The sequence below is a fragment of the Triplophysa dalaica genome, chromosome 17 (assembly GCF_015846415.1).
Source record: "Triplophysa dalaica isolate WHDGS20190420 chromosome 17, ASM1584641v1, whole genome shotgun sequence".
NCBI lineage: Eukaryota > Metazoa > Chordata > Actinopteri > Cypriniformes > Nemacheilidae > Triplophysa > Triplophysa dalaica.
In genome coordinates this window covers 7,640,222-7,784,400 of record NC_079558.1, presented here as the reverse complement: position 1 = coordinate 7,784,400, position 144,179 = coordinate 7,640,222, and the positions used below count along the sequence as shown (strand labels likewise).

The 144,179-nt window shown below is 38.4% G+C and overlaps 5 protein-coding genes across 23 annotated transcripts; 4 read left to right on the top strand and 1 right to left on the bottom strand.

Moving 5' to 3' along the window:
* The first annotated feature begins 19,164 nt into the window (after positions 1–19,164).
* jcada (junctional cadherin 5 associated a) lies at positions 19,165–39,249 on the top strand. The gene is given in 5 exon segments (XM_056771860.1): positions 19,165–19,302; positions 29,480–29,949; positions 31,810–33,095; positions 33,098–35,854; positions 37,141–39,249. Coding segments are annotated over 4 exon segments (4,431 nt in total). The 5' UTR covers positions 19,165–19,302; positions 29,480–29,596; the 3' UTR covers positions 37,176–39,249.
* Positions 39,250–45,344: 6,095 nt separating this feature from the next.
* On the top strand, positions 45,345–107,252 carry svila (supervillin a). 17 transcript variants are annotated; one of them, XR_008909366.1, is made up of 43 exons: positions 57,607–57,778; positions 68,834–68,894; positions 69,584–69,675; positions 72,433–72,493; positions 72,618–72,766; positions 72,854–73,538; positions 74,342–74,425; positions 78,746–79,621; positions 80,061–80,228; positions 80,709–80,743; positions 82,233–82,297; positions 82,985–83,121; positions 83,441–83,536; positions 84,222–84,507; positions 87,813–88,221; positions 89,069–89,303; positions 90,493–90,625; positions 91,533–91,580; positions 92,283–92,351; positions 93,621–93,671; positions 94,201–94,369; positions 94,603–94,698; positions 94,935–95,021; positions 96,472–96,649; positions 96,792–96,964; positions 97,089–97,244; positions 98,225–98,361; positions 98,888–99,035; positions 99,171–99,316; positions 100,713–100,888; positions 101,194–101,341; positions 101,433–101,626; positions 101,765–101,847; positions 101,963–102,111; positions 102,859–102,964; positions 103,095–103,302; positions 103,484–103,617; positions 103,701–103,856; positions 104,084–104,227; positions 104,587–104,708; positions 104,815–104,970; positions 105,944–106,006; positions 106,441–107,252. XR_008909366.1 is itself a non-coding variant. In XM_056770823.1 (42 exons), exons 4-42 carry the CDS (start codon positions 72,486–72,488, stop codon positions 106,525–106,527), a joined length of 6,687 nt encoding a protein of 2,228 aa, XP_056626801.1. In that variant the 5' UTR covers positions 45,345–45,467; positions 68,834–68,894; positions 69,584–69,675; positions 72,433–72,485; the 3' UTR covers positions 106,528–107,252. The 17 variants fall into 17 exon arrangements, 16 of the variants coding, with proteins under 16 accessions (XP_056626801.1, XP_056626790.1, XP_056626794.1 ...); XM_056770823.1 differs by lacking the exons at positions 57,607–57,778; positions 105,944–106,006 and adding an exon at positions 45,345–45,467; XM_056770812.1 differs by lacking the exon at positions 105,944–106,006 and having other exon boundaries at positions 57,608–57,778.
* A 2,695-nt stretch (positions 107,253–109,947) lies between these two features.
* On the top strand, positions 109,948–132,486 carry psme4b (proteasome activator subunit 4b). Of its 2 annotated transcripts, XM_056770563.1 has the most exons (47): positions 109,948–110,455; positions 112,019–112,159; positions 112,255–112,371; positions 113,591–113,644; positions 114,894–114,938; positions 115,260–115,409; positions 115,491–115,554; positions 116,048–116,122; positions 116,206–116,328; positions 116,421–116,513; positions 116,641–116,906; positions 117,872–118,058; positions 118,140–118,229; positions 118,315–118,379; positions 118,457–118,607; positions 120,657–120,755; positions 120,852–120,921; positions 121,008–121,075; positions 121,282–121,497; positions 121,579–121,736; positions 122,888–122,983; positions 123,081–123,136; positions 123,406–123,462; positions 123,564–123,619; positions 123,722–123,820; positions 123,898–123,960; positions 124,043–124,138; positions 124,227–124,358; positions 124,444–124,653; positions 124,814–124,950; positions 125,339–125,392; positions 125,495–125,624; positions 125,864–125,945; positions 126,059–126,212; positions 126,343–126,409; positions 126,521–126,646; positions 127,615–127,767; positions 127,855–127,959; positions 128,129–128,220; positions 128,595–128,726; positions 128,812–129,106; positions 129,214–129,342; positions 129,528–129,683; positions 129,757–129,919; positions 130,115–130,248; positions 130,335–130,473; positions 130,717–132,486. In XM_056770563.1, the coding sequence occupies exons 1-46, from the start codon at positions 110,259–110,261 to the stop codon at positions 130,467–130,469; spliced, it is 5,538 nt and encodes a 1,845-aa protein (XP_056626541.1). In that variant the 5' UTR covers positions 109,948–110,258; the 3' UTR covers positions 130,470–130,473; positions 130,717–132,486. The 2 variants fall into 2 exon arrangements, with proteins under 2 accessions (XP_056626541.1, XP_056626542.1); XM_056770564.1 differs by lacking the exon at positions 113,591–113,644.
* On the bottom strand, positions 132,238–134,486 carry chac2 (ChaC, cation transport regulator homolog 2 (E. coli)). The gene is made up of 3 exons (XM_056770567.1): positions 134,039–134,486; positions 133,881–133,916; positions 132,238–133,699 (listed from the first exon to the last, which is right to left on the bottom strand). The coding sequence occupies exons 1-3, from the start codon at positions 134,171–134,173 to the stop codon at positions 133,328–133,330; spliced, it is 543 nt and encodes a 180-aa protein (XP_056626545.1). The 5' UTR covers positions 134,174–134,486; the 3' UTR covers positions 132,238–133,327.
* A 152-nt stretch (positions 134,487–134,638) lies between these two features.
* On the top strand, positions 134,639–143,129 carry asb3 (ankyrin repeat and SOCS box containing 3). 2 transcript variants are annotated; one of them, XM_056770565.1, is made up of 9 exons: positions 134,639–135,534; positions 135,810–136,020; positions 137,715–137,873; positions 138,126–138,238; positions 138,558–138,690; positions 138,891–139,068; positions 140,777–141,244; positions 141,397–141,530; positions 142,372–143,129. In XM_056770565.1, the coding sequence occupies exons 2-9, from the start codon at positions 135,822–135,824 to the stop codon at positions 142,521–142,523; spliced, it is 1,536 nt and encodes a 511-aa protein (XP_056626543.1). In that variant the 5' UTR covers positions 134,639–135,534; positions 135,810–135,821; the 3' UTR covers positions 142,524–143,129. The 2 variants fall into 2 exon arrangements, with proteins under 2 accessions (XP_056626543.1, XP_056626544.1); XM_056770566.1 differs by lacking the exon at positions 134,639–135,534 and adding an exon at positions 135,591–135,685.
* Positions 143,130–144,179: the final 1,050 nt, after the last annotated feature.

Genomic DNA, 144,179 nt, shown 5'->3' with positions numbered 1-144,179 from the left:
TTAAATCAGCATTAAAAACGTTTTCTTTATTTTCGGCTTGTTAAATTGTGACAAAAGATACTGTTTCCTTGTCCAAGCCTTTTAAAATTATAACTACATAAACCGCTGTTTCAAATTCATAAAAAAGTCTGTCCATCCTAGGAAGGTAAAGGTAAGAATCGTGCTTTTGAGTATATAGTTTAACAGCACACCACGAGTGTTTGCTGTTTGTCATAAGCATCTGAATAGACACATTTGGGCTTCGGATTCACAACAATAAACAGTAAATAATCATAATTTGAGCTGTCTGGTCCAATTTCGCAAGAAATATCAGTTTGAGGTCATTTGACTTAAAACCACATGAAGTAACCAGCCATTTTGATTCAAAGATAGATGCTGAATTACAGGCAAACGTTACGAATTGCAGCTTTAAAGGGATAGAAAAGTAGGCTTTGTGATAGCAGGTTTGTACAGGATTGTAATAAGGGTGGATTAAAATGGCAGGGATAAATAACAAAAGGTCAACTGCATGTGCTGAACAGTGGTGTTTTTCGATGGCCAGTTCCATTATTTCTGCTGAGTTCATTTGGAGTGGATGTATTTGTGGGCTGCCACAGACAATGCTCGCTCTGTCAAAATAGCCTTTGTTAGGGATCCACAGCATTATCCCATCGCCCCCGTGTAAGGACCCAGCATTCTCTCTGTGCTCTGGAACTTGTTTGTGTTTGTGGTTGTTTGTGCTTCACATTTCTATCTGAGACAAAATGACTGTCTAGCTAGGTATATTATATACTTAATATATCACATGTATTATATATTGCAGTTACAATATTTTGTGCATCAACTGAACTCTTGGATGACCATCAGAATGTGCTTGTGTTTTTATACACAGGTCAGTTCTTTCTATAATAAACTGTTAATGTTAAGGCATGTCTGCTGGAGTGTTTTATATGCAGTAATGGAAAACCTTGTCTGCTTGATATCGTACAGACAGCAATGTCTTTGATACTGTCAGCGATGAACTAAAATAGAAAGACCAACATAAGGAAGCACTAAGTGAAAACATTCCCGTTCAGTTTTGAAAAAATGAGATTCCCCTTTGAGAGATCCTAACAACTACAAGAATGTCAACTGACCTGATTAGGTAAACAAACACCTTAATGTCAAATCTTTATGTTTTTAAAGGGCAAAGATCACCTCTTAAAGCCATGCTGCTGACCTCTGCGAGGTCACATGACACATGTTCCGCACGTGCATCCTGAGGCCTGGCACTAGTTGAGCTGTTATTCTGTGGCGATGAGCTGGTCTCTGCATCCTTTCCCTCCAGCCGTTTTGAGTTCACCTCTAACAGAGGTCACCTGTCCAAGGAAATGCCTTTTGTGGTAAAGCAGTAATGTGTCCTTAATTCATCTTCTGTCATTCTCTGGAGCAAAAATAACAGGATTATTAACAGTTCCTTGGAAATAAGTTCACTGGACCAAAATGTGCTATATTTATAGTTAGACAACATCAGTGATTGCATAAATAAGTAGCCATGGGGAAAGGGGCCAGAACTGTGGAGTCGAGATGATGTCATTGATGTTTAAAGGTTATGAATTACTTCAGGCTCTCATAATTGTCATCTTGTTTGTAAACCTGCAGCTAAACCCATTATTAACTGAACTCTTCCAGCGCTTTGTGCAAATCATGTAAATATTACATTTTACAAATGACGTCAAATAAATAAGAGCCCCAATATTCTTGATCCAAGTGTTGCAACAAATACAGAGTATCAAGAATGCAGCTCATTTCATCTCTGGTTCTGATTCTTGTGCAGAAATTATCAATAATCGTTTGCATAATTTTCCCTCTCACGGGCCAAGCAGAACTGTGGTTCTATAGACGGTTTCAGAGGACAAGAACATTAACAAACAATATGTGGCCCAAACTTTACTTCTGGTAGACTCCCGCAAAGAATCTAAAACTGTTGTGTAGTTTTAATTTAATGTACATTTACATTTATGCATTTGGCAGACGCTTTTATCCAATGCAACTTACATTGCCTTATCCTATACATTTATACATAGGTATGTGTGAACCCCTGGGATCGAGCCCACAACCTTGCGTTTTTAATGCAATGCTCTTACCACTGAGCTACAGGAAAGCTTTATTGTAATTTAATGTAAACAATTGATACACAATATATTTTAAATTCTATGAATTAAATCAATTACCAGCCTCAAGCCAGGCCAATAACCAAAAACAGACTGGAAGTTAACTTAGGCCAGGCAAGTTGTCCTATAAAACCGTCTATAGTCTTAAGAATTCATAAAGAAACTATAAAAGAAGAATGCAGATTATGCAGTGTGTGTGTGTGTGTGTGTGTGCATGCGTGCGTGCGCGTGTGTGTGGTTAAGAAATTTGTGGTGCAACATACAAAAGTTATATAACAAAAGTGCCTAGAAAGTTTCAAAAATCAGATTTTTTTATTTCATTTTTTTATTTTATTATTTCATGATCTAAAAAATCTAAGATCTGCTCAAAAATGTATATTAATGAAAACTTGGAAATAAACAAGGCACTTGAATAAAAAAACAGAAAAGTCTAAATTTACCTATAAAACCATATTTTGTTGGAATAACCTGCTTTTAAATAGATAAGGGGTTTAATTAATGGACATTTATAAAAACATTCCTGGTAAGATCTTGGATTTAAAAAAAGAAATAACTTTTGTTAAATATATTGTACTGTTATTTTATTTTTTACATTGTTATGAGCATTATTGTGTGAAATGATCTTTGTTTGTGAAGTTTTTGTTGGGATTATGGTGTTAAATTGTGAAGCCATGACTGAGTTTGTCATTAATAACCTTTAGTGCTGATATGGTGGTAAACATAAATAAATAAGAATGTAAATACATAAAATAAAGTCTCCAATATTGAGGATTTTGCTATTTGTTTTGCTCACAAATTGTTAATTAAAGTTCATTAAACTATTTTTAAGTATTTCTTAATTATTTATTGATGATTTCCCTGATGCTCTTTGAAATCCCATCAAGTTTTGCCAAAATCCCATCAAGTTTTTTTAAAAAGTTGTATTACGGTAGAAAGGAATGGTCTTAAATATTTGGACCCCACTAAACATGACTTGTTGATATATATCTATATAATGTATATATAAAATTTTTTTTTTCTTTTCTGTATTCAGGGTATTGAGAAGAGAGATGCACTAGTTTGGAACAATCCAAATTTCTATGTGAACCCCCTTCCAGGGTTTTGATTCCTCCACTGGTGTGTTAGGTTAAGCTGAACCAGTTTGTTTTCCTTTTATTAAACTGGCATTTGGGCGATTTAGAGCCCTCTCTCTTTATCACACCCCATGTGCTCAAACGCAGAGAGATGGAGGCTTACAAATGAGCATAGAAGAAATACACATGGATCTGCTGGATAGGAAGCATATGTGCTCCTCTATCCCCAGGGAGCAGCTCCACCCTTCACTCTCCTCGTTCTTCAGACCTTCGCTCTCAATCTCTTTCATCCTCTAAACTTCCTTTCCTCAGAGAACATCGCTCTCTGATTCTCATCTGCTTTTAACTGCTGTTTTATTCATCCCTCTTTCTCTGGTCGTCCACGCTTTTGTGCATCATCTTGTTCCATTCTGCCTTTCCTCGTCTCCATCTTTCCTTACCGTCAGGCTAGAGATTCCACACATGCCTTTAATTTGGGAGGGAGGGAGCCCAGGAGTGCAACTAGCTTACAGCTTTGGAATTTTCCACCCTCCCTCCGATCTCCGCAAACGTCGGGAGGGAGGCAGAGGTGTGGGGCCACCAGCAGCCCAGACGGACCCCCCACCCCACTTCTCCAACAACAGTGTCTGTTCAGAGAATGGCCATCAAATGAAGGTGGTGGAGAGGTCACCAAAGCAATAAGGAAAAGGAAGATAGAGATTGAGATGTGAGGATTGGAGTGAGACGTGATGTGGGGAAGTGATGCCGTGTTGAAAGTCCATATATGCGAGCAATGAGATTCCACAGAATTTACAGTAGATGCATTAAGGCGTTTATTTGCAGACAACAATCCATTTATAAAGGTCCCTTCGGAGTCAGTGAGAGGTCTCAAAGTCTACTCAGACAGCGCTAATATTATCACATCTGCAGTCGTGTCAGAATTTCCTATAGGAGAAAAGGTCAGTAAGATCAGTGTAGACTCAACTGACACCTTGGCTGTCAAACGTATTATCTCTGGATGTTTTCAGAGTCAGTATCATGTGTCTCATTGTCTCTCTTTGAGTACTTTTTTATTCATCTCTGGCTCTTCGACGTTTAAAAAAAAGAGCCTGAATTTATGTGACAGAGATACGCAGTCTTAGGTCAGATTTTAAACTTGAGAGAAATGTTTCAATGGATACTGAGAAGAGGAAAATCCCTTAGTTAAAATAATTAAGGCAGACGTAACTGGGTCTCCCTTATTGTTTCAACCCCATTGAAATGCAGAGAAAACACACAATCTCTCGGGTAATGACTTCTGCTATCTTTGGAAAGGCTTTTATGTCGAAAGAAAAAGTTGGAGAGCCTCCCTATTGATGGATGTACTTGAGACATTTTCATCATTATTAAGCATTAATGTAAATCTAAGTAAATTGGGAAAATAAATGTGTCTGTATTTGTGGGGGTATTTTATATACTGTATTTTATTCATAACTTTATTAAATTAATTGCAGATTTAGAGGCCTGTGCATATTTTGTTGTTTAATTATCTGTAGAATATTCTCACACTTTTCTTATGATATCTCAGGTTTGTTTTGAATTATGATCTATAAGCATCACAAAGATGTATCTATAACATGTTAAGCTGACGTTCTGCTCTGTTGGCAGCGATGTATTTGAATTATATCTGAGTTATAAAGTTTGAATTAACATGTATTATAGAAACAAGAATCTCAAAAATGCCCCACTTCTAAAATGAGCTGTCTCCGGGGCGGCTTTCTCTCACTGGTGACCAAGGAATCAAAACATAGGCGTGTGCCATGGAAATAAGGAAGTATGGAAGTGTTTTTTTTCTTTTTCTTGTTTGGCTGGTGAAGCTATTCAGTGCAGCCAGAACCACATGGCTCTGATTAATGTCACGTCCAGTGCGGTGAACGGCTCTCTGGAGCTTCTAATGACCTCCCAGAAAGCATTTGTACTTATAACCATCAATTGTGCTATTTTTATGAGTTATTCTTGGTTGTAGTCGTATTGAGAATGATTTTTGCCTTATACTGCTTTAGAAATTTAGATTCAAGTTAAATATCTCCCATTGGTTTTTCATGTTCAGTCAATGTTCAAAATGTAACAAATTTGCATTCTAATATTTGCTTACTAAATTTCTTATGTTCATTTGAATATTGAATTAACTTTGTTTATTTCCTTGTATTTATGTAGGCCTATGTAACATATCAGAAATGTCAAATTGACAGTATCGACTAACCGTAATATAAAAAACCATGACTATTAAACTTGTTTTAATACGACACATATGATAATATCATAAAAAAAACGCACCTGTTTAAAATTTTTGCTTTAAGGGGTTACTCTTTCAACGAGGATAGTTTTTGTGCGCAAACAATTAAAGATAACCACTATATTCAACGATTTTTCTGACTTCTGTGTTAATTTCCAACGTGCGTTCTTGAGAATAACCATTATGCATCTGACCCCGGATGGTCTTGTGAATGTGCATTGGTAACTAACACGGAAGTCAGGAAATTGTTGAATATAGTCGTTATTTTTGTTTGTTTGTGCACAAAAACTATCCTCGTTGAAAGAGTAACCCCTTAAAGCAAAAATTTTAAACAGGTATCCTCATCACTTTATATAATAAAAGGCTTCTTAATTATATAATCTTATTTTATGTTCTGAAAATAAACGGAGGTCCTAGGGTTGTCGAACGACGTGTGGTTGAGTAATTTAGGACAAAATTTTCATTTTTCAGGATACCCCTTTAAGAGCCACAATGGTTTTAACTTTCTCTACTCTACAATTGTATTTTGATTGTGATTCACTGGCCGAAAAAAGAGAAAACAAAATAATATGAAATAATAAATAATGAATCACACGTATTGTGTGAAAATAGTGAAATTATGATATCATCACAGCCCTTTAACAAAAACTGTTTGTCTTCTAAAACCTGAATCTATTTAAAATTTAACACTATTCTTCATATTATCTTTTGGAAAAACAAATCTAGTTTGCTTTGTGCGTTATATTGTATTGTGTTGAAAAGTTTGATTTTGTACATATTTTATGTCACACATCATCCAAGCAAGCCATTTTTCTCCCCAATGCTATTATACCCACGGCCTTTATATTTTCTGGTTTCCGGAATGGAAATTTGCAGCTGCGGTCTATGATTTGGAACATCTGCAAAAATCCTATAAAATCAGATCTGGATGTTGTATGTGTGTGTACATTATAAATTGTATTTGTTGGCATTCCCTGTTTTCTCATATCTGTGTATTTATACAAACAAATATAATAATGTTTCAATAACTGAGGGGTTCAGTTACAGGCATTGCTTCATTCCAGTGGAAAATACCTGGGTCAGTCTGTTTGTCTCCATTACACAGACAGCCCTGTGTGTTGTCTCCAGACAACTTTTAACCTCTTTATCATGCGTAACTCCAATGCTTACCTTGACCCTAGCAGTGAGGTTAGAGATGAATGCTGCAATGGTTCATAGGTTAACGCAGAGATCACAGGGTCATGTGACCTCTTCTGTGGGGCTTGTGAAGAGTCCAGCTTGATTAAGGGCAGTAGGTTGCATGCTTTAGTAATGACATATATTTCACACTGATCCACGACTTGGCCAAAACCAACATTTTAGGAGCAACCATCTTTTCAAGTCTGCCTGGACAGGGAGATAAACGACACAATCCATGCAAAAGGACGTGATTTCAAAAGATAGTGGTGGAGATAAGAATGGGTGGGGAGGAATGATAAATCCCAACATCTGTGATGTTATCTCTGTTTTGATCGAATGCAGAATTTTTTTTACTACCAAACTTACAAAAAAGGCGTAATTACTCCCTTTCTGTGTTCTAATGTAGTGATGGGTGGAACTGATGGTTCAGTCCAAATAAGCAATACAAATTAGCCACAATCAAATTTAGATTTTGTTGGAACCACTGAGGGTAAATGGGTGTTCCTCGGGGACACACATTTTACAAGTGCTCCGAATCGGGGTTGGGACATGTATAGTTCCTTTATGAATTATTAGAGTGGTTTTGGACTTAAACTAACAAATGTACAATTTGCACATCCAATCGGATCACATATACAGTGAGCCCAAAAAAATATTTTTTATATTTTTTGATTTTTAATATCATTTTTTTTAATACCTTTACTCTATAAAGACATTTATTGATGTTTATTTAAATGAAAAATACAAGCATAATGTTAGAAGTTGTGAAAGTCAATGAGAAGTTAAAGCATCTGTCTGATCTTAAGACATATACTCATAGGAAAGGGCTGTCAAATCAATTTATCGCTGATGTCAACATTCCTTTGCCCTATACGCAGAGAAGGTATTTATTGAAATTTATTTTCGTCTTGTAGTGCCATCCCAAATAGGTAAAAAATCACACTCACATACCTTCTCTGGATAGGTTCCACATTTGTGGAATGATCTGCCGGGTACATGATCAGCAGATTCTGTAGCAATCTTTAAGAATTGGCTGTAAACACGTCTCTTCTGTCAACACCTGACTGATCAGTTCTGACTTCTATCTCTTTTCTACTCTTTCTATAAAAAAAAGCTTTGTGTGCTTTGGTCAGCTTCATATTATATTTACAGTATGAAATCGATTAATCCATTAAGGCAAAAATAATAATTTATATTAAGTTTATGTAAATCTTTGTATACATATACATGTTTTTTGTGCATTTATATATCAATATACACAGCACACACACATAATAAACACAACATTTATTTTTGGAATCAATTAATCGTGATTAATCGATTTGACAGTCCTAAAAGAGTGACTAAAATATCTAAAAGTGCCAAAATACTTTTTGGCCATTTTTTTATTCTCCTGTATTAAAATGAATGCTTGCTTGGTGCCACTGTCTTCTGATTGGCTCTATTTATAGACTTCTGCTTTCTTGGTTGGAATCTGTGTTGATGATAAGGATTCTGATATCTCACTTTCCTGCTTGTTATCTGTTGGAATGCAAACAAGCTATCTAATGCTGCAACATTTGAACACGGCGGCTTGGAGGCAAACTGGGAATTCTATGTGTAGTAGAGTAGGCGGGGCGAGACCGTGGTTCGAGTCCGGTGAGTAATTGTGAATTAGCGCCAGCTGTGCGCACACCGGCCTCGAATCACGTAGGAGATGGGAGCATAAAAGGAACGAGCGACCGGACCGTCGAAGAGAGAGGACCGGGCCCGAACTTATGTTATGTTTGTATTTATATTATGTTTTGTTCGCCGGCGGTCGTCCGTGAGGGGCCGCCGGCTGTTATATTACTTTATTAAATGTTTTAATGTCTGCCGGTTCCCGCCTCCTTCCTTCCCTTTTATTGAGATTTGTTACATTGGTGCCGAAACCCGGGAGGAAGGAGAGACATGCTGTCGGAGAGTCCTCGCCGCCGAGTGGCCTCGCGGTGCCGGAGAGTTCGGGCAGCGCGGACGAAGGGCGTCCGCCAGTGGCTGCCCGAAGCGGTGGCTCTGGGGAAACGGAAGTGCAGAGTGCGGCCACCGTCAAAACTTCGGTGGAACGGCGACCTTTGCTGCCGCGCCCCTGGGTCGAGGTGGGGTGGCTTTCGTCCAAGTGGGAGCGGGGGGGTTGCCGCCGTCCGCCAGAGGCCGGAGCCTGTGTCCGTCCCCCGAGGGGGAGGAGCAGGGGGCGGAAGTGCCGGGTGAGCCACCGCCTGCCAGAGGCCGGAGCCTGCGTCCGTCCGCCCAAGGGGGAGGAACAGGGGACGGGGAACCCGCCCCGACTCCCGGATAAAGGAGGAGCCACCGCCGGCCGCCAGGGGGCGGACGGTCGAGCCGTCCACCGAAGCCCCAGGGCCACCGCAAGGCACCGCGAAGGAGAGTACTCCGGCTGGTTGAGGAACGAGCGGCAGCATGTCGGGGAACCGGATTTTTTTTTTTTCCTCTCTCCCCTCTCTCTTTCCGGTCGCTCCGAGGGCTCCCGTCTCCGTTGTCTCGTCTCGTCGCTGCATACGACGGAGGGGGAGGGAGCTTGCACAGTCGCGGGGGTATCCCCGGCCTGTGAGGGGTGATGGGGGTATGTAGTAGAGTAGGCGGGGCGAGACCGTGGTTCGAGTCCGGTGAGTAATTGTGAATTAGCGCCAGCTGTGCGCACACCGGGCTCGAATCACGTAGGAGATGGGAGCATAAAAGGAACGAGCGACCGGACCGTCGAAGAGAGAGGACCGGGCCCGAACTTATGTTATGTTTGTATTTATATTATGTTTTGTTCGCCGGCGGTCGTCCGTGAGGGGCCGCCGGCTGTTATATTACTTTATTAAATGTTTAAATGTTTGCCGGTTCCCGCCTCCTTCCTTCCCTTTTATTGAGATTTGTTACACTATGGAAGTCTTTTGCGGGATGCGATTAGCTGACGGTTATGTAAAGGTCACACTTTGACAAAGAGGAATTCCCAGACATAGGTCATTACCGGCTGGTATTCCCACAGCGAGTATGTTGGGATGGGAGTAAGAATGGGAGGGAGAGTGTTACTGTGAGGTCATTTCACGAAGTGGAAAGATGGGTTGGGCTGAGAAGAAACACTTAAACATGCGAATACTGTAGATAATGGAAAACTTCTGTAGCTGTTAATGTAGAGAATTATACTTTTTGACATATTTTGACCATAAGTGGTCCCTCACTAATGTTCTTTTCTCTTCTCTTTTAATCTGTCTCTCTTTGTCCCTCATCTCCTTTCACACGCACGTGCACACACAGTCACACACACACATATTGATGTCTCTGTAAATTGTTTAATCCAAAGCTGTATTGTATCCATTCTAAATGCTCATCTCATTGTAGTATTCTCATTCTGATCCAGCCTCAGACAACACGCCTCCCAGACACACATTGAATACAAACATTGCAATGATCGTTCGAATTTCGCAGTCCAATGAGATTTTTATAAATCAGTTCTGGGTGTAATATTTGAAGTATCAGGTTGAAACAGTCAATGCTTGATGCTTGTGATGAACAACCAATAACTGCAATTCCCAGATTTTGCAGATTTAATGGTGTTAAATCTTAGAAAGATACTCAAGGTTTTAAGGCACTTTTTAGCAAGATATCATTGATCAGAATGGTATATTTTCAACTGAGATTTACGAAAGCATAATATAAAGTGCTTTTGTCATTTAAATATTTATTTTAAATATTTATTATGTTACTACATAAATAAAAAAATATTCTAATTTATGTTCAATTTGTAATTTTAGTGCCTCGTCTTAAACATATTTCATTTTTTTATTGCCAAGGCAACGATTTTAATCAATATTTAATTTACATTTCTTTGGACAATATTAAACAATATTTAGGCCCAAAATTTGCTTGATTGTAATTGACAGAATTGTTCTGATACTTTTAGTTAACTGTAATAAATTAGCATTTGTTTTCTCGCAGACCTGTTATTGTGAAATAATCTATTTAAGGTGTACCTGCCCCTAAACAACATTGGCAAAAGATGACAGATTTTATGGCCATCATAAAGTCCGATGTGGACCCGACAAAAGTCTGGCTTTTCGAGACTTACAGCTTTGCAAATGATGCAAATAATTCTCTGAAAGAGCTTTGAGAGACAAAAAAGAAAAAAGCTTTAAACAGGAGTGGTGCTTGACTGTGTGTTGGTGGTCTGGCTGCAGTTTGGCAGGACCTCATCGTGGTGTAGTCTGGGCAACCCAGCAGGTGGGTCTGAAGGAGTAGAGAGTCATAAGCTATAATATAAGCTTGGCATCCAACCTACTCACTCGTGGGATCCAACGTATTAAACACCAACCTTCTAACATAAATATTACAAAACTAAAATATTCTTACATTGCAGATTTTAAAGTAAATCTCAGTCGATGTGCTTTTGATCACTGATGAGACTTGGGTAATGACTGTATAAATAGATGTTTGGTGTATGATAAGGCATACAGTAGTAAACCACAGAACAGTGCCTACCGCCTTTTAGCTGCTGCTCAGCAGTCTGGAAGCTGAGCTTTGATGCTTCTGTGAATCCACGTGGCTTTAGATAGCGTGTCAGTGCCATGTGAAAGCCGCATTAAGTTGGGTTTAAACTGAGAGAGATAGCACCACTCGTGCTGTTATCTGTGCGTGTGAGATCAGATTTTACAAGGTTTCCCCAAATCCCACTGGTTTTAACAGCCACATTCCCTCAACGCGACCTGTGGATGTGTGCCTGCGTGTGCTTATTGGGTGCTTCGAGGTTTTTTATCCTCAATATTGTGTAGAAAAAAAGTGATATTGTGACAGTCCTAATACTACAGAATATACAGTGTTCAGCATTAAGATTGGGACACTTTATGGTTGAGGGTAACTGACTTGAGACATTAGGAAAAGACACCTAGAGAACAGTTGCTTAGAAAAGGATGTAAGCAAGAGTGAAGCAGATTTTTTTATAAAAGCTCTAGTTTCATTGGTTTGCAGTTGACACTTGGTTTGGATTCCCATGTCTAATGTAATGAAATTCATATATGTCTGACTTAAACTGGAGCAGCTATATATGGATGTTTGTAGGTCATAGTTTTCTTCCTCCAGACCAGACATTGCTCTAAAAGCCAATAAACAAATATAAGGTTCCACAACTTTTTTTAAACAAAAATTGCCCTTTTTATATCTTTGCCGAAGGGGTAATGTGTCAGGATGGAGTCTTTGTCATTTTTCTTCGCTCTTCGTCTTTCCTCATTGTTTACACTGTCTTGCTTAGCTGGAGGAGGTTTCAGACCGCAGACCAGTGTGTTGCACTTGGACTTAAAGCAGAGCAGCAACATATTCTCCCTCTCAGTCATATTCAAAACAATCCACAGATCGCTCCACCAGTGCTGATTATATTGGCTATATTCTTACAGCTCAGATCCACTATCTACTTTACTGGCGTGAAGTGTGGTCAAGAGCGTTATTGGAAAAATGAATAAAGGAATGATTTGAAAACAATGACGATTGATAGCAATTATATTATTGTAGATTAAAATCACACTGAGGAGGTTGAATTCCCCTGCATCTCCCTCTCTCGCTCACACACCCTTTTCTAAATATCTCACAGCTGTTCTTTACACTGTAGTTGAGAAATGAATGTCTGACATGGTCTTCTAAGAAGGGCTATGAGTTATGACAGTCCTTGAGACGGCAAATGTCCCCCCACCACACACACATACACTTTCTCTAACTCATCATATTTCAGTCAGCAGTACATCTCTACAAAAAGCCTCTCTGGATGAGAGCTGTCGGGGGCTGTTTACCATACGGCCTATTTTTATTCCATTATGAACTTGCTTCTGTGTGATGCATACCAATAATGAAGGCCTGAATGAAGTGGCTTTTTGAATGAAGAAGGGAATTTTTGTTTTGAAAGGTGTTTGATGGTATACTGTAAAAAATGCGGCATCTGGGGACACAGAAAGCACCCTAAAATCAAAACAATTGTAAAGTAAAACTTCATGTTTTTCCATGATATTTTACACATGACTTGTGAATTAGCAGTTTATTTCTGTAATTTGACATCTTTTTTTTAGCGTATTTCAAAAATCTGTGAAAAATCTGTAAAATAAAAATAAATTAATGTATTTATTGAAATTTTCATTTTCGATACATTTACTACAATTATTGTAATTACATTAATTACATTAATGATACTTGAATTAAATAGAAAATAAATTGTTATATTAAAACCAAACACAGAACAAAAGTTAACTTTTTTCTTTTCTCTGAATCACAATTTAAGGGAATTTTAAAATTAAGTTTTGTTTTATTTTTTTTGTATGCGCCCCTTACATGTTAGCCATTTCATAAATGTTTGAATGAATAACTTTCCATATCCATATTTAACCAGATGTGGTTTTATACTTTAGTATCCCACTGCATATGGAGGCACACACAGACACTACAGATACATCACACATGTGGGGGTGTGATGCAGGGGATCGTTGGGTGTGTCTTCAGTGAGCATTACAGTAAAATGTTCTTATTTTAACACCCTTTTCTCTGAAAGTGATGGAAAATTTTATGCTTCTTCTACACATAAATATATAAAGCAACAAGGTTTTTAGAGGGACCGACCAGAACTCTCCTTATGTTGTACAATGGTATCTATTACTCAAAACACAAAAATGTAATCTAACCTTTTTTTTAACATTTTAAAGGTTCATTCTTCAATATGGAATGCTGTTGTTTTGTTTTGTTTGATAAAAAAGACTGCTATGCTCCAGATGGTGGCTATCTCCTGGCTTGCAAGTCCTTCACAATACACTCCCTTCTTTACCCTATCTAGTAAACTTCTCCTTTCCCCTATACTCCCTTTTTCTATTCTATTCGTTTCTGTTTTCTTTTATGTTAAATGTTGGAAGAGAGTGAGACAGAACTGACATCACTCAAATCCCAAATAGCCTTGGTCAGTTTTACAGTACAGTAAACATTTACAGCATTACATTTATATTAATGTTCATAACAGATACTGTCGCACCAAATAAGAAAGACATAAGGCAGTGTACATGTTGGATAAATGATGAATAGCATTACAGTTCCCCACACACGCCAGTCCAGCACACACAGACGGATCGAGTCTCAGGGCTTAATGTTTGTATTTCACAGTCTACTAAAAGTGGATGAGGGTAGGGAGAGGGGGAGAATCTAACGGTCCCCATGATGAAAACAGCTTGATATAAATACCAAAAATGTCTCTGTGTATATCTACATCGCAAGAGTTTTAGGGGTATGCGGATAGATAGATGAGTAAATTAATTATCTATAACAAACGGTAATTTCTGGAAAGTCCCTACTCTGTAAATGCATCTATATGTTTTGTTAATAATCTGTTGAGAGGCTGTGAGTGTTTTTACAGTTTAGTGGTGTTGGGGCTCAGACTGCATAGTAAACAAGATGGTGTTCCACACCCACACATCAGAGTACACACACACAAGCAGCACAAGCCTTTTTAAAATCTCATAAAAGAGATGCGGATTGCATGCAGAGTAAAATTAAGCTATGAAACATGCTCATTGTTCCATGAGAAAATATTTAGTGTTTGTTGGTCTTAAAGGGTAAAATAGTTCCCCAAACATGAAGATTCTTTGATCATTTATTCACCTTTCTGTCATTTCAAAATAACTTTCAATTTCTGAAGAACACAAAAGAAGATATTTGGAAGAATCCCATAAGACCATATTGATTTCCATTGTATGGATACATTTTTTTTAAATCTTCCTTCGTGTTCCACATGAAAGAATCATAAACAGGTTTTGAACATCATAAGTGTGAATAAACAACACAATCTCACTGCTAATCATTTTATAATGTGGCTAATTTTATCTAATTCCTATGATCTTTTAGTACAATTTGCTTTTGTGCCAGTGATGTTAGGTTTAGGGGGATATATGTGGGGTTTCAGTACTGCTTTTTTCTAGTAATCGTATGTTTTTGTACTAATCACACTGTACAAATTCATACGAATAAGCCACCTCGTAATATAGTTACGAACTCACGTGAAATCAGGTCCGAATTTTTTTTTTTTTAAATGAGACAATGTTAATTTCTACACCACCAGTAGCATAGTGACATTTTAAACTGTTGTTTAATCTAAAGCCCTATTCGCACGGGATATCTGGTGACCTTGTGTGATTTTACTCAAATTTACGGATTTATTTCCCGGGTTGTGATGGCAAGACTTTGCGTATAGTTTTTATATATAGGTAATATGCAGGTAATACTTATCCCGAATAGGGCATAAGTGACCGAGCTGGACTGAAGCTTTAGGCCGGGACTGCCTGTTTGTCCAGTGAATTGTAATCGGGAAAAAATATAATGTACCTAGGCCTACTTATTTTGTTGTCTTTGGTTGTGCTTTTGCCGCAGACATAACAAACCCAACTTTAAAAGAATGGGTCTTGATATGATGCTGAGTTTAAGGTTCTCTTTATCTTTCGAAGTCTGCAAACCTTTTAAAAAAGTTTACAAATGCATCGGATTGAGAGGCACGAAAGCTCCACTTATTTTGTGGATGAGGGAATTTCCCATTTATGGCTCTTACTATAATGCTATTATGAACAATGTGCAGGACATATTAGATGAGCTGTGTTGTCTGGCCAGACTGGAGGTCTGATAACCATCTATGCTTACATCAGGCCAAAAAACTGATGTCAGATGCTCAGCATTACGAAGCCTAAAAATACAGGAAGTATATTGTAATCTGCCACTGGCACGTGGCTGTTGGTCCAATTCCAGATTCCTTTCGCCACTATGATGATTGCTTTTTCTGTCGACTCTAGAGAATTGGACTTTTTAAAGTTTTTGTGACATAGATTGAAGTATGTGGGAAAATGTTTGTTCCTGAATTCCTGAATACATAGATGATGTCTAAAATTGGGAAGTTTATTGTTTGGTTTCCAGAAGTACATAACATTTTTCCATTCATGTCCTCAATGTTCAGTCAAGGGCAGCAGTTGAGAATTTCAGATTGCACGGTAGAATGGCAGTTACGTAATAACGTGCGCTGGCACTGAATTTCACGCTGGCAGATGACGGGTCCCTGAGGACTTCGATCAGTCTCTCAGCTCTCAGTTGAATGTGTCTGAACATTTAACAAGACATGACAAAGTGTGCTGAGGATCTAGGTCAGCTTTATACTTTTCTCCTATTTGTCACACTAAAACACACATATCACCCTAAAACAAAAAATCCAGTCGGTAATAAGACTTTATCTTCATATATTCTTCATATCATGTCAAACTTTATGGCATCTCGGCACCTGATGTGTTTCATTATGGAGTTCTCTTGAACAGAAGTTCTCAGTATGAGGTTGTGGACTTGTCCTACATCAAAGTAGATCAGCAGGAGCACTAACATCAACAGCTGGCAGCTGCTCGCAGAGACAGTTCAGAGGTGAGTATAGGTCCTACATGGTTCTTGTGTGTTTAATACAACCCTTCTGCCACACCAGTGGTCTGTCCTACCTCATGATATCCAGATACCCCAGCTGAGGTGGAAATTTAAACTAAGCCCCACCTTTAGTCTATGATCTGATGCCGATGTCCACCTCCAGCCCCTTGATAACAAATACATCCACAACTTTGTGGCTTAACCAATACGGTTTTACCTTTCTACCTATTGCTCTTTGTCAGCGCAGGTGGGAGCCAAAGCAGCCTTATTGACTTCATAGATTTGTTCTGTTGAGAGGTATTTTGGGTAAAAGAAGGATTGGTTATGGTGTCAAAATGACACGTCTGTAGCTTACATACTGTTTACCTTAACGGGACAGTTCAGTCAAAAATGAAAATTCTGTCATCATTTACTTACCCTCAAGTTTTCCCAAACCTGTATTAGTTTCTTTGTTCGAACACAAAAGAAGATATTTTGAAGAATGTGGGAAACAAAACAGTTCTGGGGCACCATTGACTACCATAGTGGATTAGTAGTAGTTTTTCTACTATGGTAGTCAATAGTGCCCCAGAACTGTTGGGTTATAAACATTTCTTTCTTTGTGTTCAGCAGATTGACTACATTTTCTGTTCCTCATAACTTGTAAATAACAAAAGAATTAAGTAATTAGGAATAAGAAAAACTGAAATATAATATGGCAAAGGATCTCTAAAACACAAAGACTAGATTAGATATTCTGAAGTTTATTGTGACAGTTCACACAAAAACGAACATTCTGTCATCATTTAGCCTCAGTTTTGTTTGTGTGGAGAAAACAATGAGCACATCAAAGAGAATTGATATCTGAAATAAATCAAATTAACATTTCCGATGATAACAAGCATTTTCACATGTTCTTTTCTATCAGTTTGATCGACAAAATATTATACTCGGTCATTGCTCAAAATGACACTACACCAAAATATGCCAAAAATGTTCTCTCTGGTTTCTCTATTTCCTATTCAACAGACTTACGTGTCAGCTGCAATCAACATGGAGACCGTTAAACCGTTTCGGTTAAACAAGTCTGAGGAATGGATAACTCCACAGCATTTGGCTCAGAGATGGTGCAGATCCAGTGACCACAAGCCCAAAATAGCCGCTTTAAATTGCAGGTTCACTTTAGCCCCAAGCCTGATTTTAGTCAATGTTAAGAATACGTCTACGAATACTGGTGGTTATTCCTTCAGCTCCATGTTTGGAAACTTCATTTTATGCAAGCTAAGAACTAGCAAACCCCTGCAATGTTTTCCAACTCGAATAGTTTTTCCTCTTAAAACCACAAGTCTGTATTTCGGTGTGTTGTTCTGTCTCGCCGAATAATGAGATGTTTATGAAAGAGCCACAATACTGCAAAGTATGTCATCCCACAAACACTCAGCGCTGTAGATGCGAGTCTGTTTGCTTTTGTTTCGAGTTTAAGGTTAATTGTGCTTTGTATGAAGGAGCCTCTTGATCTATTTACAGATTAACTGGAAGCCAATTAAAAAATCTAGCTGACAGTTTCTCGTTGACAGGCTGTAAGTGCCAAATGAACCAGATCAGAGCTGAGCAGACAGTCCAAGGTGAAGTACACTGGCCGAGAGGCATTGAAACCTTGAGTGAGAGGCAATCTCTCTGTTTTCCACGCCAAGTTGTGTTCTGTATGTGTATGATTGAACTGAAGCGGCTGGAGCTATGCTAGCTATCACAGCTGATTGATTGTCCTCCAAAGCCCATTACCTTGTGTTCTGTTTCAGGCTGCCAAGCATCTTTCTTCTGCTCTCATACACACATATGCTTTTAAACACTTATCTTAGTCATTGCCCCGTCAACATCAATTAGTTATCAGTTATGTGTCATATATTCAGTACATTTATGAAAACCCCCTGGTCTATATTTCATCGCATTTATTTATTGCATGATGATTGAATGTCCTTGATATGTCATTGGAGGTGATAGCTGATTTCAGGCTTTCATTATGTTCAGTGAGCGACCGATTCACATTAGATGTTAAAAATTCATATTATACTGCAAATCTTGAGGGATTGTTTTCATTGGACGTAATAATGATATATCTCATTGCCTTATTATAAGTCTCCATGACTATAATGGTTTCCAGGTGCACAAAAATTCATTTTTGTGAGGTCACATGAATTGCAAAGACTATGCACAGCTTGACGTGCCCAATCAGATTAAGGATTTGGGAACACCCCACACAAACCTAAAGGAAAATAGGCTTGTGTGTAGTTTTTACCTTTGCATTGTCAATTTTCTGTTTAGAAATATGGACACCGCTAGACTGGGCGCTGCAAGCTTTGCTTTTACTTAATAATGCTTATCTGTTTTATTTGAAGGGAGACCTAAACAAAGGATAGATTTACAGGAAATAGATATGCAGCAACTAAGCCATTTACAGTCGGCTGGAATTATCACAAACATTAAGCGGCATGAGGTCCGTGACCTTCAGAGTTACTTCAACAGATGTTTTAGTGTAGTCTTTAAAAATGGAAACACAAGTAAACCAAAGGACAGATCGACTCCAGTGATTTCTGTTCGAGAAGTGTAGCGGGTGCGTACCCACTCCCAGTCCAAAAACTCTGTGTGGATTCGGTTATGTCTAACATCTGTGTCAATATTATGAGATCCGTCAGCCTTTTTGCGCTTTCGAATTGCTCAAATGGAACAGCCTTCCATCTGTGAATGGTCAGCCAAGAAAACACGCAGGTACGAGGGAGTTTGCGTGTGTGTAAGTGTGCATAAGTGTGCGCTACTGAAGTATGCAAAGCTTCCAAGGAAATATCCGAGCCCACTATTTTCCAGGAACTTTTCCTGCATCATTCAGTTGTGAAAAAAACACCATATTAAAAATACACCACGGTTTTCAAGAATGACCAAATGATTAGTAAACAAACGAAATGTCATTAGTGCAAAAAAAGTATTTCAAAAGGGCGTATCTCTTATAGGAATTAATAAACGATTGCAAATTCTATGAGCATGAATAACACCATGAGAGCGGGATGGGGTGGGGTGTATTTCAGTTTCGTCAGTAAAAGTTTACCCACACGTTGGGAGGAACCATTCCCCTCTTCACCCGACCCACGCAAGACGCATCTGAGCTCTCCCTCTCCTCTGCACAACCCTAGACATGCTCAGCACAGACACAACATCAGGAACTTAACACAGGCTACCCTGGGACCCCAGAAAGAGCACATCTCAGGTACGTGGCAAAATACGTAACATTTTACCTCAACATATCAAACGGGCTTATTCGCGAGGCGTCAATGTGAACGCGCTTTCATCTGCTGACGCTGGTAACACTGACCCGTTCAATAACGCCGGGAATGACGCGTAAACTTCCGAGATAACGGAATCGTATCTCTATGGCAACATTTCGTTCCGTTATGTGTCTGTCACAGGATGCATGGCCACTGCCGTTGATGCGATATTTTGGACCGGGACGAATTGCGCTCCGCTCTCGGATAATTATGAGTCTCTTTCTAGCATTTCCCCCAGAAACCAAAATCTCGTGGAAGGCGGACAGCTCGATGCTTCGCTGTAAATTGTGTTTAGAGGTCGGGCGCAGTGCGCAAGATGTGTGTGTGCTACATTAGCGAGGTAAAGGGTGAACCGAGCGGATTTTATAGTATAGGGGAGGGATGGGCTTTATCCTTGACATAACGTGACATTATAACTTTGATGTCAAGTTTTGTAGACTTAGCTTTTCTGGATATATTATATCAAAAGTTTTAGGTATCACACATCATTGCTTTCAACAACATTCCTGTGGAGCTTCGTCGTTAAAATGTGTCTCTCGCATTCACGCATGCTCGTGCATGTTACTGTCACCCGCGCAACAATGTAACAATCTTTTTTGTAACATCCTTTATGAATGGTGATCAGACAGCTTTGCTTGGCGTGTCAGCAGTTGTTGTCCGGAAAAACAACCTCCTGTTGTGTTGACACCGACTGGTTAGTAAAAAACTTCAAAGGGCAAGTGTATCACGTGCAGAGGAAGCGACCTGTGTCAAGCTCGCGGGAGGTGCGAGGTCAACAACTCTGCGCCGGATGGCCGCTTAACTCTATAGCGAAGCTACTGGTTAAAGGCTTTGTTTGTTGGTCCGTTTACAGCGTTTGACTTTGACAGAGGAGTCTGGTTTATTAGGAGCACTTCTCTATGTGTAGTAGGCCTAATGTTTGCTGATGAGAGCGGAATTTGGGGATATCTTTTCTTTAAAACTGCCAAGGTCCAGCTTGGAGGCTGTTGGAAATGATCTTATAAACAAACCCATCTGCATGTCTGTCCTTGCAGATGTTGAATACACATTTTGTGACCAGAGAAATCGTGTGCAAAGGCCCAAAGCAAGAACTCAAGTGGTTTTATGAAGCTATTAACTCGGGGGCTGTTCTTGAAAGGTGACGAGACAAATGGTCTCGTGAAAGAAAATGAGAACAGGTCAAGTTGAGGTCAAAAAGCAGATCATGACAGAATGCAGTGATGTGTTGAGAGTGAAAGTTTCTCAAGATTATAATGAAGTGATATATTGTTAAAATTGGATTATATTATAAATCAGCATTGTGATATTATTGGCATAATTTCTACATATGCTTAGTTGTTGTAATTATATATATATATACTAGCATTTATCAAAGTAAAACCTTTATACGGTATATAATTATAGCTTTTTACTTTATTATATCCCTATATATAGGAACTAGGAACACATACATCCTAATAGTCTACGTCCTGTAAGTATTCTTTAAATCTGAAGAAATGGGAGGGCAAGGGAAGGACAAAAGCGGAAGAGCTGAATCACACAGCTTCACTTATCTAATGACACATGGAGAAAGGGCTGAAGTCTGTTTCCTGGAAATGTGCTGATACCACTGCTATACACATGCAGTTATTCACATAAAGTGAGTTTTTTATGAATGAAGTGGTGAAGGTTTGTTACCTAAACAGATTGAGGACACGATCAGTTATAATGTAATATTTCCAGATTTAAACTGCTCAGTAAATGCTTCAGTTTTAGTAGATACAGCTTGGGATTTCATTGGAGTTTTGGGCCCTTTAACAGTATCGTCTTTAAATGTGTTTTTAGTATAGTTTCAGTTGTAAACATGCACAGGGAACACAAACGCTCCGCCGTAATAGAGATTAATGAACATCGTTGCCTCCTTCAGACAACATTTTGCTTACAGAATGTTGTCTCAGAATGAATTTTGTTTGTTTTGCGGGACAAAATCATTAGACGGGTCCCCATGCGAGTCGTGATGAATTCAAAATCTCATTCATTTCAATATTATTCTTCCACGGCTCATTCAAATTATGGAGAACATATTAATAAGCATGTAGAGAAGTGACCAAATAATCAACACGAAACGTTGAGTTAAAGCAACCTTTTAAGATAAATACTGCATACAAATGTATTTATGATAAACGTTTGACTTTGTGTTTGTGGATTAATATTGAAAAGCAAACTGTGAGACGTGCTTTCATCCACAAATGCTTATACATTGCATAGTAATAAAGTAAGAGGGCTGGCCGACCAATCAAATGCTTTAAGATCAGAAGGTTTTTGGTAGTGATAAACATTTAACAAGCAAAGTGCAACCATGTGCAGATGAAAGGGTATAGTGAAATAATGACCTAATAGTAATTAAAAGAGATGCAGGGCAAAGGAATGGTATATAGCCCTTGTGTATGATGAAGTCACATTAAACTCATATGGAGAACAGATGGACCCCTCTTATATGCTCCTGTATGGATTCCTCTCTGCAAATGAATTAGCCAAGCGATTAATCTCAGGGGAGGAATACAAACTGATAAGGATCACCGGTCAGCTTTTTTCCTCTGATAAAAAGAGCAACCTGCTCCAATGTCCTGATGAGGTTTGAAGGTTATAAGCTGTTGGTAGTCTATTCAGCTTTAGTTGTGAGAGGTATTGCACGTTTTCAATGATAGCGTGAAAGCTAACCAAGTTCTATCTCTGCTCTTTAACACAAAAGTTGTGTTTTTTCAAATCTCTAAACTTTTTCCCCTTGGTTTGAGATTATATTGCTTGGCAGGATAGGAGAGTAATAAGCAGAACACTTATGTGTTCTGGTCCTTTGATCAGGGTGTTTTTAACTGATAAGTTAAAATAATAACTCATGCTGGTTACTTAGAAAGAGTTTCAAAAAGGGAGATTTTCTTACTTGTTGTATGTGGCCATACAAATAATAGAAATATTGAAATAATACTAGAGATGAAAATGATGTTTAAAACGAGTGCAATATTGATGATGGGTGGTGATTTGACACAAACTACAGAGCACTGAGCACCTTTATTTTACATTTCACCCAGGATGCACTCTTTACTATTAGACATTACATTAAAAACCGTGTTGAAAATAAATCATATACATTGTTGTTAAAGGAGCAGCTCACCCAAAAATGAAAATTCTGTCTTAATTTACTCACTCTCCATTTGTTCCAAATCTGTATAAATGTATTTGTTCTGATTACCATAAATCTTTTTATAAATGTCAATATCACAAATATTCAAAATTACACATGCCAATGAAATTCATATGCCATTAGTATATGGGCCAAAGACAAAAAAGGAAAGCATAAAACAAAAAGTGTAATATTGCTTTAAATTGTTGTTGTTAAAAACATGTAAAGGTTTTCTGTTTAATTAAATTGCATTTTTGTTTAAGTTTTTCTGAGCAAAAAAATAAATATCATACATTTTCCCCTGATTTAGGCATATTTACAACAAAATTTATCACATATTAAAAGACTAATTACTTTAACCCAAAATGCCAGTTAGTTGTAATTTAAAAATATTAAAATGCAAATTTGCCTATTTTGCCCAATTGTCAATAAGAATTTTTTACTAATTTAAATCACAATAAAATGTAATATGTTCCCTTATTCTTTCATATATTTTAATATGTAAAAGCGGGATTAAGCATGTTGTTTGAATTTGTACATAAATATTGTGTTACACTGAATGACAATGTAACATTATGTCAACCAAATTTTTACATTTTATTCTCCAAAAACCATAAAGTAGACATTTTACTTCCATTTAATGTGCTTTCTATGGACATAAAATCACTTTTGTAAATGTCTTTTGATGGGGACATCTTAACGTCTTTGACCCATATACATACAATATTTCAGCCCTGATTTATCCAGTTTGGTTTACATTTATACCTGTCTTGGAGAAAACCTAGCATAGCAGTTGACCTTAAAAGTATTCGGAAACTGATTTTAGAAATCATATTTTTAAGGCAAGACATTTCAATTATGAGAGTAAAAATGATTCATGAAGGCTGAATAAACCGTCCAAGCCATAACTTTACTTTTTTAAATTTGATAAAAATGTGACAGATATAGCATATTTTGATCCTTCCACACAGCAATGAAGTGCATTAATGTATTTCAGGTCACACTATATTACAATGTTGCATTGCATTAAAGCAGCTTTGACTAAAGTAAATAAGATCAGTAGTCCTATTGATATCAATGAGGAATGTGTTGAATGAAAACTAATTTATATTAATGTTGTAGAACACATGAAGAACAGTGGATTATTGGTTTGGCACTGTGGTTATAGTTCCAGTCTGCTAAAGCATTGCTTTCTGCTTTGATGACTCTTTGGTTCTCCTGCCAATTGAATTACCAGACCTTGAAAACATTTCTCTAGTGGAATCGGTGGCACCATTCTTATAGTCTTTTCTTAGAAAAAATGCTTTCAAAGGAGGCACATTGGTCGTTTTCATGGCCACAGCTCAAACAAAACAAGGGTGTTTAAGTAGCTGGTTTAAGAAGTAGTTTTCATCATGCAGATAAGACATATTTCTTGAAAGGCATTGGTTGTAATTGCAGAAAGTGCAACCTGCATCTTTTCTCTGGACTTGATCCAAAAGTATAAATATATGATAAAGGCACTTTCTATTCACTTCCTATTTAAAAAATCATTTTTTTCTAGAATCTGCTCTAGCTTTTGTACACTGTATAAGACTCCTCTGTTCAATTATTAAATGTAAATTTATTCTGTGAGGCCCAAAGGAACAGCACATTTTCCGTATATGGATCATCTTTATTGAACCCTGTTTTAACTTTACAGTTGAGCAAAACTTGATTACTTGACCAGTTAATTTAAACTTGAAATATCTAAAAACTCCAATCTTTTTACGGAAATCTAAACAATCATTGCAATTCATTGACTTAAGTCATGACAAAATGTGTTTTAAAGCGGGCGTACCACTTCACGAACGTATGCTCTCTTTCTCCTGCCTACAAGGGAAAGTGACGTCTGCGCATGCTCCTTCCCCTGCTCTCCTGTGGCCATGCCCCATGCTTTTCCGTGAGAATTGTCCAATAAGGGACTAAGAAAAGTTGTTGCGAAACAGTTTTATATGTTTGAAAAAACTACGTAACAGACCTTAAGTTGACCATTTTAAGCATGAGAAGAAAGCATGTTTAACATTGTAAAGAAGTCAGAATGCATGACACAACATTGCAGGGTAAATATGTATGAACAGTGTCACCTTACATCTTTCTGGTTTGGAACTCAAAGAAGAAAACCTAAAAGAACTAACATGCCAAAGTCTGCATAAAACCATAATACAGATAAATGAACACAACAGGGATAGGGAAAATTGTGTTGCCAGTTCATTATACTTGTTTAGAACCAAACTGGAGTAAAAATCTGTTGAAGGTCTGTGATGCTGCCAAGATTTAGAGTTATGAGTGACATAATGGAGATCCTCAAGTCAGCCCGAAATACAGCTTGGTTAAGCATTTTCCTTCTGTTTTGGCTCCATCTTTTTCCTCGCAGTATCCGTGTTTGGCTGTCAAGTTTATTCAGCCCCTCCGCCGCATAGACACTCGCTTTTCCTCGAAAACTTGCGTGCACATCCTCAGGAAGCAAAGGGTCAACTGAGATGATGTCAAAGTGTTTACGATGTAGAGAAGTGTGAACACGTGGCTCTTAAGGGACAGCGTAGGAGTTGTGTGCGGGCGGATGGAACAATGACGGGTGTGGATTAGGAAAACTTTTTATGGAACAGGGCAGACATTGTATTGTTTGTTATCAAACTTGTTGTTTTTGTGTGACCCATAAATGCTCAATTTTCAGTCTTGCATTGAACTAGAAATGAACAAGACGTATTGTCAGAGCAGTGGCTGTTGTTCAGGCTTTTTCTGTGCAGGCCGTTACTTGCATATTTATGTCAGGGTTATTAGACAATTTGTGAGGAGACATTAGTCTGATGAGGTAATTTATCATGAGTCTCAACACAGTTGTTCTGTTACTCCAGATATTGAGAGAAGTTAAAAACAACATGTAATCAAAATTTGACCCTATGCAAGCTCCTCCCCTTACTGTGCACATTATTCTTAATAAACATAATGTTAAAACAAGCTTTTGCTGGCATACGAGTGAATCTGCAATCAATTGTTCGGTTTGTATAGCAATTCTTGACATTTCATCCAATTCCCCTATTAGTTAAACAGCTAAGATTTAACTATTAGATTAAATGTCACAAATCCTCTATGTTTTCCACCCCTACTCGCAAGTCATCACCCTCCATTCTGGTTAAAAACAGTCACTTTTCACAATCCAATACATTCCTGATGGGTAAAATCATGTCTCGGGCTCGGCCTTCATTTTGTCTCATCGAGTATCATGTTTTATTTGGAAATGTCAAATTATATCAAATTGGTTGCAGAACGATGGTGTCTGAGTGCAATCCTAACATTTGCTGGTAAACATTGAAACAATTGTTTACATTGAGAGAAAATGTGCTTTTTTTTCTTCATTAGATCTTTCTTTTAAAGTTTTTCTCAAACACACACCAAAAATCTCACTAAGTCTAAGAATAAAGAGTTGACACCAAACTGTCATGGGGGAAGGCTCTGGGCTCCACGGGTGTGTTGGTGAGGCTGGTGTGAGTGGGGCCAGATCTAAAAATGTGTGATCGGTTATGAGGAAGGCATTTCTGGCTCCACAGGAACACCTTGAAGTCTAAAGAGATAAAGTCTAGGCTTCTCATCTGAGGGATGAGGGCTTTATGGGTTTTACATCTTACGATTTAGCTGCATATCAAACAACTGTAGGTGATCCTGCATGTTTATTGTTGGAAAGAAGAAAATCAAAGATGCTAAATTTCTCCGAATCTGAGAGAATCAAATGATTCAATGTTATTGTGGTCTTTTGGCTCAAAGCATCCCGATGACATCACTGGTCTGCTCGTGCTTTTGTTCATTTTTAGCTGGCGACATGTGTTAGCCATAAAGGAAGGCCATTAATAAGAAAAGTTTGCAATCTCACAGATCTGCAATTTTATGAATTTACTCAAGACTCCCAGCAGCAGTTTGTCATCGGTGAAACTTCAGCTGTGTTCTAACCCATGCAGGCAAACATTTCTTTGCTATTAAACGTCTCCATGGACCGTGCCTAGAATTGTCTTCTTGCCAGCGTCTGGCTTTGGATGTTGTTTTGTTTTTCTGTCGGATTAAGATGTACATTTACGTCTACAGGCATGTGGGGTCTGTTTTGCTTACATATTGGATTTCTAACATTGTAAAATGGCTTAAAAACAATATTTATGGAAATAATAAATCGTAAAAATATATAATACGGTTTGTGTGAGGGTCAGGTGTAGCAAATCATAAGAATGTTCTTCCACCATGGCAGAAAGACAAATGTTTCTGAAAGATATGGCCGGTGGTACTGGTAAGTGATGACTTTGATAAAACTCATATGTAGAGTTTTTCCCCCTTGGCTAAAGAAAAGAGCAATGCAACTCTTCTATTTTGGGCTAGGTGAATTACTCTGTGTCTGCATGAATAGACACAAAGAGGTAGAAACCAAAAAAGGTTATATTGTTTTTAGAGCCTCTTTTGAGACAGAAATACGGCCCTTTAATGATGAAAGTAAATCAGTCTGCTGTGAAAGTCATGCATCTACAAACCACACCTCTTCTTTAGACATCATTAAGATAAAAAATATGATTATTTTGAATGGTAACATGTTTATTTTAATTGACTGAATGTTAAGTGTCTTTAGGAAGAAAATTTTAATAATTTCCTGTTTTACTTTCAATCTACACTGTAAAAATGCCACAGATATTTACTTAAAACAATTATGGCAACAATGTTTTAAAGATATTTTTAAGTATTTAAATCATAAATTTAATGCAACATTCCACAAATAAATCAAGTAAAATTACCGTCACATGATAAACTTAAATAAATCAAGAAGAAATACTCATTTGTGCATTGGAGTTACCTTCTTGATCTTTTTAACTTCAGTTTAACATTCATTATTGTTTACAACACAGATCATGAGCTCTCCTCATGATCTAAGCAAGCTTCACTCTTCTGAACCATGGTAACCACGAAACTCAAACATACAAACGGAATCTTTTCTAAATCTTAAAGATTAAAAAACAATAACGAACAATAATAAACAATAAAGAACAATAAACACTATCAAGACTTTTATTTTATTGTAAAGCACGTAGAATAGCACCTTTCCACAAAAATGACTCTCCCAATGCTGCCACATGCAAAGCATTCTGGGAAGTCTTAATTCACTGCTCAGTTAGTGAAATTAACTGAAATAATTCATGCAGTCCCACCACAAAATAATTAAGTAAAGATTCTTTTTACAAATTTAAATTAGGTTGAATTCCCTCAATAATTTGTGCATTTAGAATTCCGAGATTTTTTCTATAATTTTGTACACAATTGTATTAAGAAAGTTTACTTAATGAATTTCATGAAATCTTCTACAACACAGAATCATTTTTTGTAGGTTTTAAAGTGATACTCCACACAAAATTAAAATTCTGACATGAATTTATTCCACCCACCCAAAGTTGTTCTAAACTGTTTGGTTGAACACAAATAAAGATATTTGAAAAAATGTTAGCAACTGAGATTTCTGGGACATCGTTGACTACCATAGTAGGAAAAAAATAAATGTTAGTCAAAGGTGCCCAGGAACTGTTTGCTTTCATAAATTCTGCAAAATATCAAATTTTGTGTAAAACAGAACAAAAAATGTTTACAATATTTCTTCCTACTATGGTAGTCAATGGTGCCCACGAAATGTCAGTTAATCAACTTGAGGGTAACTAAATGATGACAGAATTTTCATTTTGTGGGTTATCCCTTTAAGGTGGTGGCCGTGCATGTATAAGACAAGTAAAATTGCTAAAGTTAAAGTGTCGGCACAAAAGATGCATTCTATTTTAAAAGTGAATGCTCACAAATACCTGTCTGAAATGCCTCGTGTAACCACATCCCAACAAATGTTTCGTCATTTTGTGCTAAGACGACCCAAATGTATGCGTATGTAAGGTGGGTGTACCTGTCAGTACAATTACTTTGGAACCTGATTAGCCGTGTCATATGACCCCTTTAAACAATTATTTAATAATACGATTTTGCTTGGGCTTGTTTTAGAAAGATTATAGAACAAGCAGCATGCTGAACTCAGAAGATTTAGATATAACTGAAATCTAAGCTTCAATATGGACTTCACACTTTGCAGATCAAGAAACCAACAATAATCTTTGTAATGAGGGGGATTGTAGGCAATGTAGGCATCTCTCTCTCTCTCTCTCTCTCTCTCTCTCTTTCTCTCTTTTTCAAGTGTTTGTTTGTGTGTGTGTGTGCAAGGCAAGTTAGGTAACCTCTTTTCTTCCAGACTTGCTCACATGTACAGACTCAAAACAGACATGTAAACATACAAAGACATACTTTTGATCCTATATACTGTACATAAAAGGTCACCCCTGACTATCTAAAAATGATGCGATGCAAAATAGACTACATATTTACTAATGTACACTCTACTCTTAAACCTAACCGTTAACATTATTAAATTGAATGCACAAAATTGTTTGTGTAAACTTTCCTAATGGTGAGAATTCTTTTATATTTGTATTTACTTTAGAATTTAAAAATGTGTCCTTCACAAGTATAGCCAAACCTGTACTCGCACGTGTGAAATTTTGATCACAAATGGTCTAAATTATGTACAACTACTAATGCACTTCAGTCACATCACATTTGGAGCTCAGGATTTTTTGCACTTGCAGAGTTTTTGCAAGTGAGATATTCTGGGTAGATTTTTTTGTTCTGGATAGAGAACAGAGGAAAGCAGGGATGGTTGGGTGTGTGTGGGGAGGGAGGGGGGTGATTGATGGACCAGTTCAGTGGATAGACAAACAGACAGCATGTGAATCGTGTGCATGTGAGACAGAACCTTTTTTGCCTGTGCCTCTGATTGAGAGTCATCAACAAAAATCATCATTTTAACTTCACCTTTATCTCTCTCTCTCTCTCTCTCTCTCTTCCTACTGTCCTGCTTTCTATCATTTCTTCCATAGTGATGGCCTCTCCCGTGCAGCTGTTCATGAGCTCGTCTCATCTGGTATAGAAGCGGAATTCATCTGACACTCACTCTCACACACACACCACCAAAAGCAACAACACACCGCTTAGCCATGTACAGCGTGGAAGACCTTCTCATCTCTCATGGATACAAAGTCCCACAAAGGAACAGCAACAATGTCCCCGTTTCACACTCGTCTTCCCCCCACCCCGCAACCTATGAGAAATGTCTGCCAACACGAAGCGACAGCCGGTGTGAAATCGGTGAGAAGCGGAAAGGACACAGCGCAGTAAATGGCTATGAGGGGGACCATGTTTACAGCGGTGGAGGATTCAGACAGACTCCTGGCAGGGGATTCCCCGGTGACACCGAAAACAGGGTCAGAAAGCAGAAAACGCAAGACGTGGACAACGGTAATCTCAGAGATGGACGTCTGCCAGAAGACAGTATGACCACGGACAGCGGGTGAGTTGGGTGCTTGTATTTTGACCTCTTTTTCTGTGCATCACCTTCAACTCCCTTCCACTTTTGTGCTTTTTTCCCATCGCTTTGATATGGTATGAGTCGTCTTGTTTGATGAGTATTATGTAAAGGTTGAACCTGTCAAGGACTTCCCTTTCCTTCTCTTTTCTGTTTTACATTTTTTATGCATCCCCCTCGCCTATTATTCTCTCCTTAATATTGTTTGGTGTTTCATCTTGATGTCATCCTCTCAAATTTTTGTACTTTCTACATTTCTTGCTCGGTTTCCTACACTCACTTGCTTGTCTGCACCGTTTCCTACCTCAGTCCTTCTTGCCCTGAAGCCGATGAATTCATTAACTATGTTTCGTACATTTTTGCAGTGCGGGTTTCATATCCTCACATGTCATACGGGACCGTAACGGGGTAAACACCTCCGTTGTCGGAAATCCCGCAGCACCCCCTACTGAGCATGCTCAGTTCTGCAGGCAGAGGCGGCAATAAACTACATGTCCCACGAGTCCTTTGTCAGATCAATATTCAGTTCCTTGGAACAATCTCTTATATAACACCTTTATCAATAAAACATGATGAATATAAATGTGAATATCTGCATCCCGCCAGCCTTCTTGTCGCAAAACAGTTTAAGAGATTAATTTGTTGTAAGTAAGATTTATTCATATTTTAGAGGTCACATTGGTATTTAAAATGAACTTCTGTCTTTTTGTAAGTCCATGTTTATTCATTAATTGATTAAATAATTATTCATATAATGTGCTTATAAATGTCTTTAGATAGATAGATATCTAATGACTGTTACTAAGCTAGATAATCCTGCAGGACAGGATTGTTTAACATGCAGATCATACTTTATGCTCCCTGCTCCCAAGATATTGATGAGAAAATAGACCTTCAGTGCTGACTCAACTGTTTGAACTAGATTACAGTTTGTCAGGTTAGTTCCCTGCTTAAGAAAAAAGCCCAATTTATCCTAGTTTGCTTGCACCATAATTGCCTCACAGTCTATGGTGCCTCTGGAGATCTCCTGCTTTGCTGACCACATTGTCAGCATCAGCAAACTGAAATGTCTTTTTGAGATTGGGATGTTACTGTAGTGTGCTTGCGAAGTAATTGCTGTCTGTATTACCGAATTAACAATCATTTACTCAGATATTATTATTAATGTCTACTACAGCCGCAGAAAAAATAAAAAAACATTTCAAAGACTGTTTTTCTATTTTTGAAATGTACTATTTATAGCTATGTGTTCAGGTTAATTTATAATTGTTGTTTAATTCTGTGACCTACTACTATTACTCTACAAAATTTCAAATAAAAATAAAGAAAATGAAAACTGGAGAAACAGAAAAGAAAAGATGCTCTGTATTTTTCAGACCTCAAATACTGCAAAGAAAACAAGTTCATATTCACTTTTAAGAAACACAACAGTAATATTTCTTAATTTATTTAGAAAAAGTAATAAAATGTTTTTTTTCACAGTTTTCATGTTTCTTGTCATGCTGTCAGTCTTTCACATTGCTGTTGGATGACTTAATGTCACTCCTGAGGTTTGATTTTGTTGTAATTCAACAGACACTGGTCTGGAATGGCCACAATAAATTGAAAATTTGAAATGGTCTCTTTATTTTTTCTGCGGCTTTATACAATATAAGTGGTCCATAATTTACTGTACTGTGGTCAACACAGTCAACTTTTTACTGTCTGCAAAAAGTTTTTAATGTAATAATAGGGTCATAATTTCTTCATATCAAGCCCTATGTTCTTACTGGCCGCTACTGTATTATGCTCTTTTTCATATAAATCCTAAATTTCATCTTATTTTAACTTTTATTTTTAATGCAGGTTTTATGACAGCCACCGAGGAATACATACCCAGCCTAGATCTGAGCAGGATGTGTCCTACTGGCGAAGAAGAGGTCAGGACTTCAGTGTGCTTCTAGATTATGCCGACTTCAAAGACCCACGTGGTAGTGCTGGAGGGGTTCCCAACAAGCCAGAGGGCATGCAACGGAGGCCAGAATCCGCCTTAAGCACTGAGGAGCATAACCGTGCCAGACAGCGCCGGGCAGAGAGCACACGTGCGAGGGAGAGAGAGATGGCCCTGCACCAGTGGAGAATTGCAGCTGAAAGGAAGTACCAGAGTTTGGGAACGGAAGAGTGGCGTCCAATGACCAGCATGAGTCGTCAGCCGTCCGAAAATGAGGTTGCACAGGAGCAACGCAGGCCACGAACTGCAGAAGGAGCTGTTCCACCCAGAACCAAAAGCAAATCTCAGTCACTGCCCAGAATGGCACTTCAATCAGAAAGTCTTCAGTACTTCAACATACCGACCACTGGGCAGGACTCATATGGAAGCTTTAGGGTGAATGGACACCACACACGAGACCTTCATGGAAGACAACTTAGTGATGCAGAGAGAAGGGAGAGGTGGACTGACCGATCAGGCGCTCAGTCAGCGCCACCGTTGAAACCCAGATTCAGTCGACCTCTCAGGCCTCCATCTTATGAGGTGCACCAGCAGATGCGTGGAAGCACAGAGATACTCACGGGGGAGCTCGCCCCTCGGGCCAGAGACAGGACTCCGCTGCCCTTCTCAAGGCAAGAATACTTTGTACAAGAACTTGGAGGTTCTGGTGCAGAGCCACCCGGTTACATCCCTCCCCCATCCTACAGGAGGCAACCTGTGGTTAGCGGCGGGCACAGAACTTATCCCATCTCAATGGGCAACCACCAGTACAGAAGTGACCCATATATGCAGGGCTCTGCCATGACAGAAGTGCAGGAATGGTTTATTAGGCAGACCGGGATGGCATGGCCAGATCATTACAGAGATGGAAGGAGAAGTGTGCCATGCAGGAGACAAGCATATCCAGGTTACGCTGAAGAAAGAATGGCTAATGTTCAATACATCCCCTTTGATGACCCCCGCGTCAGGCACATTTCAGGATCGGGAATAGATGGCAATTCTCTTACAGATGCAGACAAAATCAGAAACATCAGAAACGAGATTCCGGTTAACCACATAACTGAGAAGAATAATGACAGTGCCTTTCTACTAAAGAGAAACCATGTGATCGCACTGAACCATGTAAAAGCAATATGTGTGACTCTATTAATGAAAACAGTATGCACAAGGAGGTCTTAAAAGAGACAGAAAGCTCAAAAACAGCAGCCGACCAAAACTGCAACAGGGACCCAGCTGACCACAACAATGCTCTTCCGACAACACAACAGAGCTTCAACTCAAACCACGGTTTTATTGAGACGGTAACACAGGTAAAGAAATTTGAGGCAAAAACTTTAGCTGAAAATAAGAAGAACTCCAAAAAAAGGCTTAAGGAGACTATGTTTTGCCTGGTTTCTGTCCCTATTAATATGCAGGCAAACAAAGCCGTCTCTGACCCAAATAACAATGAAAAAGTGGCTGGCTCAATTGAGAACACAGCAATACAACCTGACAACCAAAACTCTTCTGTAACTCCAGCAAGCGAAGACATACAAATGCAGTCTAGCAGCTCTGTATTCATGAGAAGCTCTAAAAACTCTCCTTTGAGGAAAGAGGTTGTGGACGTTAGGACGTTTAATGCAAGCCAAGACAATGAAATGTTCTACGCAGGATCCTGGCCTGGAGATCATTACAGGAACCAGGAAACTCAGACAGGCTCTCCAGAAATTTCAAGAAATGCCCACTCCCAAAGAGAAGCCCAGACATCGAATGACTATTCCTCCCCTCACATAACCACAAATAATGAGGATGAAGCTCACTGTAGTGCCAACTACGGATATCCCATGATGGGTCAAAAAGACCTCAACCCTTCCAGCAACAGTGCATTCTCCAGAACTCGGACTGAAAGCAGTTCGAGTATAAAGAGTCCCACTTCACCCCAATCGTCACCCACAACACAATCTCCAGACTGTCATCCTTTGCTGAGAAAGACTGCAACCCAGCAGCAAACTGCAGAAAGCCAAGAAGTTTTTGGCCAGTTCCTGTTGAAGCCAGTGAATAGAAGAAAATGGGATGCCATAGGGGAGCTTGAGTCTTTCAATAAGGAGATACAAGATCAGACAGGCAAGTGTCCAAATGTTAAGCAGAATATAAAAGAGCTGGACGACCCGCTAAACAGCATCCTAGATCTAAGCAACGCTAGCATAGAGGTCAACAATAGAAGACAGGACCCACTTAATATAACTGAGGAAACTGACCTTGAGTCACATGTGGTGCAGGTCACAGAGATGCATTTGAAAAGAAAGAACTTAAATGTAAAGCCTGATTCGGGGAGTAGGAGCAGAATAGAAGGACATCCGGAATACTTTTCCAGGGCAGAGGTAAACTTTGACGGCCAAACCCAAGAAATACCCGATGCCAAAGGCAATAATTATGTAAACTTTGATGATATGAGAAAGGGGAACGCCGATCCAGGGATGCATAGGCAGGATATACCCGTGCCAAAAGAGTGCTTGTTTAAAGATGTTGGGTTAACAGTGTACACTGCCATTCCAGACACCGTGACCTCTGGCTCACCTACAAACTTGAGTCCGGAGTCGCCGATGTTAACCAGCCCTTCAGATAATTCAGAGATGTGTGACACCTTACACATTACATCATCCGACAGCAGCGGAGATATGAGCAGACACAGCCCTGAGATAGCTGAAGGTACTCAACGCTTGAACGATAATAACATCTTTAATTCCAAAGCACTCAATGAGAAGGAAGCTGGTAGAAGAAGATCAGGGGGGTCATCACGTGTCCGTGCGATAAAGAGTCTCCATTGTAGGTTTAAAGCCAATTTTGAAGATGACGATGAACATTTTTATTCCGATTATCTCAGCTGGAGTAATGAAAAGACGCTGGCTGATGAACACCTTGAGACTCTTCTGAGTCAAGAGAAGGCCAGCAATATGCAGGCGGAAGACATTAGTAACTTATACCAAGTGCAGTGTGCGAAGGGCATTCCTGAAAACGAGTCCATTGAGGTACGTGCTGCTCGGATACTTGGCATCACAGTACCGGTTGAATCTTTGGTTGTTGATCAGGGTGATGGCCAACAGGCAGGAACAACTTCAGACGTCACTGATGGTTTAGTCTGTGAAACACAAACCAAAGAGATGAGCTCAAATGAGGAGATACAGAATGTGAGTAGAGAGTCTGAGGATGTGCCAGATGGGTCTATGGAACTTCATGGAGTTGTGATAGAACAGACAGAGGGACAACCTGGAGAAGATCCAGAATCTGGAGATGATTTATTTAATGCAGAAAAACATGGGCGTAGAGCTCCTTCTATGTTGGAGCTGCCAGAGTTTCCTCCGAGTAACTTATGTTTGTCTCTTCCACTGTCAGAAGATGAGGAGTTGACTCTTAGTGTGAGTGGAGGAGACAAGAAGATTGATGAGGTAACAGAAGCACCCTGGGACCATTTGCAAACCTGTTCCCCTTTGTCCACAAATGATCATGCATCCCTGGGGTACAGCATCTATGCAAAAGAAGAAAGCACTCAGTCATTAGTGAGGACTATCAACAGGATCACCCTGGCAAACGAGACAGAAGAACAACAAAGTTTAGAAGATGAAGCGGGAGAACTTTCAGAATCAGTTAAAGAGGAACAAGGGCTGAAGGAGGGGGACCAATGTGTTGAGTGTGCATCAGGAGAAGTCGAGGACTTATTAAGATTTATGCAAGAGGGGGATGAGGCTCAAAAGGAAGTGAAAGTGACAGCAGATGAGCTGATACAAGAGAGATCAAGTCAGCCACCATCAAGGTCAAAGGCACGTCCAATCCCACAGCCTCGTAGTGGCATGGTAGCTAAAAGAGAGATTACGCTGCAACAAGTGCTCATTGCGGATGATGCAGTGTTGGCAATAGAGGAAGATGAGAAATTATGCATTTCAGGTTAGTAATATTATTAGTTTACTTCTATCATGTTTGTGAGGCTGCAAGTAGAAGTGAAAAAAGTAGAATTATCTATTCACTGATACTGGCATTTAAGTGTTGATAAAAAGATTTCAAATGCCTTTTTCATACCAACTTAACATTTTCTGGTGATTTTTAGCACCTACATTTTTTTATTTGCTCATTTAAAGTTCTGTAAATGTAGGAACAGACTGTTGCCAGAAGTGATACCTGAAAATTGTGTAAATTGAAAAAAAAATGATAGAACAAGTCAACAGAATTTTTTTTTTATATGTATATATATATATATATATATATATATATATATACACATTTTTTTAATGTCTTAAGAGTATTTTTTACAGTGTATTGTATAAAATTACAGATTAATACTGTTTGAATAGCATTTCATTGGAAATTCATATTATATTATTATATTAGGCTATATAATAAAGGTATAAGTGAAGGTTTTAAGGCATAAAATATAATCTGTATTTTATGCCTTAAAATATACTGCCACGGCAAAAATCAAGAGACTCTATTCATATTTCATATTTATACATGTAATTAATACATTTACATTTAGCAGACGCTTTTATAAAAAATGACTTACAGAGAATATAGAGGAACAACAAAGCGATTTTTCAAAAGTAGGAAATAATACAATAAGTGCTTAAAAGATATTAGTTTTTACAAAGCCACAACAACCCTGTTGAGACGGAGAGAGAGTTTTTTCATTTTTTATTGTGACCATTCCAATCCAGTGTCTGTTTAGAGATAAAAAAATGAAGTTGTCTCCATTTTAAGTATAACATTTTAAGGTTCAAATTCAATAAAAGATAATTCTAGATTATACTATTCTATTAAAATATAAAATTATATAAAATCATTATATTAGTAAACTTCCAATATTATTGTTTTTTTATGCACGCTATGTTGCTACTTACATTGTGTGAAGTGCCCTATATAGGAATAGGCACTCTCAGAAAAGTGTTATACCTTTTTTAACTACATAAGCTTCATGAATACATGTATATTGTATGAATACAAATGTAGCTGCCAGTCACCAATAACTTGTCAAAATCTTGGGGGCAAGTCAGTAATGCGGTTTCTTCACCACAAGAGGGAAGTGTGGACTGATGTATCATTCTTAATGCCATCAAAATTAGATATAATGTTCTCTTGTTAGTTAGGTATATATTACACTATACCAAATCCACAGTGTGAGTTTACCTCTTCAGAGTCTTTGTCAAAATAGTTAATATATTTTATGTGTTTATCCTCAGATGCATATGACCCTAGTCGTGTGGAGAGAGTTTAAACTTGGACACTGTCAGAGCAATTCTGTGACCTTACTGGAATACCGCTGTCATCAAAAACTCATCTGAAACAGAGCTGGAAACCTCCAGGCCTCTTACTTGATACAATAGTCAAAGAAATTCATAAGCAGGCAGATGAACTTCGAGACACATATTCAAAATAATTTTCAGAACTTCTACGGCCTGTTGATGACTAGCAAATTATCATAGAAAGTCTATCAATGAGGTTTGAATGTATAATGTATATCAAGCAAAGCTCAGACGTTGCAAGCCACAATTCATTCTGTGTATCTAATCATTTTCTCAAGAAAACGTAGGTTTCTCTGCACCAGCAAATGCTGGAGTTCTGTTGGACTGTCACAGAACACAGTGTCATTCATGTGCCATTAAGCAACATCAAGAAGAAAGACACAACTGCTTGCACTTCTGCAGTATTACCAATGAGAGAAAGATGGGAGGCCTTGATGTATCAAAGCAATGTATCGGACCGGCGAGGTAGCAGCTGAATCAGTTACATTACACTGTGCTTTAAATCACAAAGTATTTTTGTAAGAAATGTTAAAAGAAAGCGTAAAATGTGTTTTATAGGTGGGAGAAACTGTGTATGTTACTGTGGTAAAGCTGCAATATTAAATATATTTCTTTTTTTCTCGAATTACGCCACAGACTAAGAAAACAGCTGAACATAGTCCAAGATTTAAGAATTTATTTTATATGAAATCTTGGTCTCTAGCTTAAATCTTAACGGCAAGAGACAGTATTCATAGTTATTGCTTTAAATCGAGTCTGTGCACTCATGAAGTTTTCATATCCCATATTCACTTTGTGCTATCCGAAGTAGCAATCTGATGATGTGTAATCTCACCAAAAAATGCAATAAAAAAAGAAAATGTATTTATTTTTATCAAACTATCAATAACCTGTACAGATGAAAATATATCCGAAAAAGTATTTCATATTTCACTTTGTGAATTTGTTTGCTTGCTTACAATCATGGATATATATCTGAATATGTTTCTAATGCATATTATACTCTTGCAATGAAGGTTTATTTTTTGTGCCGTGTGCCGTGCCTTTTGTTAAACAAATGTCAGAACGTATTATGTTATGTTTTGTGTTTTAATGCATTTTGTTACACATACTGTATGAAGTAATCCACATCCTCCCTGAAAAGTCCATCTCACTTCTCAAAGTTACTAAGATACCGGAGGTAGTGGGTTTTAATCTATTTTTCCCTGTTATTGCATAAGTTCCAATTTTTATAACTTTATAAGACTGAAGTGAAAAGTATTTCCGTGACGTTGTTTATACTATAACTGCAGCCAACATCAGGTGAAAAATAAAGTAAAAATTGAGTATTGAGCACATCCAAAGACAAACAATAATGATCTCAGCCAACTCCAAAAACTCATTGCTTCCATTATCATGGGCAACCAGTACAAATATTGTAATGTTACGGTAGGCACTACTGTTAAGTAGCTATTTTGTAATAATAAGAAATAAGCTGCAAATACATGTCGATACATTCAACAAGGTGTTTAGAAGCAAAACATAATAAACAGAACATTGCATTCATTCATTGCATTTGTAGTACTGTTGTATGTAGTCTTGATTGTTTCTACCATTTTGTACCATTTTCTTTTCAAAACGAATGATTATATTGTTGCATATGACATTTAATATCTTTTCTATTTTCTTAAAGAAACTGTACATGATTATTTTGTATGGGTTGGATTGATTTGCCGTCTCTGCATGGGTAGATGAAACTGGGGTCAGGAAAATGTTTTTGGTACGACATTAAAACTATATTCATTATATTACATAGTGCACATTTCTAACCTCCTATAAAGCTTTCAAAGTATTTAAATTCAAAACAAGCTATTTTTAGAGTATTTTACAGAAAAGGATGCTACTTAGTACTGGTGTCTTTGAAGTATTGAATGTGAATGAAATGTTTGAGAGGAAATTCCTTTGTATAATACAGCAGGTTGCTCAATAATAAACTCCTTGCATGGACTTGTTTTTTTTTTTCATATTGTTTAATATGTGTAACATAGAAGAGAGGATGCAGAACATTTGAAAGCTCATTAAACGAATGCAATATAATAGAATTGTGATGAAATGAGAGCAATAACAGTGTTCCTTTCTTCTGAAATCTTCTGACTGATCATACTTTACACACTCATGTTTTCCCGCACACATGGAATTCAGTTTAAGTATTTACTTAAAAAAATCATATTGTTCAAAAATCCCCTTTTTTTTATTTACTCAGAAATATGAACTTTTTGCTGTACTGTCATGGAGTCATTACGAAAGAAGGACAAATTGAGATTTCACAATAATCTCTGATTTGTTTTTTAGAGTATCTTTAATCAAATTTACCAACATATCTATATCTTCCAGATGACAAGAATTTGTCTTGATACACAAGTTAATGATTTTTAAAGAAACAAAACTTTCAATCCAGTTTGTTTAAGGGATGGTTCACCCAAAAGATTCTTCTGCTGAAAACAAATGAAGACACTTTGAAGAAAATCGGTAAAAGAACCGTGCCGTCACCCATTCACTTCTGTAATTTCCGGAGCTCCGGTTAATAACATTCTTCAAAATATATTCATTTGTGTTCAGCAGAAGAAAGAAAGTCATACAGGATTGAAATGACAAAAGGGCGAGTAAATGATGATAGCATTTCAATTTTTTGGTGAACTATCACTTCAAGATGAGTTACCTTACAGATCTGATGGCTGAAGGGGATATTACATCATAATATTAGGAAATGTTAAAAGACATAATGTGAAAGATATGTTTTCATTCTGACTATATGCACTGAATACAACATATCTAGATGCCTTTCTCTGTTCTTGAGAACTCATGGTTCGTTGTAAATTTGTAATTTCCTCTCTGCCAGTCCGTCTTCCCCCATCACATGCATCTCTTTGTTATTTCAAAGGTCAGGAACATAAATTGCCGGCCAAGTTTAATTACAGCAACTTCGAAATTGTCAGTCGATGAGTGTTTGTGGGCCTGTTTGTGTCTACAGTTACGGAAAGAGAAGGTTACTCTAAAGAATTACCCCTCCGCCGACTGAACCAGAGCCAGTGGCCTTTTCCACAGCTGACCCTCAGCTTAGAAACCAGGCAGCGGTGAATGGCCATGCTCTCATTCCAATTAAACTGACAGCGAATGAGTCATCTCATTGTCCGTGCTCTCTCAGGCCGTGTCTGACTCATGCTTTCGATCTAACCACCTAACCGAAATCTCAAAGCACTCTCTCAGCACTGCCAATTGAGAAAGCACCGTATGTGTTTTAGTCCAGATCTAGATAGTGGTGCAACTGAATCTTTGTTTTCCTGCTTTGTACCGTGTCCAGTGTGATTCAATAATATTCGCTTGCAAAATGTATTTTATGTTGTATCTGATTTGATTAAAACTGCACTCAAAAACCCTGATGAGGAGTAAGTTTTACTTGCCAGTTCTGGATGAAGTTTGTACTTGTGGCGTGGGTAGAAGGTTCACCCCTGCAAGACGTTCAACTGCTTGCCATTGCAAAGTATTATGTTTTGTGTATTGTTCATGGAGTGTACCGTTGACTCAAGTCCTCTTTTTATCAAAACCATATTCTGAATCAAGGCCAGAATTCTGGGCCCCCTTACATCAATTATTCTTGAATTGTTTGGGGCCTCATGCACATCATTCCTAACCTTTAATACTTCAGCTACAACTTGGTTTGGAATATACAGCCACAATAGAAACATATTTCATTCTCTTTTTATCGTCTTAACCCCCTGCTGACTTTTTAATCCCACAAACACAGGGTGTCAATCCCCACGATCTTCACCTAGATACAGTAAACACAAGGATCGTTCAGCTTTCACCAAACAGCCTACAGATGCTTGTCTGTCCCTAGGGGTCTTTGGATATGTGCTTTCATGAGCCAAATTTCGGGTTATGAACCTCCTTGTTGGACGAACCTTTCAAAATAAATCCATGCACACAGAGACATCACAATATACTTTATTACAACTCTATTTGATAACACACTTTTATGATGTCAAGTAAACACAAACCGTGCATTTGAACCAAACAATCTGCTGAAACGTGAAATGTTGAACCACATTATAGGGATAATTCACATAAAAATCTATTCACTATCATGTCATTCCAAACTTGTATGACTTATCTTCTTCTGCAGAACACAAAAGATTTTTTGAAGAATGTTGGTGACCAAACATTTGGCCCCATCGACTTCCATTGTATGGACACAAAACTGAGACATTTCTCCAAATATCTTCTTTTCTGATGCACAGAAAAGAGCCATATACAGGTTTACATCCATTAGAATTTTTATTTTAAGCTGAATTCCCTTACGTATGATTCTTTTTAATTATGGTTAGCCATTTTTCCAACAGATAACTAATATTTTAACTCCTCTCTCTGTCCCAATCATCAATCATATCTCGGTTTGTTTTGGAAATGTATATTTGTTAGTTTCTTTAAACTATAATATTTGAATGTTCACATGTGAGTGGGTGGATGTCTTTTAATTATTTAGTGAATGTAACAGGAGACCACATACAGAATGAGGTCTTTTTGTATGCAGTCCATCAATGAGCTGGACTAAATAATGCATATTTGAGAGTCAAGGTAGAATCTGGATGAAACAGTTTGACATAAACACAATGACGCCACAGGGGTGTAATAGTTGAGCAATAATGTTGTTATGATGTCTGGTTCAATAGCTGGGTAGGGGGGTGTTTTCGAGGCCTTTATATAATTTTTCTTGTCTTTTTGTTAGGTTGTGTAAGCTTTGTCTCAGCAGGGCCAGGTGATATTTGACTCTGCTCAGCATAAACATGAAACATTAATAAAATGATAAAATGTTTCTCCATTTGTATTATTATAAAGACCACATGACGTATGGCTCCATTACAGATTGAATCATTTTGGTTATTTGAGGCTTGGAATGAATCCTGTGCGGAATATATTTTTTGGTTGTTCAGGTAATATGTATTACATAGTGTCCGTTTAAAGGGAGGTTTGGTGGTTGCTAGGGTGTAGCTATGTGGCTATAGTTAGTTGGCAGGGTAATTTGTATAAATGTTAAAGTGTGTCTGCATATTAAACTGGGAGTAAGCTTTTATTTTACATCATGCACATCTTTATTTTAACCTTTGGACTACAGCACTATATGTGAACCATATAAAATTATAATGTAATTTCTTAAACTACAGCCTTTTTTGGCATGTGAGATTAATGCATTGTAAAGTTAGTTATCAAAAACTGTGCAAGCAAATCGCCAAGGACACACGGTCAACAAGAAATAGTCTATTAAGTTTTGTATATCTCCGGTCAACTAGAACACATGATTCATGGATTTTGCTCTCAAAATGTATTCTTCCATTATCTCAGGATATTGTAATATAGTTTAACCCGCATCCGTTGGGGTTTTTTATTAGGTTTTTAATCTTCTCGTGTCAAGGTTATACCTGATCTAATAGCATGTAACTCCCATACATCCACACTGCATATAGATTCATTGTTATTTACTGTAGGTGAAATTGAACTCCTCTTATTCATGAAGTGCAAGATATGCCCCTCCCTCTCTCCTCTAACCCAAAGACTCATCAACACAAACCCATGTAATAGATTCTGTTGTCACTGTGTATTTGTGCTTCCCCATTCCTTTCTTAATCTCTTACTCTCCCCGGTGCACCATTCATCCACTGCATTCTTAACAGCATCATTAAAACCTCCTTAGAGTTTGGGTTGAACAGTGTATTGCATTCAAAGGCCTGTCACTATTGAAAATATCATTCTTACTTATGTTTTGAATTAAGAGTTGACTTTTTTAGCTCGCAATGAACTTGCTTGATGCTAGTTTGTTGGTTCATTTTAGTGTTGGCTACATAGGCTTCATGGTAGGAGAATAACAATAATATGTTTATGGACTGAAGATGAAAACTGATTATTACTGTGCTAGAAGTTTTTATTTCAGTTTGAATTAATCTGCATATGCTTTTCGCAACACATATTGTTTCGATGCAACTTTCCATTGAATTCCTCACAATCCGTGAGTGTGTTAGAAGGAAAGCCTCTGCATAAGAAACTGCCTTATTAATTATTTAGAGTAATTATATGGGGTGCATATCCATACAGTTCACTATTCTGTTTTAAACCTACACAATGAACGTCTATCCGACCATCACCAAATAAAAAATTAAATAACAGAAAAATAGTTTCAATTTATATAGAATATAGGACTTCCAGGAAGTAGAGATATTGAATCTCAACAAGACCTTCCTGGATAAACAATCAAAGTAATAAATACAAATGAAAATGGAATTAACATGGAATTGTATATTTATCAATTCACAGTTTCTTATACAACCTTTACTGATAAAGTCCCAATAAATCCCAGAAGATTACTTTCTGTAAATTCTGTATGTTTTTAAGATGCACTGAATAATTCTGAGTGAATTTTCTACCGTATTTTTTCTGTTCAAGACTGTGTATTTTAATGTGTATTTTCAAATTAAAGTCAAATAGTACGTTTCATCTATAGCAAGAACTCAAGAATGCTATAAAAGTTTAAGCTCATGTTTTTTTTATGTTATTGATCTAAATATATGTGAGAACTGACAAATGTAAAATATGTATTGCATAAAAGTAAGATAATACTTTATGTAAAAGTAAAAACTGCATATAAAAGCAATGCAAATAAATAATAAATTAGTTTTTCTCTGTGTATAAAGGGATGTCGAAATACAACTTTGTTATGTGTTTATTCTCAGATTCTTGCAAATAGTTGCACTCATACTAGTTTTCAGTGGGTGGTCTTTAAAAATGACAGGCTGTGCTTGTGCCAGTGTGTGCATGTAGGGTGTAGTTACCAGTAAATCTATTTAATGCAGATTCTCAGCGTGTGTCTGGACGGCATTGTCTCTGTCCGCCCATTTATTTCCTTCATATGTCACTTTCTCAGCCTCGAGGGAATGGGATGCTGCCATGATGTAAGTAATGAACAGAACCTCTTCACCACAGTACACTGGTGATATTGCAACAGTCTAAGTCAAAAGGACATTGTTGATTATGTAAGGAATGGTTTTCGGATTTCAGTGTGTTTTGTCATTCACTTTCTCGCTTCACCTCGTTTTGTTTTATTCTCAGAAAATATGCACAGAATGCACCAAATGTCAAAAGAACGCTACAGTGATAGGCTAAATGATTTGTTTAGATAGCGTATGTATGTTTCTGTGTGCTTTATAGAGACGTCATCCGGCAAGACAAGACCAAAATGTGACCCAGGTCACATCTGTTTCCTATATACAACAAAATTCGGGATGGATTTGCAATCAAAATTCCTCTCTGCATTATATGTGCACGTGACATTTTACAGAACAACTTTATTTACAGCGTTCAACAGCTGAATTTAGTTTCTCTACTTAAACAAAGTGCTGATAGTATAATATTTAAGGAACTTGGACGGTGTAGGATAAGTTTGATCCCCAAAATTAGGACAGATTGCCTAACATTATTTTACTCATAACCAGGCACTGTACACCCACCTCAGAATAAATGAACAGATCCATGACTTGTGAATGAAAACCACTCTTTGAAAGTCTCCTTTATCATTCTTCTCAGCCCTAACTGTGTCTCAGCTCTTGTGGGGTGTCATTTGAGATCAAACAGGTCTCTCTTGTCTCAAATTTGGTGTCATGCTGTTTCAATTCACTTTATCTCCCAACCAACAATTACTGTCTTTTTAAACGTCATCTCTCTGAATACAAAGATGTCTTTATCTCTCTAAATTTGCATTGTAAGGAACTGAAAACCACAATAATTTGTCTGACAGACAGTTTATTCATTCAACATAATGAATAATGGAGATGCTACTTATTATAAGGGGGCAATTGTTATGTCAATGAGAATTGTGAAAACAAATTTCAATGGTACAATCTATCTCTATAGATAATTGAGTCATACATATCTAACAGTTTATATTACATCACGATTTGGTAGAAATGTTTAGACATATTAGAAAGTCAGGGTAGATGTGGTTCGTGGTTTGGCCCTTTAAGAGTAGACTCACGTCGCCCGGAAGCCGCTGCTCAGGACAAAATGTAAAAGCTAGTCAGAGGCGCGAGCGAGCGAGCGTCAATGACAGGCGGACGCGCGCTTGGACTGCACGCACTCATTCCCATTCGTTTGTCAAAGCTGTGTTACTTGAAAAACTCTTTGATGGCACTTGTTGATTCACATCGTTTGGAATAAACTCCTTGAAAAGTACACTTCGGGTAAGTTGTTCAATTAAATATGCTGTTTGTTGTTGGGTGTTCGCTTTTTAAAACTTTATTTATCTCCTGCGTATTTCCCAAGCGGCTTTTTTCTTGTTTTTAGCAATTAGCAGAAATTTAAAGCAAACCGTCATCTGGTCTGAGGTGAAAAGCTGTTGTGTAATTAATGGGCTGATAATGAGCCAAGGCTTCTTCACAAACCTGTTAGGGGTTTGTTTGTTGTGTGAAGTGTTCCGTTGTTGGTTTCACAGTGTTGTGTTTCACTTCGTTTAACGACATGCTCTGCTGCTGAACAATAGGACCATCATTTTTTGGGAATGTTACTGGAGTTCACGTCAAAGTTTAAGTTACTAAATGGGTGCGCGCTTCATTGGAACAATAATTGAAATTGGAAAGCGCACAAAAATACGCGGTTTGTGTTTGTTGTTTATCTTTGTCGACGTTTAATTTGACAAGTACAGAGAGTGTCTACGGCTGTCTTTGATGTGACTAAAGTAACGGTCACTAGTGTTACTTGATATACTTTCATCTTTCACAGCGGGGCGCGCATGTGTGTGTGGCGCGCTCCTCAAGAGGTGCACCTCAGCAGGTAAGAAACGTCTGAGAGGGTCATTGATCGTATGATGACTCGAGTCGCTTGTGTACTTTTCTTTTGATATCGTGTTCAAGGAAAGGTTACTTCACGCACAGATCCACGTGAAAGTTCATTTACAAGCCCGTTTATGTGGAAAAAAAGCGTTTGTAATGAAGGTTTTTAGATGCGCAAGCATGCACTGCAAGTAGGCAAGTCTTCAGCCAGCATGATATGTGAAACAAAATCTCACTTCAGCTTTAAATTGAATTGTTCTGTTTGTTTTGTGCACGCTGAGCACATTGAAGACGACTCTTTCCTATGCTTCACTGGATCAAATTACTTTATGATTGAATCATATTTGTATAGATCAGATACAGTTTAATACCAACCCAGTGAAGACAAACTTTTAGTTTAACTGTTCGTTTCTTGGTTTCAGAAATGAGTTTACATGGCACAGTGCAATTTTGGGGAAGATTTTTTTCCATGGCACACCTGTTTGTTAGACCTGAATACAAATTGCATGTGTGATACTGTAGTTATCTGCCCTGCAAACATGTTCTGCTGTTAGACAGCAATACATGAATGTGTTTGATCTTTTACCCTCACGTTTGAATTATAAAAACAAACCTATATTTGCATGTGTGCAGATATGAATAAGAAACAAATTGATTACAAAGATAAACTTTAATCTAGCTTCAACTTCGCCAATGTTTGTGGATTATTCAGTACATATAATGCCCAAAAGTGCAGGTTAAATGCACTTTAAATTATGGCATCATCCCATCCTTTTCCCAACATGTGTCAAGGGCGTGCCTGTGTTAGCATTTGGAAGCCCTCCTGAGTTTTAATGATTTCCTTCTTGGCCTTTAAAAGCTGTGTGTGTTCACAGTTTCGTAATGCTGCACGCTTTTTTAATGCGGTACTGTAAGATGATAGAGAAAGTAAGAAAATGAAAAACTGAGATATTGATATAGATGGAGATGAAGATTGTTAGATTATTAATGAAGTTCCTTTTCAAAATCTTAAGAGAAAAATGCTACGGTAATGGTAATCGACCTATCTTCAATATATTTATGTACATGTGTCCTGGTGCTTTCATTTATAATGTGTAGTTTGTTAAATCAAGTGCTGACTCCAGAAAAGGGCAGATCCTCCTCTCTATTTTCACTCTTATAACCGGAGTCAGAAGAGACATGCTGTCCACCCATGTCTTTTTTGATCACTGTGATCTTGTAGAGCTTTGCCTCGTGGCTGATCATGGCTCTTATGTTCCATAACAAAGCTGTCTTTCCATAAGGTCTTCAATATTTCTGCAACACCAAGCTGTGGAAGGAGCATGCTTTGAATTAGTGAGCAGGATGTCTTGTAGGTTTACGGTTAACCTCACTTTCTGTTGGCCCCAATTAAAGTGTGTGGTCCACATAGTCGGATGGCTGATGTAATGCTATATGTTCTGCATCACACTAGGGCTGTATATTGGCAAGGGCCTCACGATATACGCTATATCACAATTAATGTTCACATTGCGGTATTTTGTGAACTAATAAATGTTACGGTATATCGATATATGTTTTTTTTAAACAAAATTGTTTAAATTGTTTTATGGAGCAGACAGTACACCCACACGTTGGCTTTGCAAGCTGGAGGCAGGGGCGTAGCAAGCTTTTCAAAAGTGTGGGGGATGGATGTGGTTTGTTTGTTAACAATGAGAACGATGAATGTAATGACATGAACGGTACAATAGGTATAACATACAAGATAAGCTATGAGTGATACTAGAAAAGTATAAAAACACATTCGGAACACATAAGATAAGTCAAAACTTTGTTGTTAAAATACATCACAGTAGACTTGCTAATGAATCAGAAATACTTTAATAATACCAGGGGGGAAAGACAGTGGAAAGCTTGATAGTGAAATAGGTCTGACAGGACTGTGACTGCTAAAGTTTGCTTACTTGCACCTTGAAAAGGGGAGATATAAAAAAACACACACACAAAGCTTTTTCTCTGATGGTATAAATAAATCTGTTTTTAAACATTAAAATAATATTAACTTTTCTTTCATAGTTGTTCAACAGGTACAGTCAAACATAATAGGTAAGTATCCACATAAGTATTCAGCTAAACAAAAAAACAATGCTCAAAATATCAAAATCAATTAACCCATAAATACACTGCTTAACAAGGACAATTTGTCCCTCCTCCTCGTCAATTCCCTGCCTTCTTCATCACAGTTACTTTATACATTACATGCCACATAAATAACCGAATTTATCTTTGAACAATATCCCAATTGGCAATTAGCATTTGTCTAAAAACAAAATATAATTCAGAAAATACTCGACATATCAACAAAACATAAACAGAACATCTCCCAAAACACATATCAAGGTTATTTAAAAACCTCAAAAGCATAAACACTCATTCAAAGTAACTGGAATAGGGAGGCGTTAATAACCATAACCGTTCCCGCCTCCTCAGCACGAGCTGACCGAACAATCTCTAAAACATCAAGAGAGGCGGGACTTGAGGCAGAACAGCCAATCACCATCCGGTCACGCTCAAAGCCGGTGTCCTGTTTGAGAGGGAGGAGAGAGGAAGCAGCCGCAATGCCGCATCGAGCGCAGACACAGAGCGGCCAGAGAAACGGAGGAGCGTCTGCCGTATGGCGTTTGTACAAAACTGCGGAAAACTGCAGAAAAACTGCGGGTGTTTAAACCTCTCACCGGGAAAAGTGTGGGTGTTTTAACACCCACATCCCCCACGGTTGCGACGCCCCTGGCTGGAGGCCATGAATGATCCTGCTTTTATGGCCGCATAAACATTGTTAAAAACACTTAGGCCTTTCGATAAAAGATGTTAAAATATCGATACACGTTTATTGTATCGATCTTTTTGCACAGCCCTACATTACACAACACTAATTTGTAGGGTGCTTAAAATATGATCGGTATAATTTTTTTTCCCTTCCTTCTGGTCTATGAAGTGGGGACCCTGTTGACCAGACAGTTCCGTCCTAGGGCTCATTTTTTCAGCCGAATTATTATCCAGTTAGAAATCCTCAATTGTATGGAATCTTTAGAAACCATGTAATGTGAAAGACAAACCTGAATGGTGCTTCTCTTATCATTTGTGTGAGATTGTCTACATTTGCTGGTCTTTTGTATGAACACTTAGTTCAATTGTTCACAATCATGAGTTACTTTTGTTCTGTAAACCGTGGGATTGTGTCTTAAAAATGTTTTGTTTAGTTTTTGTAAAAGTTCATCAGCTATTAAAACGTTAATGTGTATTGTACAGTTCCTTTTTGTTTGCAAACACACACACATACACACTCACTGTGTGTAGATCTGCTTAATGGGGTATTAAGCGTGTGCTGAGGTTGGCACGGTAACACCCGTACCCATCATTCAGCAGACATAACCCCTGGAGCCATCTAAAGCAAGTGCTCATTAATCAGAGCAAAGATCAGCTCTCCGAACAAGCCTTGATAATAGCAACTGTTGTCCTGCTCCGGCCTGCACAGGGAGAGGCTACAGTAACCTGCCTGTGGGACCCTATTGTTGTAATTTTGCCAACAGTGCGTCTTGTGTTACCCTTGATTAATATTTGGATTTCTTTCACAAAGGCTAACGTTGTGCTAATCGTATGACTGGAAGACAGCACACATGAGTTTCTAACATTTCTTCCATCTATGTTATTAAACAAACCCTTCAACTAGTTTCTGAGGAGCTGTTCCTCACCGATGTGGGATAAAGTTATTATCGGCCTATTTTCCTTACAGGGTCACAGAATATTAACATTTACAAATATAGTAAGATAAACTTGTAAATGTTCGATAGTCTTCTATAGAGAAAAAGGTTATATGTTCCCTTTTTAGTGCCCCTAACACTGTTATCCCGCAGCGGAACATCTCTGCAGACCCTCCTGTTTTCACTCTGAGTCACAGCTGAGCTTGTTGAGTAAGCTCAGGGATGACATCATTGTTAAAGATCCTGCACTGGGGTTGCAGAAGGCGGTAAAAACCGGTGTGGGGCCTCAATCTACCCCATGCCCTGGGTTGAGAAGCAGCGGGTGCTCCTGAGACATGGCTCTCACTGTTGAGAAAATACATGGCAAAAAACAGCCACTCTGTGTGTACTGTAGCACACGCACCTGGCATGTATGTTATGCTGGTAGACCATGCAAGCCATAGCTTTAGGCTACCTGGGCCTGTGTGTGTGTGTGGCTGTCCTTGATGCTTCCATTGGTTGTCTTTAGTTGGACAATAGCCTTGTTCATCAAGTTTGTAGAGAACAATAAAATTTGACTAGAGATAGTTTAAAATACAAGCATGTGCTCGACTTACTGCATGTACTCCACTTGTAAACATAACAGCATTAATGCTTTTATTTTTAAACTTTGTCTGTCTTATGTAGTACCTTTCCGTATTAAATAACCTATATGGTATTGGCTATAATTAAATATTGATGGTCATGTACATCTGTTGAAACCTGTTCTATACATGACTGCTGTTCAGTGAATGGGTGTTAACGGAGAGTAAGTTGTATACACAAACACACATCTGTACATGACTTTTTGAGGTCTGACCTCTCAAAGTCAAGGAGAGACTTAACACCATATTTACACAGTGACGTAACTTCTGCTTGCACATAATGAAAAACGTATACGGCATACTCGCATGAGGATCGCAGCTGTGTTGATTTCGAGGAATGTTTCTGGCTGTGAGCCATAGAACCATGGAGTACGTTGGAAAACGCACAGCCTGTTTCTGAGCCAGATAAAGACATCATGAGGTCACAGCTGTTATTGTTGTGCTGTTTCATTGTGTATGTGTATAGTATGTCATTGAGACATGAGGGAATCACGTCACAATAGCACGGCCTGTATCTCATAGATGGTTTTGGTTTTTACCCAGGTAAGTTTGAGTTTTCGGGCTCAGGAAAGTGGATTGGTTTTGAGCGGGTTTCGTCGCCATGGTAACTAAGGCTACACGGCTAAACTGCTCCGGAGCAGGTTTTATTCTGGGTAAGAGATCACAAACCAAAACTTGACCAAGCAGCTGTGAGAAAGTGACGTATATCTGACGCAGTGAACCCACTCCCCATATATCTCTCGCTCCATATTATGTCTATGTGTAAATATGTAAATGTCTTAATGTAAATATTAAAAAAATCTTTAAAGTGAAAAGATGTTTGAGAAAATCGTTTGCTTCGACGTGTTTATTTGTATTGTATATTTACATTTATTGATTATAATTCAAAACGCATTCATAGAAATATTATAAGAATTGATAATTAATATTTATGAATTAATCTTAAACATAGCATTTAAATTAATATAACTATATTCGTATAAAAACAAACTTTAATATATAAAGCATTTTGTAGTTATGAAGTATACATTTTATCTTTTGATCTTCTTGTAAACCTATATAAATCATTTAAATTCAGTTGATTCTGTATTGATATAGTCCGTATATGCCTTCTCAAACTTTCACTGCAGCAGTGTTTATTCCTGCCTTGTAAATGTGTTTACAATGAACTCAATGTTTATAATGAACTCTTCTTTAACAGAAAAGTGGATTGTAATGATACTCCCGAGAAGTCAATCAAACCGATGACTCTTTCCATATTCCGTGTGATTGGCTGTTTGCCATACGTGTTAGACTTTCAGGTGCACGCGCCTCACAAACTCTGGATCAAACCAGAGTTGACAGAAAGTGTATACCAAGCGTTGTGATACAGCTGAAACTGATCTAAACCAGATTGAGATTGTCTGGTTTTGTCAACTCAAAATTTTCTCTGCAACTCTGTGTTTGTTGTTCAACTTGCTTTGTGATACAGGCCACATATCTCATTCTTTTTCTGTTGTTCTGACTGATTTATTCAGGGTTCTTTCACACGGGGAATGTGTTCTGTAGTCTGATTCAGCGTGTAATTGTTCACAATGCCCTCTGCAGGAGCAGTCTGTTATCACACTCAGTTGACTATCCAACCCTGGTGCATTTGCGTTCATTTTATATCATCACTAATGTGCATGTAGTAGAACACATGGAGAATTCCATGCAGTTCACCTTTTTGTGTTGTTATTGCACACTAAGAGCTTTTGACAACTGTGTATGTGTGTGTGTGTCCCGTGCCCCATTTGAACCTAAACTGCCAATCTGAAAGCCCCGAGACAGCAGTGCTTTAGGGTTGATTTATTTTAAGTGCAGCATCAGCTGTTTGGTTGGTTGCTTATCAGTTCTAGAGATGCCTTAAAGAGGTCTCAATGTGTGTAGCGCTCAGTGCATTTGTATAAATCATTGGTGCCCACTTAAGGAAAGTTACAAACTCCAGACAGCTGTTAAACTGTGTGTGGCTCGCAACTTGCAATTGGTCAGTTTTTTTAATGTGGAATTTACACTGTGGCTACTGGCTGACATATCTTTAATCTTTTAATATAAATATATTTGTCCTCACTATCCTTGTAGCAAGATCATTTAAGATTGACTGCATTTCAGGAAGACATCCTCCAAAAAACATGCACTTTGTGAAACACAACTTTCTCATGTTTTGTCAAATGCATGGTTCTGTGCTTTCCAGAGTAAAAATCTTTTTTTCCTCCATTTCAGTCTGTCAGATGGATCATTAGTTGATGTGATTGATACTACCTCATCAACAGCAAACTATTGCCTGGGTACAAGCACTTAACTTATCCAAGCACCCTTGTAACTGGGATGTCACAGAGGAAAAGGGCAGGACAGTTGTTTTTGCAGAGCTGATGGATTCAGCCTGTGCGAGAGAGAAAGAGAAAAGCGAGAGAACATGATTTTTCAATTAGGCCTTCCCTCAAAACTCTTGTTGTAAGAGTGCAAAAAGCCAGATCTGGAGGGAGATCAAACCTCCACCCAAGTTAGTTCCCACTAAATCACATGTGCACACAAATACCCACACACATATACAAAGTGATATCTTTGAAATCTTGATTCTCACCATTTATTTTTGTTATGTAGGATGTAGTGCCAATAGCGATAGAGTTACAGACTATGATCTGGTTGAGCTCTGTCTATCCAGTGCTGTTACAGTGTTGTAAAAGCTTATATTCTACCCAGTAATCCACAGAAGTTTGGATCATGTGATGCTGACGAGTGATTGTTTTGTAATGAACTGTAAGACTAAGACCGAAACTGACTAGTGCTTTGTTCCCATTTGTCGCTGTGTGCTGGTAAAGTGTATTTTCCATAAATATCAAACTATACTAATGCATGTTGATCTCATTCACTCTTTAAATTTTGTTGTGTGGCAAATTATTAATTAATCTTTGTTATTTAATTAGGGTGTAAATTAGATATTTATTTCCTTGATCAGACAACCTGCTTCATGAGGAAACTCTTGCTGATTTATCCTTTATCTAGAAAAGCCTGTTTCCTGGGCGTTAAGCGTATATTTCCATATTAATGTTAGAAAGATTATTGCACACTACCCTTTTGCTTTGAATAGTTTAATCCTTAGAATACACTGTGATGGCACAAAAAGAATGTTCAAGATTAAAGAACATTTCATTTATTGCAGTTCTACCAAACCAATACAATGCCACAAATGTTTGTGTAGCTTTAGTTTTGCTAAAACATTACAATCATGATCTCTTAAATGCACTACTTTGCCACTAGAGGTGCAACTCCATGGTCAACACTTTTCATTATCTCAATAGGAAATGTGCCACTTTGTTTGGTGTGTATACAACTTTTACAGTGTGTACTTTCATGAATACTATTTATTTTGCACTGTATATAATTTTTATATGTAAGATTTTTTGTTTTAAGTATAGTTATAATATATTATTTCCTTTGCTTGTAAGGTTTGATTGTATCATGAATACGTTTGCCATAAATGAATGAATGAATGACACATTTATATAGTGCTTTATTGTGTATTGCTGTACACCAAAAGCGCTTTACAATCATATGAGGGGGGTCTCTCCTCACCCGCCACCAGTGTGCAGCACTCACTTGGATGATGCGACTGCAGCCACAGTACAACGGCGGCAGTGCGCTCACCACACACCATCTATCGGTGGAGAGGAGGGAGAGAGGCCCTGCTGGCCTGCACTTCCAGCAGCAACCTAGCTTTCCCAGGAGGTCTCCCATCCAGGTACTGACCAGGCTCTGACCAGTTTCTGCCCTGCTTAGCTTCAGTGGGCAACCAGTATTGGGCTATAGGGTGATATGGCAGGTGGCTGCCTAAAAGGCCTTCAGTGCTGATATTTTGTTAAAAACAATTACATAAAATAAAGATTAGAACTTGGATGTATAGCCAAAGCTAAGCAGTATTATAGTCTGACAGATACGAGTTTGTTATATGCTGTTTAAACAACAAAATTGATATTTTTTGGCTGATTTAAAGTGATGCAAGTTATTTCGTAACCACACAAACAAGGTTTAGACAAAATATAATAATAAACACACTGTATCGCGTATTTGCACAGTATTCATGTTTTTTGTCCAATTCCGGTTTATATTTTTGTCATATTTTGAAAAGTCTCTTGTCAGCATCTTTATTCAGGCAGCAGATACAACAGATGTTGTGTACAGCTGTGATGTAATTGTTCATTTTAAAAATCGAACTTTGAATCCATCTGTTATTTCTGGGCTGCATCTGCATCTGGAAGATCACACTTCTGACTTGGCTATAAAACTTTCTAAATTTAGCCACTCATCTTGTTTAGAGTTATATTAATAGGATAGTGTTTTCAGTTTGAGTGAAGATTAAGTTGTCTTGTATGTTTATGTTTGTTAGTGAATTCCAGGTTGTTTCTTCTTCAGAGATATGATCTGGTTATCTTGAGCATGAGTTTTCAGTTTACTGTTATAACGGGAAAATTCAGATGTCCAAACGAATAGAGTATCTATTGATTGTGTGTCTGTGTCCAGATGGACCAACTGGCATCAGTCCACGTTATTTATACAAAACGTTTTCTACAGTGACCCACTCTAGAACACTCACTGTCTAGGACGGCTTTTGTTTTTGAAAAAGTTAACTTTAATGCAAGAAAAGCTTTCCAGAAAGCTGGTTATGTTTCATACCTGGGTAAGTAAGTTTAAGGGTAAATTAGCTTATAACCTCAACTCTCGGTTCCAAAAAAGGAGATAACTTTCAGAGTATGTAAGTAACCATAGCAACTCACTCTCTGAAGATAACCTGCTCCGAAGCAGGTTACGTTCCAAGGTTAGTTTATTTCAAGGAAATGTTACTCAGCTTCAGGGGTTGTCTGCGCATGTATGTGCTTTTGATGAGCGTCAAGTGGGCGTGGAAGCACAGATTATGTATTCTATTATCATTTTACAGCAAAAATTTAACTAATTTAATGCTTTATGTATTTATATTGAATACTGAATGTATACTTTCACTTAGGTTTATTAAAACATCTCCAAATATCGCTTGATGTATATTCACAGATTGCACAATTTATAATTTCTAACAGTTACAGGATGTTACTAGTGACCTATTTTAACTACAGAACAATTTATTGAGCAATAGTATATCGAGAGCTGCTCGATTATGACCAAAATCTTAATCAAGATTATTTTGGCCAATTTTAAGATCCCGATTATTTAACATTGTTACTCATTGACTTTTAAAACAGCATAGAAAATTGAAAAACATGGCATTTAAACTGTGAATTCAACTGAAAAATAAATGTAAAGAAATGCCCCGCTGAACTACTGTTAAGGGAGGGTGTGCGCTGTGAATTTATAGAAAGAGGTTTAATATTAAGCCTACACATCTAGCAATGTTATTAAATACATGTAAAATACACTGGTAGAAAACCATACTCATGGTAAAATAACAAATCTAAGAGAGATAGCAAAATTAATATGTATTTTAAATAGCTTAGTATAAAAACATATATAGTAGCATACATAAATCTATTTATATCTATCTTTATATTTAAAGTGTTTATAGTTTCATAAACGCATAAATTCAATTACAAAAAATGTATACACCAATACAGAGACGTCTTTAGCACAAAAAAAACTCTGATTTATAACTCAGTTTCACAGTGAAAAACTTTAAGCTTCTTAAATGTCTCCATGGTGACTCGTGTAAAAATGTGATCCATTGCTATTGTCTTCATGTTGTTTCTATGAGTGAGCTTTAATTCTGGGTAACTTGCGGGAGGTTGATTAAACTTATCTTCAAACGTGTCCTCGAACAGACATGCATTTCTTAGTTCAGTGGACATTCCTGTCTTTATCAGACCATCTAATTTGGCTTGCTTATCTCTGTATTGCCTCCTGCCACAGTCTTTGTGGGATGTACCATTTCTGTCACTTGTGCATGGTGTAACAGCTCAAAGGTTTTATTGTGGTGCCTAAAGAAAGAAATCCTAAAGGAAAGCATAATGAGAGGACAGAGAGGTAAAGTCAATGTAGACTGTAGATTCATCATTTGCAATATATTCCCTAACATGTTTTATTCTCTTTAATCTTCCTGTCAGCATGCTTTGCTTTTTTTGCTCCTGCCCAAAAGATGCTGTGCAGTTACTCCATTATAAAATCTTTCTTTTCTTGTGCAGTTTCTGAGGGTATTTTTGGCTCCTCTTTATTCTTTATGCTGGCTCTTTCTGGCCTTTAGCTTACAAACAAAGCTTTAGCTTCTCTTGGTTAAAAATATAGATTTGTGAGGAGTTCATCTGCCTAATGTTTTCTCTATATAGTAACATAAAATGAGAAAAGCCAGCTAAGCTAGTTTATTTTTCTGCTTGTGTGAGAGTATGCACTCTGTCGGCCCAAAGTTGAAAGACTGAGTGTGTATAAAAAGGTTTTGGAGAATGGTATTATGAGCAGTTTTCTGAGATTTGTAAGCACTTGTAAATGTTCCCTTTCAGTCGTAAGTATGGATTGACCTGTCAGCCAAACCTGCATTCCCTTTATATTTCATTTTTCTCAGTAGCTCCGACTATTTATTCATGTTCATCTTTTGATGACAAGGATTTATGATTCTGCAAAGTTTTTCCATGGTTAAACCTTGTTTGCTTACTAGAATATATTACAAAAATGTAGTATTTTGATGGGTCTATGTCTGTATACAGTACTTTATTGAATGCATAATAATGATAACACTCAAACCAAAGATTACAGTATGTGTTTTGAATGTTCGTTCATGCATGTTTTATTTTCGTTAGCACATTACACGTACATGCACATCACATGTACATGCATTGATACAGTTGCAAATTTGTACAATTTGTACGGTTATGTGTATTTGCATATGCAAGCTTGAGTTTATCAAAGGTTTTGAGAGAGGGGCACTAGGTGGAGCTACATGGCCTCTCCAAACAAAAGCTCCAAACAGGTGAGATTCTTGGCTATATTCACTAGATCTGTTCTCACTCCCTTTATCTTTCTTTTCTCCTCTCTTCTGAAGTGATCTTAAACAGAGCCCTAATCTGTTTTATCTCCCTCTGACACTTAAACTGTGTCCCGCACACTGTCATCACTTTAACTAATGCTCGTCTCAGTTTCGTGTGCACAGACCACATTGATAATGTGCGGAGAGGAAACAACTCATCATTCTTTCAGAAGTGTAACGGGTAGATGCTTTAATATGAGAGGCAGCAGAATATAGTTATATACCGGTTGGTATACGTTGTAAAAGCTACAATCAGTAAAATTATCCAATTTATGCTTTTGACTGGAGACAGCGACCCAATTGTTCACTTTATCGGAATGCAAAGTTGGAGAAGACCGGGTAAGCCAAGCTTAGCTTTGTGTAATGTACAGTTAAGAGTCTGAGACCAAATGAAAATTTGTGAATTTATGATCTGAGAATGTATGAAATGTGTTGCTATTTTTAGAAAGTCAACTATATCATCACTGTTCTTCTTGTTTATTAGGAAATGGATAAAAAGAGTTAGACGATTAAATACTGTGTTTTTGTGTACTGTGCTGTTTAATTCTTTTTATTGGTTTGAAATTCGCAAAACACAGTGACAAACATACAGGGTGACTAATAATAATGATTTAAGGCAAAGAATTAAAATATGGAGATAGTTTTGGAAGGACAGCAGTGATGTAAATGTATAGCTTTGAGCATATCATCGAAAAGGTCTTATTTCATGTAGAAACATTTTGTTAAACTCCCCTCCAGCTGGAGTGCATAGTTTCATTATAGCGAAGGAAATATACCAAGTAATAAGACGTTGTCAAAGTAATGTCAATTTATATGTTTAATGTCAAAACATATGGTAATAATAAGTTGCAACAAAACATTATATATTTCATGAAAAAGAGAATTAAAAGTGAAAGTTTTGCTTTCAGATTATACAGTAGGTGTATTAAACCTTGTTGTGTCTCTGCAGGTTCTGCACTCAGTCATGCTTACACTCACTCACACTATCGGGGTGTCAAACAACACTTTGTCCTTGTCTCTCTCTTCTCCCTCCCTCACTATAAGGCCTGCTATGGCATGACAGTGGTGGGAAAGCACCGTGCTATATTTAAGTACCTGTGATGTCTGTCTTCATACCGAGTTTCTGTGCTGTGCTCCCATTGAAGGGAATTTGATTGACAGTGAAGGGGTGCGTGTGTGTGTTTATACCAGTACCACATGGCCCCCTGCTGTCCTCCCCTCATCCTGTTGCTTGTTCCCTTTATGACCCTCACCAGATCTGATGCACCTCTTCCGACGAGCAGTGAACATGTCTGTCTGTATTATTTAACCCTTTAATGAGTGAAACAACTAAGTCACGATTCATATTGCCCACTGATGACGAGTAAGCTCAGTTGAAACCACATTTGAAGCAAGAGTTACGGCTAGAGTAAGTAGTTTGGAAACGTTTCTTTTCCCGTCTCATTGTTCTAACTTTTTAAACACTTTGCGTTGATTTAAGTCTTTAAAAGATTAAATTTAATTCAAATTAATCGTATGTTTGCTTATGGTGTGTTAGGGTTTGTGTGTTTATGTCTCAGGATGTTTGGTTTCTGTTTACTGTAAGTAAACTGTGTGAGAATCTGTGACCTAGAGTGCACGGAGACGGTGTATGAGACGTTAGGCCTGAGTGATCTTTGATGTGAGACGGACACAAAAAGACAGAGCCCAATAAAAGACAGTGACTTTAAAAATGTTTATGTAGTTTTTTGAATGTTTTTTTTATTTATCCTAAGCGACTTTATTAGCTTCAGTTCTCTTAATTTATTGTTATGCTTGACATAATTTGTATCTATTGGATTGGAGTTGGTATAAAAATGCTTTTTGGACATCATACTAGGCAGGTTTGTTGTACTGTATTGTATCTTGCCTGTTCTTGTTTTGTGTATGGATGACTCGTGTGATCTCATTTTTATTTTTTTCGGACAACTTACTGTTGCTAAGGTGTGTGTCTATGAGCAGTCAGCCTAAATAGCGAATCCTCACGCTCCACAGCTGTCCAATGACCCCCACCTGCTCTCTCTCCATCAGACTTTTCTGACCAAAATAGACACACACACATGGCAGATGAACATTATAAACAACATTTTCTTTATAACCATGATGTCAGAAGGGACAATTATACTAAAAATCGTTTACCCATACATAGTCAGATATGACTATAGCGTGAAACAACTTTTCTTACAGCTGGATAAGCTTTTAAGCTCTGGAACTATCTTAGCAGCCTTTAACTCTATTTCCACATCGCAATATCAGTTTCCATTGGTGGAGTATTTGTGTCTGTAGTCCTTAATGGTATGACAGGCTTATGTGTTAGCTGTAAATTAACTAGCCCTATGCTAAATATACTCACTTGAGCTTTAGCTAAGCCTAACTGGCTAACAATGACCTATTATATGGCTTAAGGATGATAAACGGAGCATTTTCTGTGCGCTTACTGTCAATGTATAACAACTTGCAAAATACAGCCAGACTTTCCATGCACCAATGAAGCGCTTGGCTCAGCGTTTCAAAAGATTTTATGGAAGATGTTCACACAGGACAAAAGGAGCTAGATGGAGCAAAGATGACCATTTGACAAATGTGTACCTTGACTAACAATTAAGAAACATCACAGTCAGAACTCCAGAAACTAGGTGTGCACAATAAATTGTAATCGTTTTAAACAGGGTAGCGATTTAGTTGTGATCAAAACTGCTTGGAAAGTTCCCTGTCCTCATAGAAACCATCTTAATATGTGTTCTGAAGATGCTCGGATGTCCTAGGATTGTCAAACGACAGAATTTTCTTTTTTTGGCAGAGTACTAACTTTAACAGCTGGCAGTGATATTTACAGTGGAATTTGATTTAAGTTTGTATTTATTTCTGAAAGACCAAATGTCCTTAATAACTGACCAATTGCCTTATAGCAAGCACAAACGTTAATGTCAGTGTCTATTTGATTTGAGAGGCAGTGGAATGAACAAGAATCTGTACATCTTCCATGAAATATTTTGTTTATTGGTATCCGTTATTATTATACTAAATCTCTGGTGTATGTGTCATGCATTTAGTAAAGACCACTTCGGGAAACATAAGCATCGCTGATCCAGAAGAACTTCCTGTTTTAGTAACATTTACTATGGATTTGGCAGATGCTTATATCCAAAGAGACTTGCATTGTATTATACATTTTTGTTTCTGACTATGTGCAATCCCCTGGGATCGAACCCATGACCTTGACATGCCGAGTGCCATGCTCCAACCACTGAGCCACAGGAACACTACACAAATGTTTGAACAAAATGCATCCAACAGAACAGTGGCTTCTGGACCAGTGTTTACATCTTGCGATGTGGTCTATACATTATACATAAGTAAACCTGTTTGTACTCCTGTAGATTTGTTCCAAAAGCCTTGGTTAAACTGTTTTTTTTTTTCATTTAGAAGCCAGCTTGCCATTGGTTCGTACTTGTCACTACTAGAAACAAAGTGAGGGATATGCACCAAGCACACACACAAAAACCTCCCCTTGGCTTTTAACATAAAGGTGCAGCCACATCATTGAAACAGCCCAGCCATCCACGCAAGGGAAACAAAGCTACAGTGACTAAGACTTTAGCCACTCAGAATACACATTCCCATATTAGGATAGAGGTGTATGTGTGATAATTTTAGTTAAAGGTGATGTGAAATGAGTCGATTGTTTACTGACCTTGTACCGCTGCTTAATAATGACCTTGATCGGGTGACCAATGAAGGTCTGAAACCAGACTCCATGAACGTTTATTAGTCACCTCACAATTTCAGGACTTTGATTTGCTTGTGTCATGTTTCAAGCAGTGTAAAAGTCATACCGGTTAAATGGAGCAGAAGGCTTACATCAGTTCTTCTCCGCTGTGTCATACATGCTTAGAGATTGAGGTTTAATAGTACTTAATTCTGAGGGTGGGTTAAACATTCACAATGATTCACACTTCTTTTCAAATTATTAGATTTGTACTGACAAGTGCCATGTGGTTCATCCAATACTGCAATAAAAAGGTAAAGGTTTAAAAATCATGTGCAGGTGCTCTTTTTCAAGAAACGTAGAGCAAAGAAAAAGAAGTTTCACAAGTTTATGAGGCAAAAACAAAAAAGGTTGAACAAGCTTTATTTTTCAACATCTTCAAAAAAATATCTAATATATATGTCAGTATTTCGTATTGTAAACTTAATAGTGCACTGTACTATATAGACTTTATTCAGTTTAACTTAGTTTTTTTAGATGCATATTTACAGTTCAATGTAAAGCAACATTTTAAGCTGCATAAACAGAACGAACTGACTTTAACCTGGATAGTTGATATAATTTAAGACATGGCTATATTTCAGTAGCAGATCATTTAGAAAACCACAAGATCTGAATAGCTTAAAGTTCCTTTCAAAGTTGTCTGACTTGAACCCTTCTGAAAGTTGATTTCCTAACCTTTGTCAAAAAAAGTCGACAATATTCCAATTGAAATATAGTTTGTTACCTTTTTCTAGAGAGGACAGCTCTGGGTTAGTTTTGCACAAAATTTTGGCGACAAATACAATAATTTCCTATATCTTTTTTATATATCGGAGAACAGATTTTTTTTTTCTATCGAAACTAAGGTCATAATTTACTGTACTAAATCCCAAAGAGACCCTAAATTTAGTTTTATCTGCAGGTCATTGACATTACTATGTAAGAGATTCTTAAACTAAAATGCATCAAGTCATGGCTTATTTTTTTAGAGTGAGTATATAGGGATGGGCGATGTTTACCAAATTAGGATCGGATCGATGGGTACAGTGAAACATTGTGATGGACGATGACTTTGCTCTGCCACTGCGGTGTTTTAAAGCGAGAAGCATCTGGCACGAGCTGTGCAGAGACACATCTCTATACAGCGCGAGCTGGGCAGTTATCAATTCAGGTATCTGTACAGTGTGAGCTTTGCCGTTATAAAGTGAGGCTTCATTGTATCTTGTTCTGATGTCTGAGTTAAAAAGTCAGGCGCGTCTGCTTTACAAAACGTAAACTGCACATCCTCTTTCTACAGCGCGAGCTACACAGTTATTAAGTCAGGCTAGTCTAGTCTTTACAGTGTGAGGTTTTATGCCTCTTAGCCTTGTTCATATTTGTTTACAATGCACAGCCAAAGTCACGTGACAAAATCACGATGCCAGCTCAACATGTCTATCAGCCATCAGCGATGGATGATGGGATCGTCTATTGGCTCAAATAGTATATGCATAACCGCACCAACCATGTTTTCAAAACAAATAATTCAAGTCTCTATAGTTTAAATTAATAGAATAAGTTCTTATACTAACATTTACATAAGCTGGATTTAAGCTTAGTTTGTAGCCTTGACACACGGCATGGTCTTTGACTTAATGTGCCTCATAATTTCTCTTTATTTCTGTTTGTTTGAGTTTATTGTCACCACTTACCACTTTATTTACTACTGTAGCGTGCAGAGGGAGTGAAACCAAGCCCAACAGATCAACCTTTAAATACAAAGCACATGTACATGTTTTTATGAAGGCGTCTTATTAGATGGTTTGCTTTGGATCGGGGTATGATGTCATTTTTGTGCTATTTGTCATATGAGAAACCAGGAAATTAGAAGATTACAGTATGTGTAATGAAAGGACAGAGTAGATGCCCTCATCATGCTGTGATGTCAACTCTTTATCATCTGTTGGATCCTGATGGTGAGACGGGTTATTTTAGATATTAGCTCAGTCTCTGGAATGCCTGTGATTTTTCTGATTGTGATGTGTGATGGGGTCAGACCTTGAGCTTTATCAGATTCTCTGGGTCGTGCTAAAGCTCTGTAATTGTGTCCAGAACAACAGCAGCTGATTTCTCAGACTACTTGAGAAACACACGGACACATTATTCATTTTGTCTTTGGTATACTGGTCATACTAAAGGGTGTTTGTGTGCATGGCAATGATAAGTATTGTAGTGGAAACATGCACTCAGGATAAAAGGCCAGAAATAGTGCAGGTCAAATGCCGTTCCAAATGTACATCAGTGCCTGAATGGCCTGGTTTTCTGAATACTACTGTGTAGTTAGATTCCCTAGTTCACTTGTTCTGCTCATACTGCCTTTGTGACTTTACATTCATTTTATTTAGTTGATGACCACTTTTTTGATAGTTTCTTGCACCGAAAGGTAGGAAGAAAGTCCTGTTTGGTGCCACCAAACGCGAATGAACGTTTAAGTGCGAGTGATTTGCATGTCAAGTCAATGCAAAAACACGATAGGACATCCTGCGGTGCGATTCGTGCGAATGAGGCGTCGCGAATGACGCGGCACGAGTTGAGAAATCTAAATTTATGCTGACTTTTTTCGAATTCGAGTAACTCAAAATGTTCAAGCGTCCAACTTTGCACATATACCGCAATTTTTATAACGCAATTCGCGTTTGGTGGGAACGCTCTATTAAAGTAAAAGTTTTTTTTTATATTGACCTGTTATATTTGGCCAAACTCCACATAACTGTTTCTGAGGGGTTCACTTTTTACCATGTTTTTTAAAGTAAATCAGACTTCTAAGGTTATCACACATTTTAAAGATTTGTTAACCCTTTCCTTGAAGCATGTATGTATAATGCATTATAAAAGTAATTTTAAAGCTTTGTAATGTCTTGTAAATAATTATTATTACAGTTTATACATTATAACACTTTGCAATTCATTGTTACACTACACAATTTAAATTGGTTATAATTCTTTACAACACACATTATGAAGAATTATAATGCGTTTTACCCTTTAATAACTCTTTATTATGCAATATACATACATGCTTCAAGGAAAGTGTAACCAAAGATTCTTTTGATATATATGTAATATAATTAGTATGTTTTGGCAATTTTAGAATGGCACATGAACTTTATTTCTCTAATATTTTAAATCCACTATTTCATCATGATTATTCTCTGTCTCCTCTCACAATTATCTTATCTTTATAGTCTGAGCCCAGCAACTCTCTGCCTCAGATGTGTTACTATTAAATGAAAAATTTGGAATTAGGCTGGTTGTGGGGATATACATTTTTTATACAATGTATATTCCATTTGAACCCTGATGGTAACAGGTGTGCCAAGTCTTTCTTTCAAACACATTACTAATCTTGCACAGAAAATCAAGGTGGTAAATGTTGGAGTCTTGTTTTTTCCGGGTTTTTTAACATGGGCCAGGATAGTTCAAATATATCATCTGTGGATTTTGGGCACGCAGAAAGGGAAAAGCAGGTGAAGACATCTAATAAATTCATAAATCTAAGGATTTGTCTAATATAAAAGTCAATTTTTTTAAATCAATAGCGCAACAATATCTTGGCAATTGTTCCCCATGGCAGTCCGCTTTCTTTTCCACTGTATGTCATTGCTCAGAGATGAGTGGAATTTCTTGTTTCTTTGTCGCACTCATCTTCTCTTACTTTCTCACCCTTTCAGCTGCTCTGAACACGCACGCAGCAGTGAGCCTGCATACTTCTATGCAGCTGCTAGTGCACACAACCTCTACTTTTCAACTTTATGTCCTTTTGTCCGTGTGTCTCTGTTTTTCTTTATCTCTCTCGTGCCTCAGTATTTTGACTTTAATCAGATTAGTGTCCTTGCAGCTTTAGCATTGGAGTTTCCCTGCTAGCATTGAGCAGTGGTCGGGCAGTCTTCTCTCTCTCTTTCTCTCTCTCTCTCTCTTCACACTGCGCTCCTACTGCTGCTTCTGCCTCCCTCTCTCTCCACCTCCCTTCTCTGGCTGTCCCAGGACCGCTGCAGCTAACTGCATCACCTTGCAGTTCAAGCATTGCTGTCTTTCTGCAGTGCCCTCCCTTGGCTCCCTCTTTCGCTCTCCCTTCTTCTCTCTACTCCTTTACATCACAATCTCCTTCTCCTTTTTGTCACAACTTTCTGTTATCTGCCAATTATTTTGTCAACATGTACCGGAACCCTTGGATCTCCAACTATCTCAACCATGTCAAGTTGTGTCAAGGTGAGTAAATGGAACGGGAGTTGGAATAGTGATCGTGCCTCCAGGGACAAAACTAATCAGGACGAACAGTCGCTGACTCAGATACAGCAGAAAGAGGAGAGTAAAGGAATGAGGGATTATGTGTTTCAGTTATGAATGTTATTCAGTTTAAGAGAGTTATGCCAGACGTGCAGTTCTTCTGGTGTATAGCCTTTTAATGGCTTTGTTTTGGTCTGTGCACTTGCGCCACAGAACATGCTTTTTCATTTATCCTGTGTTTAGTTGTGTTTTATGGCATGTTTGCGCATTTATAGCAGGTGTGTGTATGTGTTAGTCCGTCAGAGCGCTTCTAGGCATACTTTGTTGCATATAGATTCATTGTAATTTACTATTTTCATTCAAATGCTTGTTTCAGAGTAGTACTAAAGTCTATAATAACCATGTAAAAAGGAGGTTAAATGGGTTAATGAGTAAATGTACGGTATGAATGGGGTTTACGGTCACCTAATTTGCCCTTTCCTAGACTGTGGACACCATCTGTCTAAGACTCTGTCTGAGATCTCTCATAGTCTGTGCATGAGTACGCTATAGCTTTCCACTGCAGTATTGAGTGTCATAATATATTTTTTTAAACATTGACATTCTGACCCTATAAATTTAATTTACATTTAATTATTTTGCTGACGCTTTTCAAAAAGTGCAATGCTAATATTGCATCCAAAAAGAAATGTATTGTTTTATTTGTTCCCGCGGACTCAAACCTTTAACTTTGGCATTGCTAGCACCACCTCCTTCCACTTGAGCTGCAGGGACAACATAAACTGAGTGATAGCGTAGGTATGCATGAATGATGGCACACTTCATGTGTTCAATGTGGCTAATCCTATTACTCTTGAAGACTAATCCTTTATTAGCCAGGACCAACACATGCTGGCCTATTTGGCCCTGTTCTTACCTGCATTTAGTAACAAGTCATTTTCCTTTAAGTGTAAACTTACCAATAAACTGCTCTTGCTTGGATTGCTTTTTGAGCATTTTTCTTGAGTGCCATTCAGCTTGTTCTTTATTGCTTAATATACCTTGCATTCACAAGCAAAACAAATGACAAGCATTTAAAGCCACAAAACCTCTACAAAGCAAATCAGTTTAGTTTTGTGATCTCATCCTATAGCTTGACAAGCCATAGCTTGCCTTGACTGTTCTCGCAGCTTTAAGAGCTCTAACTAATGGATGATATCTATGACTGAACCCTACAGTCATGCATGTTTATCTCATCTGTGTTAAGTGGTGGAAAACAGGTGTGTGATGCAGTTTAACTGTATGTTAACATGTACAAACATTAGTGCTGTCCGATTAGCTTTAATGTGTTGTTTGTTGTAGATCTGACAGGTATGTCGGAGCGTTATAACTCTGGAATAACATACTTGCCCTTTGACCTGCTGTAAATGTCACGCTTGACTGCATCCTATTAACATCTATGCATTAAAGGGCACAGGGCCAACTAGCATCACATTGGTGTCGTGACTCTATATGCATGTCTGTTAGCAGGTGCCGTAAACAAGACCATGCACATAATGATAGAGCTTATTCCACCACATGTTAATTTAAGTGATCGATCTAGTTTATCTGCATTACTTACTGTGTTTGCGTAATGGCTCTGTGTTGTTATTTAGGAAACATGCCATTTAACTTTTCTGTGTAGGGTTTATTTACTGCTGGGAATGTGATTGAAGTATACCTTTGGTACACTACCAGTCAAAGGGTTGGGTCACTTGTCTGAAATGTTTCTTAAGATCTTGAAATTCTTTCGATTTGAGGTGCATGCTTAAATGCTTTCCTGTTTTGCATGCGAAAATATAATCGTAAATATTTACAGATTTTTCATACTGTCACATAACAGAAGAAGACTGCAAACACAGGAAAAACATGTAATTTTATTGAAAACATTTATATTTTACGCTATATTTCTGGCGCCCCAGCTGCCAGAAAATGTATGTTTTTATGGGATTTTTTATAGTTTAATTTTGAAATATTTTCAAAAACTGTCAAACTAAAAAGAAAAATGTTTTATGGAATGTTTCTGTCCCCCCAGCTGTCAGATTTTTTACAGGATATCAATGTCAAAAACTATAATTCTAATTTAAACAAATTAAGGACTTTGAATGAAAAAGCAGCCAATAAGAGCACAGAATTGGTTGAACTTTTTCAATGGGGTTTTAAAAGCAGCTTAGGGTAAGATCCCCTAAAGAAGCTGGTTCATAAAATGCAAAGATTTTTTTTCTATTTTGAGGAAAAGGTTAATTACTCTGATGATGCTAAATCACAAAATGGTTTGTTTTGCGGTTTAGTCTAAATTGAATTCCCATAGATGCATAGTTTTTATATGTTACACTTGTTCTGAAGTGTGGTCAGATGTGATTGTTTTTGTAAATTCACAATTTTATTAAAGGTCAATGCTAGGATAAGCTAAAAAACGTTTTTCAAGGTTTTTTGGGGGGGCAAAGTGGCGAAATTCTGTCAAACCTGGTTTGTGTGTGGGTCTTATTCTTTTTCTTATTCTTTCCAAAACTTTCAGTCTCCCGCCGGCTGATGTCGCCTCGTCCTCTGGCCATGTGATTTTTAGGCAGTGAGGAATGTTTTTACCAGATACTCATTCCAGCTGTGAAAACTCTCCCAGTAACAAAACACGCACTGTCAATTGGCTCATTCACTCTCTCTTCTCAGATTGTTTTGGTGAAAAGAGAGGACAGTAATGACATTGGAACAACCATCCCTGCTCTAGATGAACAGATTTGAATGTTATAAAAGTTAGAAAAAGTGTGTTTGTGCGGGTGTAGGTGTGGTAAAGCTGCTGATCTATGGCTGAAGTGAAAACACATGGTCTCCTCCGATCCCACTGTGAGGCTCCGATGTCAAATCTCCATGTGCTTATTCAGAGAATTGATTCCATACAGGATTACAACACCAGTATTCGACGTCTCATTTAAATTTCTCGCATCATTGAAGTTAAATCGGCAACACCTGTGTTTAAACAAACACAAAGAAACTTTCATTTGATCTTTTTTCTTTCTTCTGTGTTTTTGTTCTCGCTTGCTTGCTTATCCATTCATCCATATTCTTGTTAATGTTGATATTCTGATGGAGTCTGTCTCTCAGTGTAACCATGTGTGTCTGCACAGTGATGAAGATAAGAGATAGCCAGACTTGTCCATTACATGGTGGTCACTTTGACTAACAAAACCCTTGAAACAGCACAGACAGCTTTGTACATTCAGATGTACCTGTGTTTCGATGTTGAGATGGACTGTTTACGGCATTTCAAAAATATGTTGCTGATTCGTTCTGTCACCAGTAGGAGCATTAGTAATCTGAAGGCTATGTTGTCTTTGTGTACGCAGGTTCCACGGGAGAAACAGCCACTAAAGTTGGCAACACCAAATTACAGAGGAGAGCTCATAGGTAGGATCCTTATTTTATGATCTAATGATGAATTTGTTTAAATATATATATTTAATAAGAAAAACCTTGAAGATAAATAAAAATACATAATTACAGCTAGCTTCTCTAATATTGAATGTTTTTCAAACTATCTCTAAAACAAATTGAATCTGAGCACATAGCGGTCGATACATTAAATTATAGTAGATGATTCGCCTTACCTCCAGATAGTCACACTTTTTATTTTTGTTTATTCACCAGGGAACTGGAATGTGCTTTCACTTTTAGATAAACATGATATTTTGACACCAATATTGCTTTATCTCTTGTTTTGGATTCTATGCTACGCAGTGACAATATTGTGAAAATATTAATTGACGTCATTATGCTTACAATTAATGTTTTGCCCGGTCATGAAAAATAGCATTCAAAAGTGCTTCTCACATTTTTAATTTTGCTATATCCTTGCCAAGATCTGAATTATTTTATTGATGAATGGATACAGTGTAAAAGAACACCAATTTACTCACTCTCTTGTCTCAAACCCATTCACTTCTATTGGATGTTAAACCAATGCAAGTGAATGGGTCAACTGATCTTCTTTTGTACTCTGCAGAGGAAAGAAAGCGTTTTTTGTTTCTATTGTAGAATCAACATTATTCGCAAAGTGTAGAATATTAACACATTAAAGGCTGGTTATATTTTTCCAGCTTCCACAAAGAGTTCTCGTTTGAGGAAAAGACCGGTGGAACCACCAGCAACAACGAATTAGATGTCAGTCTACTGACAAAAACACCCAAAGGTAAGTGCAATGTGTGTGCAACATTTCCTGTGTGTACTTCAAACTGTTTTGTAACTGTATTGTAATTTAATTAATTAACTACTTAACGGATTAATAGACATCTGCAGATTTCTCATTGAGTGGAATTAGAGTTTGGTTAAGTAACTTAATGCGAAGATTGTGGATGAATCCTAGGGAGGACACTAAATGGTCACTTTAAAGTGAAACTGTTATTCAACCCCAAAAAATTCTGTCATCATTTACTTAGCTTTGTCTTTTCAGACTTGTATGACTCTTTCTTCCGCAGAACACAAAAGAAGATATTTAAAATATTGTGTTGGCTGAACCCCATTCAACTGCATTGGTTTTTCTGTCCATACAATAGAAGTGAATGGGGGCCAGTGCTGTTCGGTTACCAACTTTCTTTAAAATATCTTCTTTTGAGTTCTACGGAAAAAGTCATACAGGTTTAAAATGACAAAAGGGTGAGTTAATTATGACTGAATTTTCTTTTTTGAGCGAACTATGACAATAGCAATCATGTTAATTCTTTAGCACCACACTAAGGGTTGACCCTTGCTTATTGTTGCTATTAATGTATTGAATTGACATCATTATGTTGGGCTTCTAAATGGAAGGTATATAATTCTGCCTATCATTCCTGTATGCAAAGCCACATACTGCTGTCCAAGAGTGTTTGTTGTCTCACTCACATTGTTTTGATGGTTCTTGAATGCATGGGGTCCTGGGGGTTGGGCTACTGATGGCCACCTGTTGTTGGGCAAGTAGTTTTGCTTTATTGCCCCCCAAAATAGGACAGTTGGATGAAGGGAAAGTGTCTAACCAAGTTCAGAAAATAAGTGAACATGGTTCAGAGCTGCTTCTGGTAAGATCCAAATAATATATTTGCTCTGGGAATTTGTTGGTAGGTTTTCTGTTTTCTGTACTGTGGTTATATTGGCTTGAACCACTTTAGGTGTAGTTTACTTGGTGCTTTTTCACTTTACTGGCATGAGGCTCTTGTTGTGTAATCCTGGTTTGTTAGATTCTGTTAAATGTCAGATTTACTTTGCTGTTGTTAGTAACAAGATTTGAAGAGTGATTTTTATAACAACACCTGTATGGTTTATTATTTATGATATACTTCAGCTTAATTGTCAAAGATTGGTCAGATGGCTAACTATTTGGGGATTGTGTTTAATAATTGTCTTGTTTACCGCATGAAGAGAAAGCCTGCTAAGAACTCCTTTGACTGAAGTACTTGCTTTGATTCCCAGAGGGTTAAGGTTCATAAAACATTAAAACACAGTATGTCACATGTATAGATTAGTTCACTTCACTGGTCTCCTTGGTGAAGGACATGTTTGGGTGTTTCAGTTTTCCTCGGTTACTGGTGAGAAACAAGTAAAATTGCTAAGGATGTGTTGTTGCCTGTGATTGAGTAACTTGTGGAAACACAGTGTGTTGTGCTCCTTGCTCATGTCATATGTTGAGGGCTTAGTGTAAGAATCTTTAGTTTCAAAGAGCGTGCTGGGGCTTCTGTCACTCACACGGTAATAGGAATTGTGTGTATGTAAGAGCATTGCTAATGTGTCTGTACACTGACACAGTTACCAAAAATAATTATGGGAATTAGGATGATCCTTTTTAGAAACTTGAGAGAATTTTTGCCGCTATTTGTCAGGCTCATAGTCTTTTTGGATAATGCTTACAAATTGTTTCAATAGCTTGATGAGTCTTATAAAATAAAATGTTTTATTTGGCTTTACTGGTGCAGTACATTTAAAGAATTCATATGACAAGGCTAGTACTATTACGTATAATACTACACAAATACTATTTTTGTTTTAGATGTTATGCAATGTGTATACACGATTTCAGGTTAAAGAACAGTGTACTTTCCACATACCGTGCTTGTTAGTTTCTCCTCTTTGCACCGCCTCTCTGAAACGCATGGATTTTTTACAAAGCTCAACTCTCTGAAAAGCAAGGTGTGCTATGATTGGCCAGTTAACCAGTGCATAGTGATTGGTCGAATACTGCAAGCGTGTGACGTAAATGTAATGCCTCTTACCATATTTGGAACATCAGGTTCCAAAGCAATTGTATTGAACAAGGTACGCCCAGCTTACTTGCGTAAACATACGCTTTTAGATAAAATTCATCTTTTGTTCCGACAATTAAATTTGAGCAATTTTAAGTGTCTAATATACAGTATGTATGGGCAAGTTATAACACACCAAAGACACAGAAAACACGTGTTCGTGCCATATGACCCCTTTAAGACTTTGTCTACCTTTTAAGGTCCAGTGTGTAATATTTTGAAGGATCTATTGACCGAAATGCAATATAATATAAATATACTATGTCTTCAGAGGTGTATTAAGACCTTTCATAATGCAGCGTTATGTTTTTATCACCTTAGAATGCACTATTTCAATCTACATGCACCGTGGGTCCCCTTTAATGAAATTGGCAATGTTGTTTCGACAGTAGCCCTAAACGGACAAACTGTTCTACAGAGCGTGTTTCGTAATTACGTTATGTCCTTCGGCAAAGAAGCGAAAACGCGTCATCATCTTAGTTCTGTGCAGCCACTGTAGTGCATCGAAAGGGAGGGGTTGAGGGAACCGTTGGTTGCAATACGCCACCTCACCGCTAGATGCCGCTAAAATCCCCTCATTAATACTTTCAGTGCGAGTACATTAGGAATGCATGAATTTTATTGTTAAATAATTGATACAACCCAAGCTCTTTTGTCTGTCTTTTTTTTTCAAGTCTCCGAATTAAGAAAACGTTTTGAGGGTGTAAGCACGAGTCAGAGTTGGGACATGAACAGGTATGAAAAAATAAAATGCAATACTATGAGATCAGTCTGAAAGAAATTTGTCTGCTCGTGTGTTAACATTTATTTTATTTATAATATCCTGTTTTATATTTCCCTGCATCGCTCTTGTTTCTAGAAAAGAGCGAATATCAAGGCGTCTGGAGGGTATTGATAGTGAAGTTCTTCAAAATCTCCCAAGTTGTGCCGGTCTGGTGACCAATCGGCTACTAGAGGAGGACACTCCAAGATATACCCGTGCGGCAGACACCTGCGACCCCTGTACAGGTCAGTTATAATTGGTTGACATTCCTAATAAAAATTGAAACAATAATACAATTCTTATTTTTAGTTTTTTTCTTACTCTCATTGCAGTTTCCCTTCAACACTATGGCAAAAATGACCCCAACTACTCAAAAACGTTCAACACAGAGGTTCAATGCAGGACCAACGTTGACCTCTCAGAGTCTGCCTTTACCACTGACTCCACTCATGTGGCAGAAGCGGACTCTAAAGCTGAACGGATCGCCCGCTATAAAGCGGAACGTCGCCGCCAGCTAGCTGAGCGCTACGGTATCTCTCTGGATCAGGAGACCGACACAGACTACTCCACTTGCTACTCCAGAAATTCCAGAGAGCCCAACGTGGCAGACCGTCAACGCAGAGTGAAGCCAGAAGGAGAGGGTGCAGAGCATTATGCTAACACACCTTGGGCTCTTGAAGATAAGATGAGCACACATATCCGTACAGATCCAGAGTATAGCCGGGAGCGTAAAGACTCTCTCTCTGAATGTGAAAGGTTGATGAATCTAGAGAATCAAAGAAGGGCACTAGAGAGAGATAAATTGCACAGAGGTGGTGGGGTAGCACCTGATGCATCTGCAGCATATATGGATGTGTCCGGATCCGCCAAAGTTCCAGGGAGGGAACCGGTGGTCATGGGGGTTCCCGGCTCACCCGTCGCAGGCAGAAAGGCCACAATGCCATCTCCCAATCAGGGATCATCTCCCGGGGACATGTTTATTGAGCAACAGGCCCATAATATCTTCTACAGACAAGGGTGAGTCTGCTCATCTTAACTATATCTATATATTATTTCACGAGTAAGGTGCACGAGGCAGAAAGTAGTGTATGTTTGGCAAATTGTGTAAAGCGGTTTTAGTTGCGTAGTCCTAATGTTGATCAAATACAACGATTGACCAATCAGCATCAAGGTGTAGTAAAAAACATTTTATATACCTAATAATCAAATTTGCCTTTCTCATTGTCTTTCTTTATCTCTTGGAAAGAGTGTTGGCCTTTTTCTCCCTTAATTTGTCTTTCACAGGTATTTTCCACAAAAGAAAATCAATTTGGCTCATTTACTGTTAGGAGTAATTCTCCATAAAGATGGTTGGGCTGTTTTGTGTGACACATTTCCCATTAGGCATGAGCTTTACTCTCCTTTTTGGCAACGGTTTCTTTATGATGTGGGTCATGGCTCTGTTGAGACGCATTGTTGCTTAATTTGGCAAGCACTTTAATTCCAACGGATTCCAGTGGAATTAAAATTCCTAACACCAAGATTCACAAACCAAGCCAGAAATAATATAAATGAACATAAAAGATGATATTCAAGAAATACCCGTTGTACATCCATATTGTCAGTATAAATCTTGATTTGTTTGTTACTGTGAACAGTCGAGGACATGACCTTTAAACTCAAGTTACCAGAGGAATAAGCTTCATTGGCATAATTTGGCCCAGTTCCACATCAAATCGTTTCTGTTTGTATGTGCAGATTTTTCCCCTTTCCTGCTTTTTTACTCGGGCCACACACAACCGGTTTTGATTTTTTTGGGGTGTGTTTCTGAAAATATTTAGCTCCCGTAGCCAGTCAACCAACCAATGGTCCCTTCAGACTGATTCAGAAGGAGACACCCTCTCTCTGATCAACTGGCCTTCCAGGTACCTTTGGGAGTGTATCGGTGTGTTTCACCTAACGGTGGTCCCACCTAACCTCATAACCCAATCTCCAATCAACTTCACTCCTGTTCTGGAGTCTCAAATCAATCCTCGTCACTAATTTTAACAAGGCTAATTCAAATTGGTCCAATCTCAAACAAACACCATTTCAATTTTGGATTAAATTTTTGTTGCGATTCCATCTAATGTTGTTTTGAAACCAGTAAGGTAAAGGGGCGTAGGGTGTGGTTTTGAGTTGGGCCCATCATCACAGTAACAAAAAGTCCATCCTCGCACATTTCCATCACCCATCCCATCCCACACTGTTAACAAATGCTGTATGTTTGGTAATTGTTATTTGAACCTTTCAATTCCCATTTCTTGCTAATATTCAAAAGTAGTCACAGTCAAGTGAGATGTGTTTTTGAGAGAGAGCTTTACTATTATTGTTATTATCATACAAGTGTTTATGCATTTAAGTATTTGGCTCTGTGAAAACAAGTGTTACTCTATAAGTTTAGATACTGTGCTGGAAGAGAAAATGTTGAGCTACAGTATGAGTCACTAAACTTGATAAGAATGTAAACCGAGTTCTTTTGGCATGCATTTGCTCAATATGTCAAATGGAGAGTGTGATAACTTCTGTAGTCATGCAAAACACAAGTGCTAAGTTTTCTGGAACTCATTTCACAGGCAAATTGTGTTCCCATTTTGCATCGGTTCTCTTGTTCTTTTCTTGTAACCCCCCCAGACTCTAGTCTAGTGGTTTATTTACTCTATGGGATTGTTATCTGTATAAAGTATAGGGAGTATAGGGAAAGTTTTGAGAAATGAGGATGCTTTGCAATAACTTTCTTTTGGGCTGATTTTGATTTTGTCACCAAGCTCCTATTTTTTAACTGCTTCCTTCCAACCACTTGTCATACCACTTGTATCAGTCCCCGGAAAAATGTATTATTATGATAGATTCTATAGTCATTTGTTGCATCGCACCGTGCAGTGTAGACAGTGCAAGGGCTTATGTTTATAATCTGATGCTTAAAGGAACAATACAGTGTATTTAGTAGGATCTATTGACGGAAATGCGAAATAATATACAAAACAATTTCTTCAGAGGTGTATAAAGACCTCACGTAATGAACCATTATGTTTGTAATACCTTAGAATAAGGTATTTATATCTACAAACAGAGCAGCCCTACATAGATTGAATTTGCCGCCATGTTTTGTGCAGCAACCCTAAATGGACAAACAACTCTACAACGCGCGTTTCTTCTTCCTCTCCCCTGTGGTATAGTGGTGAAATGGATCGCGGGTGCTCTCCGGTCCGGAATGCATGTGACCCACAGATTAACTGAAAGTTTATTGAAAGAGTAATACGCGCTCTTGCTCGCTCTCCAGTTTCAGCTCCAAAGCGCTCTCTCTCTCTCTCCCTCTCTCAAGTAACGTTATCTGGATGTGTACAATATTAAAGCAGTTCCAGATAAACAATGACGCTCAAAACTGCTCCGTCACACAGCTAATATTACAACAACAACATATCTTGGAATGTTAGTATGTTACTCACATACTGAACCGAATTCAAGCAACCAACTCAGGGGTGATTTTTAGATGTTTCTCTCCATCGTCTCTCTGCTCCAATTGTTTTTTGTACTGTGGTGTACACCGTCTTGTTTGGACGGAGCGATTCGTGGCAAATCTCTAATACAACTCTAGTGGCCGCTGTTTATCAAGGACTCCGCCTTTAATGTTTGGTAACCGAGCTGTAAAGTGCACTTACGTGAAGCTTTAAATCAGCGCATAATTGTGACCCATGTCGATCTACAATGACGAGAAAGTTGCATGAATTCCGATATGACCGTTCAGACTGAGGTTGCCTTCTGAAACATCAGACCTATATCCGATTTAGGATCACATATGGAAGTGGCTCAGATCAGATTTAAAAAGGATTTTGGTGGCAGTGTGAACTTGGTCTTAGAGAAGGTTAAAAACAGTTCACATGACTCTTACAGAGAGGGCAAAACATGGTTTCACTTGATAGGGGTTCAAAGCCCAGTGGAGTGCTTCTTTGCCAAATGTGTAACTCAATTTTGAGTGTAAAGAATACAGCCGTCAAGTCTCTGGAGGAGTTGGGTCAGAGAAAGCAGCTTTGAACAGCTAGAGGAAGTGGAGGAAAAATAAAAAGACACATGTACAAAAGGGCTGAACTTTCTTTTATGTAGAGTTGCACCGATATATCGGCATTGGTCGATAAAAGCACTTTTTCCACACTATCCTATCAGTCGGGAAAATGCAATGAATTTGTGCTCTGTATATAGAACATTTTAAGAAATCAGTCTTGACCAGTCTTGATCAGTCTATCACCAGTTTGATGTTCAATATTAATAGTCATTATATGAATTAATAACATTCAGAAGGTTAAGATATATTCATTTAATCTTTAGAATCACTAATGGCATGTAATCGGAATTGGTGCAGAAATTTAGTTTCGGTGCATCTCTGCTTATGTGCTGCTTACAAGTTTTAAGTCAGCTCAAAACCAGCTCAGCTGTTGGACATCAAGCTTTAACATGGGTGAACATGTGGAAAAAAAACTGACATCTGAAAACAGGATGGAGAAATTATATAAAGGGAAAAGATAAAGTTCTGTAAGCGTCATGGTGGTTATTGTTCTGTTTGATTAAAATATATTATTATATATTTTGTCATTGCCAAAGGCTTGTCCTTGTCCATTGGTCAGACAACAAGACAGTCATGCCTCTCACTTTCACCACTGGCTGACCCGTTGTTGCTATATTAGGCTGGTCGGCTGATCAAACATCTAGGGTATCACCAGTCTTGTTTTGATAGCGCCACAATGTTCACACTTTAGGGAAATCAACCCATGCAACCCTTGTATGTAGCTAGAACTGGTTAAAAAAAGACAGTCTTTCCATGTAAGAATTACTGTTAGTGCATTAACTGGTTATAATGAGAGAATGTTTTCCTGCTGAGAACTCTGCTGAGAGGTTTGACTTTACTGCTGAATCTGAACTAAAGGTACAGGAAAGATCCAGTCATCACACAGTAAGCAAGTTTAGAAGCAAACCACCATGACTCTTCTGAGTCCTTTTCACTAACATATATTGAGGTGCTGTGCTGTGTGAAATTAGATGGTTTGTAGGATGCACCTACCTAAATATATGATAATGGATTTTGGAGAGGTCTTTTGTCGGTTTTCACATTACGGTTCTGCCAATGTAGGATCCTCCAACTGAATCCTTTAAATTATAACACTGGCCATTGGGCTTAATAGTTTAACCACAATGCGTATTGTGAGATTTCACTGGTTCAGTTCAGATTTCACGTTTGGTGCGTGTTGCTGCTTGATTTGCACTTTGGCATTTTGCGCCAGAAAAGAGTAGCAAAAGAACCATGATACTGAAGTAATATTATTTCAAAAATGAAGTTAAAGTTGTTTTGTAGAATGTTGGTAACAACAGCTGTACTTGCACTGGTTTGTGTTCATACAATAGTCAATGGGTACTGCCATTGTTCGGTGACCAACATTCTTCAAAATGTCTTTTGTGTTCTGCAGAAGAAAGTAAATCATACAGGTTTGAAACGATAAAAGGGTGAGTAAATGATGACAATATTTTCATTGAACCATCTCTTTAAGTTTTTGCCCTATAATCGTTTCCTATGGAATAATACCATGTGTGAAATTTTGCTCATTGATACTGGTTTCATCTGCTCATCTGCATTATGACTTCAATCTTACAATATTACGAGTTTAATCTTGTAATGTTTTTTTTGCGTGGCACTAACATGCTGTTATATATATTTTTCATAACGTATGTTAAAAACCTTTGAGAACCTTGTAGGAATGAAAGCTTAAGCGCAAGTTCTGCCAAGAAGACTCTAATGCTACATCACTTATTACCTATAGTTCTAGCCTATCATCACCCAACACTTGGAGTATACAGATCCAGACCTAATCAACATGTGCCTTCGCAGATACTGACTCAAACATTCACCCCCCTCCTCCTCCACACCAGCAGGTCTGCGGAAGACTCCGCCTCTGCCTGCATCTCCAGGCAAGAAGTGCAAGAATCTGTGACCCTCTATGGGCCTACACCAAAGAACTTAATCATATATTTTTTTGCTTTCATTAGCTGGTCAGCTGTTAAATAAATGTTGTTGCAACGCCATCTTGCCTCCCAAGTCTTTTTGGCAGAACTGCTCATATGTTCAGAGTTTTTATTGCCAGTTGTTTTTATGCAGTGTCAGCAAATATTGAATTCTTCTTTCCTCCAAGCATTAACCCTTTTCTCTTCTCCTGAAGAATCAGAGTTAGGGAGAGACTGGCCCGTGACGAGCCTTCTCACAAAAGTCCAAACTTGGGCTCTGCAACAGAGACTCCTGCATACACCCAATTTCCCCAGTCATACCCTCGATATCATTCTCACGGTTTGCCACTCCCCAACATACCAGCTAAACAACACCAGACCCACCCAGGCCAGGAGGAGCGCCATGATCTAGGGGGCCAGAGTTACTTCTCTATGGGCAGTGAATCCAAACATAAACACGAGAGCCAGGAGATTCTCGAAGAAGCAGAATGCAAAAGAGATGGGCAACAGGATGCGAGGGCAGTGGGTCTCCTCCACAGCAGGAAGGCCGTTTTACCCTCTGAGATTCGACGGAAAGAAAAAAGCACGGAGGACCCACGCCATGGATGGACTGAGAACATGGAAGCAAACCTGAGGATCAGTGGCCAAGGAAGGGAGTTTGTTACAGAAGATCCCAGAGGGATGCGGGGAGGCTGGTCAAGACGGGAAGTTTACACGGAGCACGTGTCCCGACGTCAGGCTGCAGAGTCAATGTATGCAAAATCTAAAGAGTCCCAAAATAGGGCTAATGCTACACTTCATCAGCAAGGATCCAGTTCTGCTTCGCTTCAAACTTCTACCCAAACCCCTACCGTGTCCTCCAGCGGAAGATCGGCTCGAGGTTCATCCAAACCCCTCACTCACTGTGATGCTGGAATTGTCAAGAAGACTGTTTCTCATCAAAAACCCATCCAGGACTCGATTCACATCAGAGAAGCTGCTCCTCAGGAGAAAGTTCCCAATGGGGATCTTCTACCTGAACCCAAGGTTTCAGTGGCCCAGCTCCGCCACACCTACATGAAAAGTGTTGCAAGCCCCCGGAAAACCGAACTGTAGGTGGTGGTACATTACCGTAATGTATCTGCTTACTAACCCGTCTAACATTGAAGGAGGAATGAGTTAATCTAACTACCCAATCCAGCTTCCTGGAGAATGAAATGAATGAAAAGACCACATTTTAAGAATCATCTTTTCCTTTAGTTATCATACTCTTGGATAGATGTTGCTCAGCTTGCTCACTTTCTTGCTCTCTCTGTCTGTCTTCCTCGGCTTAACTTGTTAACTTCGTTTTTCTGGTTGGACCTAGCAATATTGGCCTAATCTCTATTTTGATGCTTGTAGGGGTTTCATTTATTCACATAACACACCATGAGATGCCAAACATAATTCATTCTCAGTTTGGCTTTAACAATGAGTTAATCCAGCATCCATTCTCTAATATCTGTCGTTTATATTTCTGTCCTGCTTCATTCATACTTTGTGACATAATAGGGCAAAAGGACCACCTGCAGTAACAGACGTCCCATGGAGAAATGGGAGAGGGGGAGATCGGTCATCTCATCGCCCTATGAGATATACATGTTCCGCAGAGAGTAGAAAGACATCTGAGAGATTTAGAACTCAGCCGATCACAACAACTGAACGTGAACGGTTGGACCGGTAGGCTTTATGGGTAGATTTATGCACTAAGTTTTAGCTTGGAGTGCAGCTTCAAATTAACTTCACATATTAAATGTTTTTATTTAACATGGTGATAACCATCTTTTGTGAATGACACCTGATGACTCGTTTCTAACGTCACTGTAATTCCTTAACCATTAATAGTTAGCAATTCCCATATTGACTCTTTTACACAGTTTTTATGTGTAGTCTATTCTAATGTAACGGTTTGGTCAGTTTTTTCAATGAAACGTTCTTGTTTTGTCTTAATTCTAACGCTGTGGATTAACCGTTCGTTCCTGCGCTTACCAACTAAGTAATCCTGCTGCTTTGTGCATTTTCCAGATTTCCTCTTTGCTCTCTTCATGTTGCTGAATACTCTGCTTTGTGTATTTACGCTATCGGATGGTTGTTGTTATTTTCTCGATCTGTACCTTAATTGTAAACATTTACTAAGTTTAAAACTTTTGTTCCCTAAAGGTCTTGTCTAACCCCTGAACAGCCAAGCCCTCAGGGTAAGTTCAAATCCTTTATGTACATGAAAAAGCTGTTCTTAATCGATTCATGTCTTTGTTATTGTATTATGAAATGGAAAGTTGCTGTTCTGTAGCACGATTTTGTTTCATTCCGTTTGATTTAGCAGCTTTAGAAGCTAATTTGGTTTCATTATGAACAAGAGCTTCAGATTTTTCAATATTCATAAATATTGAATGGGGAGGGTATGATGCAATGTAAAATGAGAGCAAAATGAAAACTTTGTGTTGTGCGATTGCACAGGAGTCTCATACCACCCAAATTCATAAATATTTTCTATGTTCTCAATTAAGTGTGTTATTATGAATGATATCAGGTTGACTCTGAGCTAGGACGTTTTTTGAACTAGGAAAAAGAAAGACCTTCATTTTGAAAGATGTTTATAGATGTATTGCTTGACTTCGGAAAAACTTCAATATAATATTAAAGGGGTCAAATGACACAGCTATAACGAATATTTGTAATGCAATGTGTATAAGCGATTTAAGGTTCAAAAACGCTGTATTTTCCACACACCGTGCATGTTCGTATCTCCTCTTTCCCCCGAAACGTGGAGATTTTTAACAGAGCTCATCGCTCTGAAAAGCAAGGTGTGCTTTGATTGGCCAGTTAACCAGTGCGTAGTGATTGGTTGAATACTACAAGCGTGTGACGGAAATTGAATGCCTCTTACCATACTTGGAACATCAGGTTCCGAAACAATTGTCCTGACAGGTACGCCCATCTTACTTGCATATACAGTACATTTGGGCGGTCTTTTAGATAAATCATACAACAAACATTTTTTTTTTTTAACATGTCTAATACATGCACGGGTAACTTCTATCACACCAAAAACACGTATTCGCACCATATGAACTGAAATGGATTAGATCAAATACCTATTTTCTAAACATGCATTACCTTCCTTGATATCAATGTACCAATGTTTTGACATGCGTCTTATTATTAATTTTATTTATTTATTCATTATTCTTTCCTTACCCCAGTTTTATTTAGTTTTCTTTATTCATTAACTTTAATTTCTAAAATCAGTTAAGACCATTATAACCAAGCAGTATTGTTCACTCTACTTTTATAGAGTTTTCCCCTCCTTAGCATATATTTTTTGGGAAAAGTGGAGCTGGTAAGGTTCAGATTGTTCACCCTTCATCAAATTAGAACTACCTTGTAGCACATCTGGGTCCTTTATATAAGCTAGTACTGCTTTGCTTTTCTAGTTCTGTGTAATTTGAACATTTAAATGCCTGTTGACAAGAGGAATTTGTCTAAAATTGAGCAGAAAAAAGCTTAATTTATATCGCACCTATTAAAACAGTGTTTACAAAGTGCTCAAAGTAGTCTGTGAAATGTTTTACCATGTGTTCTGCGTTTCACATGTTTCCTTCTGAAGTCATTGGGTTTCAACACATTGTTCTCATGAAAGCACTTCTGAGTCATTCATTTCCTCATTTTTCTGTGTTTTTCCAGTGGATGAGGAGAAGCTGGATGAGAGAGCAAAGCTGAGTGTGGCTGCCAAGCGCTCTCTCTTCAGGGTACGAGGAGCCTGAGTGTGTCTGTGCCTGTTCCAAACCCTTTTTTGCAAGCTGCTTCACTGTCTGCATCCTAACCAAAATCAAACCACCGAAAGTGACTTATTTGACACACTTGTGGCGTGTGACATCGCACATGTCAGGCAGATGTCAAAACATCACGACTCAGTTTTGTAGATTCCAGCAGGGTCTGCTAAGCTAACGTAATGATACTGTAATAAGCACAACAAATATAACCAGCCCCTTAGATGGGCTATTGATCATTTAGGTGGGGCAGTATTGTTTTTTTTATACTAGATTAATATAATATGCTAGTTCGTGAACATGTCGCTTTGCATTTTTGGTGAATTTATTCACCAAGCTTGATGCAGTGCATTATAATTTTGGTTTAAACTGGGGTAGCTTGGATCTAGGTGCTGTTTAGAATAATTTCACCCACGCTTAAAATGTTTCCCAAGTGAGCAGCTTTTAGCTTTTGCACAAAACTCATTTGTTCGTATGTCTTTTTCTGGGTATACTTGTTTATTCCATTTGCATTCCAAAGAGTGTTACAGACTACACACCTTAATCCATTACCCCATAACACATTGTACACAAATACTGCATTCCTTAAATCTTTTTCATTCATGTTTAATCTGCTTTTTACATCATTTTATATTTATTTCAATATAAAACCTTGATGTGTCGTAGGAGCTAGAGAAGAGTTCAGATGGTTCAGTTCTGAAGTCGTGGAGTCGTAACCCTGGTGTGGAACGGAGGCTGAGGAGAGGTCAGGATCGCTCTCGCACCCAGCCTGTGACATCAGAGGAAGTGGTCATTGCTGCGACGTAAGTGTAGTTTTATTCAAGTCTGTTCTTTAAATGAAGATATATATTTATCTTACGTGTTAGAAAAATACGAGGTTTAACATCTACTGTTAAAATGAGCATATTAAATTTTTGCCAGCAAGATACTCACTGGTATACCAACAACCAAATGTACCATGTTTTACACATTAAAAAACACTTCTTCTCAAGGTTTATTCCTGTCATTGTCTGTCATGTCCTTTTCTGTTGTATGTAGTTATTTGTTCTTCAGTTCTCATTTAATTTCCATGTTCTTTTCCTTTTCTCTGCTCCTCTCTCTTGGCCTCTGTGTGGTTTAAAGTGTCCCTGGCCATTTGTCACAGTCCGAGACTGTGCAAACCTCTGTAGCACGTGTTCCTAGTTCCACTTTAATCAACAGTTCTGTGACCAAACACAGGTACCCCGGATAAGACATACTGTATATAAACACCTGTGTGTGTGTAAGATGGGCATGGTCACTCCAATCAATACTAATGTTTGTCAGTTGCTGTACTGAGAGCATGTCTATGTCCACAGATGTGCATGTCTCTCATGTGTGAAATATTTGCAGTAAACCATCATTTTTTGACAGACTGTGAATAAAATAAAGAAAGATTTTGTTTAGAAAAGTTAAACAAGGATGAGTTGAAATTTAGATCTCAAAGCTCATTGAATGAAGAAACGGCACCCCCTTGTGGCATAATGAAGTCACGTATTTTCTTCTGAAGTAAGGTGGAGAATTTAATAGCATATTCACAGCATGACATGTTTGTCTGCACACACTCCGATGATTTTAATAGCGATATATGCCTAGATTACCTTTATGAAATGTCTAACATGGGCATTTATTCATTGATCAGAATAAATGAAATGCTATGTTATGGTTTCGGCAATTTATTTGGCGGTTACTCCCCAAATCAACACTCAGATTTTTTCCTAATTCACAGGGCCTTAGATATTCAAAGCATGCATGCATCACGGTTTTTAAAAAATGTCTAATTTTGAATGATTTGAACAGATAACATCATCATCTGTATCTAAAATAATGGAGTTGATTTAAAACCGAATATCTGTAGCAAACTAAATTAGGATCTGTCCCACAGTCTGCAGGCATCATCTCAGCAGAGCTCAATGGTGAGGGAGCACGCCAGAGAAATTCGGCTTGCTCAGGAGGCCGTGGAGATGGATCTAGCTCGGCACGCATTTCCTGGGGAGGATGGCAAGGAGGAGCCAGACCTTTCCACTCTTACACTGGCAGAGAAGATGGCACTCTTTAATCGCCTGGCACAGCCGTTCAGCCACGCCCCTCGGGCTAGGAGTGACACTCGGGCACGCAGGAATAACGCACGCTACCAGACGCAGCCAATCACACTGGGAGAGGTTGAACAGGTATTTATAATGTCACTTCCTGTGTTTGCTTATTAGATAAGTACATTATGCACATTTTGGTTTTAGGTACATGTTGGGTTATTTTGCAAATGTGTTTTTAACCTGCAGATTGCGCTATAATAGCAAACACTGTTGCAGAATCTGCAAAGTAAACGGGGTTCTTCTCATGAGCACATCAGAGACAAATGCATATCCTGTCAGAGACAGGAAGTAGGTCCAGGAGGTCAGCCTTTAAATGGGTCTTATTAAATTGATGATCCATCAGTCATTTAGTCTGTATTTTAAAATCAATTGATGTTGGGAAACAGATTAGTTTAGTTCCAGCTAAATCCTTCTCAAGGATAAAAACATTAAAATCACTAACAGCTTTCGATGGTTCACTTGATAACATACTTACTTTTTTTACAGTATAGTTAGTCTTAAATTAGTCTCTGAGGGATGAAAGCACATTTAGCACAAAGAGTTTTGTCTGTCACACAGGATGGTTCTGTTTCTGAGATGTTTGATGAGGAGTCGGAGTTCTCAGAGGTTCTCAGTGATCTGGAACATGTGAGGGTACTTGTGTTCACTAGAACTGTATGATGTCTCTCACAGTGAGGGTTTTGCTCTGCTTGAAGTAAAACCGTTGGCCCGGTGTTTTAACGGCAGTGTCCTAATGCTTGAGAATATATTTCTTTCTGTGCCAGTAGCCTGAACTCAGGATGTTTTTTAGCATCTTGTTACCACAATAATGTCATTCGGCATGAGTAGTAATGCTATTATATGTAATTGGTCTTCAGATTGCTGAAATTTGCTTTTGTAGTAATGCTAAGAAATGTTGACAGGCAGTTTGTTTATCGTCCTTTGAAAATGCACAGGACATGCAATATTACAATGATAGTTCACCCAAAAATGAACATTCTGTCATTTTCGCCTTTTTTTGGCTTTGTAAACCCATTTGAGTTTCTTTCTTCTGCAAGGACCAAAAGATGTTTTGAAGAATGTTGGTAACTGTACTAGAGCGGTACTAATTCACTTCTATTGTATGTAAAACCAATGCAAGTCAATGGGTACGTTGTTCGTTTACCAACGTTTGTTAAAATATCTTCTTGTGTGTTCTGCATGAGAAGGAATGCCTTACAGGCTTAAAATGACAAGAGAATGAGTGAATAATGACAGAATAAAAAATTTTGGGTGAACTATCCCTTTAAAGGAATAGTTCACCTTCAAATGAGAATTCTGTCTTCATTTACACACCCTCTTGTCATGTCAAACCTGTATGACTTTCTTCGGCAGAACACAAAAGAAGATATTTTAAAAAATGCTGGTAACAGGACTGCACAGCCCCCCATTCACTTCTGTTGTAACCAATGCAAGTGGACGGGGGGCTGTTAACAACATTCTTTGAAACATCTTCTTTTTGGTTCTGTCATACAAGTTTGAAATGACAAGAGTATGAGTAAATGATGACAGAATTTTCATTTTGAAGGTGAACTACTCCTCTAAGACTAGGCCATTACAGATTTTGTTATGCTGTTAAAAACATGATATATGTTTGCATGGGAATTAGTGAGTTTAATAATTTCTGTACAATTACACAACTCTGATAAAAAAAATACATGTAAAATTACATATATTTTGATATGTTATGTATATACTGTGATTGTTCTAATGTTATGAATTCTGACGTTGGCACATTTCACATGTGGTGAGAGCTCCCCATGCACTTCTCTTTAGATGAAATTGGGTCATATCACCGAAGACATCTGCTGTGTCTGAAACCGCTCCCAATCTCCTATAGAGTTCACTATATCGGGTGTCCACAAGGTTTTGTAGTGATGTCCAAAACATGAGTGAACTATTTCATTCTCTACATTCGTTCACTCGTTTTTACCCACAATGCATTCAGATTTTGACTGTACAGCTAGCGCTCATTCACTAATTCCCATGATACAACACGAGACGGCCTCTTGATTAGAATCCGCTGGAGGACACAAACACACTTATGTTTGTTCTTGTTTACAGTTATTTTCTACTTTTAAAGAATATGCAGATTAAATGAATAAGATAAAGAGTGGAGTTTTATTTTAAATATAATAAATATTTGTATTAAACGTGATTAATAAGCATGTCTGCAAATAAATATGATGGCTGTTTTGTTCTCTTTATTTTAAACTAGGTCTGTCAAAAGATTAATAGCAATAAATCGCATCCAGAGTAAATTTGTGTTTACATAATATATATCGGTGTACTTTGCATAATAATTTTGTTTTTATTAACACACATACATGCACATATTTAAGAAAAACCTAAAAATGAATAAACATTTATATTAAATTTCAGTTGTTGGTAAAAATAAATAAATCCATGTAAATATTTCCTTAATATGTATACATGTGTATGTTTTTTTAATTAAAAATACAAAATTAATATGCACAGTACATAGACATAAATGATGTAAACACAAACTTTTATTCTGAAAACGATTAATCGCGATTCATCTTTTGACAGCCCTATTTTAAACTACTATAATAAATCCATAAAGCAACAAAGTACTGTCAGATGCAGGCTATATACGTCACTGTCCGAATCACTCATTTTGATTTAATTCTTCCCCAGATAGTGGACTCAAATGTAATTCGCTATATAGGGAATAGTGAAGGAGTGAACGGTTTCAGACACAGCAATAATCTGTATTGCGTGTGAGTGTGTGGGGGAAGTCCGAATGTGTGAGTGTTTTTATGAGAAGAGGAGAAATGAATCCGTATAATTGAGATCACCGCTGATTGATTTCCTCATATAACAGTCAATGATTCTTGTTCTGAATGTGCACCATGGCTCTGCCTGAAGCGCCACTGAGCCACGAACACAGAACACTCATTTATTGTGCTCGTCTGTGCCTGTTGTGAGTGATTCGATGTGTCCGTTTCCGAGGGCATGATGGGAACAGTCGTGTTCTGTGTGTAATTGCCATGGCTTTGAGAACTGTCCCGTCATTGGCTGATTTGATGCTGCAGGAAATGCAATGAGTCAGCGGGTGGTTAGTCAGCATGATTGACGCATCTAAACTGATGGACTGTTGATGAATTTGATGTTTCCTGTTAATGCTGACCCACTTTGTTCTCTTATCCCTTCTCTCTCTTTTTTTATTTTAACCCTCTCTCTCTCTCTCTCTTTCCTACTTACCTACTTTTTACTGTAATGTCATTGCTCCACTTTTCACTTTCCCATCATCCTCTTCTCTGACCCACACAATCCACATCTTCCATCATCCCTTCTACTTTCTCCTTCTTTCTTCCTCTCTTCCCACTCTTGTTCTCCTCTAGTTGCTGCCAGCGGGTGGAGATCGTTTTGCATCCGCCTCTTCATCGGTCCTAAAATCCTCTACGGTTTCCACTGAACACGCCGGTGACATCCACCTGGCCACGCCTAATTTATCTGGCCCCACCTACTATGAGCAGGCCCTGTCCCCACCGCACCGCTCTCAGCCTGCCCAAGAGTCATCCAGGAAACAGACACATCAGGAAGCAGATATGTCAACTGTGGAGCAAGGAGAGAGGCTGGTTTTGGGCATGGGGAAGAGGAAGCACCCCTCGCCAGAAAGCATTAAACAGACGCCACAAGCTCAGCCTGACAGAGAGTGGGAGGAGCCGAAGGGGCATAATATGGAGCTGGTGACCTATCAAGACCTTTCAGAAACAGATGGAAAGCACAAGTCAAAGGGACCCGTCTCAGGTAGGGGAATAGTGTCACCTTTTCACTAGACTTTTGTTTGTCTTTTTAGTAGAAATAAAGTGAACAGGTGTGACTTAATATGATAACAATAAAACGGCAATGTATTTCGATTTTATAATTCATACTCTAATCATTAAAGCATGTCATTTATAAAATGTACTTGTTGTAAAATGTTGTATTTGTGTGTGCATGCGTGTGGGGGGATAGTGATAGAAAGGTGGAAAAATGACTCACTTACCCTAATTTCCATCTATAGTATTGACTTGAAAAATTAAAAAGCTAACTGTTAATAATATATTATTTTATATTTATAATGATACATGGCATAAGAGAGATTTATTTTCATTGTTAGTTTTTCATTGTTATCTTCATAAAGCTTGTTATGATAGCTTCATGCAGTGCAGGGCGGTGGTGATGTTTTTTATTTTTGCAGCAGATGTCCTCTCTGCTGATAAAAGTGTGTGGCTATTAAAGAGCAGAGCATCAAATTTGTAAAGTGTCTGCTGCTTTTCCTCATCCGAATAGACAAAGAGAGGTCTTTAAACCTAGTAAGCCAGACAGAAAGATGTCTGTGTAACCCACGTAACCACAGCGTAAAACAAAGCTTCCCTTCATGTTTAACAAACACTGACTCTCGCTTCCTGTGTAACCTCACTTGCATATTTATCACAATTTTACTCCATAAATGCACTGTATGTGTGCCTTACTTGAAATTTTTAACATGAACAGTGTGTATATGTACATGTAAGAGTGTTTGTCTGTGCTGGCTCTGTCTGTCACATAGCTGGCCTTGATCGCATCAGCAGGGCCGCTGTAACCCTGTGTTTTCTGTGTCTGTGATAAACAGATCTTCCTGTGAACACAGCCGCAGTACGCGCAGAGGCCGCTGCGACGCAGGACTCATCCTCGATACGGGGCGTCTCTCTCACGCAGCACACACGCGCGCAGACGCTCTCAGAGTCTGGCCCGCACCTCCCCGTGGACTGCAGGAGAGAGCAGGAGTGTGAGACGGACTTTATAACAGAGGAGGGAGACATGTTCACAGACTTCATGTCTGCCAGACAGATGTCCATCAAAGAGAGGTGAGTGCTGTGTTTGTATTTTAAAATATTACAGATGAGAATTGTCAAAAGGAGTTTTTTAGCAGTGATTTTATCCGTGGTGTGTGAAATACTGCATTTAATATGGACTACACATGTAAATATTAATAAAAACTACTGTCCAACATTAAGCATGGATGGTGCTTGCTTGTTTACAGCATTTGGAAGCAGAAAGCAAAAGAATGCTAGGAAATGTATAAGCTTTTCACTTTGCACTCGATTTTTGTTGACAGTGGAATGATGCTGCAGTAATGTAGTCATGTCGGCTTTAGCATCTTCGTGATGATTTAACAAAAATATACTTTGCAAATATAAAAAGAACACTTCCAAGTTTACTAAATCTAGCAGGATGTAGTTCAGTATGACTCTCTGGTGTAAGTGTTTTGATCATCTGGATAGGATTGGATTTGTTTAGTCAGAGCTGTATTGCTGTGGTCTGTTTAGGATCAAAGTGTTGTGTAACTGACAGACAGAGAGGGATGCTGGCAAAAACAGAATGGCTTAATTGATTGATGACATTGTAAAAACTGTTGATCTCAGAGCGTTCCTACATCTATTTTACATTTTTATAAAACAAATGTATGGAGAACTAATGTATAGAAACGGTGTATAGATATGCTTTTGAGTAAATTCAATGAAAAATGTTTGACAAACCTGAGCTCAGTTTGTGACATTGTTGCGAAATCTTGAGAAACTGTAATGAAGACATTTATGAGATTTCTGGGTCTTTGTCTTAGGAAAAAAATCTTTGAGAATTAAAGCGCAGGCAACACACATTTATAAAAGACAGAAACTGCTGTACGATTATTTCCGAAAACAGTCGAGCTCCTGAGGGGCGCATCTAAAGCACTAGCACACAATACATCATTGCATTTTTACGTTTACATTATGTACATACACACCACCAACAAACACAGACACTGAGTCACCAACAAACACAGACATGACTCCGTTTCACTTATCGCCTGCGGTTCATGACCGGCATCTTTTTGCGCTGGGACCGCATCAGATTTCAGTTTCAAACGATCTGTTTATATGACATTCATCACATAAATGCCGGGACTGTTTTTGACAGGTTGACCATGTTAAGCATGAGAAGCCAGCACGTTTAACAGTGTGAAGAAATCAGAATTCACGAAATAGCTTTTTTTTATAATTTTCTTACTGTCAGGCTGGTCCTGTTGAAGAAGAGCGGAGAGGAGGACTGGAGGAATCGCATCAATAAAAAACAGGATGTGGTGAAGGTCGCGGTGTCTGAAAAACATGCTCAGCTGTGGGAGGTGGAGCAGAGCTTCAAGAAGAAGGTATCCCCTTAACTTTGAACTCAGCTGTCACCTGATCATAAAGGTCATAGTGAATTATACTTTGTATACAGTGTATTCGCTAACTTTTGTGTTGGTATAACAAAAAGCATCTAGTAAACAAATATAATGATACAAATTAATTGTCACGTTTATGTGTTGCAAAGTTTACTTACTACTGATAATAATCTTATGTGTAGAAGCTCCTTTGCTTCAGAAATGTATTAAGTATTTCTAAACCGAGAATCGTATGTCCATTTCATTTTGATTTACACCTTTTGTTATTTTATGTTTTTTGCTTGAATTTTTTTTTATGGTGTTCACTGGGTAAGCTAAAAGGAAGTTGATCAGGCAAAGTTCCATGACATCATTATACACTTGTGTACTGTAATCATGAAACAAAATTCTAGATCATTAGTATCATTAGCGTCTATCTGCGATTTATCTGTCTCTTTCTTTTAAACCACTTGTTTTTGGATGTTTTGATATCCTATAGTTAATATAAATTAAATAAAACTCACAATCTTTTAAATCTTTGCATGCTTCATAGTAATTCCCTATGGTGCGGATGGGATTGGTTTTACATCCTTTTCTCTGTTTGGATTTATTCTTAAAACTTAAGGTTATTTGCTTGAATTTTCATCTTTATTGTTTTACATCATGACTCGACCACTTAAACATGATTTTCTACTATTTGAGTGCTTTTCTAAAGGAAAACTATCAGTCAGCTGATATAAGTGGGGTAAAAATACAGTATCTTCTTTGGCAGATGCTCTGGCTGAACAGGTCAAGTAATCAGACAGTTGTCTTCGAAAAATAAAGACAATTTGTGACTGATGTGTAAAAGTGAAGAACTTGTTCAAAGCATGCCCGAGTATTTTTCCCATATTTATTTTACCCATTTTTCTAGGATGATGGGATGATGATAGATGACTTTGCTGTGTCTGATCAACTCTGGGTAAGACTGTTAGCTGTTAGCCGCAGTGCTAACAGGCTTAACACAGGTTGATGGTGGTGTTCAAGGGTTATGGTGTTGTGTTTGTATTAATCTTTGCAACTTTAACGTCCATTTGCTGTCTGGGTGTTTTGGCATGGTACCTCAGGAAGACACGGTTGCTAATGGTGATGATTTATTTGTTTATTGCTTATTCTACTCACCGTGCTACCATGGTCATAGTATGACTTTATGCGATACAGGAAATATTTTCTTTCTTTTATTTAATACAGTCATTGTGGTTACTTTGTCATTTTGGTGATGTGTTGTGTTACAGTTATGATGTGCTGGTAGTTGCTTTGTTCAACCACCCATACAAGCTTTTAATCTGCTTTAGTCACCTTTTGACATTGATGAAACTGTACATTTGTCATTAATTGTTAAAAGGCAGCATTGTATCTGCCAGTTTAGATGTTGCAGTCAAATTTCAACAAAACATTCAGAATCAGCCAATCCAGGGTGGTTGGGCGAGGCAAGTAGTTGTGCAGTGAATTTACAGTTGTCTTAGAATATCTGATGTGCTCATTGGCATTGTGGAGGTGATATGACATTTAGAGGATAATCTAAGATCAGACCAGTGTCACCTGCTGTCTGTCTGTCCCTTCCTCCTCGTGCCTTGTCAAACATTATGTATTGTCTTGCTTCCCCTCTCCATCCTTTGTTTAGGACCCTGTCTTTTCCTCCTCTTTTTCGTGTGCCTCTGAACCACTGGATCATATAGCCATTCCCCCCCAGGTGAGCAAGACCCTCCCCTTACCTGCCTGTGATACGAGTATAACTGTGGCGCGTTCCAGCTTCCCTGTTTGGTATCGAAGCTATACCAGATCTTAACCATTATGCATTATTTTCATTAATTTTAACATTTTCTTTCATTTTAGCACTTTTTAAGTAGTGTTTTTAATGTCAAATGCTCATCTGAAGTATTTTTTACAGTTTGCATGTCATCGCATGTCTTCAAGGAAGTTTAGTTTTAACATTTAGTTATCTCTGTATTTATATAAGATTATGTATTTAGAATATGTAAAATGTATTCTGAGCACAGGGGTCCGTGAAAAGACTTGGACATATTAGGGAATTTCAATTTGGTAATGACTTTTCTACATCTATAACGGGTTTAAGCAGCTACTACTTTTGCTTTGTTTGTGCAAATCTTTATGAAACCTATTAAAAAAAACTACAAACGATTTTGGAGAACACATGGAAGTACATCGGTCAAAAGACATGGGAACCTTACATATGTTAAACCTTTACTAATGGAAACTTTTGTAACTAAAAATGTAAATATTATAACGTTTATTTGATAAATTTGTGGTTTAAAGTGATAATTCGCTCAAAATTGACAATTCTGTCATCATTTACTCACCTTCGAGTTGTTTCAAATCTGCATACATTTCTTTGTTTTGAAGAACACTGAGAAAGATATTTGGAATAATGCTTATAACCAAACAGATCTCGACACCAATTAACTTCCATAGTAGGAAAAATTACTTCATCATTTTTTTGTTCTGTTGAACACAAAAGAAGACATTTTGAAGAATAAAGGACAGAAAACAGTTCTGGGGCACTTTTGACTACCATTGTTTTTTTTCCTACTATGGGAGTCAATCTGTGTTGAGATCTGTTTGGTTATAAGCATTCTTCCAAATATCTATTTCTGTGTTCATCATAACAATGCCATGTAAACACATTTGGAACAACTCAAAGGTGAGTAAATGATGACAGAATTTTCTTTTTTGAGGGAAAAGTATCACTTTTACTGTTTGTGGCAAGTATAAAAGCTTTCTGAATCATGGCACATTTCATAAAGCTTCCAATATCGTTCTAATAACCCATCACCCCTCTGTTAGGGTTAACTGGTGGGGTCTCAAGTGAAATATCTTCTTCCTCTTTCTATTCATAGAAGCCTCTTTAGTCTAAGCTGCATCCTCTCATTTTCCATTCTTTCTTTTTCCATTCTTTTCTCATCCCTTTTTTCTTTCCCCCTGCTCTTCCCTCCGTGTGAAGGCTTCCCCCCTGCCCGTGCAGGTGCATGAGCGTCACCCCTGGAGACGGAAGGTGCCTCCCACCCCCCACATCCACACATATCCACTGTTCTTCCAAAACACAGTACTCCATTAAGACTGTTGCTGGTATAATGTCTGGTAAATTAGTTTTTTGGTGGTGTTGTGGTACTTTACATGTATATTGTAGATTGTTTCTTATGTGCAGCTTGACTACTTGTTGTTTCATTTGGTCAGTCAATTTGATCACTGCTAGTTATTCGTCAGTAAATAATAATGATACAATATTGGTTATTAGAGTATATACTATTTAGAATCTCTCTGATTGGTTCATTCCTAGATTAATAACAGGTTGTGTAGCCCAATAGTTATTTTTATATATCAGATTTTTAGGTTTTATTCAGTCTTTACCAAAACTTTTACAGTATGAATTTTATTTGTGTTTCTTAAATCATTTTTGAGAAACCTTTAGCTTGAACATGAAGACCACCAAGCATCACATTATTGTAAATTTAAACAGACAAGACATTTAAACATGTATAATCTGGAAAATGTATTCACGTCAGATCTCTTTGCCTTCTCAGAGGATCGGAAATGACCTGGTGGAGAGCCAGAGGATCGAGCGAATTGAGATGTCCATCCAGGAGCGCATGCAGCTCATCACCACGCAAGAAGATGCCTGGAAGGTCAAAGGTCACGGAGCAGCCAATGACTCGACTCAGTTTACAGTGGCAGGCCGGATGGTCAGGAAAGGTCAGGGAATAATCCGCACATTCACATTTATTGCTTTCTGAACGTATTATGACATTGTTTTGTTGTTTTATAAGTGTTAATATTTAAACTCCATTAAAATTACTGGAGCAGTTTTCATCTTCTCTCACCATCCTACACCAATTTAACACTTAAATTGTTTGTATTCTTTTAATGTTGTTATCAGAAAAGTCCATGTCACAGTATAACAAAAGTTTTGCTCCGATTTGTCCCAGGTCTGGCATCCCCCTCTGTTCTCTCAAATCCAGTGCTGTCTCCTCTTTCCTCTAAGAACAAGAATGGTTCCCACACCATCTCAAAGCCATTCGAAGGTGAGCAGACCATTGCATACACACACCATACCAGACCCATAACCATGATCAGCTGTTGCCTACAGTAGTTTAGACATGTGCTTTAATAAATTCACATCCTTGGTGCTCATGTTTGTGATCCTCATTTTATCTTCTCGTTTCATTACCCTATTCTCTTTAAGTTTCTAACAACACAAGTGGCAAAACAAGACTTTATTTATTGTATTTTATTGTATCTGATGTATTTGGCGATGCAGAGATTGAAGTCAGACATGACATGAAGCTGGAATCAGACAAGAAGCTGGAAAAGTTGGAGTCATTCCTTGGCCGGCTCAATAGTAAAGGTAAGTGTCAGGGTGCCATGTCATTTCTTTTCATTCTCCCCCCCGAAGTATAAGGAAGTGTTTTACGGCTGACCCAGAATAGTCAAAGATTTTATACTTCGAAAGGAGGAGCCTGAGTTGATGACCAATCTCACAGTCGAACCTTCTCAGAGGTGTTATGGAATAGGGATTATGCCATTTTGGTTATATGGGCAGTGGCGTAGCAGATGGGCACTCACTACACCGCTAAAAATATTATTTATGATGTAAAGAAATGGGACATTTTTAGGCTTGGTACCAAAACCCCCGGATCATATGAGCACAAGGTCTGGCTATGACCCAACGCAGCATCGCGTCTCTCTGTGTCTTCTGTGCTGTGAGGCCGGTAAAGAGAAGCAGCACCTTCCGCACGCACACACAGATGACTGTAGACCGTTTATATGAAAAAAATATATAATATGAAATATGATTTTAAATATGAAAAAAACACTGTCTGTGAATGCACCTGCATTACTCAGACTGAACTTTCCGATGCATGATACAAAAGTAGGTAATATAACCAAAATCATCGCATACAGCAAGCACGGCGCAGGCATTCGGAACTTGCCATTCTCTGAAAGCAAGCGTTCATGTCAGGATGAAGGAGAAGTGAGAGTGCGCAGGAAAAATCTGTCTTATTTCGTTATATTCTGTTCTAAACAAATTCTGTAAATTAATGTTTGATTGTTTTTTGGTGCTTTAATGTTGTGCTGCACCCTTGTTAATCACCTGGTGTCGTCCCCATATGTGCGTGCGCCAGGCGATTCTACTATCAGACGACTATAGGCAAGACATGACAAATCTGATTGGACGATGTAAATCTTTATTTGCGGATACCCCTAAAGTGTTTGTGTTCGCATCACCTTTAAAATTTAAAGGTGTCATATGACACGGCTAAAACGAATATTATTGTTTGTTTTAGATCTAATGCAATGTGTATACACGATTTAAGGTTAAAAAAACGCTGTATTTTCCGCATACAGTGCATGTTTGTATCTCCTCTTGCTCCGCTTCTCTGAAACGCATGTATTTTTAACACTTATCGCTCTGAAAATCGAGATGTACTATGATTGGCCAGTTATCCAGTGCGTAGTGATTGGTCGCTAGTGCAAGCGTGTGACGGAAATGTAACGCCATATTTGGAACATCATGTTCCAAAGCAATTGTACTGACAGGTACGCCGATCTTACTTGGGTATACATTTGGGTGGTCTAAGTCAATACATACCACGAACTGACGTAGATTTTTGGGGGTGTGGTTACACAAGGCTTTTCAGTCAGGTCTGGGTGAGCATTGGCTTTTAGATAGAATGCATTTTTTGTTCCGACATTTTAATTTTTGCAATTTTACATGTCTAATACATGCATATGGGCAGCTTACAACACCCCATATGACCCCTTTAATGTGTGTTGCCCACTTTCCTTTATCTTAGTGTCAGGTCTTCAGGAGAACACCGTTGCAGTCACAGAAAAATCTGTTAAAGAGGTCATGACCCTGGAGGATGAAACCTTTGATAAGTTTTATCGGCACACAGAGGAAATGGCCAAGATTACAAGCAGAGTGGAAATCAACGATGATTTCGATGCCATCTTTGGAACACAGATGCCCAGGTACTATTTTATACTCTATATGCAGCTTTTAGATCTTAGCATAGTCTAAAAAATGATTTGTTTGTATATTATTTTATCTGTTTGGAACCGTGCTCACTGTAATGAGTTCAACATTCGACTTTGTGACTTTGGTTCTTGTCAGGTTGACCTCAGAGATGGTGCAGCACAAACGAGCAGTACGACCCACCAGGAACGTTCAGTCTTCCAGGAATCCCCTGAAAATGTTGGCCGTTAGGGAGGACATTAGACACGAGTACACAGAGCAGAGACTGAACATCGGGCTTCTGGAGAGCAAGAGGATGAAACAGGAAAAGAGTATGTCAAGCAAGACGGTGTAGAAGTTTCTAAAGCTCATCTCCTCAAATGTATTTATAGACACATGACTGGGAACATCACACCTGTTCATGTCATAAAAATGTTATTGAATTGTGTTTTGTAGTGAATAAGAACAGCGGATTCTCTGACGTTGCTCTCGCTGGATTGGCCAGTAAGGAAAACTTCAGCAGTGTGAGTCTGCGCAGTTTGAACGTCTCTGAGCAGAGGTCGAACAACAGTGCCATGCCCTATAAAAAACTCATGCTCATTCAGGTCAAAGGTAAGTGACATCACACTGCCGTCAGTCACGCAAGAACAGTCTTTGATTTCTTTGAACCTCTTTGAAGACAACAGCAACGTCCGTCCGATCTTAAAGGGATAGCTCACCTAAAAACGAAGATTATTTCATCATTTACTCACCCTCATGTTATTTAAAACCTGTGTGAATTTCTTTTTCTACAGAACACAAAAAATATATTTATTAAGGTAATTGGGAACTAAACAACATTGGCCCCCATTGACTTCCATTGTATGGACACCAAACCACGAACACATATCTCAAAATATCTTATTTAGTGTTATGCAGAAGAATAAAAGTGGTTTAGTCAACATAAGTCAGCATTTTTATTTTGGGGAGAACTATCCCTATAAGTTGGATTGACTCTGCTATAATTGAGAATAAAGAACAAACTCCAAGATAGAGATAGATGGATGGCTGTCAACAACGTTCATTTGTTAAGACCTTGTTTGGGCAAAGCTCTGACTATGCTTGATGAGTAAAACAACCTCACAGCCATGAAAGGTGGTGTGATAGTGTGCTGTTTACTTTAAAGAGGGAAGAAGAACTTCTCTAGTCAGTGTAGCAAGAGGAGACCAGCTGGTGTTGTATGTGGACTGATGGTGTAAGAATCTGAGACACTGTGGATACCAATTCCTCATAAGGCGTACACTCTCTTCCTCTCCGTCTCTCTCTTTCGGTCTAGCTCTCAAACACGCACACAATCTAAGTCATGTCCATGTGCCCAATGCAACACAGAACAGCTCCCCTAACCAAAACAAAGAGAAACCAGATATCCTAAATAAAAGCGAGCAGTCCAAGAAAAACACATAGTAGTGTACTGCATTACAGAATGTTCATGCAACTGGGTGAACAATGCGTACTCTCAAAGCAGATCACTTCCTGTGTATTATGACAACAGTGGTGAACCTATGACCAACGGGGTATTGCATATCCGTCTTATTTCCCTGTGAATTTAACAGGTCGCCGGCACGTCCAGACCAGACTAGTGGAGCCCAGAGCCTCTTCCTTGAACAGCGGCGATTGCTTCCTCTTGGTGACGCCTCATTACTGCTTCATCTGGATCGGAGAATTCGCAAATGTTATCGAGAAGGCTAAAGTGAGTGTGTGTAGTACTCAATGGGAGTATTTTTAGTACGGGTCCCCCACGTGCAGGAAGTAAACAAAATGAACCACAAAGGAAATGTCACGTTGTCGTACAGGAAGCAAGAGGTGGATTGTAAGCATACGTGTTTTTATCATACACATTCAAGCTTTCATGAAAGCTATTATTGTCTAAAGCTGAAATGGAGATCATTGAACTGAGTTTGACCCGCATCTTACCATTTAGAAGTCCCAATGGCTTTTGAATGGATGTATTTGAATGTAATGCTCATCATTAGCATATGTGAATCTCAGTACATGTGACGGAGGTGGACGTTGTGTAACCAGGGTGTGATTTAGGCCAGGAATGCTAAGACAGCAGAAGAAATAATGTTATTGTATTTGATAACAAAATCGAAATATTGTCTGTCTGTAATGTTGCGAAGAGAAAGCTGGAATAAACGGATACACTGAATACACAGTATGTCAAAAATGTTATTGACATCTCTGCAATTGGACTGTTTGCATTTTCAATCCTGCAGGCAGCAGAGTTGGCCGCGTTCATTCAGACAAAACACGACCTGGGCTGCCGAGCCTCGTATGTGCAGAACATTGAAGAGGGTGCCAACACTCATACCCCCGCAGCCAAAGAGTTCTGGAAGATTATTGGCGGCCAAGCCAGTTATCAGTGTAAGTTATATGTATTCATTCAGGAATGTTTGGGTGACGTCATTATGACTAAATTCAACTGCACGGTTTTAAATAAATCAGGCTGAGAGAAATATTTATTGATCTTTATCTAATATGTCTATTTGTACTTTACAGCCGCAGGCCCTCCAGAAGAGGATGAGTCATATGAGAATGGTGTAGTGGAGACCAACTGTATCTACAGACTATTGGATGATAAACTTGTTCCTGATGATGACTTCTGGGGTCGAGTGCCTCGCTGCTCTATGCTCAACTCTAAAGAAGTAATAAAGATACATATATATATTTTATTTACATAAAATTTTCAATAGAAATTTTAGATGTTTTTGATGTTTAAACACATAGTTTCTGATAAATGTGCAATTAACAGGATTACAGCACAAAGTAATACAATAATTCTGAAAGACCAATAAAAATAAAATGTAAAAAAATGTAAAGCTGCAGTGTTGTACTGTAACTGCAAAATGAAATGCTACTCAATCATAGTTTCACCTCAATTGTAACCCTGGAGAACAAATCCAGTCTTAAGTAGCATGGGAACATTTTTAGTAATCGTGAAAAATACATTGTAGGGATAAAAAAAAATGATTTTTCTTTTCGCCAAAAATCATTAGGATATTAAGTAAAGATCATGTTCCATGAAGATATTTTATAAATTTCCTACCATAAATATATAAAACGTTCTTTTTGTGAGTGGACGGTCTGGTACAGTTCCTCAGATTAACAACTTCAAGGCGATTTTCTCAATATTTCGCTTTTTTTCACCCTCAAATTTTTTGTAAACGAAAAATTTCCTCAAAGCTTCAAAACCCTCAAAGCATTGTAAACACTTGTTGTTCCGCCAGATAGTGTCCTATCCTAATAAACCATATATCAATAGAAAGCTTATTTTTTCAGCTTTCAGATGATGTAAACATCTCAATTTCGAAACATCTACCCTTAAGACTGGTTTTGTCGTCCAGGGTCACAATTGTTTTGTTTTTATAATCATTGGAAGACCGAATTTCCGATGACGATTAATTGCGCATGCCCATTTAAGAACCACTGTCTTATTATTTACATTATATACTTTTCATGGTGTGTTATAAACGCCAGTCCAGATTTTTCAAATTTACATTTTACAAGTAAAATCAGATCATTTTAATGTACAGCTATATGTAAGTATTGAATACTTTTTCATACGGTGTAATTTTTTAATTGTACCGATCTGATTTGCTTTAAATACAAGTCTATCAGGCCCGTTCTGACTAAAAGGGATAGTTCACCAAGACAAATCTGTCATCATTTACTCACCCTTTTGTCATTTCAAACCTGTATGACTTTCGTTCGTCCGCAGAATATTTTGAAGAATTATGTTAACTGGACTCTATTCACTTGCATTGGTTAAATGTCCATAAAATAGAAGTGAATGGGGTCCAGTGCTGTTCGATTACCAGCTTTCTTCAAAATAGCTTCTTTTGTGTTCTGCTGAAGAAAGTCATACAGCTTTGAAATGAAAAGAGGGTGAGTAAACGATAACAAACTTTTCATATTTGGGTCAACTATCACTTTAAGGCACAATTTGAACAGCTCTGTCAGGTCTGAACAGGTACTTTCGGTAGACATTTTAAAAATGGCAGTCTTCACACCAAACTTAATTTTTTGTTTCGTGACATCTAGGTGCTGGTGTTTGATTTTGGTAGTGAGGTATACGTGTGGCACGGTAAGGAGGTGACGCTGGCACAGAGAAAAGTGGCTTTTCAGTTGGCCAAGCATCTGTGGAACGGCACATTTGATTACAGCAACTGTGATATCAATCCTCTGGATCCTGGAGAGTGCAACCCACTCATACCCAGGTACAAAACTGATGTACACCCACATACGCAGCTGAGTATGGCTCTGTTTATGCATACTGTTCCACTATACATCAAGTTCTGACGCTTGTGACCTTTTAAAGCTTGTGCACAGAGACCTCTCAGGTCAACAGTGCACTACAGTCGACTCAATGATCTTAAGTTACTACACCTGTCACATTAACAGCTAAATATTTTGGTGTTGCCTTTTGAGTGACGCGGGCTATATTTTCTATATTCGCTTGAAACCCTTCTTTGTGCAAAGTGAACTTTAACATGTTTTCGTTTGCGGTATTTGTGTTTTATAGAAAAGGCCAGGGACGGCCAGACTGGGCTGTTTTCGGCAGGTTGTCTCAGCATAATGAAACTACCATCTTTAAAGAGAAGTTCTTGGACTGGAGTGACACCCAGAAATCCTCGAGAAAAAATGACTCATCGCATGCAAATGAAAATAAGGTAGACACAGATTCTCTGTTCTGAGTAAATGAAACATTAGATGCTGCAAGTTTTATTTCAGAAGGCTACACATTGGTAATAATATCTTTAGGAGCATCGGAGTGGGGAATGTAGGCCCTATGATGCGTCTCTGATGTTGCCGATGGTACAGACTCCAGTAAGGACCGTTTTGGATGGGGCAGATATTGGACGAGGTTATGGATTGGTGGAGGGCGACGAGGGGCGGAACTTTGAGATCAGCACGTTGTCTGTTGATGTTTGGCACATTCTAGAGTTTGACTATAGGTGAGATGATCTTTGAATTGTTTGCCATTTATTTATTATTAATATCCTCTTGTGTAATGAAACTCCAGAATAGATGTGAATTAAATCTGTAGGAAATGCACAATCAATGACAATCGCTCTGTTTCTTGCTTGTTCTAGTCGTCTACCCAAACAGAGCATCGGACAGTTCCATGAAGGCGACACATATGTGGTCAAATGGAAGTATATGGTCAGCACAGCAGGTGGGCAGGGTGTATGAGCATATGTGGGATCACACCAGCATCATGAGATGGTGTAGGTGCTACTGTGTAGATGGGAAACATTACTGATGATCATATGCTCTCTACTTTTGTACAGTTGGCAAGAGGCTGAATTCAGAAAGGATCATTGGCCCAGGGAAGGAGAAGTGTTGTTATTTCTTCTGGCAGGGTCGAAACTCTACTGTGAGTGAGAAGGGAACGTCCGCGCTGATGACTGTGGAGCTGGATGAGGAAAGAGGAGCCCAGGTATATATACACTTTTATACTCTGTATGGTATACTATGTTGTATATAATGTAAGAAATGTGGATGTTAAGAAGTCATAACCAGGCCTGTCACTATCGAGCATTTTGGTAGTTGAGTAATTAAATGTTTTGTTTACCAAGCGATGGTTTTTATAGAGTAGTCCTTTCTTATTTGATTCAATTCGTAATAAAAACCCTCTTACTTTAAAGGAAAAGTTCACCCGAAAATGAAAGTTCTGTCTTCGTTTACTCACCCTCAAGTTGTTCCATACATGTTTAAAAAAACCAAATCAGATGAACACAGAGAATCATATTTGGAAGAATGCTTATAACCAATCAGTTGACCCCATTGACTACCATAGAAGGAAAATAATTGCTTTATAAATGTCTGTAAAACAAAAGAAGGGATTTTGAAGAATGTAGGAAAGTATACAGTTCTGGGGCACTTTTGACTTTGCATTTAGATTTTTCCTACTATGGTAGTCAATGGTGGACAAGAACTGTTCGGTTACAAGCATTCTTCCACATATCTTTCTCTGTGTTCATCAGAACAAAGAAATTAATACAGATTTGAAACAACTGGAGGGTGAGTAATGATAAAAAACTTTTATTTTTGAATGAACGTTCCCTTTAAGTGAACAATGCAGGACTATCATTTTTTAAAACAACAATAATACTTTTGAGTCACTCAAAACAGGTGTTTGTATAGTATTCCTTTTTTATATTTGTTGTTTGCGTGTGTTTTGCAGATGCAGGTCCAGCAGGGAAAAGAACCTCCTTGTTTCCTGCAGTGCTTCAACGGAGGAATGATCGTCCATGCTGGAAAGAGAGAGGAAGAGGAGGAAAATGCACAAAGTAATCCTATTTCCCAATTGTTACTTCAATTTGACCCACTTTTTCCTTATTTACTGTAATAAGCATTAGATCAAATTAGCTGCATTGTGCGCACGGAAAGAAATCTTGCTTATAATCTGATTTGGTGCAGATGACTGGCGATTATACTGTGTAAGAGGAGAGAAACCCATAGAAGGCCATCTGCTGGAGGTAGTGTGCCACTGCAGCAGTCTGCGCTCTCGCACCTCCCTCATCCTCCTGAACATCCCTAAAGCCAGCATGTACCTGTGGCACGGATGCAAGGCGCAGATGCACACGCGTGATGTGGGCCGTACCACTGCCAACAAGATTAAGGAACAGTGAGTGAACTGATGCACATAGACACGTCACAACTAAAGTCTTTAAGTTGTACCAAGATAATAAATTCACGTAAGCGCTTAAGTCAGATTTTTAAGGAGTCAGACTATCAGACCCGGACATTGAAATGGTATCTCTACACCATATGAGTTTGCATCACGTGACAAGAGTTCTGGTGACCAGGTGTCCTCTGGAGGCGGGGCTTCACAGCAGCAGTAAGGTATCCATCCAGGAGTGTGACGAAGGAGCAGAACCGTTGGGATTCTGGGAAGCTTTGGGAAGGAGAGATCGAAAGGCTTACGACTGCATGCTGCAGGGTGGGTAGAAAAGTGTGCGTTATGTGTGTTTGTCACTGTATGTGCCAACCCATAGCTCATATTCATCTGTTTGTACCTTTCAGATCCAGGAAAATTCAACTTTACTCCTCGTCTGTTCCAACTAAGCAGCACTTCAGGAGAGTTTGTGGCTGTGGAGTTTGTGTATCCGTCCAGAGAACCGAATTTAGTCAACTCGATGCCTTTCCTACAGGAGGATTTGTATACAGCCACTCAGCCAGGTGCTTGACACATTAACGTTGATTTAACACGGTTTGAAGTGCTGTTCTCAGATACACCTGTTAACCTGTGCTGATTGGTATTCAGTTACATTTGAATAACACTTTTTACAACCATGCATAATGTATTAAGGGTAAATGATTCTTTGTCACATGCATTAAACTATAATGAGCTTGTCTGTGATGAGGTAGTCTTATGATGACACTTCCTGTGTTGGGTTTTCTTTCAGCTCTGTTTTTGGTGGATAATCACCATGAAGTTTACCTATGGCAGGGCTGGTGGCCTGTGGATAGTGAAAGCACGGGCTCAGCTCGTATACGATGGGACTCCGACAGGAAGTGCGCCATGGAAACCGTGCTCCAGTATTGCAAAGGTGATCATTCAGCTGACCAACCTTCCTGATTGATAAGAACGGCGGTCCAGTTGTTATACAAATGTGGACCATGTTTAACTCCTTGCTTCTTACATTAACGTATTTAGGAAGATTTTGAAGTTCAATTTAAGATTGTTTGCGTTAAATGGGAATAAAACTCTTGACTATAGCAAAACTAGGTGTCATGCTTTGACAACGTAGTTTTTTGCTTATCTTTTATTCTTACATTTGTTTTAATACAAGGTTTCTACTTTCCTGTTGAGGATTGATATACTCTCTAAGTAAAGACGATTATGTTATTAACACTCATTGTGCTAACAAACTAACAACTTGAAGTCTTTCTCAACTTGTCGCTGTAGAAAAAAATGAGAAGAAACCGCCAAAATCATACCTGATCCATGCAGGGCTGGAGCCTCTTACCTTTACTAACATGTTCCCATACTGGGAACACAGAGAGGACATCACTGAGATCACAGAGAAGGTGAGAGGGATTTTAAAATGCATATAACATTTTCGTTTCCCTGGAGACAGTTATACGAATGTTGATTTTCTCCATTTTCAGTCAGTTTCTTTTCTGTGATTTTTAGGAAGCTGAAGTATGTAATCAGATCATTCTTGTTGAGGACGTCTTGTCTAGACTCTGCAAGACCACGTACCCATTGGCTGATCTACAAGCCCGCCCCTTACCAGAAGGCGTTGACCCTCTAAAACTTGAGATCTACCTATCAGATGAAGACTTCGAGGTAAGACAGTGCATGTACTCGACAGCAATGATCAAATGACCTTTGCATCTGATCAAACCTCTATTTTGTACACATTAGTGTTTAGGTTCAGTCATTCTCAAAGTTGTTTCAAAGGGATAGTTCACCCAAAAAATACAATTCTGTTATTGAATTACTCAATCTTAACCTAAAGTTGTTCCAAACCTGTATAATTTTGTTTAGTTGGTTGTGCACAGAGAAAGATATTTGGAAAAATGTCAGCAACTCACAATTCTGGGGCACCATTGACAACCATAGTAGCAAAAATGATTGTAAACACATAAGGCCCGATTCACATTTCGCATCTAAAACCGCACGGAAAACACAAGCCGCACCGCTTTCTCTCCTCATGACCTGTGGTGTGCATGCGGCACTTTGAAAAGTTCAACTATTTCCATTTCGATGCGGCCCTTACTTGTCGCGACCGTATCGACCCCTATTTGCGCGTGCATGTTGCGTCTACATTTAAAATATCAAATATGCGTGCAGAAAAGATGCTTAGTTGTGAATCGGACCTTAGAAGATATTTTGAAGGATTAAGGAAAACAAACAGTTCTGAGGCACCTTTGACTACCCCGGAAATGTCAGTTGCCAACATTCTTTTCAATATCTTTCTTTGTTCAACAGAACCAAGTAATTTTAAAGTTTGGAACTACTTGAGGTTTAGTAATTCATGACAGAATTTTCATTTTTGGTTGGAGCATCCCTTTAATGAGCCTTTTGTTTTAATAATCCGCTTTCAAAATAATACGATTTTCAATCACAAAAACAGGAACATTAGCAAAGTTTATTATCTATTTCTGTTCTGTTATACTATCTACTTTCGTTTGCCTTTGTGTTTTCATTCTTCAAATTCTCCATCCACCCTGTCTTGTCAAAGAAGCCCCTCTTAACCAATCTCTTGCTCTTTTTTTCCCCCCTGCATCTTTCTGCTTTCCCCCCTTTGCTGGTGTAGTCTTGCATCTGACAGAGGTTAATTTTTCCCTTCACATGCCAGGGTGTAGGGGCTTCTGGGAAGGTGAGTTTTGTTTCATGAGGAACACTGGTGTTATTCCCACTAATGCAGCATCCTCACTGTTTGAACCGCTTCACGTTTGCTTTTGTATCTGAATCTGCCTTGTGTTTAGCAGCTTGTCGGTCACCACGCACCGCCAATAGCTTACTTTGCATCATGCATGGGGTTGATTAATCAATTAATAGGATTTTCCCTTATGGGTATACATGGAAAAGTGTTAACAAATATTTTCTAAATATACATACGTTAGCAAAAGTTAAGACTTCTAACGCGGAATAACAATGTTGTGGGTTTGTAAGGGTTGGTGAGCACTACTTTTGCGTGTTGTGTACACGTGTGACCATTCATCAACTTTTTTTCAGCACAGTATTTAGTCTGATAACCTGTTTTCAAGTCATTTTATGTTATATGTAAATAAATGTGTGTGTTTCAAACAGAAAGCATTGGAGATGACAAGAAGTGAGTATGAGGCACTGCCAGGATGGAAGCAAGTGAATGTGAAGAAAGCCAAAGGATTGTTTTAGTGGGAAATGTGTTCAAAGCGTTTGAATCCGCAAGTGGAGAACTGTTCATTCCATTTGATCCAGATGGAAAAAAAACAAGCGTGCCTGTGTCAAACCACACAGGGACGAGAAGAGGAGGAAGAAAAAAGAAAAAACGAGATTGCCAGGGGTTTACCAGCCTCTTGTAGCACATTTCTTCCAGTTTTTATTTTCGTTTGTTTTTTTAGTTTTATTTGTTATTCTTGTTTTACAACAAGCTCTTTGAGCATTTCCCAGCTTGTTGTGTTCTTCCTGTCCACATGATAGAAGCCATCCATCCCTCATGTACTGCCCAGCTTTATGTAAAAACCCATGAAAAGAAGCCTTTTAGTATTATCTGAATGTAAGAAGGCTCAAGTGTCATTGGTATCATGAAAGCACTGGTGTCACATTATGTAATGACGTTCTTAACATTCATACTGCGTTATTAAATGGCCTCCAGATTTATTTAATTATCCAGATAGATGCTTGAGCTTTGTGTGTGCGTGTTTATGAGTGTTTGTGAATCTGTACAGTTAATTGAGCGTCTAGGTTGGATTGAATGGTAAGTGTGGAATAAGAGAAGATATCTTTCTATTCTGCATTGTATAGTGCCTTGCCTTCATGTACAGTTTATATAAAGACAGATGCTAGTCTGCATTTTGAAGACTTATTTGTGATATAAATAAATAATAGAGCAAAATAAACACTGAAATATGTAGATCATATTTTGTCTTGTGCGTTCTTCTCTAAAGAGTGTTTTTGCTTTTAATTGTAAATAAATTATTTTTCCTTCATTAGCTGAAAAATAATACATTTGTTTAAATATATTATATGTTCTGTTAAAATGCCAGCAAGAATTGAAATATTACAGGTCCGGTGTATGAAATTGAGCGACATCTAGTGGTGCGGTACCGAATTGCAACCAATGGCTCACTCCACCCCTTACTTCAGACGCACTACGGTGGCTGACACAGCACTAAGATGTCATGTTTTCGTGTTGCAGAAGGAGATAACGTATTAACGAAGCAAACTTTTTCTGTTAAGGGATACTCTAGAAACAACACGGGGAATTTCATGTAAGAGGAGCTGCAGTGCATGTAGATAAAATAGCACATTTTAAGGTAATAAAAAGGTCTTTATACACCTCTGAAGATATAGGTATGTATATTATATTGCATTTCGGTCAATAGATCCTGCAAAAAATCACAAGGCCCTTTAAGTTTCAATAAACATTAATTTATTAAATTTTAGTTACATTTTGGGAGCATTTAATGGGAAAACCGTGCAGTTTATAATCTCAATAGATGGCCAGCAGAGAGCGCTGCTGCTGTACATATGAGAAAACAGCTCAAAGGTTTTTTGTAAAAAAGTAACATTTTTGACATTTTGACTTCTACAATTTACCATATTTATACAGAACTCCTCAGATTTATAGAAATACGTTCAGCATAATTACACTGAATTCCTGTAATTTACATTTGTAATTTTAAATTCACCACTGCTAAACTGATGAATTTTTGCCTCCGTCACATGTGGTCTGTGTTATGGTCAAAGACAAGAGTTAGTTCCATAAAGCAAATGATAAGTTGCATAAAACACTGCTATCCGTCCACAAGAGGGCGATTATGCCAGCGGGGTCAAATAGGATTCACAAATCACATGTTCCAATTAAAGTCAGGGCTAAAAATGTCACATCAAGTGATTGGTGATGACAGTTCAGATCACCCGGTCAGAAGGCTGCTTCATACTGTCAGACAGAACAGAGGACACAAGTCTTTTCAGACAGCATCTTACTGGCCCATATGAGTAATGGCTATGTTGTGTATAGTTTTTATTAATATACAGTTTTGACTCATAACAGCTACAAGCAGTTAATTTGCATTTTGGCAAGACACATTCTATATGTAGCCTGGAAGGACCTGAAAATAGTTGCATGTGAATATTCTGTTTACATGACTTCATATACATCTAATAATTTCAAGTTACTTTAATAATTGACATGGCAGGCAGGCGAGAGGGTCTCGTTAATCCAGGATCTCATGAACAATATGATCAGGGCAGACAAATCTGCTTTACCTAGAATGCACTGACCCTCCAGGCAAAGAACCTGATTGGCTGGACGGTAAGAGGTTGCTGTGTTCGATTTGCTGGAATTGAGGCACTGTCCCATTGGTTGGTTCGCATGGCTGTGTGGTTGATGGGTAATAATAAATGACCTTATGAAGAACCTTATGTGTCTGTCTCTGCATACTCGCCTGTTCAGAACAGCGCTTATCTCTGTGGTGACATGGAGATACAAACATGTTTGTGTATGTTTTGAGGAAAATAATGACTAGTTTCTCTCTTTTTCGGATGAAACTGTTGCAGGATGAGAAGACCTCATTCATTCGGTGCTCGGATGAACAGTAATTCACTGGGTCAGTACACAAGGAAAGAACCAAAGCAGATTTAAGTTATCCTGTTAGTATCATTGCCACTGATAAACCATTCAAACAAAGCGAAGGGCCTAATGTACAAACAAAGCATGCATCCGGCCAGGCAGGTGTTCTCAACGTTTGGTTACGAGAAATGGACATGACACCTGGATCTCAAAATCAGTCTTAAGTAGCACGGGAACATTTTTAGTAAAAGACAAAAATACATTGTATGAGTCAAAATTATCGATTTTTCTTTTATGCCAAAAATCATTAGGATATTAAGTAAGGATCATGTCCATGAAGATATTTTGTAAATGTCCAACATTAAATATATAAAAACATTATTTTGGGAGTGGATGTCCTGCCACAGTGCCCAGATTAACAACTTCAAAGGCAATTTTCTCAATATTGTGTTTTTTTTTGCACTCTCAGATCCGTGAGTTTCAAACGGTTGTATCTCAGCCAGATATTATCCTATTCTAATAACCATACTTCGATAGAAAGCTTATTTATTCAGCTTTTAGATCATGTTAAAATCTAATTTTCGAATAATTGACCCATAAGACTGGTTTTGTTATCCAGGGTCACATATTGACTCTAATCAAAAAGCAAAGAAAAGGACAGATTTCCCGATCTAACTCCATGTTCTCTCTAAAATCATGTATTAAATATTTAAAATTTGAGAAACGTTTTTCCATACCTATGATCAAGGCAGTACCTTTGATATATAATATGTGTATATAGAACGTATATACATACATACATATACTATAGTCATTTGAACTTACTATTATAACTATACATTAACAGATTATATTAGTTTGTGGCTTTATATGTTGCCTTTTAATTTTGACCTAAAACAAAAGCTCTTTAAAGTTCAGTGAATATTACAGAACACCACAAACTGGGTCTTGTAATGAACCCGCAGATAAACACCAGCAGGGGGCGCGCCGCTGTTCATCGTCACACTCACCGCCCGGCGTGTGTGCGTGTGCATGTGAGCTTGTTGAACGTGTGTGTATGTGAGTGTGTGTCTGTCCGTGTGACTCGTAATATATGTGTCAAGAGAGAGAAGGGAGACTTCTCTATGTAACAGACTAAAGCTAATGTGTTTTACACCAGAGGTCAGAAAAACAGAGATTTGTCGAAGTAAGAAGTTTTTATCACCCGAAGCTCGCGTCACAAAAACGGGACGAATGCGAAAGTAGCGGATTTTTCAATAAAACAAAGATTTATCAGAGGAACTTGTGTCAAGAGGGGAAGGAAATAAGCTGGACAAGTCAGAAGAGGATATTTGTTTCGGGAAATCGTAATATGAAAAAGGACCAGGCCGAGATATCAGGTTTTGTCCCACAGAAAGAGATCGTCTACAACAAACTTCTCCCGTACGCAGATAAACTAGACCGCGAATCAAATGACATTTTGGCCCAGATTAAAGGGAACTTGGGTCGGGCTGTCCAGCTCCGAGAATTATGGCCCGGGGTTTTGTTTTGGACCAGAAAACTTTCCACGTAAGTATATGTACAGAAAAAACGTATATGCATTCACCCAGTTTCACATTCTTTATAACTAAAAGCAAGCTCTGCGACACCGGTAGCGTTAGCCTTTAGCTCGCCAGCTATTAGCTAAACGCTACGTTACCTGAGTCACTCAGCTGTCCTTGCTTCCCTATAAACATCACAGCTTTGTTGTCTACTTCTCGTTTATGGACGTTCATCGTTATTAGTGTAAAATTAGACTTCGTCCAGGTTGTCAGTGAGGTTTTGACAAGTAAACAAATAGAAGTGCTGGTTTGTTTTAAGCTCATTTCTATGCTAGCCTGCTAACCGAGGCTAACATTAGTGTTGTGTAAGCAGCTGCCACATGCATCAGGGCAACTAGTGGTTAGATATGGTTGCCTTAAAAATACACTTGACTCGGGCAAAACTACGATAAGATACGGCATATATCAGACAGGTTATTGCTTTATTAAATGGCTTATTTAACTTTATGGTTGGCTTTATTGACATTGATTTCTCTGGGATTTAAATGTTGACCGTTTAAAGTAGCTCAACAACCTATATATTTTCCCAGGCGTTTATGTATATTGGAGACTTCGTATGGCCTGTTTATAAATATCCTTTTTTTCATAAGGAAAAAGTGCTTGAAGAACAGCATAGACCGTATAGAAGGTTGATTGTTCTTTGTGAATTAATTTCAATAAACTTTATTGTAACTTTTGTATGACAGACAAGTTATCAGTTTCTTGTCAATGGTGCATTGCATCTTTGTTTTCATTGCTCATTTGTTTATAGGATCCTATGTTACCAACACACGCACTTTTATTAATATTCAATGTTTTGCTGCTTTAACGTTTGTATTAAAGCAAGCACTTGACAGCATCTCTGCTATTATGGGCACGCACACCCTCGGCATCATTCCCTGCCATCAGTCAAACATAAGTGAATGGCTGAAAATGGAAACGAGGTCGGCTAACATTACAGTGAATGTGTTAAAAGTCATCATTATATAATCCACTTTGAGGAGCCATGTTAGCATGACTAGGCATTTGTCAGACTCCGCTCTGGAACTACGTGATCACACCCTGGCCTTCATGCTGGCTTGTTTAGATAAGATCTGTCATCCATCTCAAACCAAACAAAAACAACTTTTCTTTCAAGAGTTTATGAATTGTCACTGTGTTTTCCACTTTCTTGTGACCGTCATGTGATGGTTTATGTGTTTGTATTGGCAAAGTGTGTTTCGATTGGAGTTCTAAACAAAATATTAAAATAATTAATTCCAAATAAGTCATTCTACAATCAGATAATCAAGGCTGCAGGAAAATAAGAAATTTAATAAGTTGCTTTGACATAAATTTTGTTAAAGGCATAAAAATGCATTTCGTAATTACAAGTCCAAATGATAGGTCATTTCTCAATGTAAGGTCAATGCATATTTTCCCAACACACTCACCACTTTTCACATCTTACCCCACTTTTCTCCACCATACATCTACATATTATGATTTCCCTTCCCATCTCTTTTCTTGTTCTCCACTCTCACCGCCATGACATGATATTGATCCTTAACAGGTACCTCCGTCTCTACGGGAGAAAGTTCAGCAAGGAGGACCATGTGCTCTTCATCAAGCTTTTGTACGAGCTGGTCACCATCCCCAAGCTGGAGATCAGCATGATGCAAAGCTTTGCTCGACTTCTCATCAACTTATTAAAGTATGCAAACGTCTACACAAAACAAATGCGTGAAAACGTAAAAATGTTAGGTGTAATGTAACTAGTTTTTCTGACTGTTGTGCTTCATTTCATAGGAAGAAAGAACTACTGTCCCGTGATGACTTGGAGTTGCCTTGGAGGCCTTTGTACGATCTCTATGAGAGTATCCTGTACTCCAAAACCGAGCATCTTGGTCTTAACTGGTTCCCAAAGTAGGTCTCCCACTCATTTTCTTACGTGATTATCAGTCATCTTCTGATTCACTGTCATCTGTTGTGAGCTGTGGCTAAACGTCTGAATGTCCATAAAACAATATTTTGTTGAGGCTGGATACCTCCTCGCTCAAAGGGACAGTTCACCCAAAAATACAAATTCTGTCATCATTTACTCCCCCGCGATTCAATATAAATATAAATATCAATTTATTTTTTTCCATTGAACACAGATAAATATATTTGGAAGAATGCTTGTAATCAAACAGTTCTTGGCCACCATTGATGACAATAGTAGGAAAAATTACAATGTTGATCAAAAGTGTCCCAGAACTGTTTGCTTTTTCGACATTCTTCAAAATATCTGTTCAACAGAACAAAGAAAAGTTCAAAGCGATATTTCATACTATGGTAGTTAATGGGGTCCAAGAACTGTTTGGTTACAAGGATCTTCTAGATATTATTCTCTGTGTTCATCAGAACAAATACATTCAACAGATTTGGAACAACTTGAGGGTGAGTAAATGAAGACACAATTGCATTTTTTTGGTGAACTGTTCTTTTAACAGCTGGATACCTTGTGATCAGGCCCTAACCGAATTTTTCAATTAAAAGCTTGACACACGTATTGTTTATAAAGTTGTACATATTTCCCCATAGTTGAATATTCTTTTTGACGTATACAGCAATTTAATATGTTTTAGAGACTTCTTTAGAGATTACAGTGTTTTGCTTACTGTTAAATTGTAAAAATTGTTCTGCAGATATACCATGATATAAACTGTACATTATATTGAAATCTACAGGTTAACAGATTTTCATAGTGGCACAGTATGCTTGTAAACTCTGATTTAAACATTTAATCCTGTGTGGGTCTGATCAGGGCATGATCCTAGAAGGAAAGTGTTTGCAAATGCGATGTGTGAAGTAGACCTATGTTAAAGTGGGTCAGCGTAGTGTGGAAGGTGACGTCACGGGGAAAAAAAATATTGTGTTTGATTCATGGAAAACAAGCACCCTAATAGCCCAAGGTTTAGTCATTTGCTTTACATCGGTATTCCTTCAACATATCACTGTGGGCCTTTTAATAAGCGCCACTGTCTCGTAACACAGCCATGCCCATTGAGCCTAACACGTACAGTAGGTCGATTAAAATTGAGATTGATAATGTTGTTATGTTTAGCACTGGCTTACACATCTTTCCTTTTCTCACATTTAGTTATCGAGCAGAAGCCTCAACTAAACAAAAAATGCTTAATTTTGTGCGCAAGCGGTAAGCACAGCCCGTGTTTTCCATGTTGTACTGTACTTTTCAGAGGGGCAGATGTTTAATTGCATGTGTCAGATGCAAATCCACAAAATAAGTTTCACATGGTACCACAGCTTACACCTTCATCTGTATGTACAATGTTTCTGTAGAAGCGTAGTCATGGCTATGTTACACACCTCACAATCATGTCAGGAAATGGTGCTTTTTTAAAGTTTCTATTATTTCATCTGTTTGTGCAACATGTTTACTGGTGGCTCAAGGGTGTCAGCTAGCTCCGTTTCACATCAAAGTTTATATTTAGTCTCTTCACACGCCATTGCAGCACAGAATTTTTGTTTTGTTCTTTGGAGGGCTAGTTCACCCAAAAATCACAATTCTGTCATCATTTATTCTCCCTCGTGTTGTTCCAGACCTGTTTATCTTTTTTGGGTGAACCATACCTTTATAACCATGTTGCCAACTGGTTCCTCCTGGAGACTTTATCAGTCTTTCATTTTGTTGCTTAGGGGCCAGAGGGTTTGAATCAATAATAGAAGTTGTTAAATAGTTAAAATCAAAATTTGTGACACTTCCGTGCTACTTTTCCTAATAATTGTTTGTGGGAAGGATTTGCTTGGGTTTTTACAGCATAAGGTCACTTTCGACAATTTTCCTATTGGGTTCTGGTATCATTGTGTTCTATTTTAAACTGCCTGCGCTGAATATGGAAGTCGGTGTGTGTTTACTGTCGCACCGACAGAAAGATAAACAGCTGCAGTGTCTTTTTGGCACCCATGACTGGACAGGTTTTGCTGGTGATATAGTTTAGTAACATTACTGTGTGATTTTTCAGCAATGTACGAGGTGTTACATTGTTTACGAAGACCACAAAAAAAGTATATAGACTTAATCTATTTGAAAAAAAAACACTACGGCATAAATATGTCAGCAAGGATTTTTTTTAAACATCAACACAAACAGCTTTGACACGATAAAAATGAGCTGTAAATGCAGTGACCTGCATTTAAAGTTTTTGGGGTCAGCGTTATAAAAAGCACATGAGGAAAACCTGATAACCTGGCATGTTGCACCTGTGCCAAGGATCTGGTGTTGGGAATCTCTCCTTAGACTTTCACAAAACACACTGTAGTTGGGTTTCTGCTTTGCACGTGGTCTAATCGCATCCTGTGCTCTGCCAATCTTCCTTTTGTTAATATGAATGTACTTCTCTCCATTCATGTGACACTCTTTTTTCTTCTCTCTCTCTCTCTAGCTCAGTGGAGAATGTGTTGAAGACGCTAGTCAAGAGCTGCCGACTGTAAGTGTTCCTTCAATCCTCTTTTACATATGGTCAAACACTGTTGTGCCGTCAGATAAGGCCTATAAATGTTTGACCCCTTTGACAAAGGAATGGCACATTGTGTTAATCAGCTTTCCGTTGTGCTGTTGAAGAATCGTGTAATCAGGCCGATGTTAGACAAGCTCGTGGCTTTCACACTGAGCCGATTACAGCTCTCTTAACACACAGCCCTGTTGACCGTTCATATAACAGCCTTTTTCATCTAAGAGACTGTTTTACAAGAGCTCATATAGCAAAAATTTAAAAACATTAAACGTGTGTTTGTGTGTGTGCTTGTAGTTATTTCCCAGAGTCTGCCACACAGGAGATGCTGGATGAGTGGCGACCGTTACTGTGCCCGTTTGATGTCACTATGCAGAAGGCCATTGCCTACTTTGAGCTGTTCTTGCCCACCATCATGCCCCCAGAACAGCATCACAAAGGCTTCAAGTAAGACCAGTAATGAACTAAGGGCTGCGAACTGTAATAAAAAAATGTATTTTTGAAGTTTGATTTGTTTTAATGTTTTAGGTTATGGTTTGATGAGCTCATGGATCTGTGGGTCTCGGTGCAGAACTTACCTGTGTGGGAGGGTGTAAGTATTTTCATGCTTGTGAGAGAGTTACGTTAGTTGTTTGTTAGATCTTTTGAATTTTGACCTTAAACTGTCAGATTTGGATAGACGATACTAAAAGATGATCAAACTTGCTTTGGTAGTCCATAAGCATTGCAAGTATACAGGCATCTAGAATGTCAGCTGTTCACAGGAAGTTGGCAAGTCCAGTTGAGTCACACTTTGTGCAGATTTTCAGTATGACTTTCTTTTGTAACACAAGGCAACAAAATATACAAGCTGCTATGCCGATCATTTGCTGTCAAGTTCAGCTTTGCTTTTGTTTGAGAAATGAGATATTTGATATGAATTTGAACCTGAGCACTTGCCAAAACCTGTATCACTGAGCTAGAAATATTAAACATCATAAGTAACTAAATTGCGTTTTGATCATATTTTATTTCAAGTGAGGTGGACTACCACTTCATTCTCATATCATAAGATTTAGTCTCTGTTAACTGTTGTTTCTTTACAGAGTCTTGTGAATATTTTTGCTCGCCTGGCTAATGACAACATTGGCTATGTGAACTGGGATCCCTACATTCCCCAGGTATCGTTCTGCTTATGCTAATGATCTACAGGCCTTGGAGGATGTGATCAGAGAGTGTTATGATAGTTTGTTGTTCTTTTCAGATCTTCACCAGGATCCTGCGGAGCTTTAACCTGCCTGTTGGCACCAGCCAAATGGTAGTTCATAGGTACTTAACCAACTCTTACGATATTGGTCATGTCGTCCTGTGGGTTTCAGCCATGCTGGTAAGTGTAATGAGTCACACTTCACCTATAATGTTAAAAGGTGCATTTATTTAATGAGAACTTCGTATAATATTTTTCATTATCACCATTAGGGTGGTCAACAGAACCAGGTCCAGAAACAGCTTAATGGACTCTTCAGCAGTATAGCATCCTTTTACCACCCCTCCAACAACGGCCGCTGGCTGGTAAGATACATCACAGCTTTAACCAAAGCATGATGCCGTGCATAATATCACATTACCATAGCACTCTCTTTCGTGATGGTATACATCACATGTCCTTAACGCTTATGTCTCATGTTTTCTTCTACAGATGAAGTTGATGAAGCTTCTACAGCGTCTGCCTGCCAGCGTGGTTCGACGGCTACACCGGGAACGCTACAAGAAGCCCTGCTGGATCAGTCCTGTTCCCCCCAGCCACAGGCTCACTGATCAGGATGTGACAGAGTTTGTAGAGAGCATGATACAGCCGGTGCTGATGGCCATGTTCAGTAAGACAGGCAGCATGGATGCAGCACAGGCCCTGCAGAACCTCGCCCTCATGAGACCAGAGCTGGTCATCCCATCTGTGCTGGAGAAGTGAGTGTGTGAAACTGCTGAAGATCTTCAGGGCTTCTTTATATAGTACTTTGTTTATAGCACGATATGATATCTGATTTTATTTTTTGAATTGTAGAATCTGTGTAGACACTAAAAATGTTGCATTCTGCTTTATATATCCATAATCATTTTGAACAAATCAATAATTGAATTCATGCACCCCACTTATAGAACTCCCACATGTGTTGTGTGGGAAAATTTAAGTGAATTATTTTCACTTCACTAAATGCCATCAGAAAATCTGCATGCACTAGGTTGTAGGTGCATGTGCCCGAAGTATTCACAAGCACTAGGATTTTATTTTAAACATGGTGTTGACTCCATTGTGCATGTATAAATAAAGCTTTTAACATTCTGGTAACTTTCATCCAGGCATATGTCAGATAATATTGTTAAGAAAAAGTTAAAGTAAAAAGCAAATTTAGCACTTAACGGGGTACTGTCATGAATAACTTACCCTGTCGTACGATAACTCTCCGTTCATCTTCGGAACATAAATTAAGATAGTTTTGATGAGCTTTCTGACTCGCGCCCATAGAATGCAACTTAACTGACATTAAAAGCGCAGATTGTAAGTTTACTTTACGTACTTCGCTTTTACGTGGGTATATATCAAATAATGGCAAATTAACAGTTTTCTGTACTCAAGAGCTCAGCTGATATAATATTATAAGCTTACTGTTGCAATTTGGGTTATGTTTATTCCCAAATAATGCTTTTAAAAAAGAATTATAGTTATTGTATAAAATGTTTTTTTTTGTATTCTTACAGCTTTACTGTAGTCCATATCCTGGCCTTTTATTCACTGTCGGGGGTTTACAAATCCAATCTTCCTAAATAGGCTTTGTAAGGAGTCTTGGAATCCTGTGTAGAGCAGGAGCTGGACTCTTCCCAATGTGTGAACAGCTCTTGGATGTAACGTGTAAATGTGTTGCCCCCTACAGGACGTATCCAGCGATGGAGACGCTGACAGAGCCACACCAGCTCACCGCCACCCTCAGCTGCATGATTGGCATGGCCCGAAGTCTCCTCAGCGGCGACCGACATTATCCAGAAGGGCCCGCGCACGTCCTGCCCCTTCTTATGAGAGCCCTTCCTGGCGTCGACCCCAATGACTTCAGCAAATGCATGGTGGGTAAAATGTAAAGGATTTTTAAAGCAACTTGTACTGGTGCTTTGTGTATTTAACCAAAATCCTTGTTCTATTTTTAGATCACCTTTCAGTTCATTGCTACTTTCACTACTTTAGTGCCTTTGGTGGATTGTTCGTCGGCCCTCCATGAGAAGAATGACTTGACAGAGGTGGGACTTGACTGCAGAGACCTCACATAATTTTTTGGTTTTGTGAAAAATAAATCTGCTCTAATGAACAATTCATTTGTTGCAGATGGAGAGAGAGTTGTGTTCAGCCTCTGCAGAGTTTGAGGACTTTGTTCTGCAGTTTATGGACAGGTGAGTCTTCAGTCATATCTTGTCTAGTATACAACAGTAGATTGTTGTGACTTATATACGGATGTGTGCGTCGTTAGGTGTTTTGCATTGATTGACAGCAGCACCCTGGAACAGACACGTGAGGAAACTGAGACTGAGAAGATGACTCATCTGGAGAGTCTAGTGGAGCTGGGCCTCTCATCCACCTTTAGCACTATTCTGACACAATGCTCCATGGAGATCTTTAAGGTGTTGCATATGATCACACTCCCAATGTTTGCTTTATTTATTTTTTAAGGGACTGTTAAATAAATAATTAAATCATATTTTTAAATAATCATTTTTCTGTCTGCTACGCCACTGCCCATATAACCAAAATGACATGATCCCCATTGCATAACACCTCTGTGAAGATTCAATCTTGAGATTGGTAGTCGAATCAGGCACATCCTATTTAAGCTTTGAATCTTCGACTATTCGGGGTCACCACAAGTATAACACAAGTATAACAAGTTAGCAAAATAAAATATTATTATTATTTCTTAATAATAATAAATAATTGAGCAGCGGCCCACCAGCAAAACTCGTCCAGTCCGCCCCTGGTCTTAACTTCACACAGAAACAACGCGAACGAGATGACACCTTACAACAGGGGTATCCAAAGTCAGTCCTGGAGGGCCTGTGTCCTGCAAAGTTTAGCTTCAACCCTAATCAAACACACCTGAACAGCTAATCAAGGTCTCAAAAAGCAGACTAGAAACTTCCTAACAGGTGTGTTGAGCCAAGGTGGAGCTAAACTCTGCAGGACTGTGACCCTCCAGGACCGACATTGGACAACCCTGCCTTACACCATCTTTTCAGAGGCAATTCATCATATTTCTATATTCATCGCGGCGCTGGATAACCAAAAAATACGTCAACATAACAGTGTTTTGCATTTGACGCAAATATATTAAAACGATAGCCAGTAACACACACCTACTGTATTTGAGATCATCATTTATTTAATTTAGGCACAAGTGTTCACCATTAGATACTTTAAACAGATGTTAAAAAAATCTAGGACCTGCACTGTTTCCAAGCCCAACAACCTTACATTACAGACTCCACTTCTAACTCCTAGTGAGACTATGGGGTGAAATGAAGACCACCTGCCCACCCAAAAGGTGCATTATTCTGAATCAAGACTATAACTGTATATTAAACTAGAGCAGGTAGCTAATATCTGACGTTCTCTCAAGATAACAAATCAAGAAAGAATAAAAAAAGAACAAAAAGACTCACGGCCAGAGTTGGGGAAGGTACTTTGAAATTGGAGTTACTAGATAAGCTGCAAGATACTCATTAATAAAAGTAGTTAAGTTACAGCTTTACTAAGAGTATAATATTTATTATAGCTTGCTGTTTATACATTTGCTAGATACAGTACCGATTTTAGTTTACCAAACATGCAAATATTCCAATAGCATTTTTAATATTCAAATAGTTATTGCGGCTCCAATATTGGAACATTTGTGCACATCCCTAATACCAAAATTTACACTTTTTGTGTATCTAAAAAACAGATACTACATACTATACGGATGGTATTTAAAACCCTTTCTTTAAATACAACCAAGTAACACATATATTTGTATTATAACTGATTCGGTCGTTTTATACTAGTGCTGCAAAAAGAGAAAATCGTTGCCTCTGTAACAAACTCCAGTTTGTGCACCAAGTTACAGTCTACTAAATAAAGTCTCCAGACGGCATGTTTTTAAAACTTTACTAGCAAAAAAGTAAGGGGACTGTATCCATAGAGGAAACACCACAGCAACCAATTCAAGTTTAAAAAAATAGTATTATTAATCGTAGTGATATCATAAACTACAAAAATCAACTCGCTTTACTCTGTTAACATGTGTAAGATTTACATTACCTTCATGTCCTTAACTTTGGGATAAGGAGAGAACTAGCATCAACACGAAAAAAAGAACTTGATAGAAAACGTCCTAAAGGACCTTTATCCAATTTATTCATGTCATTACATTGAGAACAAACTAAAGATAGCGACCTCTACTGGCTGACTGATGGTATTCACGTTGAAACACAGCACAACATTATGAATGAGGTGAATAAATAGTGGGAAAATGAATGAAACAGACTTTGGCGATAAGAGAGTCTCAAATGAGTCATTTTGTTCATGGACATCATTTTTATAACACGTGTATTTATTCTGAGACACAAGATTATTTTATAATATTGCCTATTATTTAAGATAACAATCTTACATCAGGTGCTTGTATTCTATTTAAGGTGGCTCTTGAGAAAGTCTTTAATTTTGCCACCACCAACATATTTGAGACCCGTGTTGCAGGCAGGATGGTAGCTGACATGTGCAGAGCTTCTGCTAAGGTAATTTTTTCCCTTCTCACACACACACACACACACACACACACACGCACAGCTGTGTGAACGCATTCGACTGATCTCTCCTCTGCTTTCCTTCAGTGTCACCCTGCTGAGTCTCTCAGGCTGTTTGTACCACACTGCTGCAACGCCATTACTCACCTCACTGCCAGTACGTACATGAAAACACATGAACTGAATTTATCTCAAGCTCATTTACCTGTCTGTATCCTCACCGTGGGATTCTGTGTGTTTCAGATGGGGATGTTTTGAATGAGGAGGAGCTGGATAAAGAACTGCTCTGGAATCTTCAGCTGCTGTCTGAGGTCAAAATAGCACTACTTTGTCTTATCCTACTGCACATGAACGATTCTGAAGCTCTGTTAAATAAACATGAGCTATACTAGCCTTACCAAAAGAGACCTCATTTGAATTCGAGTCAGCTTAGCGTGTATTCTTCCTGTATAGGGCCATCATGAATTATCCACGATAAGCTTGCTGAAAATATCAATCTCCTCTCATTGATCCTCAGGTTACTCGTGTGGATGGAGAAAAGCTCCTGCCGTACCGTACACAGCTGGTGCAGATTCTTCAGCTGACCCTGCGGCTGCGCTGTAAGCAGGGCTACACTCTGGCCTGCAACCTGCTGCACCACATCCTGCGCTCCACGGCCCTCACCTACCCCACAGACTACTGCAGCGTGCCCGGAGGCTTCAACAAACCCCTGCAAGAGTACCTGCCCATTAAGGTACATGCAGATATACTTAAATAAACAATGTAGGGGATAATTTACAATGGACCTTTGATGATCTCGCTTCTTTCTGCACAGGACTGGGGTCGTCCAGGAGACCTGTGGAACCTGGATATCCAGTGGCACGTGCCGAGCATGGAGGAGACGGCGTTTGTGTTTTACATCCTGGACTTGCTGCTGCAGCCAGAGCTGCAGCGTCTGCAGAAATTTGCTCAAGGAGAGCAGGATATGAGCAGGTCAGAGGTCAACAACCTGGATAGAAGTTTTATATTTGTTTTATATTTAATTATATAGTTAAGTAAGCAATGTAATTATTATTTATTCATTTTGAATTTATAAGTATTATGGGATTTTTGAAGATTCATGTACATATACAAGGCGTTTAAGGAATTGCTCATATTCAAGATGTAAATTCTTTCATTATTTTCACGCCCTCTTGTGAATTCAAACCTGTATGACTTTCTTTCTTCTGCAGCACACAAATGAAGATATTTTGAAAAATGTTGGTAACAAAAAACTGTTGGTCCCCATTGACTTGCATTGGTATTGTGTCCATACAATAGAAGTGAATGGGGACCAGTGATTTTTGGTCACCAACATTTTTCTAAATATCTTCTTTTGTGTTTTGCAGAAGAAAGAAAATCCCAGTTTTAATTAACAACAGGGTGAGTAAATGATGATGATTTTCATTTTAAAGGTGAACTATTTCTTTAAAGGGGTCATATGAAACTGCTAAAATGAATATTATCGTTTGTTTTAAATGTAATGCAATGTAAGGTTAAAAAAGCTGTATTTTCTGCACAACGAGCATGTTTGTATCTCCTCTTTGCACCGCCTCTCTGAAACGCTCAGATTTTTTACAAAGATCATTCCTCTGAAAAGTGAGGTGTGCTATGATTGGCCAGTAAACCAGTGCGTAGTGATTGGTCGAATACTGCAAGCATGTGATGGAAATGTAACGCCTCTTACCATATTTGGAACATCAGGTTCCAAAACAATTGTACTGACAGGTACGCCCAACTTACTTGCGTGTACATTTGGGCGTTCTTAGTCATATCATACCTCAAACTGACGTAGATTTTTGGGGGTGTGGTTACACAAGGCGTTTCAGTCATGTCTGGCTGAGCATTTGCTTTTAGATAGAATGCATCTTTTGTTCCGACACTTTAATTTGTGCAATTTTACGTGTCTAATACATGCATGGGCAACGTATAACATTCCAAAGACACATAAAAACATGTATTTGCGCCATATGACCCCTTTACAAATATATATTGATTCATTTAGGATAGTTTTATTTCTTACAGTCTACAATGCAAGTTTTACTTGATGGATAGAAATGTTACTTAATGTTTCTAATGACACTAATAACATCTTATTCTTTCAGGGATGATGTTCTTCAGAGTCTCTGTATAGTCCAGCACTGTTTACTGGGAGCTGGCAGCATGCTCCCCTCTTTAGAAGGACTCCCAGTCACTGGCCTGTAAGTGCTAAAACCCACAGGCATAACAAGTGGACATCATTTTCAATGCAATAGGAATATCATTTGTTATATCATTTTTTATTCTCTTCTACTGTAGTGTTACAAGCATGGTTGTCCTGGAGGAAACAAAGCTGTACATTGGTGTTGACTATGGTAAGCCATTATTGGGGAAGTTCAATGTGAATTATGTGAAAATGTGAAAAATTACATTTACATTTATTTATTTGGCAGACGCTTTTATCCAAAGCGACTTACATTGCATCATCCTAAACATATTTTTGTCTCGAACCCACAACCTTGCGTTGTTGACACAATTTTGATGAAACCCGTTTCAAGCTTTTGTGCTGTTAGATTCATGGATTATATTTTATGGTCATATCAAAATTGGAGGTCTCTGTAAGACTTTGCTGTTTTTTCCACAGACATGTCCAGAGAAAACTATCGTGACGCAATCTGCAAAGTGATGAGACAGTTGCTTCGTGAGTGCTTTTTTATTTCAATCCCTCTGTTCCCAAAACACACCCAAAATTGTATTACTTGTAATTCCTGAAACCCTCACCAGCATCTTCTTATTCTATAGATTACATTCTGGAACACTCAGAGGACGACACCAAATCCCTCTTTGCTGTTATCAAGGTAAGTTAATGGAGCAGATGAAAACAAAATGAATAGATTGTTGGTCATTGAGCTGCTGGTTATGTTCTAGATCATAGCTGACAGTTGCATCGCTTCCTTTAGATCCTTAGCGACTTGATGCACTTTAAAGGTTCCCACAAACACGAGTTTGACTCCCGTTGGAAGAGTTTTAACCTGGTGAAGAAGTCTATGGAGAACAGGGTGAGAAATCTTGGGTCACTGTGATATTTTGCATTTAAAAGGGATAATCTTCTTAATTTTTCTATTGTTCTATCCAGCTTCATGGCAAGAAAAAGCATATTCGAGCGCTTCTGATCGACAGAGTTCTACTTCAGCATGAGGTGTGAGCTAAAAAAAAAAATCATAGTGATCTAAATACAGTATTTTGAATACGTTTATTTATTTCCTCCTTTAAACATTTAGATGCGTAAGCTGTTGGTAGAGGGTTGTGAATACAAGACTGTTCATCAGGACCTACTTAGGGACCTTCTACGTCTCTCAACCAGCACCTACAGTCAGGTTTGAATCCACATTTGCAATCTTACCATGTTAAAAAATGTCCCCTATTTTATTTTATTCTTAACCATAAGCCTTTTTGTGCCCTTAGGTCCGCAGCAAGGCCCAGAACGTGTTGTTTACAGCACTGGGCACATACAACTTCTGCTGCAGAGATATTACTCCACGTGTCCTGGAGCTGCTGAAACCCACACGAACTGATGTCACCCAGCAACAGTTCAAGGTCAACATCTGTCTACTGTTTTCTTACATTTTAGCATTTGTTATGCTTTTGTATTTACTTTATCGATTCTTGTTTTCACCTGTAGGGAGCGCTGTACTGCTTGCTCGGGAACCATGGTGGAGTGTGCATTGCCAACCTACATGACTGGGACTGCATCGCTCAGACGTGGCCCGCCATAGTGCGCTCTGGCCTCAGCTCAGCTATGTCTTTGGAGAAACCATCCATCGTCAGGCTGTTCGATGACCTCGCTGACAAGGTCCACCGCCAGTACGAGACCATCGGCATCGATTTCACCGTGAGAAACTTTCCCTATTTGGACATTTTAGGTGTGAACTTTATGCCATTTAGTGTTTCCATTGCAGTATGTACAGATAGAATTATAGAAGTGTTGCTTTGTCATGACACTCCTGTTCATTCGCACTCATTCTCATGTGTGTCTCTGGGCGAGTTTGCAGGTACCTGAGAACGCTGTGTTACTGGGCCAGAGCATCACGAAGTCAAGCCAACCCACTCCGCACATGGGTACCCCTACAGACCAGGAGCTGGAGCGGGGCCTGGCACTTCAAAAAGCCAAAAACCAGGATGCGGTGGAGTGAGTGATAAATACAAACACACTAGAGGTGTATCATGGTTCTGTGGTCACTGCTTGATTAGGTTTTGTACGTTTCTAGGTATATCTTAAAGTGAGCAATTTTGAATTATTTTCACTTGAGTAAACTATCCCTTGCTTGTCGAATCTGCTCAGAAAAATCTTCTTCAGAACACAAAAGCAGATATTTTGTTGGTAACCAAACCACATTGGTCCCTATTGTATGGGGACAAAATCACTGAGCCGTATCTTATAGAATCTTCTTTTGTGTTAAGCAGAACAATGATGAGTGAATAAATCATTTTATTTTTGTGTGAACCATCACTCAAGGTTGATCCTGTAACCAGTATTAGTAAAGCTAGTGCAATAAATGCTTTGTTTGCTCTTCCAGGAAGTATGAAGGGCTCGTGAGAGATCTGTTGGAATGTCTAGATGACCGTGACTTGTAAGTGTATCTTGTCTAATAGATTTTTAAAACTACATTTCTACACATTGGAATGAAAAGAGCATCACACTTTGGTTATTATGCTGTTGTGTGTCTCATCAGGCCTTGGAAGTTTGAGCACATTGCTATTGGCTTCCTATCTCTACTATTAAGAGATGACCATCCTTTACCTGCCCCGGCAGTCTGCTTCCTTGTGCAGAGCCTCATCCACGATGCTCTTGTTGTGCGCAAGGTATGTAGGCGTGATCACATGTTCGTCCATACATCAAAGTTAGGTGAAAAATTACCTTATAGTGTTGTGACTATAACACTGTAGCATTACAGGGCCATAATTTGATATCAAATCATTACCATATTGATTGTGTAATTTCATCAACAAGATTGTAAATATTTGCTGTGTTACTCAACATAACAGTATTCTGTTGGGGTCTCTATGCATTTGGCCTGTAATGTTGTGTTCTGCTGGTTTAGATGGCGATCGCTGCTGTGGCGGGCATACTGAAGCAGCTCAAGAGAACCCGCAAGAAAGTTCCCATCAATCCCTCTGAGATTAGTGAGTACACATTGTACTATTTACCAGTATGTTTAGACAGCAGTGACATGAGGAAACCATTCCTTTGGTCATGCGTCTTCGCAGGAGCTCATTACATGTGTGCTGTTTTGTAGGTGGGGTAACGGAGCCGAAGGGGCTGGTGTCAGGAGACAGGCCAGGAAATGACTGGCTGCAGTATCACAGCGATAGCCTGCCACACAACCAACAGACCTGGGAGACTTTCTGCTTTGTGGAAAAGACACACTGGGGCTACCACAGCTGGCCAAAGTAAATACTTTCAGCCACTGACCTATTTTGAATGACCTGAAACTTGTGTAACATTCATGTTGAAAGTCTCAAATGCTCCCGCAATGGCATGGTAAAGCATCCATACTTTCTCACTGTTCTCTGGTTATAGGAAGCTGATGGTTTATGCTCCACCAAATGAACAGCCTCAGGACCTCTGCACTGAGAACATGAGTGAGGTAAAGTTCAGCACATCTGAACTCTGCTGCATATCAATGAATTGGTTAACAAAGCTGTTGCTGATCTGCCTGACCTGACATCACTTCTGCTGAATATGCTATCTTCTACAGAGGGAGCACATCATCTATGAACACTTCACAGATCCCACATTCATCAGTCAGCTCATCAAGTTCTTGTCTCTTGAGGACCGAAAGGGCAAAGACAAGTTCAACCCTCGACGCTTCTGTCTATTTAAGGTACCATCATACAGACACAATTACCATTGGTATGGAGATAGGATTCGTGTAGTTTCTTTTCTGTAATAAATGTTCTGCAGTAGGTTAGAAAACAATCTTCAGGTAAAATGACCTTTTGTTTGTTCGATACAAGTTTCTGATTTAACAATTGAAATCGCTTGAAAGAGATACTTTGATGTAAAATATATTGAAAATAATTTATAACGGAATCACAATCTATGTATCCCAGAAACACCTGGTTTACTGTTTCACCTCATGAGTTTGCATTCTTGAGAAATGAATAAAATATGGGGATTTATTCTAACTATATTAGAATCTATGACCCTGTCTGTGAAATCCATGCTCGAGTCTCATAATCTGGTTATGACAATACATTTATTCAGTTTTATTAATTTCACTATGATTTAAAATTTTGACACGGTCTTGGTCAACTATAAATATAGCAAGATTGCATTTTCATAGAATGTTCTTTACATTATGTGGGATGCTTTTATTTAGAAAAAAGTAAATTAGATCTGTCAACTGAAATATAACTATACAGCCATAATAATAATAATGTACATGTACATTCAAATTACCTTTGAAACCATGTCTACAAACACAATGTCTTTCAATGTCCTCGACTCTTAGATTACATAATTAACTCGCATTTGGATGGTTCAAAGGTTATATTAAATCCCCCATAGTTCCTCTGGACTCCTTTTTGGAGTCCCTGTTGAATTTCAGTTTGGCACTTATTGCCACATTATCATCCTGTTTCTAGTCAGACCTGAGCAGTTTTATTCAGCAGTATTCTGTAGTATTACTCCAATATGAGCAGCTCATGGAGGACTCAAGTAGGTCACATGTATCTGACCAAATTTTCTCATTCAACCAACTCGTTGCGTTCAATACAGGTGGACAAACTTTGTTCACGTGTGGTTGCATAACAGAATACAGATGGCCTGATTTTTTCTTCCCCACCACAGGGTCTTTTCCGGAACTACAGCAACGCGTTCCTCTCCGTTCTCAAGCCTCATATGGAGACCCTGGCAGCTGACTCTCATGAGAGCACCCAGCGCTGTGTGGCCGAGATCATCGCAGGTCTGATAAGAGGCAGCAAGCATTGGAGCTTTAACAAAGTGGGCACCATTTCTAGAATTAAGGAGCGCTTATAATGTTGGCCGTGTTCACGTAAGCGTTAAACTTTCGGTCCTTCTCTCTCACAGGTGGAGGAATTATGGCAGTTCCTGATTCCATTGATGCGAACAGCGTTATCAAAGATTACTGTAGAGACGTACGCTGACTGGGGTACCTGTGTGGCAACTGCTTGTGTATGTTTTCACTGTTCATTCTACTGGTAAAAATTAGAACTTTACATTTGACAAAGTGCTCTTGCTTATTGAAGGGGGTGTTTCTTAAAGGCACAGACGCATAAATTATTCTAAGGGTCATACAGATTCTGATATTATGTTAATTATGTATTGATGATTGATGTTACAGGAGAGCAGAGATCCACGAAAGCTCCACTGGCTTCTTGAGATGCTGATGGAATGTCCTCTCAGCGGGGAAGGAGGATCATTTGTAGATGCCTGGTAAATGTTCTGTACAAAGTCATTTATATTTACCGTACAATATGTCACAGAAGTGAGTACACCCCTCACATTTGAGTAAACATTTTATTATAACTTTTCATGTGACAACACTGAAGAAAGACACTTTGATTCAAAGTAAAGTAGTGAGTGTAAAGTGGACATTTTTAAATAGCGGTGTACTCACTTTTGTTGTCAGCGGTTTAGACATTTATGGCTGTGTGGGTACAGCAATTTTACACTGTTATACAAGCTGTACACTCACTACTTTACATTGTAGCAAAGTGTAGAAAAGATATATTAAAATCTTCTCACTTCTGTGAGATACTGTATATTTATATTTACCATAAACTTGCTTCTCTTTTTTCTCTCTTTAGTCACCTGTACGTGCTGCAGGGTGGTCTCGCTCAGCAGGAGTGGAGGGTCCCTGAGCTTCTTCACAGACTGTTGAGTTATTTGGAGCCAAAACTCACTCAGGTTTATAAGAATGTGAGGGAGCGCATCGGCAGGTGAGTCTGGTTGCGATCAAACAAGTCTTAATTCTAAGCATGCTTGCAGATCGCCCAAATAAACATGTTTCTTCTTTATCTGCAGCGTGCTGACGTACATTTTCATGATTGACGTCACCCTGCCGTACACTCGGCCCACTAAGTCCCCACAGATCGCCCAGTTCACAGAGAGAATCCTTTCGAAGCTGAAGCCCCTGATGGAGGGAGATGAAGAGATCCAAAATCACGTAGTGGAGGAAAACGGAGTGGGCGAGCAGGATGAAAGGACACAGGCCATCAAACTCCTGAAAACGGTCCTGAAGTGGCAGATGGCCAGTGCGGGGCGCTCTTTCTCCACACCAGTGCCACAGCAACTCCAGCTGCTGCCCCTGCTTTTTAAGGTCTCGCTCTCTTTCTCTTAGCAAGTGCTTTTATTTATTCATTCGTCTGGAGTGCCTCACCGCCTGTCACTGACTTCCACTCTCCGTCGCTTTCTGTTCATCTGCAGATTGCTCCTGTTGAAAACGATGACAGCTATGACGAACTGAAGAGAGATGCAAAGACGTGCCTGTCCCTCATGTCTCAGGGGCTTCTTTATCCCGATCAGATCCCTCTGGTGTTGGAGGTGCTACACGAGGTGAGGACATGACACACACTGTTCAGAAGGCTCAATTTAACCTCGGGCGATTTTGCTGATCCTGAATTACCTGTTAATTTGTATAATCGGATCATTTGCTTCAGTTTACAATTTAGATAAAGTGTTTTGCTTATTCAATGGTTACTAGGGTTGGGCAGTAAATATTATCCTCATGTCATTCTCAGATCGCTGGCAGCAGCTCTTGGCATGCTCGGTTCTCAGTGCTGACGTACCTACAAATAATGGTGTTCTATAATCTGTTCACCATATTGAACACTGAGCATGCCGTTCAGGAAGTGAGAGATCTGGTCATCAGACTGCTGGAGGACGAGCAGCTGGAGGTACCGTCCACACAACTTTGGCTTTATTAATTCAGTTCAACGCAAGTGTTCACTGTGTGTATTTGTGTGTCAGGTGAGGGAGATGGCCGCCACCACTCTGAGCGGCTTCATGCAGTGTAACTTTCTGACCATGGACCCCTCCATGCAGACTCATTTCGAAGCTTTATGTAAAACAAGACTGCCCAAGAAAAGAAAGAGAGAAGTGGGATCCGTGGTGGACACTATACCTTCAGTTGGTACGTAGCCCACTTTAAACACAAGCAGTGCTTGGGTCATAATATGCTGTCACTTTCAAGACAAATTCTGCACAAAATTTGGACTAATTTTTATCAGGTAAATGTATCTTGGTTTAAGTATGTTTTGATATTTTTTATATAAAACAAAACAAAGAAATGGAATTTATAAAGATTCATGTTCACCTCTGTCCTCAGACCTGGTACGGCGTCACGCAGGAGTGCTGGGACTCAGCGCTTGCATCTTATCCAGCCCGTATGATGTCCCAATCTGGATGCCTCAGATTCTCATGGACCTCAGCGCACATCTCAATGACACACAGCCTATCGAGGTACACCAGTCAACACCACACAAACTGGCTTTTAGGGACTATTAGAGTGATTAAAATGTAAACACAAGTGTTTCTGTCCGGTTTAGATGACCGTGAAAAAGACTCTGTCTAATTTCCGCCGCACTCATCACGACAACTGGCTGGAACACAAGCAGCAGTTCACGGACGACCAGCTCGTGGTGCTCACAGACCTTCTCGTGTCACCCTGCTACTATGCATAGACGGGTATGGTAAAAAGCAAATAATTTAACATAATCTTGTCGTTCCAAACTTGTATGACTGACTTACTTCTGTAGAACACAAAATATATTTTGAAGAACGCTGGGAACCAAACAACACTGGCCCCCATTGACTTCCATGTGTTCCACAGAAGAGAGTCATATACAGGTTTTTCAATATTTTTCAGTGCACTGTTTAATTCTGTTTCAAATATCTGACTAATTTGATCAATGCTTGGTCTGTTTTCAGGACTAACGCTGTTGTTGGAGGTTTTAGTCTTCTTTATTAATTTTGTATTCAAAGAAATCAAATACACATTATGCATTCTTGAGGACGTAATGGGTCAACCAGAGGAACGCAGATGCTTCTCTAACAGAACCCCTTGAACCCTGATCTAAAATCCCAGTGGAGCGCATGAGAGAAGGAGGCATGTAAGGCATGAAGGAACCGTATGATAAACCGAGAATAATGACCTACAAATACACTCTGTACGTACTGTTTGTATGTATATATCTAGCCCATATTTTTGCATTTCAACTATACTTAATATTTAAGGTTTACCAGCGCAGGGATGAACGGCCTGCAGTCTATAATATTGTACAGATAGTTTTGTTTTTTCTTTCATCATCTGTGTGTTGACAATTTGCGATGAAGGACAAAGTGCTCCCACTTCCCTAGTTTTTCTTTCCCATAATGCATCATCCTCGCTAAAGTGAGGTTCGTAGGTATTGATTTTAAGATGAAGTCATCTCAAGCCCATTGTTTGAATCCATTAGATACATTACAGATTTCCGACGTTCAAGTGTTTCCTAATTTAACTGGAACTATCCTTTTTATCTGCGCTTTTTTAGCATTTTGTGTTTAATAAACACTTCAGCGGTTCTAGAGGCGTGTGCTTTTTGATTACAAAATAAGACATCACTGATGTACCAGCATATTTTGACCATGAGATAATGCAGTTTACTTAAATGTACATGGCGTTCTCAAGTGACAATAAGCTGTGGGTGAGAGAACCTCAAAAGACGGGTGTATTTGAGCTGAGCCCTTGTTATAAATCAACACTCAAGTACGCAAGTCTAGTACTGTGGTGTGTGTGTGTTAAGGTACGATGTTTGTGCTCAGGTGAGACAGACGTTGTGTGTTGCACTCTGCTCACATCCAATCATAAGAGGGTTTTGTTTTGTTTCCTGTGTGTTTGTGTATTTATTCGTGTATGTATATGTATTTATGTACTGTACATATGCACTTATCTATGCATAAACAAATTACACCTGCTAGCAAGAACAGCCCGATCAGATTAAAGTTGAGGCCGGATGATGCGAGTGGTCTCGTGTGTGTGTCTGTCCTGCCGTTGGCACCGAGATGCATATGCATGTCGGTGCGAATGTGCATGTTTGTAGTTTGGCCGAGTTATGGTTGAGTCTCATGTTTTGAGCTATTCTTTGTTGGCATGTGACTGATGTCAGAGGATGGAGACTTTTGTGAGATTCCTATGAGGATATTAACCTTTAGTTCTTTACTGCAGCCTAAGTACAGAACTAAATTAGATTGCCTTCTGAATCTCTCTCTCTCCCACACACAGCTTCAGGTCAGAAGAGCTTCAGGTTGTACCCTGGTCGGTTCTGTTTTACATTTTGGAGTGTACATAACAGAATCATTATTTAGCTTAGTGCCAAAACTGCAGTGATTTTCTCTATTTTTTTAGATGCTTGCTATGTTGTACTCAAAAGGCCAATAAATGTATTGTTTTTAACAATGAAAAGCGAGGCATATTTCTTCCCACAAGTTTATTTGCTTTTGCTCTTGGTCTTTATCAATATTCTATTCAAACATTATGTCATACACACTGAATGCTTGTAAAAATGGATTTTGTGGTATCTGAATTGATACGTGAGCATCCTTCATACATAAAGATGTCAACACAAAGCTCTGCTTGAATGAATCTCACAAAACCTGGCAAGAACATGGATGATATTTCCCTTTAAAATAAAACGAAATATTTTGGCTACAGGAAATGAACCCTTGTGTGGTGTCCGGATGATTGGGTCTGTGGGACACTCGTTGTGTACTGGAATACAAATGATGTGGTTGTTGATGTGGAAATTAATATTTTTTCAAGATAAAGATAGATTTTTTTCTTTTAGAATCATTTTCATAAATAGGGTCTAACTTTTACATACATTATTTAAAAAATGAATTGGTAAGAAACATGTACTCCATGTAAGTGTTATAAAACGTTAATGTTTTTTGTTGTTGTGACAATTAAGACGTAAATGAAAATCACCAAAAAAATGGTTACAGAAAGACTCAAAAGTAAATGGATGGATGAATGTAAAACAAGAATGAATTGAAGTATCATAAAAACATTGCAAGTGTAACCTTAACATGTTTAGAGCTTCAGCTTGTTGTGGTGTATCTATAGAAGTAATGAGTTCTAGCTGCCTATAACTATAATGGCTTCAAAACACTTAAGTATCCCAAGTTAAATAAACCAACCTCCAGTCCTGAATTGTCCACTCTATGTATAATAATACTTTTTTTATTTTATAAGTATTCATAAAGCCCCTTTCCCAAGCTCAAGGTCGCTGTACAAACGTAGCGGATAACAACCAGAACCAACTTAGTATTATATCTCCGTGTTATGAGATGAGAAAATGGTGTGAATTAAATCATGTCATAAAAATCATGCCTAGATTAAATACATAAGAATATTTAAAGACCCCAGAACAAAAGTAGTTAAAGTGCAGTTTATCAAGTAATCCCTAAAAGTGTGTGTCAACCTTCATAGATGATGCTAACGATCACTTAAAAACAAATGGACTTATTTCCTGAGGTCATAAGGGACGGTGTAAATTACACGTCACACGGTCTCCTCCTGCAGGTCCTTCACAAGGCGCTCCAGAGAGAACAGGTGATCGTCTGAGTCTTCAGGTACCAGTAGCCTGAGAGCATCAGCAAGCTCGAACAGGTAATCTGTATTCTTGCCGCTTGGGCCTACAGACATCACAATCTGCCGAGCAATTGTTTCCAAAGGCGCTGGGCCAAGATAATTGGGGTTGCTACAGGATCCAATGTAGAGCAATGTGTCGGGCATTGGCTGATGTTCTTCCTCTTTGGGATGAAACGTAACGGGTATCACTCCGTACCCACCTTTCTCCCTATAGTCCAGATATTCTTTGACCTCCTCTTCCCGGCCCGACGGCAACTTATAAGCAACACCCCACACACAACCCTGCGCAGGTAAATGAATAGAAGATTATCAAAGGAGTACACGTTAATATGCACAAATGCACTTTTGTCGTACATAACTTATAGAAATCCCATGTACTGTATAAATATCACATGGCATTACTATCAATTGTTTTCCAGCTGTTGCCATATTGATCAAGCACAATATTTCAATTGGAAATTACCTCGGGGTCCTCTATTAACGTCACCACTCGCCCAGGCTGAAATAGGGAAATAACAATACATACATTATAGATTTGAACGTGTCTATATTAAGAAGAGCATGGCATCAGGTCACTGTAAACCAGCTGGTCAATCCTTATGTCAAGTAACTTGTTCGTACCTTTCCAGGCACCCCTCGATGATCCGTGCTTCCCTGCCAAAACCTACGACTGAAGCCTTTCACGAAACCGACACGTTTGTCCTCGTATGGAAAGTCCACTTTCCAAATAAGAGACCCGTAACCGAAAACCCACATCTTTCGTGCTCTGACAGCAGTGCTTTCCGCGTGTGCCGCTGACGCGTCGCTCCTGGTATGTCTATGGGCCGCTGACGCGTCTGCTCTGATGTATGTTTGGTTTAGGTGTGGACATAGTGTGAGAGATGACTAGTATTACTAGGAATCACAAACAAACGACAAAATACTCGACATTCCTGTCTAGGACATATCTTGACGGAAATGTCAGATCTCTCTCTCTCTCTCTCTCTCTCTCTCTCTCTACCAAGGACTTAGAGAGAGCCATCTAACCACACTGATCTACTTTATAAACATTAGCTTTTAAAACTCCCTGCCATAATCTAGAGACACTGACCAGGTACGAGACAAAAGTAGCATTTTCAAAATAAAAGCCCCCATAATGTGGGCTTTCAAAATAAATCCTAACAAAGAGTGTACGATATGTGTAACAACATATTTACTATAGTTACTGTTTGAGGGCGTGCATGTTTACACACAATAAGCTTTTATATGCATGGTTTTAATCGTTGCTGTTTGTTTAACCAAACCGTTGTTTACAAGAGGAACAATAATTATAGACTGGTTATCATAGCAAGTACACATTCTGTACTAAGGAGTGGAGCTGGTTTCGCGTTAGAGGGTGGAACAATGGAATATAAGCATAGCACTACACGACTTTACAATGACCTGAACAAACTGTACTTTTGTTAGGATGCGGCGCCTTTAAGCGGTGCTATTACTTATACGACCTGTATACGGGATAGAAAATACTTTTATACTCCGTTACAATCGTCGCAGTTCATTCATAAAATCAGGAATGGACGTCGATAAATACAGAATTGAACTACAGTGGCGTTGTCGTGTCTAAACTATTCACGCCACACATTATATGAATGCATGGAACCCTAAAGATGATGCCTGTTACTCACCCGGAATCCTAAACCAGACAATCAACAGTGTCCCCGGAAGTTACGCAAAACATATATGGACCTAAACGAGCATCGTTTTGTTATTTTGAGGAATACTTAAAAACAATAAAGTAAACTAGATTGATTAGTACAATCAAAGTTCTGCAACGGCCTCGCGATTTTACGTCCAAAGCACCATTTCCCGTTACTTAACCAGATGTAACGTTATCTATCTATTGCCTGAAGGTGCACTTGGATTGTCGAAATGAAACCTGTGTACTTGGTTCTCAAATATGAGTTATTGGAGTTAGTAAAATAGAGTTATTAGCGTCAGTAATGTAAATAAGGACTGACTGATTGGAAGAAGTACGGATTGGCGGCGCCGCGTCTCAATTCGAAGGCTGCGTCCTCAACGGAGGTCGCATATGAGGTTCATAGTTTCAAACAAAGGAAGTGTTAACGTTAAATTTCAAGGTAAGAATGAACCGACAATGATGACGTATTAAGACAAATACGTGTTGATTTGATAATGTTAACTGAAATGAGACACCTCGACGTATGCGCTCGAAAAATGCGACCTCCGGAGGACGCAGAGCATTAAAGCGCCAAGTTGTTACGTTGCCTGGTAACCGCAAACAGCCGTCATTCAACTGCAATTAAAACACTTAAACACAGGAGGCTGTGTGTATATAGTACAGTAATATGCACGTTTTCGGTAATATTTATTTGCGCGAGTGTTGTTTTCAAAGGAAAATAAGGAGATGGACTTCACGGAATGTTATAAAGACACATGCTCAGCGGTGGCGCTGGCGGCCCGAGAAGAGAACGGTCGACAGGTGCAGAGACTTATTCAGCGAGGCTTCGCCGTGGATGTGAGAGATAACCGGGGCTGGAACCCCCTGCACGAGGCTGGGGCGGCTGGGTCAGCGGATTGTGTGCGCCGCCTCCTATCTGCTGCAGGTAACCAGCTTCTGCTGGAGGGTTTTTCCTGAGATACACCCCGCTGCAGGCCCGCAACGCCACACGTTTCAAACATTCAATGTCAATTATACTTTATTTTTCAGAATTCAAACTATTGTTTACTTGATGTTCATGATTAATATACAAGCAGTGTTGGGTAAGTTACTCTGAAAAAGTAATTAATTACTAGTTACTCATTACATATTCAATAGTAATTAGTTACTCTAGTTACTACTTACTCATTACTAATTACTTTCTATATCCTACATCGACCTCGATTAGTTAAGTGATTCAAGGATAGACATGAAACGGCTTATTTAATTCATTAAAATAAAAAATATTATTAACTGACCAAAGTATTACAAATGTGAGAATTAAACATTAAAGCACAGATTTTAAAGTAAGCCCTTGAATTTTGATTTCAATTACACTATTTCACACGCATATATTTCACAAAGTATTTAGTTTAATTACATCAAAAGTAACTGTAATTAAATTACAGAAAACATATGAGTAATCCGTTACTTTAGTTTTTCAAGGGAAAAGTAATTAAATTACAGTAACTAATTACTTAGTAACTAGTTACACCCAACACTGCATACAAGTAACACTTAGGGACAAAGTGCAGATTTTTTAATGTCAAAATACACATTATTTACAGAATTCAAATAAATAGAAAATTAACTCTTGCACTTTCTATATGAAGGAAAATTTCAACAAAAACACTCAAAAAGAACATATTTTAAAAATGTTAATAGACTTATAGTATATGTTTAATTGCACAACAGAAATAATGAACGTTAAGAAATTAAGACTAAATTTCAAAGACTCGTGTGTTTTACACAAAAATACTCCATGTCTTACTTGAATGAAAAAAACAAAATGTAAAGGGCTCCCTTAAACTTTCCAGGTGTTCCATGAGACTATGAAGGGCCATTTCCTTGTCCTCTTCATCCACTGCCAATGATGTGCAAAAAGGTGCTCTGTTAAAGGCTGGAACAGTGCGTACAGCGTTGCAGCGTAGGTCTTTTTTTCCTCTCTTAGAATTATCCTCTCTTAGAACAATGCATGAAATGAAAAAATACATAACACACATACTCACCGTCTAAACAGAGTAAGTAACTAACAGTTAAGTGCCTTAAAGTAACGTTCCTCAAACCAATAATAAATGAGCTTTGTATTAAATTAATAAAATCAACAAATAATAACCAATAAAAAATGCCCCTCTACAACACCCTGTTTAAAAAGAAAGTGTCTGTAGAAATAAAACGCACAAAACGATTAAGTACTTTAATTATAATATGTGAAAGATGTGAACACCATAGTTGAGATAAACACCTAACTTAATATATACATTGATATTTCACAACATGTGAGAAATCCGTGGCGCAGCCGGCCCTCCCCTTCCGTCCTGAGACTGGTGGCTGGATGGTGTGTCCGTAAATGAGTGTCTGCGGGCCTGCAGCTGGATTGTTCTTACTTGAGCATCGAATGTCAGCCTGAGATATAGTCGCTGAGTATTATGAAATTGTGTATAGTACTAAAATGACATCAATAATCACAGTTATTGTTGCAACACATTTATGACAGAAAGTGTATATTAGGGTGAAATATGAGAGAAGTCCTGCTGTGAAAAGTTTAAACAGTGTTTTCTCTATCTGGCAATAAATGACAAGTGCGTCTCTACTCCTCAGTCAACTGTGAAGACTATGTGAACACTTTGACACATGACTCAGAGACTCCGCTTTACTTTGCTGCAAAGAATGGGCACCTCCGTGCAGTGAAATGTCTTATTAAGGCTGGTGCAGACCTTAACAGAACAACGAATGATCTCTCCTGTCCCCTCTTTGCCGGTAAGAAGCATCTGAGATCATCTCAGTTAATTAATAAAAGTAAATCAATTAAAAAAATGTTGTGAAACCTCACAACAACAGTACTCCAAGTGTATTGTTACCGTTGCTGTTCGGTTACCAACTTTATTCAAAATGTCTTTTTTGTGTTTTGACAAGAGGTTGAGTAAATTATGACAGCATTTTCATTCTTGGGTGACTCTCTGAAGAATGTTTATATATATTTTTCCTGTTCTTATATGTTAAACGTTCAAGCTGTTGATGGTGGGCACAGAGAGGTGGTGGAGTTGCTTGTTGAAAGAGGGGCAGAAGTCAACAGGACTCACTCTGTGTCAGACTGGTCTTGTCTCCATCAAGCTGCTTACAAGGTATAACTCTAGTGTGTCTAAAGCTTCAACACTTTGTGTTTGATAAAGCATTTACATCCGTAAAAACGCTTCATTTATTAGACTTAACAACAGAGCTCTTGTTACAAGTCAAGAATTTTCAATCGGTCATGCCATTCTATACCTGAATGACCTGTTTTTGCCTTCTAAATTCTTAACTTTGTTTTACATCATGGACAAAACATGGACGCCTCATTTCCATATAGGATGGAAATGAGTCGTAGGATAGTACATCATAGATTTGGGCCTTTAAATCTTTCAAGAAGTATGTAAATAATACTATAAAACAAATATTTTTTAGGGCCATACTGAGATTGTAAGGTACCTGGTGGGCGTGTGCCACCTTGAGGCAGTGGATGAATATGGGATCACACCCTTATTTGTTGCTGCACATTACGGACATCACCAATGCTTGGAGATCCTCGGAAATGCTGGTGAGCCGATTTCTTTAATGATTAACCTTGAATCATCTGCATCCTTTTTGTACATTGCTAGCAATGGTCAATGTTCTGTGTTCTTACAACATCAATGCTATTTTATACTATAACTTCATTTAGAGCACTGCATTTTAAAGTAAATCAATAAATAAATCAAATCAATATGGTCGTCTGAGCACAGGTTTTTATCGCCGTAGGGGCAAATGTGAACTGCCAGTCAAAGGATCTGGCCACCCCATTGTTCATCGCTGCTCAAAAGGGCCACTTATGTTGTGTGGAGAGTTTGCTAGCCCTTGGGGCTGACCCAAACCTCTACTGCAATGAGGACTGCTGGCAGTTACCCATCCATGTCGCTGCGCAGTTTGATCACCTTAGGTATGGTAGCTTGTTCAATGATGTATTGCGTTCCAATTTGAATGTCTGTCAAGTGAATACGAAGGTGTAGTTATTTTTTTTAATTAGTTTAGCATTTTACATTGAGAGCGTAACAATCGAGTGTATAGCTGATAATGCCAAAGTCATTGGTTTTATTCCCAAAAATTGCACATACTGCTAAAACGTATATTTCTGATGCATTTGGCATTCACACAAGATCTTGGATTCAGCATTTCAAGCATGATTTTCTTGAAAACAGGAGCATTAACAAAGTTCCTTTTTATTCATTAAGACAAGGTATGACATGTTTCAAAGAATTCATTTAAGAACGTTAACTCACAGTTTAAGAAAACAATTTTGAATTTCTTTGACAAAAAAGGCCTTAAAAAGCTCATTACCATAACCATTTGAAAACTCGTTGTCAATCCCATAGCATGTTTTGCTCAATACAGGTACCCCATGATGCCTAAGCAAGCCTTTAATCATACATCAATATGATTTTTAATGAATTATATTTGAATGGAAAATTAATATTTAACAATTGTTTTAATGTGGAAAAGTACCTGTATCAGTAATGAGAATCAAAAGTCATGTGCACAGAGTGACATGAGAATATTACATTTTGAACTAGATCAAATAATCCGTTCACCTGGTAACCATTAGATGTGTTTTTTTCAGACAAAATCAAACTTAATGTAAATATTTTGTGTATGTATGTGTAAACAGTCCTTTAAAAATGTTATAGAGGATGAGACTATCAGTCATGGACACTTTTTCATTTTCTTTTTTTGTTATATTCTGTCAATGATATGAGAACATACATTAGAACATTTAATTCATTTTTTCAGAATGATTAAATTTTACTCTGTTTAAATAACAAGTTTAGTTAAAAATCTGCGCGATTCAGAGAGCCGGGTGCAAAGAGCGTTTTTGAAACTTTCACCTTGTAATCACTTTGCATTACATTTTAATCAATTGATAATATTAGTTTTAGCCGTGTCATATGACTCCGTTAAAATGTACATTGCTATGGATTTTTAAGGTCCTACTTTGGTTTATGGAGTATCCAACAAAAAGTTTATGTACGTAAATTTTTTCGATTATTTTCTTAATAAGAGGCAGTTATTCTTAACTTACTTCTTCACTGACTCTCAAGTGATTCGTTCCACGATTCATCTGTCTAATCCCCTCCTTTACGCTCGCCTAGTGTGATGTGATTGGTCAGATGGTCTAGTCTGCTGTGATTGGCCTATTGCGAACAAGGCTCACAAGCTACAGTGTTTGGGGGACAAGAGTAAAGTGAGTCCTAGCAAAATGAAGGCGGGGACTATGAGTAGTGACTAAGGACGACTCGTTTGCGTGATTCAGAGTCGACTCCCGTTTTTCAAAGCCAATAACTTTGTTATTCATTCACCTTCCGATTTTCAATTTGACAGACTGCTTACTTTCAAACACGGCAACATTACACACTACATGAAATGTCATTTTCATGACCTCATGTTATGTACTCTTAAATAAGATAATGTTGTGTTACAAAATGATTTTTTATTATAAAATTCTTTACTGTAATGATGTTTCAGTGTTTTCGTGAGAATGACCCAACTTTAGATAAAAGCGTCTGCGAAACTGTGAATGTAAAAGTGGCCTTTTTGAGTCGTTTTTTTTACACTTCATTAATCTGGAAACTTGTCTTTTTTAATCTGTATAGTATCCTCAAAAAACTGATTCCTTTAACAAACCGAGTATGCGACCGGGGTGAAGAAAAGGTCAGTCCAGTTTACATGGCAGTACTTTTCATGCACCCGGACATCCTTCGGGCGCTGCTAAAGGAGGGCTACAGTCCAGATGCTCAGAGGTGTCCGTTTGACTACAGCTGCCCTTTGGACATGGCTTTGCAGTGCTACTGTAGGAGGTATGACATGAACCAGGGTCGAGAGATCAATCTGATACTCTTGAATGCAGGCGCCCATGTGTGCATGGACGTATACACTTATGCATTAGAGGGCAATGAGCACGAACATTTACCTTTAATCCTGGAGCACGCTGGACTACCTCAGGGTGACCGACTCGGAGAGCTGGCCCAGAGTGCCCTTTCTAAGATGAGGACGGCCTCCTATTGGCTCCCCCTGCTGCTGAAAGCAGGAATGGACCCCATGCTCCTCCTACAGGATAAAATGTAAGGAATACATTAGGGCATTTTTTAATCATTAGTGGATTCTCCATGCCCGTGGTTTCTAATAAATGATTGTGCTTTATTAATGTCAAAGTTGCAACCACTGTGTTAAGTTCTTCATTTCGCTCTGGCTGTTATTCTCTAATTGGGTGCAGGCTTAAAGATGCTGAGTGCAGAGTGCTTAATTTCTTTCTGGAGTTCATTAACTGGAAGACTCTGCCCTACACAATGCTTCGGATTACCTCTTACCGCCGAACGATTGGCATGTGGAAGCCACGCAAGCATTTCGGTAAAGAAGTGAATTGATGTGCATTTTCAGTCCTATATTGATTTGTGTTTGTGATTATTTGGTGTGAAACGGTTATTAGAATGAATCAGTTCCGAAATTCACTGAATGGCATTTTAGGGCTGCACGATTCATGCTAATTATACATCCGAAATGGATTCGATGTTTTATGCACAGCCCTCCCATGAACCACAGCTGTTTGATCAGTAGGAGCTACTGCTCGATCTAAAATCACTACGAGTTGTTTATAACATGTATTTAAAAAAGCAACACTCATCTATCATCATTACTGTAAATCAACTTTATTATCATGAAAATACCTGAAAAGGTTTGGAGAACAGCGATATAATATGACCACAGGCATTTCCGGGAACTGATTGTTCTTCTTCCGTTTCTCATATTCTGAGTTTCTGCGCAAGAGCGCCCTCTTGCTTTCAGATGTGGCTACATTTAACCATAATTGAGAAACTTAGAGCATAAGAATCGTAGGATATATCGCCCAGCCCTAATTTGGACCAAATTAAAATTATGTATCCATAAAAAGAATGAATGAAATTAATTTGGTGAAAAAAGTGGAAACAGGCTTTGATTATTTTTTAACTACATATTGAATCAAAATGGCATTTGGCATAAATCATGATTGCTCTGGTTTAAAATCTAAGTAAATATTAAGATATACATTGAATAATATTGAATAGCTAAATATAAGTATATTCTTTTAGTAGTATTCTCCAGTGCTACTGCATATTAATTATTTACATTTATGCATTATTTGGCATTTATGTATGATCTAAAGTGAAAAATTCCCACAAATGCTCATTCATCTTTTGCTCTTTGCTTTCAGATTCAGTCCCTTCTTTAACCCATCTTTGCAGACTGGCAGTGCGGGCATCAGTGGGCAGCCTCGCTCTTTCTAAGACCTCGTTTGTACGACAGCTACACATTCCCACACTTCTTCAGGACTACCTTCAGTTCAGCGATGTCAGTCCTGTCTAATTAAGTTCTCTCAGCTTGTTCTGCTGCAGTATTTTGTACATGATGTTAATAACATTTTAATCACCGTTCATTGAAGTTGGACTCTGGCTCCTTTCATTATCTTGATATTTAGAAAATGTGGGAGGACAAATGTAGAATCTCAGCAATTTATCCTGAGCGGTTATATTCCCGTCATAGGCAGCTGGCCTTCAGACTGAGCTGCTGTTGAAATTCACCTCTGCTCCGTGTCTTTGGTCTGCCTCGTTATCTTATTTCTCTCAGTAGCTCTCTTCTCTGTCTGCTTCCAAGGTCACGCTGCCTCAAAGAAGCAAACTCTCTGCGAATGTTAATTGCCATCGCAGGCACAGTCATTCAGAGACGCCACTATCTGCCTTTGGTCGTGTACTTCTTCGCGTATTTCTTTTGTGTGGTTTTTATTTTACCTTCAGGCATGTGCATGGTACAGTGTGAAAACCTTGCGGTTGCATTTAAAGTTGTGCCACACTGTGCCACTCTTAAAAGCTGACATTGAAAATTACACCTGCATGCTTTAATGCACCTATGTTGCCTGGCAAACATCACACAGCTTGTTAGCATTAAACTGTTATTGAAAAACTTGTACCACGAGTTACTGGTGCGGTAGTCATTTTTACTAAGGGTGTCTAAATGTATCTACTGTAAATCCCATTTTATATACACTGTTTTAGCAGCAATAACATCAACTTTATGTGGCCCAAACCTAATTTCCGGTAGACCTTTGCAAACAGATAACTGTTTGGTATTTTTAATTGAATTTAATACAATTAACATACAATAAAATAGTTATATAAACTTAATATGAAATAAATGGTTTTAAAATAGCCTAACACAGATCGGGACAGGCACGTGCGTCCGATGAAACCGTCTATAGACCACTTTGTAAAAAGTACACACTGGTCCAGAAGCGGTTTTAGTCTTTGTTTGTTAATTAATATGATTTTGATTTAATATGGTATGACATTTTAAATTGGTTATTATGTGAGTTGTGTGTAGAGAAACAGGATTTTCTTGTGGACCAGCGTTAACTGACAGAATTTTCTTTTATGGATTTAATGGTTATAATGGGAATAGTATTAGGCTTTTATGGAAACTGGGTCTCTATGTGTTGGGGTCTGTTGGTGAGTTATTTGGCTGATAGAAATCAATAGAACACAATATTAAACAATTGGAACAAGGCCCAAAACAAACAACATAACATCTGTTGGTGCATTTTTAATGACAACTATTAGATTTTCCTATTTCATTGAAGAAGGGATTGAAAGGTGTTCCTTACGTTGAATTGATCTCTTATGGTATATTGTATACCACATTCAAACAGCAGGGGGAGAACACGTATAACTGTGACAGCAGTGGGCCGCAGCTTGACTACATGAATGAGGGGAGCCATTTCTGCTCCTTCCCCGTTATTTCAAATTCAGAGCAAACCAGAGCATGTGTCTCAGCAACTCTGTGCCTTGTTCTAGACAATCAGGCCACCTCTCTGCGGGAGACTGTGGAAAAGCAAGGCATCAGTAATCATGTGCATTAAGCTTTTCTTGTGCTGCAGGTAAGACCAAGTCCAACAGTAAGGTTTTGATTAGCAATCAGGCTTATACAGCCAAAGGACTGACTGACTGACTTTCATTCTTTCACACACAC

Bases quoted from the DNA above. Each gene is read 5' to 3' on its own strand.
- svila (XM_056770812.1), top strand. From the start codon at position 57,712: ATGCTTTTGACTGGAGACAGCGACCCAATTGTTCACTTTATCGGAATG. The intron at 72,767-72,853 runs GTCAGTTATAAT...CTCTCATTGCAG, and splicing joins CACCTGCGACCCCTGTACAG to TTTCCCTTCAACACTATGGC. The intron at 103,303-103,483 runs GTGAGTGAACTG...TCTGGTGACCAG, and splicing joins GCCAACAAGATTAAGGAACA to GTGTCCTCTGGAGGCGGGGC.
- psme4b (XM_056770563.1), top strand. From the start codon at position 110,259: ATGAAAAAGGACCAGGCCGAGATATCAGGTTTTGTCCCACAGAAAGAG. The intron at 115,410-115,490 runs GTAAGACCAGTA...TTAATGTTTTAG, and splicing joins CAGCATCACAAAGGCTTCAA to GTTATGGTTTGATGAGCTCA. The intron at 116,907-117,871 runs GTGAGTGTGTGA...TGCCCCCTACAG, and splicing joins ATCCCATCTGTGCTGGAGAA to GACGTATCCAGCGATGGAGA.
- chac2 (XM_056770567.1), bottom strand. From the start codon at position 134,173: ATGTGGGTTTTCGGTTACGGGTCTCTTATTTGGAAAGTGGACTTTCCA. The intron at 133,917-134,038 runs GTACGAACAAGT...TCCCTATTTCAG, and splicing joins ATCGAGGGGTGCCTGGAAAG to CCTGGGCGAGTGGTGACGTT. The intron at 133,700-133,880 runs GTAATTTCCAAT...TTACCTGCGCAG, and splicing joins CGTTAATAGAGGACCCCGAG to GGTTGTGTGTGGGGTGTTGC.
- asb3 (XM_056770565.1), top strand. From the start codon at position 135,822: ATGGACTTCACGGAATGTTATAAAGACACATGCTCAGCGGTGGCGCTG. The intron at 141,245-141,396 runs GTAAGGAATACA...AATTGGGTGCAG, and splicing joins CTCCTCCTACAGGATAAAAT to GCTTAAAGATGCTGAGTGCA. The intron at 141,531-142,371 runs GTAAAGAAGTGA...CTTTGCTTTCAG, and splicing joins GAAGCCACGCAAGCATTTCG to ATTCAGTCCCTTCTTTAACC.